The sequence below is a fragment of the Mustelus asterias genome, chromosome 2 (genome assembly GCF_964213995.1).
Source record: "Mustelus asterias chromosome 2, sMusAst1.hap1.1, whole genome shotgun sequence".
Lineage (NCBI taxonomy): Eukaryota > Metazoa > Chordata > Chondrichthyes > Carcharhiniformes > Triakidae > Mustelus > Mustelus asterias.
In genome coordinates, this window is record NC_135802.1 from 111,724,546 (window position 1) to 111,868,724 (window position 144,179).

General features: G+C 41.8%; 1 protein-coding gene across 6 annotated transcripts; it reads right to left on the reverse strand.

The window, feature by feature from the left end:
• Positions 1–24,470: 24,470 nt before the first annotated feature.
• tent4a (terminal nucleotidyltransferase 4A) lies at positions 24,471–118,765 on the reverse strand. 6 transcript variants are annotated; one of them, XM_078240314.1, is made up of 13 exons: positions 116,092–118,765; positions 76,869–76,992; positions 75,094–75,140; positions 71,698–71,818; positions 71,505–71,612; positions 58,227–58,355; positions 57,879–58,092; positions 54,509–54,635; positions 54,326–54,429; positions 33,290–33,468; positions 32,892–33,047; positions 30,469–30,534; positions 24,471–28,017 (listed from the first exon to the last, which is right to left on the reverse strand). In XM_078240314.1, exons 1-13 carry the CDS (start codon positions 116,787–116,789, stop codon positions 27,844–27,846), a joined length of 2,247 nt encoding a protein of 748 aa, XP_078096440.1. In that variant the 5' UTR covers positions 116,790–118,765; the 3' UTR covers positions 24,471–27,843. The 6 variants fall into 6 exon arrangements, with proteins under 6 accessions (XP_078096440.1, XP_078096430.1, XP_078096468.1 ...); XM_078240304.1 differs by having other exon boundaries at positions 30,367–30,534; XM_078240342.1 differs by lacking the exon at positions 116,092–118,765 and adding an exon at positions 108,203–108,274 and having other exon boundaries at positions 30,367–30,534.
• Positions 118,766–144,179: the final 25,414 nt, after the last annotated feature.

A 144,179-nucleotide genomic window follows, 5' to 3' on the forward strand; every position in this document is an offset into this window, starting at 1 on the left:
TAAAAATTGCTTCATATGAAACATATGAAGCTTCAATGTAACCTAATGGCCTCAACCAGGTGCAGCATCCGCATAACTACACTTGATCTTAGCCCCTGGACTTGAACACATAATCAAGGCTAACATTTCAATGCAGTTCTGAGTGAGTACTACCCTTCAGCTGCTATCCTTTTGATGAGAAATTGGGCCACATTTTGGTAAACAAAGTAACGGTGCACCTCATTATGAATGCACACGCAGCATTCATAGGGAGGAAGAGATAGCCTCTGCATTGTTGTCATAAATTGGACCAATTAGTGCCTTTCCACAGTTAGCTTGGCACAAATGGTATCTTGCACTTAAGTTTGAATTTCTCATGTTAACACAATGACAACAATGAACGACTAAATAGGCTTGTCACATTCCATGGTTTGTAAGGAACTTCACTTTTGCGTGCAGGACTGCTTCTTAAACAGTTCAAACAAGGAAATATAACATACAATTGAGCAACTGACAGAGCTCTTCCTATCCAGTAGATGCATCAGTAGCAAAGGCAATTCCAGAGCTGAAAGTGTCTTTTGGGGGATTAGGTTTAATCTACTGCTTGCAGTAATGCCCAACTGGATACGATGTGGAGATGCCGGCGTTGGACTGAGGTAAACACAGTAAGAAGTTTAACAACACCAGGTTAAAGTCCAACAGGTTTATTTGGTAGGCTTTTGCTACCAAATAAACCTGTTGGACTTTAACCTGGTGTTGTTAAACTTCTAACTGGATACCAGCAGTGCTTTGTTGTATAGAACATTTTACTGAATTATTCAATTGTAGGGGCCTATTTATCACATGGCACTTCTTTAGCCAACCTGGCCTTTAGTATCTAATCATGAGTCTCCTCTTTGTTCTCCACAGGAGAATGGGCTTGATGTGTTTATACAGGATGTCCACTGATGGGTGGTAACAGACTATTGTCTGTCCATTTGATTTCATTGCAATTTCAACTTTGCAGTTGTATTCACTGGGAAGAGCATCATATGTAGAATTGTGACAAACACAACCCCCATCTCCAACAGCCGAGTGTAGAATTCACTAACATCCGTCCCGCTAGGAATGCCATGTTCCACTTGAAGTGGGTGAGCAATACAGAAAATGACTACCACTGATAGATTTTATGTAGTTTTTAGAAATAACATTTATAATTTTACCAATTGAGGGTGAAATAGCTGTCTTCTGTTGAAATTTGATATCTTGAAGATCAGATTATGGTTTAATACCAGTGTGAATTTTAGAAACTATTTTGCACAATGATGGTCTTCGTCCACAATCATTACTATATATTGTATTATACTAGTCATACATCTCTGCCTAGCATTAACATGCAAGGGCAGAGATGTATGACTAAAACACACTTTATAAACTCTCAAAAAGTTCATTACTTCCTTCTAAATCTATTCAGCAAACATTTTGAATATCAATGGAATCCTATAAAATGCTTAAAAGCATTTCCCCATTGCCAATGTTAGACTAGCCAGTCTATAATTTTTTTATGCGTCTTTGTCTTGAATATGTAATTATATTAATTATCCTTCAGTACAGGATACAGAATATTGATTACAGTCTATGTATTGAGGACCCGCAACACTTCCACTACATCTGTCATAATAAAAGTGATTTTCACAAAAATGTTTGAAATTACATTATATAATTCTGAAAACACTGGTAACAATTCCAGAAAATTACATGTGATAACAGATTTTGACATGAATTGCAGAATCTCATTTCAAAAAGAAGGGTAAAAGATATGTAACAAAGATGGAATTTGACTTAATTACTGCAAATCAGTGGCTCTGGGCATAATTCTGGCAGCATGATCATAGCATTTCAGTGTTGGGAAAGATGGATTCTGGCTTATTCCAATCAACCAATAAATCCACAGATTGATTGGATTATACAAAGTTCAAAAGTAAGAGACAAGATTTGTGAATCCTCCTTAGCAGACATACAATATATCATGCAGAGTGGATATATACTTTACAAAATACTGAATACTAGTCCAGGATGTTGCCATAGCACCGCCCATCACCACTGACATTGTCATGCTGGAGATTGTTGATAGCTTCATCTACCTAGGCTCTACAATAAACAGAAATCTGTCACTTGATGCTGAAATCACAAAGGTTTCAGCTGTTATGTCCAAGCTGAGTAAGGGAATGAGGAATAACAGCAACCTGACTGAGAACACCAAAGCATGAGTCTACCAAGCTTGCATCCTGGACACACTACAGTGGTGAGACCAGTATATGCTAGGCAGGGCGAAAGACTTAACTGTTTCCACCTTTGCTGTCTCAGGTGTATCCTCGGTATCGCTTGATAGGTCAAGTCGCCAACATGCTAATTTCATCAGCATAGACCCAATTGCTCCGCCACATTCATCAATGGATGACGGCTGTAAACCTGGAGACTTTCTGTACAATGAACTGGACAGTGGCTCATGACCTCCTGGACACCCATACCACCACTACAAGGCCTCCAGCAAGCAAGCAATGGAGAAAGCGGCTATTAACACACAACCCAGGGATAGTGACTGGTGATTGTGACCTCTGGAAGCTGACTGTTTGGAAGACATTGGAAGAAGCAAACAGAAACAAAATCTCAAGTTCAAATACACAATTTAAAATTTTTAAATCAATGATTGCCTTCAAATTGCTCAAGAAAAACTGCACAGAGAAACAATTTGTACCAGTATCCTTTTTAATAGATTCCACTTTGAGGCTGTCACATTCGTCATTCAATTTACATTAGTTTGGCTCACAATGGTTTACTGAGATACATTACGCATTACTGCAGCTCCCTCCACTGGTACCGATATCAAACAGCGAACTAAGGATAGAATGTTCAGTAGTAAATGCACTCTCAAAAACCATCACTGGCATTCTTTACTTGTTATATGTTGTAGACATATAAGGGCTAATTCAAATAACACCAAAATTGGGTGCAGAAAGTACAATGTGCGATAATTAATGGGTTTCTGCAAATTGCAATGTAGGCAGAGAGAGACAATATCATGTTGCCTGCTTAGTTTCATGATCTTTGTATCCAGCCAATGCTGACCATGCTATTCATTAAGTGGATCAGCAAGGGGTCAATATCATGAGTGGTGAGCATCACTTAAAGGTCACATTCACTGCAAAAACTAGCTGCAGCTCCAAAGGTGATGGTGCATTATGACTGGAGCAACTGTGTGTTAGTATAGAAGTATGAATTCAAAAAATGATGAGAAGCAAAGCATTTTTAAAAAATAATTTAGTCAATGTAAGATTCCAATTTAGAGGATGGTGGAAAGAAATGTTATAAAAGCTTAGTTCAGGAAATACCTTGACCTTTGGCTGATTGGAAACTTGGATTAGCATTTTGATCTGCTCAACTCTATAATAAGACAATAGCAAAGATAAAGAATTATTTTATTTTATGTTAACTATGTTAGCTAAATAGTCTCCTGATTAATAAACAAAAATGTCATGTATGAGGAACATGTAAGTTTACAATACAGTACAACAATGAAATAATGGCAAACTAATCGGGTCAATAAAAAATAATAGTAAATTAATCAAGTTGGCTGAGATGAGGATTCAATTTATTCAAGGGTAAACTAATCAGTTACCCAAAATGACACAAGACTAGACTCAAAAAGGACATCAGAAGAAGAGTCTTGTCAACACACAATCACGAGGAGATAGACCATGATCAATAAGAACGCAGCAGAAACAAAAAAAAAAGCAGGAGACAGCATTCCACTCAACCTGAGAGTCTGGAGACAGTGTTCACAAGAATAGTTTGTGACTACTGCCTTACTCAGTAACATTCTGTTATACTATTTGTGTTTCTACTTAATAAACCTACTACAGTTAATATCAAACGTCTCGAACCCGGAATGATCAGTGACTAGTCAGAATTAAAGGTGCCAAAGACCTGAACTTACATAGCTGCTGGGAGAGTCATGGTAGAGGAAAATCAGGTCTGGAAAAGGGTGAGGGATGGCACAACATGGAAAAAACTGGGCTCCAAGGTTTTTGCATGCTGCACTGGAGGCCTTGATGGAGGAAGTGGAAAGGAGGAGTGATTTTCTGTATCCACAGGTGGTAGATGCACAGTCAAAAGGTAGTGGGAGCAGGTAGCTGTGGAGATCAATGTCAGGATTCAAGCCTCGAGGACCTAAATATACTGCCACAAGAAGTATAAAGAACAAGGCCAAGGGGTTCAGTAAACACATCTGCAAATTCCTAACATCAGCACTAAAAGTTTCAACAATGCTCAAATCACCAAACCCACATTACAATAATCCTGTTTAACATTGTAGTTATGGTCCTGAAAAGTGCAACTTTAAATGAAGCAATAAGCAAATCAGATTTGCCCATTACAAATCATCTGGAGTTAAGTTCTGTATAACCTTTCTCGTCAGAAAAAACATCAAATCCTGTAAGTTGAAATACTGTTCATTCCTAAACTATATTTGTAAATGGAATGACTTTGGAATAAATGGAATAAAAAATGAAAGAAATATGCTTATTTTTTCTTCTTATCTACTGTTCTCTAATTCCCTGACTCTCCATCTCTCCTCCTCCCATTCACCAACTCACCCACTCGCCGACCATCCCCCTCACTTCCCTTTCATTTGCTGTGTCCCTCTCCTGAACCTTCACTGTGAGCAAATGCTCACAAGAGAGGCAATGAGACGGAGGAAACAAATGAGGGAGCAAGAGAAACTGAGTGGGAGGGTCGGGGGGAAGCAGCAAGCAGGAAGGAGAAAAGCAGACAGCGGTGGTGAGTGGTCAGGTTAGGAATTGGTAAAGGTGGTGAGGGGGAGAATTGGGAGCCGGAAAGGCCACTTCAAAATGGCGGCAATTGGGTCACATGATGCTACTTTGGCCCGAGCATGAAACAATGCTAAAATGGACATCCCAGTGCTCAGTGTGTATATCAGCCCCATTATATCCATGATGTTAAAGTAGAAAGGCTTAAAACAGTACAACATAAAACAGGAACTTGCTGTACTCAGCTACCAACAATCTTTAACAGCCAGTCCTCACCGAACATTTATATCCTTCTCATCCTCACACCTTCAGCACTGCTGCAAGTCTCACACCCACATCTCACAAAAACAGAATCAGTGAGTGGGCAAAAAAATTGGCAGATGGAGTATAATGTGAGAAATTTTGAGGTTATCTAATTTGGTATGAAGAACAGAAAGGGAGAATATTATTTAAATGGCACTGTAAAATAAGGAACCGCAGAAGGCTGTTAGAGGGATTTGGGTGTCCTCATATGTATCACAAGGGGTCGTAACTGCCAAGCTCCACAGCTCTGAATTGGATGGGAGGTTCCCCAAATATGCACTGGGGAATCCCTTTTGGAACTTGACAAGCAATAATTTGCATGGTTATTGCCCAGAAGTGCAAACTTCTTCTGGGCAATTTGCCTGCACTGTGAACTAACTAAAAATGCAATTGAAATTCAAATTGCAAACTTCAGATGGTCTTAGCTGTGTTATACCAATAGTTAACAGTAAAAATTAGATCAACTAAAACCTCTTCTAATTTCTGATTAACTATTGTAAAGAGCCACCCCTCGCCACAGTACTCCCCCAACATTTCAACAAACTACCCCCCACACGGTATTTTCTACCCCAACTCCTCAATTCCCATGGGATTCCCCCCCACCTGCAATTGACAAGTCACCCTCCTCTTCCCTGCAGGCTTCTCTTTCACCTCCGGGCCCAATCGGATTCCTTGCACCCAAAGCAAGCCCCCATACCCAAAAGCCCAGGCCTTGATCCCCACCAACCCTGAGTTCTAACCTGAGCCCCACCCCTCTAGCCGACTGGACCCGCCATGCTGCTGGCGTGACCCAAACCCAGACCCAAACCAAACTCCCACCCAGCAGTTCTGACAACCCTTCAACACACCACCCCCTTTCCCCCGCCAACCTGAGATCCAACCAGCCTGCCCACCTCGCAGGTCCAACCCGCCCCCTAACCCAACACTTCATGACTCTACAAGACACCTCTTGACCCAACAGATCCTGTCCCCCATCAACTCACAACAAGGTCTGACTCACCCCCCACCTTAGGTCCAACCCCCACCCCCCCCCCCCCCCACCCATGTTTGATTCTTCACCCACCCCTCCCAGACCTAAAACTTCCCCATCTTCAAATCCTATCCATTTACCTTTGGTGCTTACCTTCGCCTGGTCTTTCAATTCCACTGGATCTTTAAGCTTATCTGCTTACGGCACCTAGTGTTGTAGAAAAAGTGGCATGTCCTCCTTCAATCTGAGTCTTCTGGACTGCTACACTGCTTGAATACCGAACCTGAGTCAGAAGCTCAGGTGAAACAGGCAGAGAAGAAATTTGAGGCAGGCAAGTGGGCATGGAGTGGCAATCCGGCTCTGATTGCCACTCCAAGAAGTTATGGCCCAAGACGTTAGCATGCAAATAATTATGAAGCCAAATGGAATTTTGGCCTTTATTACAATGCGGATGGACTATAAAGTAGAGAGACCTTGTTACATCTTTACAGGGCATTGCTGAAACCACAGCTAGAGTACTGCGAACAGTTTTGGTCTCTTTGCTTATTCGTGCATTAGAGGTAATTCAGAAAATGTTCACTAGATTGATCCTGCAATGGAGGGGTTGTCTTATGAGGAAAGGTCAAGCAGGCTGGGCCTATACTGACTGGACTTTAAAAGAATGAGAAGTGGTCTTATTGAAACATCTAAGATTCCGGGGGGGTTGATGCTGAGAGGAATTGAAGATCAATCTCCAGGCCACAGCTCCATGCAACCCTAGAAAAAAAAAATCACACGGACATTAAAAAAAAGATTGTTTCTTCGTCATTTTTTTTTAACATTTCCCTTCACCAGATATAAAAATATTGAAAATACATTTTTTTTAGCTGTTTTGCTGCCAGTTGGGTAATGAGTCTTTTTATTTTCCAATTGACATAGCAAGGCAGTGCATCACAAAGATGGATATGTTGGCGACTAATGGCTGGAGTGTGGGGGGGCAGGTCATGTGATGAAACCTCCATGAATATATTCAATCACAATTAACAACTCTAGTTTCCCACTGTGAGGGAATCTGGAAGTAGAGGACATAGTTTTAGAATAAAGGTTCTCCAATTTGAAATGGAAATGAGCAGATGTTTATTTTCTCACAGAGTTGTTAATGTTTGGAATTCTCTTCCTCAGAGACCAGTGGAGGCTGGGTCATTGAAAATATTCGAGGCTGCGTTAGACAGATTTTGGATCTCCAAGGAAGTCCAGGATTATGGGGTCGCAGGCAGGAAAGTGGATTTGAGGCCACAGTCTGATTAGCTGTGATCTTATTGAATGACATAGGAGACTCAATGGGCTGAATGGCCTCTTCCTGCTCCTATTTCTTATGTTCACAGCAGTGCCAGTTCAATTGTAACAGCCACATCACCCAAACAGAATGCATGACACTGACTGACACAGTTCCTTTTCTCTTGATGGACAATTGTTGAATACCCGGATACAACAGGGGCTAATTGGATATGAATAGATGTCACTGCATGTCCTAATCCTCATGGAGAAAGCAGCACTGGCCATTCTGTACCCAGCAGAGGGGATGAAACTATCAAGGATTTTTTGGTACCTTTCAGTCTAATTCTAATAAAAAAAGCCAATTCAAATTAAGTCCAATTGTGATCCCCACGAGGGACAAACAAGATCCAAGCTGATAAGGCAAGACATTGCATCCCATCTTGGGCTCAATCTAACACTTCATTTTAGCCAAAAGGCTGAGGTGGCTTTGAAAAATTGCATCAGGTAAAGCCTTGGTTTAACCTCATTGGCTACCCTGATCCTTTACTGTACCCTAGCACTGGAGGCAAACCAGGATCGCAAGCATCAGCACACCTCAAGTGCAACGGGCTAGTCTCATCCCCTGCCTGATCATGATTTGACCCCTGCCAGGTAAGTACATAATCCTTCTTCCAACTGCATAATTCCCTCTCATCACACACTTCCTTCTGACTAACTTAGGGGTTTAAAAAAAAAGGGCGGCATGGACAAGTTGGGTCAAAGGGCCTGTTCCCATACTGTAAACCTCTATGACTCTGACTTCTAAGCTTCAAATTGCATAAGCATGCACCTCTTACTTTCTGCCTGTCTCCATAGTACATCCTTACCCTTTTACCTTTCAGACCCCCAAGAGGTCCAAACTGACCACGTAGTGGTGGAACATCTTTGGGACTGGTGGCTTGCCTGCCACTTTTCCTGCTTGCTGCACCATTTTTTGTGAAAACCTAAATAAATGCAATTACAAGGATACAAAGTGAGAGTCGGCTAAAGTGGACTGGGGATATAGGTTAAATACATGATAGAAATGCAGTGGCAGACATTTAAGGAGATATTTCATAACTCTCAGCAAAGATTAAAGAAGAAAGATTCCACCAGAACAATGCACCATCCCTGCATCTAAGAAACTACTGAAGTTAAGGGCAGCATCAAATTGAAAGCTATGTTGTAAAATATTGCAAAGATTACTGATAGACCAGAGGTTTGGAAGATTTTCGGAAACTAGCAAAGGATGACTAAAAAATGGAGGGAGAAATTGGAATACAAGAGAAAACTCGCAAGAAATATAAAAATAGACAAGAAAAGTTTCTACAGGATATGTAAAAGGAAAATTGTTGCTTAAATGAGCAAAGGTGAGGCTGGGGAATTAATAGTGAGAAATTAGGAAATAGCAGAAGCTATTTAATCCAAGATGGCACCGGAGTATGGCAACTTCTGGCAAGCTGTGCCCAGCCTCTAATTCTGCCTTTTATTCTTGTTCTATGCTTTTAAAACTCTCTTCTAACTCTTTCAAACTCTGAACAATTCTTTAAATCAATCTCTTACACTACATTCTGCACCCTCTCTTTTCCTTCTCTATGTATGATATACTTTGTATAGCGCGCAAGAAACAATACTAATACATGTGATAATAATAAATCAAATCAAAGAAGCTCTGAATAAACATTTTGTGTCTGTCTTCATAGCGGAAGACGTGCCGAAATCTTGCTGCCGTTCACACCGGCAGGATCTTACGGTCCTGCCAACGGCACAACCCTGCCACAGGTTTCCCGGCAGCAAAGGGCACATTCAATGGGAAATCCCACTGACGATGGGCCATGAGATCCCATGAGCGCACACCACCTCCCACCACCACAAAATACACCATGGAGGGGGGGGAGAAAATGCTGCCCACAAAGAATATTCCACGAATAGTTGAAAATCAAGAGACAAAAGGAGGGAGGAACTTAAACCATCGCATCACTGGAGGTAAAGTACTAGGAAATCCAATGAGGCAAAAGGCTGACAAGTCCCCAGTACTTAAGTTTATTTATTAGTGTCACAAGTAGGCTTACATTGACACTGCAATGAAGCTACTGTGAAAATCCTCTAGTCACCACACTCCTTGCATTAAGTTGATCTTTCTCTACCCCCTAGCTATGACTGTAACACTACATTCTGCACTCTCTTGTTATCTTCTCTATGAATGGTACGTTTTGTCAGTATAGCACGGAAGAAACAATACTTTTCACTGTATGTTAATACATGTGACAATAATAAATCAAATCAAATCTGATGCCTGTTCGGGTACATCAAGGGAGAATTTAGCATGGCCAATGCACGTAATCAACATGTCTTTCGGACTGTGGGAGGAAACAGAAACAGACACAGGGAAAACGTGCAGACTCCACACAGACAGTGACCCAATCCGGGAGTTGAACCCAGGTCCCTGGCATTGATGGCTTGTATCCTAGGATCCCAAAAGAAGTGGCTATAGAGATAATGGGGGGAGGGGGGCAATTCTCCCAAAAGTGCTGAATTGGTGGGAAAACTGTTCTAGATAGAACATAGAACAGTACAGCACAGAACAGATACTTCGGCCCACGATGTTGTGCCGAGCTTTATCTGAAACCAAGATCAAGCTATCCCACTCCCTATCATCCTGGTGTGCTCCATGTGCCTATCCAATAACCGCTTAAATGTTCCTAAAGTGTCTGACTCCACTATCACTGCAGGCAGTCCATTCCACACCCCAACCACTCTCTGCGTAAAGAACCTACCTCTGATATCCTTCCTATATCTCCCACCATGAACCCTATAGTTACGCCCCCTTGTAATAGCTCCATCCACCCGAGGAAATAGTCTTTGAACGTTCACTCTATCTACCCCCTTCATCATTTTATAAACCTCTATTAAGTCTCCCCTCAACCTCCTCCGCTCCAGAGAGAACAGCCCTAGCTCCTTCAACCTTTCCTCATAAGACCTACCCTCCAAACCAGGCAGCATCCTGGTAAATCTCCTTTGCACTCTTTCCAGCGCTTCCACATCCTTCTTATAGTGAGGTGACCAGAACTGCACACAATATTCCAAATGTGGTCTCACCAAGGTCCTGTACAGTTGCAGCATAACTCCATGGCTCTTAAACTCCAACCCCCTGTTAATAAAAGCTAACACACTATAGGCCTTCTTCACAGCTCTTTCCACTTGAGTGGCAACCTTCAGAGATCTGTGGATATGGACCCCAAGATCTCTCTGTTCCTCCACAGTCTTCAGAACCCTACCTTTGATCCTGTAATCCACATTTAAATTGTGATCACGACGGTTTTCTCAGTTCAACTTCACACTCGAATCGCCCCACTCTGTGCAATGCAGAGGTCACAATTATGCACTCAAGTTGGAAGGGGTGGGATGGAGGAAGAATTCTTAGAATGCTGTCAGGATAGTTACCTTGAACAGTATGTTACAGAACCGACGAGGGAACGAGTTATCTTAGATCTGGTAATGTGTAACGAGGTAGGTAGAATTAAGGATGTTCTTGTGAAGGACCCTCTTGGGTCAAGTGATCACAATATGGTTGAATTTCTGATACAAATGGAAGAGGAGAAAGTAGGGTCCCATACCAGTGTCCTCTGTTTGAACAGAGGGAAGTACGATAGGATGAGGGCTGAATTGGCTAAGGTGGACTGGGAAAGCAGACTGGTAGGTAGGACAGCTGAGGAACAGTGGAGGATTTTTAAGGAGATCCTTTTCAGTACTCAGCAACAATATATTCCGGTGATGAATACCGGAAGGACTGTAAGAAAAGGGATAACCAGCCGTGGATAACGAAGGAAATTAAGGAGAGTATTAAATTAAAGACCGATGCGTACAGAGTGGCCAAAAATAGTGGGGAATCGGAAGATTGGGAAAACTTTAAGAAACAACAAAGAATGACTAAAAAAGCGATAAAGGAAAGATAGGTTATGAAGCTAGGCTAGCTCTAAATATAAAAAATGATAGTAAAAGCTTTTACAAATATATAAAAAGGAATAGAGTGGCAAGAGTGAATGTTGGACCTTTGAAGGACGAGAGGGCGGATTTAATAGTGGGAAATGAGGAAATGGCTGAAACTTTAAATAAGTTTTTTGTGTCGGTCTTCACGGTGGAAGACACAAATAGTTTACTGAATATTAACGATAGAGGGTTGGTAGGAGGAGAGGTACTCAATACAATTAATGTTACCAGGGAGGCAGTACTTGGTAGACTAACGGGACTGAAGGTGGACAAGTCCCCGGGCCCAGATGGAATGCATCCCAGGGTACTGAAAGAAATGTCAGAGGTAATAGCAGATGCGTTAGTGGTTATTTATCAAAATTTGTTGGATTCTGGGGTAGTGCCGGCGGATTGGAAAACGGCTAATGTTACACCGCTGTTTAAAAAAGGAAATAGACAAAAGGTGGGTAACTACAGGCCGGTTAGCTTAACATCTGTAGTTGGGAAAATGCTGGAATCCATCATTAAAGAAGAAATAGCAGGCCATCTGGATAAGAATGGTTCGATTAAGCAGACGCAGCATGGATTCATGAGGGGAAAGTCGTGCTTGACGAACTTGTTGGATTTTTATGAAGATGTGACTAGTGCGGTTGATGGAGGGAAACCGGTGGATGCAGTGTTTTTGGATTTCCAAAAGGCGTTTGATAAGGTGCCTCACAAAAGGTTGCTGAAGAAGATTGGGTCACACGGAGTTGGGGGTAGGGTGTTAGCGTGGATTGGGGATTGGCTATCCGACAGGAAGCAGAGAGTCGGAATAAATGGGTGCTTTTCTGGTTGGCAGATGGAAACTAGTGGCGTGCCGCAGGGATCGGTACTGGGGCCTCAACTATTTACCATTTATATCGACGATCTGGAGGAGGGGACTGAGTAGGGTAACAAAGTTTGCAGACGACACAAAGATAAGTGGAAAAGTGAATCGTGTGGAGGGCGTAGAAGGTCTGCAGAGAGATTTGGACAGGCTGAGTGAGTGGGCGAGGATCTGGCAGATGGAGTATAATGTTGACAAATGCGAGGTTATTCACTTTGGAGGAAATAATAGCAAATTGGATTATCTAAATGGAAAAAAATTACAACATGCTACTGTGCAAAGGGACCTGGGGGTCCTTGTACATGAGACGCGAAAACCCAGTCTGCAGGTGCAACAGGTGATCAAGAAGGCAAATGGGATGTTGGCCTATATCGCAAGGGGGATAGAATATAAAAGCAGAGATGTCTTGCTGCATCTGTACAGGGCATTGGTGAGGCCGCAGCTGGAATACTGTGTGCAGTATTGGTCCCCTTCTTTGCGGAAGGATATATTGGCCATGGAGGGAGTGCAGAGAAGGTTCACCAGGTTGATACCAGAGATGAGGGGTTTGGATTATGAGGAGAGACTGAGCAGATTGGGTTTGTACTCGTTGGAATTTAGAAGGCTGAGGGGGGATCTTATAGAGACCTATAAGATAATGAAGGGGCTGGATAGGGTAGAGGTGGAGAGATTCTTTCCACTTAGAAAGGAAGCTAGAACTAGAGGGCACAGCCTCAAAATAAAGGGGGGTCAGTTTAGGACAGAGTTGGGGAGGAACTTCTTCTCTCAGAGGGTGGTGAATCTCTGGAATTCTCTGCCCACTGAAGTGGTGGAGGCTACCTCGTTGAATATGTTTAAATCACGGATAGATGGATTCCTGATCGGTAAGGGAATTAGGGGTTATAGGGATCAGGCAGGTAAGTGGAACTGATCCACTTCAGATCAGCCATGATCTTATTGAATGGCGGGGCAGGCTCGAGGGGCTAGATGGCCTACTCCTGCTCCTATTTCTTATGTTCTTATGTGAATATCATTAAAAACGCAGGGGGGGACAGGGCCTATTAGCGCCAGAGTCTGACAGTTCTGGAACTTTGCACATGCGCAGTGGCCCCAATCTGTCAGTTTCCCTGTTTGCTGGCCAGCCCAGGACTGCCGCAGTGCTGCCCCTCCAGCTTCACCCCCCCCCCCCCCCCCCCCCCGCAAACAGCCCGATCGCGGCCCCCACAACAATTCCCAAACCAGCTCTGACCCCGCACCCAGCAGTGGCAATCCCCCCCCCCCCCCCCATGCTGATCCTCTCTCCCCAGGAGGCAGTCCCCCCGGCAGACCACTCCCCCCCCCAGCCCACCCTGATTGCTGGCCTCCCTCTAGCCCAGACCGATCCCCATGCAGAGTGACAGCACCCTTCCTGATTGCCCCTGGGCCCCGTCCACAATAGGCCCCGCCCCCTCGGCACTGCCCAATGCCTGATGGGCAGTGCCAAGGTGCCCCTGGGCATGAGTACTCTGCCCCTTGGGCAGTGCCAGGGGGCACAGGCTGGCAGCCAGGGTGCCCATGCCCATGGGCACTACCCCCCACCACCCGACCCCCTGGGCGACCCCAATTGCCTCCCTTCATTCCGACAGGGTCTCTCGCTAGTTCCCCAAACGTGGTGAGCTATTCTAAACCCCGCCGGAATGAAGTACTCCTGGCGGGATGGGAGATTCAATCGGGACCGGCAAGTTCCCGATAATGAATTGCTAAGCATATTTAAACCACATTTAAAAAAGATTCAAATCACTTACCTGTCTTCCTGTCGGTTTCCAACATGGTCTGGATTCTGACTGATCTCTGGCTCTGGGAGATGCACATGCGTCAATCCTGGAAAAAGGCCAACGACGCGAATCTCCCAGCCCAACTCGTCAGAAATGTTGCAGGTCACGATGGGAGAATTGCCCGCAACGTATACATTGGTAGTAATCTACTGAAATTCCCTAAATTCTGAAAAGGTTCTAGCAGTTTGGAAAACTGTAAATGTAACACTTCTGTTCAAGAAAGAAGGGAGACAGAAAGCAAGAGAGACAGGCCAGTAAATCTAATGTCATTCATTGGAAAGTGCGAGAATCCAGGTAATAGCAGGAGATTTTAAAAATTATAATACAATCAGGCAAAATCAACAAGGTTTGGTGAAAGGGAAATAGTGTTTGATAAATATTTAGAGATCTTTGAGGATATAACAAACAGGGTGGATAAAGGGAAACCAGTAGATGCAGTATATTTGGATTTCTAAAAGGCATCTGATAGAAAGTGCCACACAAGTGGTTACCACTCAATATAAGAATATATGCTATTGGGCTGGGGGGGTGGGGGAGTGGTGGTGGGTGATACATTAGCATGGATAAAGGACAGGCTAACTAAAGAGTGAGGATAAAAGGTAATTTTCACGTTGGCAAAATATAACTAGTGGAATGCCACAGGGATCAGTGCTGGTGCTTCAATTATTTATGATCGCTATCAATGACTTGGATGAAGGGGTCGACTATTGCAGCCAAATTTTCTGAATGATGCAAGATTAGATAGGAAAGCAAGTTGTGAGGAGGATACAGAGAGTCTGTAAAGGGATACAGATAGATTGAGTGTACAAAAATTTGGCAGATGGGCATATGTTGTGGGAAAATGTACGGTTGCCCACATTGGTAGGAAAAATTTAAAAAAGTATTGTTTAAATGGAGACTTCAGAATGCTGTGGTACAGAGAGGACTTGGCGGTTCTTGCATGTGAATCACAAAAAGTTAATTAGGAAGGCAATTATTGCAAGTCAGATGGTGAGCGATTTGGAGGTGAACTTCCAGGTGATTGCATTCCCATATGTCTGCAGATCTTGTATTTCTAGATCGTAGCGGTCATGGGTTTGGAAGGTGCTGACTGAGGAGCCTTGATGAGTTCCTGTAGTACATCATGTAGATGGTACACACTGCTGACACTGTTTGTTGGTCGTGGAGGGAGTGAATATTTTTGGATGGGGTTCCAATCAAGCAAGCTGCTTTGTCCTGGATGGCATCGAGCTTCTTGAGTATTGTTGGAGCTGTACTCATCCAGCAATTTCATGCTCCCCCTCCACCCGTCAGGAGGATGTGGTCAGTTGAGTTGGGAGGGGCAACTATGGTCTACCAAACACCTTCTTGAAGTCCATACAGACAAGTCCACTACCATCTTCAACTCTCCCCATCAACTCAGACATGCACAGTATGCCTTTATTTTAACAAATCTGTGCTGGGTGTAATTTATAAATTGATATATTTCCCATATGATAAAACCCACATGATAACATAAGAGGTTAGTGTGCAAAATCAAAGTGCATGGGATTGGGGTTAATATATTGGTATGGATTGAGAACAGACAGGAATAAATGCCATTTTTTTGAAGTGGCAGGCAGTGATCAGTAGAGTCCCACAGGGATCAGTGCTTGGGCTCCAGCTATTCACAATATATATCACGATTTGGATGAGGGAATTGAAAGTAACATTTGCAAGTTTGCTGATGACACAAAGTTTGGTGGGAACACAAGTGGTGAGGAGGATGTTAAGAGGTTTCAAGGTGATTTAGAAAAGTTGTGTGAGTGGGCAAATACATGGCAGATGCAGTATAGCGTGGATAAATATGAACTTATCCACTTTAGACATAGAAACAGATTGGCAGAGTATTATGTAAATGGTGAGATTGGGAAAAGTTGAAGTACAAAGGGACTTAAATATCCTAATATAGCAATCACAGAAAGCATGCAGGTACAGCAAGCAGTTAAGGCGGCAAATGGAATGTTGGCCTTCATTGCAAGAGAACTTGAGGACGGGAGTAAGGATGCCTTACTGCAGCTGTTCGTAGCTTTGGTGACACCACATCTAGAGTATAATGTGCTGTTTTGGTCTCCTTATCTAAGAAATAATATGAATGCCATACATAGTATGCGCATCTACAAGCTTCCTCTTGGTGGCACTACCCAGAAACAAGAGGTTAGCTTCCTGCTACACCATTTATCCCAAATCGTTCTATCTGGCTCCGGTTGCCAACATCAGTCCTGGAAGAGCTACAATTTTCTTTGAGTAGCAGGGCTACCAAAAGCATCATCTTAATTCACTGCCACAAAGTTCATACCCTCACCATCAATCCCAGCTCTGTATTCTGGTACTCTCAGATTTAACAATATTGTTTGAAGCTTTGATACTCTATTTAACTCTGTGCTGAGGGTCTGACCCACCCCAACTCTGTTCTAAAGACTGTCTGCTTGCACCTCAACTATCACCTGCTTCAGCCATCTGATGCTGGAACCTTAATCATGCCCGTTACCTCCAGATAATTTCAATCCTTCCCACTCTTGCTCATTCAAACAGTACCTACCAGTCCCACTGTCCCATCATCCCTTGCTGGATGGCTCCTGATCCACTTAACATATACAATTTAGAATGCTCATATTTGTTTTCAAATGCTTTCATCAGCTCATCTCACCCCAATGCTATAATTTTCTCCAATCCTAGTACACTCTCAGAGCCATATTAATCTCTTACCCTTACCTCCCTTATCTGCACATACTAGCAGTTGCTCTCGAATTCCCTCTGAAGCCTCTCTGCATTCCTCTCAAGATTCACATCTTCAAACAAACTTTTGGTCACCCTTCCCTCTAGCTCCTTCTTTAGCTTAATATGTAATTTTGCCTGACATTCTTAAAATTAAAAAAGTTCTAAATTACACAAGTATCAATACAAGTTTTCCTAATTTGAAGCATGGTGAACTTGGCTTTGCTTTTTTCTTCTTTACTCTCTTCATTTCCACTACTCTCAACAAAGGTGACTACTTGGTGTCACTTACACAACATTCAATAGATTGGCCAACATCTTTGAATGATTGCCTAGAATAAAAAGGGAAAGTCTTTAGTGAACACGCTTTGGAGGACGCCAAGTTATTTTACAAAACTGTGCTCCAATTTTGCCCTCTGGTAATGTTTTGTTTCAGTGGATGCTCTCCATAATTTTCTAACCATTAATTTTAAACAGATGAAATATCTGAGACTGTATTCCAAGCAGTGCATTGTATAATCCTGGCAGGCACAGCTCTATGCAAAAAACACAATTTTGTAACTTTATCCATGTGCTTCTTTGAATGGTCCCTCATTCACCTCTTGCACTTTCATATTTGTTGGAGGTCTCGTCAGTATGCATTCTCTTGTCACTTAGTTAATTCAGACTATGATTTGTTCTTTGAATAAGCTACCTTGCATATGCACCTCCAGCTGGTTGACAGTGGGCAGAGGGGACCTGCTGTCGATTATAGCAACTTCCTACCAAGGAACTAGCTTTTCTTCCAGTTGATGTACTGATTATATGGCCTTGTATCCTCCAATTGCTATCATGTCACGAAGTGTGCTTTTGACACTTAACTTTTCTACTATATTTGGCACACAATATGTCCTAAAGCTAAATGATGCATGGTCAATAGTTTTCACTTGCTTCCAACTGTTAACTCACAATGTTAAACTTCGAATTGAATTTAGCACTGACTACTCAGCTTTCCCGAGACAAGGTGTATACACCAGCTGATTCCTTGTTCTACATTGTGCTCCACAAAATGTGTCTTGAGCTGGTTCAGGTTCAAAGACCCTGCACATTTGTCCTGATAACTCATGGGATTTGTCCACAACCGCACTACACCCTCCCCCGCCCCACTACTACAACAACAGCTCGATTAGCACTTGTATTATTTCCAATCATGGAATATTCTGCATTAATTTTAAGTTTTCTTCCAAAATATTTATCCTACCACCCTTCATGTTCATCTTGCATCCTCAACATACGACGCACGTGAAAACCCTTGCTTTCTAGAAACTGTTTACCCTGTGCCAGACACAGGACTCTGCCCCAAACTTTGTTCAGTGACTTCAGTACTACACCATATTCTGTGAAATCAGAGCCACCACACCAATTCCAGTAATTTAATTTCATACAGCAGTTTTCCATATCACACTGCACTGCAAACATATACTAGCGGTTATTTGCTTAGTGTACTATCTTATTCTGAAATATTTGATTATGCCTATGTCCTGCTGTGATCACTATTTAGTTTAGGAAATTGCTCTTAAAATTTACTATGACCTCTACTAGGCAGCATGGTGGCAAAGTGGTTAGCACTGCTGCCTCACAGTGCCAGGGATCAGAGTTCAATTCCAGTCTCGGGTCACTACGCAAACTCCACCACAGGCATTCTCCCCGTGTCTGCGTGTGTTTTCCTCCCACAGTCCAAAGATGTGCGGGTTAGTTTGATTGGCCATGCAAATTGTCCCTGTGTCAGGGGGACTAGCAGGGTAAATGTGAGAGGTTACAGGGATAGGGCCTGAGTGGGATTGTTGTTGGTGCAGGCAGAAGGGTCAAATGGCCTGTTTCTGCACTATAGGGATTCTATGAAATCCTTTCGATGAAACTTCCCAACCCATTCATTCCCACTATTCATACACAGCTATTGACTCACTCATCATTTGACTGAGGCTCTTGATCCTTCAAATTACCATATTCTTTCATCTGGAACCACCTTTAGCAAATCAACAACCCAAGTAGTTAACTCAGTTTTGCTTTACACAGATGATGCCTGACCTGTTGAGTGTTTCCAGTATTTGTTTTTATTTCAGTAACAGCTTAAAAGTCCAAATGTCCACTCACTTTGTTATCTGCAAACAGCTACCACATTTTCCTACAAAAGTCACTAAACTTCAAAGCAATCCATAGAATGCAATGCATTGTAATATGATGCCTTTTTTCAAAATTCAGAAATGATCTGTGGCAGTTTCTACAATTAGAAATGGAAAAGTAAATTATGAATCTCTAGGTGAATAGTTCCAGTGTTGACAATTTTAGCAGTGAAGACGTCACTTTTGAGTGGTGTACATGTCCCCTAATTGCAACTACACAGTAGGACAAGAGTTATAAAAGAAATAATGGGAGCTTGTCAGAAAGGTACAATGAGGAGGATACCAATCTATGTATTGCAAAGGTAGCATAGATAAGAATTTCATAGAATATTTTCAGGATATTTTCTTAGAATAGAATGTTCTGGAGACAACCAGAGGGCAGGCTATACTAGACCTGGCATTGTGCAATGAGATAGAATTGATAGCCACAATGAAGGCACCCCGAGGTAGCAGCAACCATAATACGACTGAATTTTACATTGTTTGTGGAAGAGTGCATCTGAAACTAGCATTTTGAAACTTAAAGGGCAATTATGAAGGCATGAAAGTGGAGCTAGCTCAAGTAAACTGCAAAATGTGCTGAAGGGATAGATCAATAGAGGTTCAGTGGCAGACATTTAAAGGGATATTTCAGATTACAAATAATTGACACATTCCAATGAGAAAGAAAAATTCCAAGGGAAGGACCTTTCATCTATAGTTTACTAAAAAAAGTTATAGGAAATATTAAACTTAAAGAAAAAGCATATACTTGCACAAAGATGAGTAGCAAGTCAGAAGACCAGAAAGAATACAAAGATCAAAGAATGCCAAAGAGGTCTGATGAGGAGGGAAAAGGTACTAGAGAAAGCTAGTCAGTAATATAAAGACAATAGTCAGAGTTTCTATTGATATTTAAATAAGAAGGGTTAAACTGGATCTGAGGAATTGTTAATGGAAAGCAGGGCTACGGCAGGTGAATTAAACAGGTATTTTGCATTGGTTTTCACTGTAGGAGGACACAAGTAACATGCCAGAAATAGCTGTAAATCTGGAAATGGATTCAGGTAACTCAGGAATGACAATCATCAGAGAAGTGGTACTGAACAAATTGTTGGGTCTGTGGTCTGACAATCCCCAGGAACAGATGGACTTCACCCCAAAGTCTTAGAATAGCTCATGAGATAGTTGATGCATTGGTTTTAATTTTCCAAAATTCCCTTGATTGGGGAAGTTTCCATTATATTGGAAGATAGCAAATGTAACTCCTTTATTCAAAAAGGGAGGGAGGCAGAAATAAGTAACTACAAGTTACTTAACCTAACCTCTGTTACAGAAATCACTCAGAAAAATTCAAGGCAGAGTGTCAACATGGTTTTGTGAAAGGAAAATCATGTTTAACCAATTTATTGGAACAAAGAACAGTACTGCACAGGAACAGGCCCTCCAAATCTGTGCCCACACAGATGCCTCTCTAATCTAATATTTTCTTGCCTCTATGTGGTCCATATCCTTCTTTTCCCTGCCTATTCATGTATCTCTCCAGATGCCTCTCCAACATTGTTACAGAATCTGCTTTCACCATCTCCTCCGCAGTGCATTCCAGGCATTCACTACCCTGAGAGAAAAACTTGCCCCTTACATCTCTTTTAAACTTTCCCCCTCTCACTTTCAGCCTATGCCCCTGAGTAATTGACACTTCGAACCCGAGAAAAAGACACTGACTATCCACTCTATTTAAGCCCATCATAATCTTGTTAACTTCTATCAGGTTCCTCCTCATGCTCCGACGCTCCAATGAAAAGAATCCATGTTTGTTCAACCTATCTTCATAGTCCATATCCTCCAAACCAGGCAACATAAATCTCTTCTACACCCTCGCCAATGCATCAACATCCTTCCGGTAGTGTGGCGACCAGAATTGTACACAATACTCTAAATGCAGTCTAACCAAAGTCTTATACAGCTGCAACATGATTTTACAATTCCTTTACTCAACGCCCCAACTGATGAAGGCCAGCATTCCATACGCCTTCTTGACCACCTGAGTTGCCACATTCAGGGAACTGTGGACCTGCACGCCTAGATCCCTCTGTATACCAATGTTTCGAAGGGATCTACCATTTACTGTATCTTTCCTTCTGCAATAGACCTTCCAAATTGCATCACCTCACATTTGTCCAGGTTAAATTCCACCTGCCATCTTTCGTCCCAAGTCTCCAACCGATTTATATCCTGCTGTATCCCCTGACAATCCTCCTCACTACTGCTACTCCCCCAATTTTTGTATCATCTGCAAATTTACTAATTAGACCACCTACATTTTTCTCCAAATCATTTATAAAGATTACAAACAGAAACCCCAGCACTAATCCTTGTGAAACACCACTTGCCAGACCTCCAGTTAGAAAAGTACCCTTTCCATTGCTACTCTCTGCTTTCAATGCCCAAGTCAGCTTTGTATCCATTTTAACAGCTCACCTTGGATCCCACATGACTTCACCTTCTGTATCAGCCTGCCATGAGGAACCCTTTTGAAGACTTTACTAAAGTCCATGTATACAACATCCACTGCCCTGCCCAATTTTGTGTCACTTCCTCAAGAAGTTTGTGAGACACTACCTCCCTTTCACAAAACCGTGCTACCTATCGCTAATAAGTCTTTTCTCTTCCAGATGTGAGTACATCCTGTCCCTAAGAATTTTCTCCTGTAATTTCTCCACCACTAATGTAAGGCGCACAGGCCCGTAATTTGCTGAATTGTCTCTTCTGCTCCTCTTAAACAAAGGAACAATGTTAGCTACTCTCCAATCCTCTGGTACCTCACCTGTTGCTAAAGAGGATGCAAAGATTTTGGCTAAGGCCTCAGTAATATCTTCCCTTGACCCTCTCAGTATTCTGGGATAGAACCTATCTGGCCCTGGGGACTTGTCCACCTTAATGTTCTTTGAAGGAATCACATATGCTGTGGATAAAGCAAAACTAGTGGATGTGCTGTATTTGAATCTCTTGAAGGAGTTTGATAAGGTGCCACATCAAAAGTTATTGCAAAAAAAATAAACATTCATTCTGTAGGGGGCAACATATTAGCATGGATTGAAGATTGGCTAGCAAACAGAATACAAAGTTGGCATAAACAGGTATTTTTCTGGTTGGCAGGATGTGACGAGTGGTGTGCCACGGGGTCAGTGCTGGGGCCTCAACTTTTCATAAATTACTTGGATGCAGGGACTGAAGGTATGGTGTGGTTACTAAATTTGCTGATAACACAAAGATAGGTAGGAAAGTAAATTGTGAAGAGTAAGGTGGTTACAGAGGGTCATAGATAGGTTAAGCGGGTGGGCAAAAATCTGGCAAATGGAGTACAATGTGCACAAATGTGACATTGTCCCATTTTGACAGGAAGAATAAAAAAGCTCAACCTAAATGGTGAGAGATTGCAGAGTTCCAAGATACAGAGGGATCCAGATGTCCTGACGTATGAATCACAAAAGGCTAATATACAGTGATTAGGAAAGCCAGTAAAAATGTTATTTGTGAGGGGAATTGATGACAAAAGTAGAGAGGTAATGTTTCAATTGCACAGGGTATTAGTGATACCATACTGGTCTCCTTATTCATGGAAAGATGTAAACATGTTGGAAGCAGTTCGGAATAGATTTACTAGACTGATACCAGGAATGGGCAGGTTGTCTTATGAGGAAAGGTTGGCTGTATATCCACTAGAGTTTAGAAGAACAAGAGGCAACTTGATCAAAACCTTTAAGATCCTGAGGGGTATTGACGCAGAAAACTTGGAGCAGAATTTTCCTCTTGTTGGAGAATCTAGAACTAGTGGTCACGGTTTAGAAATATGGGGTTGCTCGTTTAAGACGGAAATGTACAGAATTATTTTCTTTCAGAGAGTTGGGAGTCTCAGAAACTCTCTTTTTCAGAAGGCAGTGGAAGCAGAATCTTTGAATACTTTTAAGGCAGAGCTTTATAGGTTCTTGATTAACAAGGGCATAGGCAGGAATGTTGGGTAGCGGTTACCATCAGGATCAACCATGATATTGTATGGCAGAGCAGGTTTGAGGGGCCAAGTGACCTACTCCTGCACCTTGTTTGTATGTTAAGTTCACTGCAACAGCAAGTCAACCAGAGAGAGAGAGAAATCTACCTGCATTTCTCCTGGGGAGAAACTTGCCCCAAGTAAGAAGTAGCCAAAACTGTATCAAGGCAAGTCACAGAGCAGTCCATATCAACTAGTAAGGTGAAATTTCTGAAATTTGGGGGATTCAATCCAGTCTAGCAGTTATTACGCTCCCATTCCAAAGAACTTAATAAAGTTTAAAGTGTATTAGTTCACAAGTAGGTTTACATTAACACTGCAATGAAGTTACTGTGAAAATTCCCTAGTCGCCACACTTTGGCACCTGTTCGGGTACACGGAGGGAGAATTTAGCATGGCCAAACTAACATTTCTTTCGGACTGTGGGAGGAAACTGGAGCACACAGAGGAAACCCATGCAGACATGGGGAGAATGTGCAGACTCTGTACAGACAGTGACTCAAGCTGGGAATCGAACCCGGGTCCCTGGCGCTGTGAGGAAGCAGTGACCATTGTACTACCGTGCTGCAATAGAAGATGGAAGGAGATGAAAATCTAGAAACCTATGAATCAGCAATAAATCTGGGATAACTTCACCATTTGCAAGTAGAGTGGGATTCCCACACAACCCACCACGTGTTCCACGGCAGCTTCCCGCCATTGGCCAGCGGCAGCATCTACTGGTCCCACCATTGTCAACAGGGCTTTCCACTGAATGCACCCGTCACCACCAGCAAACCTGCAGCGGGGATGTGCTTTTGGCGGGACTGAAGATCCGTTGGCGTGAATGGCCTGAAAGTTCTGGCCATAGTGTTTGTAGCTATGAATTTAAAATTAAAGCTAATGACCACGAAGGTTGAAGTTCACTCCATTCTCACCCCAGAATTCATAGGTCTTCTGTCAGGCAAGTTGTTGAACAAGAACAGTCAGTGTTATTGCAGGTATCAAAGCATGCATCATATTGGTCACTTGTATATCAACCTGGCCATGTTCGAGAAAGAAAGTGCAAAAATATGGAATCAGCCACCATTAAAATAGTATTGAATGTTATAAGCAGCTCAGGTGCTTAAAAGACAAAAAGGTGATCAAAAGCAAGCATCAATAGATAGGCATTTGAAAGTGGGGAGAGGGCAAAAATGTACAGAAATAACAAAATCTTAATAGTGGAGCAAAGAATAGATTCACAGCAGGCCAGAAAGGCAGAAATGCTGTGACCATTAAGGGCTACAAAAAGGAAGGTTGGATAAGAGATCATTGTAAATGAAGATATGGAATTTGAATCTGACATTTTGGCAACTGAGAGCAAATGGAGAACAGAGCAGTAAATGTTGTACTTATGGGGTAGGATGTAGCCGGAAAAATTTTGGACAATATGGAGTTCAGTAAGAAAGCATGAAAGACAATGAATGATAAAAAAAATGAATTTTTGTGTAGTTGCAGTTTTGTAGTCGTTCCGAGTAAGAAATACTTCGGAATAATGGTAAAAGCTCACATCTGTTGTACAAGGCACATTTACATATAATCAAATACAATTGTTTCAGTAAGTTTATTAAAAATAATCAAAGAATAGAAAACTATACATAAAAAATGTTGAATTTTTACTTGCCCCAGTAGAGTCCTAAACACGATTCTTTTTGTACGTATGAACGTACAACCCCACAGTGGTAGTCAGGCCAATTCATTGTTCACCATGACAGAACTTGAACATGATACAGATGGTTACCCAGCACCACAAAATACACAGCACTTTCAGATATTAATTGCATAAACCAAATTGCTACAAAGTAATGTGTTTCTGCCTTTGAAGCTTACATAGCTAGATGTTATGCATCAATAGAAAACCATTTCAGCATAAATTCACCTTTATCAATTAAGCTTTGGTTTGAGCTGTAGTGTTTGCTGGGATTGCCAGTATGACTTAACCTTGTACAGTAATTTCATAAAAATAATTCTTCCCCACTTTGTTTGCTATTGGTAGATTTTAATTACAAAAGCTTATCGCCGACATAAGTTTAGCCCTCACAGCTTAGCTCACCATAACCATTGTAGAAAAAAGCCTTAGATTTTATGAAGAAAAATATTAGTAAAACTTCTTAAAAGAAACAAAAAGTTTAAAAATAAAATCAAAACCTGCGACTTAGTGTTAAAATGCTTCTTTGAAATAGAAGATGCCGTGAACTCAGCAAAAGTAGTGTTGCCAAAGAGTACAAATTCGGCAATATTTAAAAGATTTTTCAACTGATGAGGATTGCAACTAGTCCATTTTTTAGCATTTTAAACCAATAATTAAAACAGTAATATGGTGAATATATTCTCCATTGATGATGTTGTAAAACTAAAAACTGCATGACACGCTTCTATGGATGCAACGAACGTTCAAGGCATTTGAGTGACAGCATTTATGGAAAAACAGTGCCCAAGGTGCTCCAGTTATAACAATGCAATGTTATGCTTTTGTGCAAGATGCTTCGCCCTAATTGTATGGCTGCCTTTATTTCAGGGTGGATATTTTTGCAAAGATCTATTCACCTCTGTTCAAATTAAGTCACATTTACATTGATAACCGGTATCTGAAGAGTAAGGATAGTAATCCACAATTCTGAAGGCAATTGGAAACCTTAGCTCCACAGGAACAGTTACATCCAAATGCTGATAACTCAATGATCTGCTTCAAAGAAATACATGGTTTCAAAGCAGCAGCAGGCCTAAGCGGCATTCAAATTGTAGGCGAGTTCCTTGGAGAAATTTATTTGACAATGTGTCGAATAAGATATATTTAAAGTAGACAACATAATACCCAAAAGGTTGCCCAAAATTCCTTTCTTGGACTGGAAATTTAAGCCATGCAACTTTTGCTGCAGCTTTACAGCAACTGTTATGCAGAGCCAAAATGAACAGAAATTTGTTATGCAGCTTTTAATGATTAAATAAATATTCCTTGGTGCAGCATTAGGTTTAGAATGCAAGCATGTGTATCAGCACTGAATTCATAACCCTTGGGTTTGTTGTTATGCTAATTAAGCTGGAGAGTTTAAAATCTACTTTAGAACGTTAGGATGTTTCCACTATATAATTTTCATGGGGGTATTTTGTTAATTTAAATGTTATATCTACAAGTCCCTACAAATTTGACCCTCATGCGCGATAATTTTACAGGTTCCCATTATTTTCATGAAATTACAGTATGTATAAAGACAAAGTGTGGACTTTACTGGAATGCTCTAGAATATAAAGCACACTAGCTAAACAAGTCGATAGCATGCAACAGAAAATCATAACAGTGAGCTCTCAATATTACATGTTGATAAAGTAGTAACATTTTACAGATGAAATATCCTTGTATACTGTTGCTGAAAAAAGTCAAAACTTGAGCATTTTCCAAGTGTTTTCCTACAAATTCCTGAATGTCATGGCAACATTATCTCAAAACAAAACCACCTCCACGAGTGGACATCATCCACTTTACTGTTTAGTTGGGTCAGCACTTCATGAGACATTGTCACGTTTAAATTTTAACCTAATTCAGGCAATACAGAAGGCATGACAAATCCCCTAGGACAACTGTGGTACATTCGTTAAAACATAGGGCTAGGCAGGCTGTAATTTTTCTCTCTTCCAAAAAGGTAACAAAAAACAGTGGTTGTCATGAAAAAATCTTGCATAGTCCAACTGTATGCATCAGTAATTTCCATTAAATGTCAGCAACAAAGATGATTTAAAATCTTTGTTGTCCATTGCAATACCGCATCAAAACACTTTCTACAAATGCATACAGCAGATGAAGTACTTTTTCTTTTTTGCTCCTAATAGAACATACGCATACTGGTATACAGATTCCTTAATAGAATCAACATAATTCCTTCCACCACATTCTGTTAGCTGGGAACATCATTCATAAATGCCATCTGGACCCCAACATTAACAGGTTACATTTTATGACTAGCATGAACTATCACACTGAACAAAGTTCTCCTAGTTCACACAAAATTTGTTTTGTTTGAGTATGCCTCAGTGTTGCAAGGCTTGCGTTTCTGGCTCTTATTCAAATCAGAAGTGAAAGATTCAAGGTGACTATAAACAGACCCTGAGAAAACGCAGCCCAAACACAAATAATGACTAAAGCAGAAGAAAAGATGGTTCCAGTTGCGCTAAATTCCCTTAAAACTTCTGGTTAGTACTGAGTATTATACAGTGAATCAAGGAGCCAGAACTACTCAACAAAATCCCTTTGGGTGTTAGCACACTCAGCTTAAATATCAAACCTGCCAAACTAAGAATCCTCTATAAACTTAGATAATGCAACCTGGGAAAGGATTTGTAAACTTCAAAATGTTTCCCTCCTCCACTTAAATATAACTTAAACATGTGATAATAACATCATATGAAAATTAAATAAAAACTTCTGAAAAACAGTTATTGCACAAATGATATAATATGTACAGAGTAAAAAGTTCTGATATATGTATGAAACAATGACTAAGAAGCGGCAAAAACAATTGCCATGAAAACGTCCATCTAGGTCAGCCACGAGAATGACCCTTGGATTGAAGTATTCCTAAATTTGCCTCTGCTTGTAAAGAATTGCAGAAAGTGCCCATCATCTGCAGAGTGTTGTGGTGAAAGCTCAAGCTCTTGCAGATTTATCATCAGAGCCGTTCCAGCAGTGACTTGAGAACTAAGGAAAGCAAAACCTCCATATCCAATAAGGCTTCACAAATACTTAGCACACGATGATATGTTCTGTAAGATGGAGTCCAACCATCATATCGGACACATGCAAGCAGCCAGTTGTAGATATTAACGAATACCCACTAACTGCAGTTAAATGCTGGTCTTTATTTCCAGTCTAATGTCAAGGTCATTCTGTTTTTATATGAAGACTGGAGATGATATCTAATGATTTCACACATCTTATCGACTTAAACTAACTGTTATTGGGTCCCGTGTCTGTTTTCTCCTTTTTGTGTTGCGAGTATATTGGTTATGCCCTCTGTGAATGACCTGCTGCTTCATGCCGCCCATTGAATTGTGGCTGGAGCCTTGATTATGGAGTCCCTTCACTGAATATTTTGGGCCACTGTGCTGCTGTTAAAGACAATTGTAAAAGACAAAACAAAATCAGTAAACAAGAACCCTTTGTCCAACATCCTACTTAAAACCAAGAAAACAAAGCTGAAACAATAGCACTCACATTTAATCAGAAGTTACATTGTAAAAACAGTCCTCAGGTTTGATCTATAGTCTGCACCAAAGAGGGTTGCTGCACCCTTAGCAATGGAAAGTTTTTATTTGTGGGTGGATAGGAGGGAGGTGGTGATAGGATTGCTGGAAAGGAGAGCGAGAAAATCAACCACTTTTCCACCCATTACCATTGTGCAACCCCTGCTAGAAAGTGCGGGAAGATGTTCATGAAGGACAGACTCTCTTAGCTGTGATGCTCAACCAGTTGCATACCTAGCCAGGGGGAATGAGCAATACCAAATGACTGATACTGGAGAATTGTTGTTTGTGTACCCAGAATGATTTGCATTAGTAAAAAGGTAGAGTAAATTCAATTTGGTTGTACTGTGGCTCCACATGCCATTGGTGAAATCCAGTTCTGTGCTCATTGAAAGAATTAGTACCTGTATGAGGATCACTGAAACATAACTTTGGATATCAAAAAGCTACTATAAATGCTTATAACCAAAAATAAGGTAGTATTCAAAACCTTAGGTAAGATATCCCCTCCACATGTCTCAAGTGATAGCCAGCAAATGGAAATGAATAAATCTAAATAAATTTCTCTCTGGTGTAATAGATAGTACACTAATCTGCTGAATGTGTGAATAGAAGCGAATGCTGCTACTGTGGTTGTTATATATGTGGATGTGGTTGTTATATATCAGAGTTGGAAAGAGCAAAAGAAAGATCATCCTTTCTAAAGGTAGAATTATTTACTTCAAGTGACGGTTAAAATGTTCTCAATACTGTTTCCATTATTGTAAGTCACCCCCTCAAAACAAATTTCAATCCTAAAGATGTACTGTTACATTTAACAAACTTGCTATAGGATATTTTGATGACTTTCCATAGCACTGTTTTTCTTTAAAGTTATTGCCTAATTGTGCACGAGTTTATAACATGATCGTGACATTAATTAATCCGAGGAAATATTTGAGTCTGATTCTATGCTCATTTGATGTCCAAACACATACGTACACTTTCCAGCAGGAGTCTGGCAATCAGGAATGGGAACCCTGGAAGATATCTTTCTCTTCTTTGCGTAAATGCACTGAACCCAATTTCAATGAATTGTCATGTCATCCAAAATTAAATAATGCAGACTAGGAATCAAATCTGAGCATTTGCGATATGTATATTTTTGGTAAATTGGTCTCAAGATTACACTGTGGGATAACAGCACACAAATATGTAGCATACATAACTAAAATTCCTCTTCCCTATTGCATAAAAGATATTAACACCAAATGAGAGAATTTCAAAAAAGTGCATTAAGAGTTTCTAACTAAAATCTGATACCTTAATTTTAGAGAAATGGTGTATATAATTGAGCAGCAAATGAAATAAGTCAGCTTTCGTCCTCTTAAAAGTCCAATCAGCGATTATGTCAGAATAATTCTACAGCATTTTAATGCTTGCAGGCCAAGGCTGTCCAAATTGTTGCCAGAATTGAATTTCACTCCAAGCCCTGGTGCTCCAGGTGGTTCATTCCTATTCCTTATTTAATATGCCTAGTTTGGATTTTCTGGTTGTTTTCCATGAAAAGCACTTCTTTTTTAAGCTATTGCCTAACTTGTGGGCAAATCCTAAATTCAATCACAAAATATGCTAGTTTTACCAATTTGGCGCAATGGGGATTAATAGACAAATGGACATAAATTTTATGCAGCTCAAGGCAGAATGGTGTGCACATATGCAGCCCACAAATATGATAAACTTGGACTTCCTGCCTCAGGAAAAACAAAGTGCTTTAGTGTTTTCTTTTTAAGTTTCCCTGCATTGTACATTATTCTCCAGTTTTAAAGGAAAAGAAGCCTGATCTTGAGTTTGTGTTGGATGCACATTAACATCCAGGGTTTTTTAGTACGGAGAGCTAGAGTTAAGCAGCTAATATTTACTCTGTGGAGAAAGCGTCAGGCCTTCATTCATTGCTTCTCAAATATATCAGCACATCTGAAACCTGTTTTGTAGCAAATACAAGTACTAACTATTGCCAAATGCTCTACGGCTCAGTGAAAGTCACCCATTAAGTTAGAAAGAAAAATATTCCCTGATTATGTTGCAAAACACTTGTGTCCCATGTTGAAATAATTCTGACTGTCACGATTTAGATTTAGAATATTTGAGAATCATGCATTCCAAAAGTTAAGTGCTCAGTTCAGCACTGGTACTGCAAAGCTGAATTTTTGTTTTTACTTCACTAGTTCCTACCTTGTGATGCATATATAGACTTGGCAGAAGGCTAGGGGATGCAGTTGGGGGAATAGGGTATACAGCAGTGACAGGATTCAGTGGTGCTCCTTTAATACAAACCTGCCTGGAAGGAAGTGCAGGGTGTGTGGAAACACCAATACTGGCTGGTGAGCCACCAATCCTAGCCTGTATTGGAAGGTAGCAAAATATACAAAATTAACAAAACTAACTATAACTAGCTTTTTAAGGATTAATCTTATACAAAGCAAAAAGTATAGAGAAGCTTTAGTTGCAAAGTATGTATGCACCAGCGTGTTCAAACTGTTTTACTGTCCTATACTTTTCAAAATCCTAGTTTTAAGTGAAGGGACAAAAAGAGTTAAATGTTAAATGAAGCATCATAAAAATTAATTGCTCGTCAGCTTCATTTTAAACAGTATATAAAAGCACATCAATTCTCCAAACACTTTAAAATCAAACAAGGGAACAGAACAGGTTCCATTACTCTCAAGTTAATCATGCATAGGATAAGTAAGTAGCAGCATCCAAGAAAGCAAAGACTGCAGCAGAAAAGAACAGATCAGAAGTTACTATTCAAGTAAAGACTTTAATTGGTAACAGTCACAGAATGTTGCAAAAATACATTGGAGGGAAGAAGTGGGAACAGGCAGCTAATTCTGAAAGCTCACTGCAGTTAAGCTTCTTAAAATTAATTTGAAAGAAGTTTTGATTAATAACAATTTAAAGTATGGAATTACACAATTAATAGACACTAACTTTGGACTACATTTTTCTACAACTATCGGAATGATGTCTCGATGAATAATAATTGTGACTTTTCAAAGAAAATTACATGACTGTGAAAGGAGTGGATTTGATGAGTCAAATGGTTTATTCCATTCATGCATTAGATACTTCATATAGCTCCACTTAGCTCCCCTGATGGGTCAGCAAATAAATGCCTTGGCCTTGCAATCACAAACAATGAAAGGCATGTTCAATCACTATTTTATGCTGAATTTACTGTTCTCAGGCAGAAATATGATTGAAGTGCTATAATTGGCCTCAGCATCCTTGGGTTTTGGGAGGAAGAGAGCCTTCCAACTTCAGATTGTCATCAATATGTTGACTCAAGTCCTTTAGGGAAGACAGCCTGCCACTCCTATTCCAGCTTGGCCTGCTTGAAAATCCAGTTCTACACCATGTGGTTGGCTCTCAATGCTGCCTTCCCAATTTTGCACACATTGCAAAAAAAATTAAAAATTGTTTATCATCATAAATGGCTTAGACATCAGATATTGAAATGAAGAATTAGTTGAGGTTTTACAAATTGGAATGAGGTTTTACAAATTGGAATAAGGTTTATCTGCAATCCCTAGCTAAGACATAGCATGAATGCAACCTGGTAGCTGCCACCTCATGAAATTTGTTTTAAACAGTTTTAAATTGCATCAATTTATATTAAACATTTTGAATGTAGCTCAAATGATCTCTTGGCTTATATATAAATTTATGATTAAAATTCCTGAAATCAATACTTGGTTTGCTGTAGACATGAAATGTCTAAAGCTAAAACAAATTCCACCAGATGAACCTTTGGATTACTGAGAATTCTGTAAGTTAGGAATGTCTTGTTCTCTTACACATTGCCACCTTATAGCACCCAGCAATATATAGTTTAGGTAGGGGTGGCCAATGAACATATTATGAATAGCATGAAGTTTAATTTTGATTTTACCGTAAATTTGTTCTACTCTTTTCTTGTCAACTGCCTAAAGCACAACTATTTCACTCCCTCCACTATTGGGTGAATCAATTCCTTCATTAGCTGCTGCTTCTCAGTTGCGTACCCCCAACAGTTAACGCTCATTACAGAGTGGTGTTCAACAAGGAGTAAGAAATGTCACTGATGGTGCACCAGACAGGAGTCTGGGAGGCTTGTCGAGAAGTGCATAAAGTGGAGCATCAGTGAAACACTGCTTCTTTATTATTATGGATATCAAGAGACCAAAATCTTTACAATGAAAAGACTGGATGCTTCCTTAGAGAACTGTTTCTATAGGTAGTTTTGTATGTTCGTAATGCATAATGGAGGTTTCAAACTCAGAACAGTACTTGATAGGATAACACTATACATTACAGAAATTTGAAGGTGTCAATTGGTCTGTTTTATTGAACTTTTGTGGAGAAAAAACAAGAGACCTTTTGTAGAATAAATAAATAGCAAAATGTATGAATGCAAGGTATGGCTATCAAGAGTCCCCCTTAGAATAGTGGAGAGAGGAATGGCCACATGAAATGGAGTGAAGTTGTGTAGGATGTGGCACACAACTGTTTTAAATTATGAAGCAGCCTAGAGTTGATGGATATGGATACTCACTTAAGTTTTGTTCTCCCAGAACCCAAGCTATAATGTACAAGGGATTGAAAACCTTTGTTTTATTTTGCTAGCTCATGCTCCAAAGATTGGCCACCCCTGGTTTAGATGGCTGCAAATTTGACAGCAAGACCTGCTTATTTTGAAAGGACAACAGCTTTCTCACCTGAGTATTTGAAGTCACTATCAATGCACTTATGTTTGTCTGTGGTTTCCCACTTGGGATGGGTAGTGTAGGTGCTAAAGTTGCCATCAAAGGAGCTAATGCTGGGATGCCAAAGTGGTGAAGGTTTGAAGTTGTGCATGGTGTAGAATCAGAATCCTGTCAAAAGCACCATTAAAAACACTTTCACAGTGCTATTGTAACCAATTATTTCAAAATATTAGTATTTTAATACAAATTTGTTCCAACATGATCAGATTTAAATCATGAATCAAAGATGAGCATTAAAGAACCATTATTCTAAGCAATTGATACATTGTGAATACTAAGCTGTATTTTAGCAGCAATATTGAGTACATTAATTGCAAACCCTATTAATATAGACGGAAGGTAGTACTTACTATATCACTTCCAGACAGTGATGAAGCTGATGAAGAGGAGGCAGAGGAGAGCTGCTGTAGGCTGGAGAGAGACATTGGCGATGCTTGGCTGTAGGGAGATTCTGAATCTCTATTTTGCTGCTGTTCTCTAATAATGTTACCAGTAGTTTGCTCCACTGATTCAATCTTAACACCATTATCTGAAAAAAATGGTTGACCATGTGGAAATGTATCCAAATAGCAACAATTTAAAAGAATGTTCACAGCAGATGTTTTTGTTTAAATCAAGTTTTTGTTGAAAGATGGATAATCATTCCAAACTATTGGGCCAGACCTTGTGGCAAAAAAGGAGACTCTTCACTGACCATGAGGAAATCTCACTGAGATTAAGCCATCTCTCTGGCAACATTTCACGTCCAACCCTGTGCAAACTGATTGCAGCACTCGAGGTGGTCACACGCTGGAATTCTACCTCGTCACCTGCCACAGAATCGGAGCGGGCAAAGGATAGACAATGGAAATGTCTGTTGACTTTGGGTGGAATTTTTCAGGTCAAGCGAGGTCGTAAAATCCCGCCCACAGTGTCCAAAGGCAGTGATATCATCAGGCTGGCTAAGCAGCCAATCACATTAAAATATTTTCAAATATACAAACATAAAACTAAAAGCACTGAAGTAAAACAAGTTTTTTTTTTACATACAGCAAATTAAAGACTGAAACATGTTCACGGGATTAAGATAGAAGCTAAAATATTCCCTTTATTTAAAAACCTTCATAATCTAATTAATCATTTAACAGAACTCCAGGATGTTTTTTAAAGGGCCATTTTCATTGCTCACCAAATTTTGGTAAGCTGTGGCAATCTGGGATAGGAAAGTTGAAAACAGTGCAGCCTGTGACACAACCAAGTGACAGAGCACTGCTTTGAGATTTATGCACTCGTGTGAATGGCCAACATCTTAAACTTGCATTCATTTTCAGAGGGCAACAACAGCGAATGCTGACATATTGTCATCAATAACACCCACCCAACAAAACTTGGCCTTCTCTGTCAGAAAGGGAGTGAAATCCCAATATAAACTTGATAGCTCTCAAAGTGATATATACAAGCAGCCCTCAGCTTTATAACATTTGGGTTACAATGAATGGCACTTAAACATTTAGAAATTGATACCATTTCGATTTTACAACGCCATGCCAGCAAATCGTTGGTCTTTACCAAATGTTATGTTCCACTATTCACAACCTCAGGAAGAGCAAGTTGCTTGTCGGATACAGTATAGAAGTGTCTTTGAAAGTAGGCATTATTATATCATGGGAAATATACTGTCAGGCAATTATACTGAAGCAAGATTACACAAACCTTTCACTATTCAGTGAAAATAAGGTTTTGTGCCTAGATTCAAGAACTTGCCCCCCAATTATAACATTGTTCCTATGTGAAGACTAGTTCCAATTTGTGACGTTTTGACTTACGTTACAGTTTCCAGGAACCAATTCTGTGGATTAAGTCTGAGGACTGCCTGCATGGTACAGTAGTGCCTTGCAATATCAGATTTATGCTAGAAGACAAAGTTAGCCAAGTGCAGTACCGCAAATTGATAAGAGCTTTGATCCTTCCATTGTGTAGGAACAAACTTTAATTAAACTACTAAGGAAAAAGGGAAAATACAAAGCTTTAAGGTTGAATTTCTTTAGTTTAACTCATAAGAGAAAGAAATTGTTTCTAGCAGGGTGTTAAAAGAGGAAGAATGTCTTCAGAAAATTCTCCCCTCTACCACCTATTATACTTTTAATTTTTTTGTTTTTTTTAAGGTAAAGAACATTTATTTACTTCAGGCTGGCATCCAATGTTATTATGTAGCTCAGCCAGCTGTAGAGATTTCTTTTTCATAAGTGAATGCTCTGGAAAGACTTAAGTAATTAAAGATTATGTAGGTTAGACAACTTTTTTAGCTTTTTCCTAAGGATGTTGGCAAAAACTGTGGCTAACTGACAGACACTTAAGAACATAAGAACATAAGAAATAGGAGCAGGAGTAGGCCATCTGGCCCTTCGAGCCTGCCCCGCCATTCAACAAGATCATGGCTGATCTGAAGCGAATCAGTTCCACTTACCCGCCTGCTCCCCATATCCCCTAATTCCCTTATCGATCAGAAAACTATCTACCCGTGATTTAAACATATTCAAAGAGGAAGCCTCCGCCACTTCAATGGGCAGAGAATTCCAGAGATTCACTACCCTCCGAGAGAAAAAGTTCCCCCTCAACTCTGTTCTGAACCGGCCCCCCTTATTTTGAGGCTGTGCCCTCTAGTTCTGGTTTCCCTTCTAAGTGGAAAGAATCTCTCCACCTCCACCCTATCCAGCCCCTTCATTATCTTATTTGTCTCTATAAGATCACCCCTCATCCTTCTAAACTCCAACGAGTACAGACCCAATCTGTTTAATCTCTCCTCATAAGCTACACCCCTCATCTCTGGTATCAACCTGGTGAACCTTCTCTGCACTCCCTCCAAGGCCAATATATCCTTTCGCAAATAAGGGGACCAAAACTGCACACAGTACTCCAGTTGCGGCCTCACCAGTGCCTTGTACAGTTGCAGCAAGACCTCCCTACTTTTATATTCTATCCCCCTCGCGATAAAGGCCAACATTCCATTAGTCTTCTTGATCACCTGCTGCACCTGCAGACTGAGTTTTTGCGATTCGTGCACAAGGACCCCCAGGTCCCTCTGCACAGTCGCACGATGTAATTTTTCTCCATTTAAATAATATTCCAATTTACTATTATTTCTTCCAAAGTGGATAACCTCACATTTGCTAACGTTATATTCCATCTGCCAGATCCTCCCCCACTCGCTCAGCCTATCCAAATCTCTCTGCAGACTTTCCGCGTCCTCCACGCAATTCGCTTTCCCACTCACCTTCGTGTCATCAGCAAACTTGAATACCCTAGATTCAGTCCCCTCCTCCAGATCATCTATGTAAATGATAAACAATTGAGGCCCCAGCACCGATCCCTGCGGCACACCACTGGTCACCAACTGCCAACCAGAAAAGCACCCATTTATCCCAACTCTCTGCTTCTTGTTAGCTAGCCAATCCCCAATCCATGCCAACACCTTACCCCTAACTCCGTGTACCCCAATCTTCTGCAGCAACCTTTTGTGAGGCACCTTATCGAACGCCTTCTGGAAATCTAAAAACACCACATCCACCGGTTCCCCTCTGTCAACCGCACTAGTGACATCTTCATAAAAGTCCAGTAGATTCGTCAAACACGACTTTCCCTTCATGAATCCATGCTGCGTCTGCTTGATCGAACCATTCTTATTCAGGTGCTCTGTTATTTCCTCTTTAATAATGGACTCTAGCATTCCCAACTACGGACGTTAAGCTAACCGGCCTGTAGTTACCCGCCTTTTGTCTACTTCCTTTTTTAAACAGCGGCGTAACTGTAGCTGTTTTCCAGTCAGCCGGCACTACCCCAGAGTCCAGCGAATTTTGATAAATTACTACTAACGCATCTGCTATTACCTCAGCCATTTCTTTCAGTACCCTGGGATGCATTCCATCCGGGCTCGGGGACTTGTCTACCTTCAGTCCTATTAGTCTACCAAGCACCACCTCCTTAGTAACAGTAATTGTATTAAGGACCTCCCCTCCCACCAACTCTCGATCTCTAATATTCAGCAAACTATTTGTGTCTTCCACCTTGAAGACCGACACAAAGAACTTATTTAAAGTCTCAGCCATTTCCTCGTTTTCCACTATTAAATCCCCCCTCTCATCTTCCAAGGGTCCAACATTCACTCTAGCCACTCTATTCCTTTGTAAAAACTTTTACTATCACTTGGTATGACAACAATGATATGGCATATTATCTAACAACAATGAGTATAAAAGTCTTGCTTTTCACTTCTTATAATCCAAACCATAATCATCTACAGATTAGGCTGACTGATAATTACCTGGGAGATATCATCTATGCTGCTCTACGACAGTGACATTCTTCCTTCCTCGATTACTGGCGCATAACATTATTTGCACATTACCGTTGTAACTGGAAACTCAGACTAGAAGCTGAAGCTTATGTCTCACCATTCAGTAGTGCAGCATCCTCGGCACTCAGCAGAGCCATGTCAACATTTTCACACAATACACTGTTTTATAATTAGGGCTGCTGATAGAAATAGCCATTCCGCTTGCCTCATTTTTCATTGTTTCAGAAGAAATACGTAGTGATATAAAATAAAATCTACCTTTGAGGTTAAAAATCCCATTAGACAGAAGATAATCTTTTGAAATTAGCAAAATATACCTAGTGTCATTCACAAGCATCTATCAGAAATTTAAATCTGATCTTATTAGTGATACCAGAATGGCCAAATGAGGAATGTAAGGAATGACTTGCGTACGATTTTTAAAAATGAGGATGCTTGTGTACATGACAGCCAATGCAATACATCTATTTGCAATTAGAGGATTCTTATCCTTCTGCCTGGTTACAGGTTACATGGTCCCATGCATTTGCAGTCCTCTTGCTTTGTATAGGATAGCAGAAACTTTAGAAGACTTTTTTTAGGAAGTTTTTTTTATTGGCAATAATTTCTACTGGTGGCATTGGCCAAGGCAGTTCATTTGACATGCTGGGGAAGAAAAACAGACACAAGTGTCTCCTCGTCTCCAGCTATTTAAATCAACTTCAGTGCTGGACAGATTTATAATAACCTACCTTTCACTAACTTCTCACCAAGTGGAAAAGAGTGGAAGAAAAACAAAGGAGCATAGGCACGCAAATACAACAACTGTATGGCAACAGAGTGGCAGCAAGAGATTGAACACACAAGAAAGACAAAGATAGTAAGCACAAGAGATTGAGGATGCACCCAGTACTAATTGTAAAAAGACAAGGCAAAGGCTGAGAAAGCAAGGAAACGTGAACCAGCACAACAAAGTCAAAAATAAGGAAAAAGACTCAGTCAAGTACCATCCTGACTTTATCTAACAATAGGGTTACTAAATGTCAAGTTTAAAGAACCAACGGAAACTAAAAATGCTGAAAAATCTCAGCAGGTCTAACAGCATCTGTAGAGAGAGAATAGAGCCACAGATGTTATCAGACTTGCTGAGCTTTTCCAGCATTTTCGGTTTTTGCTTCAGACTCCAGCATCTGCAATATTTTGCCTTTATTAAAGAACCAACAATTTGATTTCCCTGACCCCTACCTCCTGTCCAGAGACACAGAAGCTACATTTGAGGAGGATGAGGCCCCAGCTGCAAGATGATTGCCATTGTCAAAACTGTAAGTGGCAAGGCAGAGTTGAGAGTTTTGACAGATAGACTGATGGGGGCAGTGGACAGTTGTTGTGATTGGAAGCTCAGCTCTCTATCAAATAAGACACCCAGGCTGCAAATAGTTATTGGCCAGGAAGGGGATGGAATCAACGGCAAGGGTATGGAGTTAGTGGCAGTGGCCCAAGCCAATGGCTTTTGACCATTTTGATCGAGATAGAAAGAACAAAAGGGGAGGTCTGGAATACAAGTGAAGACTGTAGAGATTAAATAATGAAGAAGAGGGGGATAGCAAGGAGTGACGGCAATGGGACAATGAACAGGGGGATCTAGAGAAGGTTAAATGTGAACTGCAGAATCTGTACCAGCAGCTGCTGTCCGAATAAATGGGGTTATGATCTAAAATTGTTGAACTCAATTTGAAATTTGTAAATAGGAAATCCATTAATCTGCAAATCCCTGTCCCTTAAGGGACAGCATGTTGCAATGCTGTTACACTGGTTCCTGCATAGTAATGTTGTCAGCATGTCAATAGGTTCCCCACATCAGTTCAATAGTTAGTGAAGAGCAGTTCAAGGGTCAATCAATTAGTCAGGCAGAGGTGAAAAAGAAGACAGTTAGCTCCATACAGCTGAAGTGCTGTTAACTCTGAGGATCTGGGGCTAAGTGAAACCCTGGGAACCATTTAGTAGGGACTCAGAAGGCAGTGGATAGTCACTGGCTCCACGCTGCTGAGAGAGGGGACTAAGGCTCAAAGCAGTTCTGGGAAGGCCATGAGCAGCATTTGCTCATTGCAACAAGGTGGGAAATTGGACCTCGGAGAAACCCAGGAACAGTGTCCTACTCAGAGTAGCTAAAGAACTGGTATTGTGCCAGTGAGTGAAGACTCAAATCCCTAAAATGGCAAAGAGAGTTTTAAAGAGTGATCATCTCTTCTTCAGTCAGTTTAAAGTGGTACAGAGAATTCAAAGACAGGATTGTCAAAGGTGGAGATTAGTTTGAGTGAGATTGATTGATGAATGTCAGGGTGGATTCCTGAGAATTCAGAGGTCTCCGTCTTGGTTACAGCTGTCATTTATTCTGTACTTTGATGTGTCTGACTACTGTTTGTCTGTTACGCATATGTACCTAATGTTAATTCTGAATGTTGAAGTACAGGATTAGATAGTTAGTTAGCCAGAAAATCTACAATATATTTATATATATATTTTTAAGTTTGCATTTGTGTCTGTTCAAATTCCATGGAATCTTGTGGTTTTATTCCAAAAGCAAATGTCTTTAATCTCAACTTTTAACTATTTTAAACAAAACATTACTGGCTCTTAACTGGATCTCTTCCTCACCGCCATGTCTCAGGGTCCAGCCAAGGATAATAACAAGGAGCAGTGAGCAAATACAGATTGGGTGATCGTTCTGCTGAACAACTTCATTCAGGCTGCTAACATGACCTCCAGCTTCTAGTCACCTGTCATTTTAATTCTCTATCCTATTCCCAATTTTGTCTTTTAGTCCTCAACCTCCTGATTTGTTCTAATGAAGCTGAAATCAAGCTCGAGGAACAGCATCTCATCTTTCAACAGATTCGTAACAGCATTCGGACATTGTGCAGAATGTGCAGAATTTTTACGACCTCGCTTGGACGAGGCTCATAAAATCCCGCCCGAGGCCAACAGAGAATTCCGTTTTGCGAGTCTCGTCCCACCCTGGCAGTAAACTTCCACAGTAAGAGTTTTAACAACACCAGGTTAAAGTCCAACAGGTTAAAGTCAACCTGTTGGGCTTTAACCTGGCGTTCTTAAAACTCTTACTGTGTTTACCCCAGTCCAACACCGGCATCTCCACATCATAGTAAACTTCCAGCCAATGTGTTCAATAATTCCAGATCATAACCTCTTGCACCCATCTCCTCCAGATGGCAGCTATTAGTTATAATTCTGCTTTTCCCATTTATGCCTCCACTAGTCCTATATTTTTTCTTTACTTAGAACATAGAAGGCCCTTCGGTCCTCGATGTTGCGCTGGCCAGTGAAACCACTCTAAAGCCCATCTAACCTACACTATTCCAATATCATCCATATGTTTATCCAATGACCCTTTAAATGCCCTTAATGTTGGTGAGTCCACTACTGCTGCAGGCAGGGCATTCCACGCCCTTACTACTCTGAGTAAAGAATCTACCTCTGACATCTATCCTATATCTATTACCCCTCAATTTAAAGCTATGTCCCCTCGTGCTAGCTATCACCATCCGAGGAAAAAGGCTCTCACTATCCACCCTATCTAATCCTCTGATCATCTCGTATGCCTCCATTAAGTCACCTCTTAACCTTCTTCTCTCTAGCGAAAACAACCTCCAGTCCCTCAGCCTTTCCTTACAAGACCTTCCCACTACACCAGGCAACATCCTAGTAAATCTCCTCTGCATCCTTTCCAATGCTTCCACATCCTTCCTATAATGCGGCGACCAGAACTGTATGCAATACTCCAAGTGCGGCCACACCAGAGTTTTGTACAGCTGCAACATGACCTCCTGGCTCTGAAACTCAATCCCTCTACCAATAAAAGCTAACACTCCGTACACCTTCTTAACAACCCTATCAACCTGGGTGCCAACTTCCAGGGATCTATGCACATGGACACCCAGATCTCTCTGTTCACCCACACTACCAAGTATCTTACCATTAGCCCAGTACTCTGTAATCCTGTTACTCCTTCCAAAGTGAATCACCTCACACTTTTCCGCATTGAACTCCATTTGCCACCTCTCAGCCCAGCTCTGCAGCTTATCTATGTCCCTCTGTAACCTGCAACAACCTTCCGCACTGACCACAACTCCACCGACTTTAGTGTCATCCGCAAATTTACTAACCCATCCTTCTACACCCTCATCCAGGTCATTAATAAAAATGACAAACAGCAGTGGCCCCAAAACAGATCCTTGCGGTACACCACTAGTGACTGAACTCCAGGATGAACATTTCCCATCAACCACCACCCTCTGTTTTCTCACAGCTAGCCAATTCCTGATCCAAACCGCTAAATCACCCTCAATCCCATGCGTCCGTATCTTCTGCAATAGCTTACCGTGGGGAACCTTATCAAACGCTTTACTGAAATCCACATACACTACATCAAACTGCTTTACCCTCATCCACCTCTTTGGTCACCTTCTCAAAGAACTCAATAAGGTTTGTGAAGCACGACTTATCCAATTACTATCTGCTCTTGCCTTGCACAAATATACTCAGGGTCTTCATTTAATTTCTCCTGCCTTCCACGTTACCAGACAGCTGTTTCCGTTTCCCCACTCACCCTATCCCTACCTCTGTGCTGGTTTAAAACCTGGTACGTCACTAACCTTTCCCAGGTTAGACAAAAGATCAACAACCTGAAACATCAACCTTTTCTTTCTCCACACATGCTGTCTTGACTTGAGTATTACAGACATTTCCAGTTTATATTTCAAATGTGCACAATCTACAGCATTTTGCTTTCATATCCTCTTGTCTGAGAAGTAATTTCTGTTAGTTGTGAAGTCTATTTCCCTATCTGTTTCCCTTAACATTTTAAAAAATGTTGATCAAATTATCCCTTAACCTTCTAAATTCCAGTGACTATTACTGTAGTTTGTGCAACCTTGCCTCATAATTCAATCTTGGAGTCTAGGAATAATTCTGGCAAATCTATGCTGAACTTCCATCAAGGCCAATGTAGCATTAAGGTGTGGTGCCCAGAACATAGTACCCCAGGGTTTCTCTAACCAGGACTCTAATCATCTATAAATAAAGATCAGCACTCCATTAACCTTCTTGTTCATGACATTTTAACAATCTATGTGGCCTTTACTATTTCTAGATTTTTACCCTTTAGACAATACCCTGGTTCTATTTTTTTTTAAAAGGACCAAAGTGGACAACTTCATATTTGCCCAAATTGAAATCCAGAAGCCAATTTTCCCATTCACTTATTTTATGTATTTATAACTCTTTGCAATTTTATGGTTTTGTTGCTTACAATTTCATCTATCTTTGCATCATGGACAAACTCCCATTAATTCAAGTCATTAATAAACATCCTGCATACATGAGGTCCCAAACATTGATCTTAGTGGTACGTCACTGGTCACATCCTACCAAATGTATATGCCAACTACCCCTACTCTCTGCCATTCAAATTCCTAACCATGTCATATAATTCCATGAGGTTCAACTTTAGCTAACTGTCGCTTATGAGGGACTTTATCAAATGTCTTCTGATAGTCTATAAAAATAATATTCCTAGACATTCCCCCCTCTACTATTTTAGTCACCTGTGAGGTTGGTCTGGCATGACCTATCCTTCATAAGTCCATGCTGGCCGTCTCTGATCAGCTGAAAAATTTCAAGGTGTTCAGTCACTCTATCCTTAATTATACACTCTGGTAATTTCCCAACAACAGAAGTTAGGCTAGATCGGTTTAATTCCAAGGGTTTGCTCTCATAGTCAAGTGGCAAGTGTAATTTTCAAGTCTAAAGAATGGTTTCCAAACCCAGAGAAGTTTAGAAGATGGTGAATAAAGCATCTGCAATATTCTCAACAACTTCCTTTAAAACAATGGATTGAAACCATATAGTCTTGGGGATTGGTCAGTTTAGTCCCGTTATTTACTATAGTGTTCCAGCCATTAGTTTTGATGAATCCATGCTACTTAAGTCAAGATTCATTTACTTGGGATATCCCAGCATGCTAACTTCTTCCTCAATTGACGAAGTAATTACTCAACATGTCCAACATTTATTTTCATCAATACTATTACCATCATAAACTTACAAAATAATTCACAGTGTTCCTGACCAACTTATTTTTCCCAATGCAATTGCACAAAGATTGTCAATTTAATATCCCTTGCAAGTTTATTTCTCTCTCCCATTTGCCAGGACCTGCTAACTTTTTTGCATGCTTTTACTTTTATTGGATCTCGTACCCATTCAGTTGTCCATGGCTGTTTTCTATGGCAAGTACTGCTCTTGTCCCTTCGGGGAATCAACTAGGTCTGATATTGCATTGAATTCTTTTTGAGCAGCTCCCACTAATATACTGTTGTTTTACCGGTTACCAGACTTTTCCAGTTTATTATAGGCAGATTCTGTTTCACTGCTTTAAGTCGGTCATGCCCAAACCCTGTTTTAAAATTAATTTTACAAGATTTAGATGTTGCCAGGTGGCCAGCATTTATTGCCCATCTCTAACTGCCCTTGAGAAGGTGGTGGTGAGCTGCTTCATGCGTGATTGGAGCTGCACTTATTCAACCTAAGTGGACAGTATTCGATCAGACTCCTTACTTGTGCCTTATAGTTGGTAGTGAGGCTTTGGAAAGTCAGGAAGCGAGTTACTCACCACAGGATTCCGGGTCTCTGATCTATTCTTGTAGCCACAAAATTCATCTGGCTAGCTCAGTTCAATTTTTAGTCAATGGTAATTCCCAGGATATTGATAGAGGCGGATTCAGCAATGTGAATGCCACTGAATGTCAAAGGACAATGGTTAGGTCCCTTCTTGTTGGAGATGGTCATTGACTGGCACATGGATGGCGCAAATGTTAGTTCCGACTTATTAGCCCAAGTCTGGATATTGTCCAGCAGTAATACTCAAGACTTGTGCTCCTGAATTTTCTGCATCCCTAGATAAGCTGTTCCAGTACAGCTGCAACACTGACACCTACCTGACAATGTGGAAAATTTCCACTTCACAATGTGGAAAATTGCCCAGATATGTCCTGTTCATACAAATCCAAACTCAGCCAATGACCGCCCCATTAGTCTACTCTCAATCATCAGTAAAGTGTTGGAAGAGGTCATCAACAGGACTATCAAGTGAAACATGCTTAGCAATAACCTCACTGCTTAGTTTGGGTTTCGCCAAACTGCTTTTGGACATAGTCTGCTTCAGTGTCTGAGAAGTCGCAAATGGTGCAGAACATCCGCATTGAATATCCCACCCTTTAAACAAGATGGAAGGAAGGTCATTGATTAAGCAGCTGAAAAGTGTTTGGGCCTAGGACACCAACCTGAGCAACTCCTGCAGTGCTGTCCTGGGACTGAGATGATTGACCTCTCACTATCACATCCATCATTCTTTGTGAATAGTATGACTCCAATCATCAGAGGATTTCACCCGATTCCCAATGACTTCAGTTTTGCTTGGCCACCTTGATGCCACACCTAGTTGACTGCCCTTGACATCAAGACAAATTTGATCATCAACTCACCTCTGGAATTCAGCTCTTTTGTCCATGTTTGAACTAAGGCTGTAATGAGTGACGCTGGTGAAACCCAAACTAAGCAGTGAGGTTATTGCTAAGCATGTTTCACTTGATAGTCCTGTTGATGATCGCTTCCATCACTTTACTGATGTTTGAGAGTAGACTAATGGGGCGGTCATTGGCTGAGTTTGGATTTGTATGAACAGGACATACCTGGGCAATTTTCCACATTGTGATGTGGAAATTTTCCATATTGCCAGGTAGGTGTCAGTGTTGCAGCTGTACCGGAACAGCTTAGCTAGGGATGCAGAAAATTCAGGAGCACAAGTCTTGAGTATTACTGCTGGTATTTTGTCAGGGCTCATTGCCTTTGCAGTATCTAGTACCTTCAGCCATTTCTTGATATCATGTGGAGTGAATCAAATTGGCTGAAGACTGGCATCTGTGGTGTTGGGTATCTCCGGAGGAGCTGTTTCACATTTCTCGCTTTCAGTAATTATGTTCAACTCAATCATATTACAATCTCTGTTTGATCAATGTGTACACACCGTCAGATTGGTTACCAAATTTGGCTCATTACTAAAATCTAATATGTAGGGCATTTGGCCCAAATAAACAGACTTGGCCGAGCTGAAAAAGCAAACTGAATGAATTCAAATGCAAGTATTTCTGAGATATGGCTACAAAATTGTCAAGACAGGGAACTAAATATACTAGGCTTCATTGTCCACAGGAATGACAGGGAAAATGACAAAAGAGGAAGAGATTAAGGTTAGCTGTATTCTTTCCCATTTTCCAGGATCTGTGCTATTTTAATATGCTTTTTTCTTTGTTTTACGTTGTCTCTTACTCCCTTAGTCGTTCCCACTGAGCTGCCTTTTTACTTATTTAGCAGGCTTAGCCAGTTTACTGTCAACAGTCTCTGCCTCATCACATTGAAATAAGCTTCAATGAAATCTATAAATACTTGTCATTGCACTGTTTTCAATCTTACTCACGAAGATTAATACACTCCACCTATCCCCCCTCCACATTTTCCCTACTTTTCCTGCAGATCTTATAACCTGCAATATTTATCTCTCATTCTTGCAGCAATGTTTTAATAACATGTACCATGTCATATTCTGCAAACTGAATCTGCACTGGCAATTAATTCCATTTCTTCTTCCTAATGCATGCATTTTTATAAAGAACATTCACTTGGGCCAGACACCCTCACTTATCCTCATCCTCTAATGATTTGCCCACACCTTTCTCATTTTGATCCAGTGGTTGAATGACTTTCCATCTACTTGTTGAACCCGAGCACAGTTTCTGACTTCTACTCCTTCCCTTCATTTTTCCTTGGCGTTGTTCAACCCGGGCATTGAGTTGCATCATTACTTTGATCCACTTGTATTTCAGTCTTCTCGATATCAAGACTAAATTGCTTTAGTCTTTTTGATCGTTTTCTGCAGCTGTTAATGCCATTTTAGTGCTCTGGGTACATGGAGCCCCAGGTCTCTCTGGAGCTCGACGGATTCCAGTCTTTTTGATCGTTTTCTGCAGCTGTTAATGCCATTTTAGTGCTCTGGGTACATGGAGCCCCAGGTCTCTCTGGAGCTCGACTGATCAGGGCGGCACGGTAGCACAGTGGTTGGGCGGCACGGTAGCACAGTGGTTAGCACTGCTGCTTCACAGCTCCAGGGACCTGGGTTCGATTCCCGGCTCGGGTCACTGTCTGTGTGGAGTTTGCACATTCTCCTCGTGTCTGCGTGGATTTCCTCCGGGTGCTCCGGTTTCCTCCCACAGTCCAAAGATGTGCGGGTTAGGTTGATTGGCTATGCTAAAATTACCCTTAGTGTCCCGGGATGTGTAGGTTAGAGGGATTAGCGGGTAAATATGTAGGGATATGGGGGTAGGGCCTGGGTGGGATTGTGGTCGGTGCAGACTCGATGGGCCGAATGGCCTCTTTCTGTGCTGTAGGGTTTCTAAGTTTCTAAGTTTCTTGTTTTTAAGAAAATACTCTGTTCTATACTTTTTAGGTCCAAGGTGAGTGACCTCATATTTGTCTACATTTGCCACAGTTTTGTCCATTCCCTTCATTACTGTTTATAATTTTGCATTTCCATCTTCACCACTTATAATGGTCTCCACAAAATCGGTAATACGGCTCTCTATCCTATTATCTAAGTCAGTGATAAATATTTGAGGTCCCATTTTCACCTATAACTCACCGATTTCTTAACCAGGTCAATAATTTGCCTTTTCGGTGTTTGAGGTGAGTGGGAAGCGTTTGGAGACTTAACTGTTTAACTAAATGGTTGGTCATGGGAAAAGTACAAGAGTAATCCACAAAAAATTCTGAACCATCAGTATTTTACCATTAGAAGTTTAAATAGAACAGAGTACAGGGCTGTAGTACAAGGAGCAAGAACTACAGCTGGTGGAAATTTGCATGCCTTGTTTTTTTCTATCTATGCAGGTTGCAGCCACAGGATCAGCTGCAATAATTTGTTTTCTCCTACATTATCCTGGAATTCCCACCAAGAATCTATCATCGGCCCCGTCTCAGCACGATTATCCGAAAACACAATGTTAGGTTCCAAATGTACGCTGCTAACACCCAACTCTGCCTCACCACCATCATTTATCCTCTTCACTGAATGGATGAATAGAAATTTCTTCCAATTAAACACTGGGAAGGCCGAAACCATTATTCCCGATTTTTGCTAAACTACATCCTTCTCTTGAGCATGGCTAAGTGCAACCAGAATCCTATTTCACCCCAGGTGAAATCGAATGTCCTCTCTATCAGAAAGATTGCCTACTTCCACTTTCATACCACAACCTTCACTCTTGCTCAGTTGAACTCCTGCAGAGACCTTCAAATCTGTGTCTTTGCAATGTCTAGAACAACCATACCAATGGTCTCGCGGTCAGCCACCCTTCTTTCATCCTCTGGAGGCTCGAGATCATCCAAAACACTTCTGCCTATTTTCTAACTTGCACCAGGTCCTGTTCACTCGTCATTCCTATGCTAGCTGACCAACATAGAAATCATAGAAACCCTACAGTACAGAAAGAGGCCATTCGGCCCATTGAGTCTGCACCGACCACAATCCCACCCAGGCCCTATCCCCATATCCCTACATATTTTATCCACGAATCCCTCTAACCTACGCATCTCAGGACACTAAGGGGCAATTTTTTAGCATGGCCAATCAACCTAACCCGCACATCTTTGGACCGTGGGAGGAAACCGGAGCACCCGGAGGAAACCCACGCAGACACGAGGAGAATGTGCAAACTCCACACAGACAGTAACCCAAGCTGGGAATCAAACCCAGGTCCCTGGAGCTGTGAAGCAGCAGTGCTAACCACTGTGCTACCGTGCCGCCCCACTGACTCCAGGTTCAGTAATGCTTCAATTTGGAAATTGTCATCCCTTGTTTATAAATCCCTCCTTGGTCAAAACTCATTCTTGATTCAGTGACCACCATGGACCACCCATCGCTATCTGTAACTCCCTCCAGCCCGAGAACCAAGGCACAAATACTGAGCCATGTAATATCTTGCTTGTTAAAACCAGTCAACCTGAAAATTTCCTATTTACTCTTGCTCCTTTTGTGCATTGCCAATCCTCAAACCACGCTAATATATTGCTGTATTCCAAGGTCAAATTAGAAATCGCGATCTTGCTGGTGAGATATGCAATTTCTGGATTTCGTTGGATCTTGAGCTCCACCTGTGATCTTGCAGTGCGTGTATGGGCTCAATGCCCCGCCCATTAATTTCTCCAGTAATTTTTAAATAAAAATTTGCACTAATTTCTCTAAGTTCCTTATTCTCGCAAGATCCTTAACTGTCCATTATTTGAGATTTTTTTGTGTTTTCAACCGGGAGAACAGACACAAAGGGCGGAATTCTCCGGCCGCACTGGTCTAAAAGCTGGAAATTCCCACCCGATCGTCAATGGCGTTTCACATTCTCTGCAACCCGCCTGCTAGAATTCCAGTGGCGGGCAGGATAGGAGAATTCCGGCCGAAGTATTTATTTAATGCCTCTGCCACTTCCTTATTTCACCTGTTGTCTGCCTCTAATGAGGCGAAGTTTACTTGAACTCCTCTCTTCAGGTTTAGATACCTATAGAAATGTTTGCAATCTGCTTCCATTCCTCTTGTTGGTTTACTTTAGTTGTTTTTCTCTTAATTTCTTGCTCTTCTTTTGCCGAATACTAAAAATCCTCAATTCCCAAGCAGCACGATAAGTCTCTTTCTTTAATTCAATACAATATTTAACTCTCGTTAGCCACAGTTCAGCCACTCTTTCTTTGGGTTCTCTTTGCCTTAAATGGATGTATATTTATTGCAAGTGATGTATTCATTCTTTAAATGCTAGCTTTTGCTCATCTGCCTTCATATTCATTAATGTTGTCTCCAAATCTACCACAGTTAACTCACCTCTCATAGCTAGGTGGATTGGTTCGTTTAGACTTGAGACCCGATTTTAGAATTAAGTAAATCATTTTCAAATTCAAGAAAATTTGTATTGCATTGTAATCACATTTCTTGAGAGGCCCCTTAACTGAGTATTTATTTTTAAAACTATATTTTTTATTCCACTGTTAAAGTTACAAAGCCAAATCCATTCCTTGCTTGCTTCAAAAAAACAAATTCAAATTGAATCTAATTTGTGGTTCCCACAAGAGAGACAAACTAGATGCAAACTGACAAGATAAGGCTTTGCACCCAATCTTGGGCCTGATCTTAGCCAAAAGGCCAAGAAGCAATAGCACATTCTCATTGCACCATATTGGATCCAGGACAGCCTGTGAACTATTTAATGGCCCACTCCTTCAGCAACACACAATCTTCTAATCTGTTTATTCCTATGCCAATTGTTTAGTGGCTCAGCTAACAATCAAGATATAATTATCTTTAAGGTTCCATGTTTTAATTTGGACTCTATAACTCTTCAAAATCTCAAGACAATATTATTCCAAGTTCTACATATCATTGGTTCTGACCTGGACCACGACAACTGGATCCTCCCCCTCAAGATCTTCTTCAGCTACAGGATGTATTTAGCCCTCCCATCATGCAAGCAACACCACCTTCAGAACATCTGATCATAATTGAAGAGTTCAGCATCTATTCCCCTAACTATATTGATCCCCACCACTATCACATTCCTGTTCACTTGACAGCCTCATGTACCATGTTTCAATGGTCAGTTTGTCCACCCACTCTATAGTCCTTGTTTTGATCCACACAGGTAGCAAGTAACTCAACAATTAATCATAGTCATGTCACTACATCCTAAATCCCCATAACTGCCTAACTCAGTCACCCCTCCTAATTATAGAATCCCTACAATGCAGGAGGAGATCATTTGGCCCATCAGGTCTGCACTGAATCTCTGAAAGAGCATCTTACCCAGGCCCTATCCCTGTAAACTCACACATTTATCGTGGCTAATCCATCTAAACTACACATCTTTGGACTGTAGGAGGAAACTGGAACACCCAGGGGAAACCCACGCAGACACAGGGAGAACGTGCAAACTCCACACAATCATCCAAGGCCAGAAATGAACCCGAGTCCCCGGCGCTGTGAGGTAGCAGTGCTAACCAGTGTCACCCTCCAGACTGCAGTGCTCCTGTCCCTGAACATCAACCAACTCAAGATCCTCTAAACCTCTTCTCCTCCCTGGCGCCTCACCTAGTCTGCATCTCGGACTGCAGTCAAAATTGACCGAGTCAAAATTCCTCAAGCTCTAAATATCACAGATATGATCATCCAAGATTATAATGATCTCCATATAATGATAAACTCCAATATACTGCAGTATGGCACATCACCTGCCCATATTTATTTATTGGGTTTGTTAATTTGTTATATTAATGGAATAATTATTTTGTTTCTATGAATTAATTGGTTTATCTAGTTGAAGTTACTAATTGAGAAAAGGAATAGCATTTTACAGTTTTCTAACAGAGTCAGAAGAGGCACGCCAATCACTGGAGGCAAAAACCTTTAAAACACCTCCATCCCCTTTCACCAAATTCTCAATTTTAGCACTGTATGGAAAGTACATTTTCACAACTATTCTATGCTCCACACTGTCAAGTATTGTGCATCTTTGTCTCCTAATTCTTGTAACTGCCACAAGATTCCAAGGAAAAGGTTTAGGATTATATCTTTCAGCAATAAGACTATATTTTATGATACAAAGTTTGCTGGTTTTCAGTTCCTGTAATAACAGAAATTAAAAGCCAGCTACAAAAGGTGAATAATTCTTACAAAACTCAATAAGTTTAATGAATGAAGCTGTAGGTGTTTAATTTTTTTTTAAATCTGCATAGAACCATAGAACATTACAGCACAGAAACAGGCCTTTTGGCCCTTCTTGGCTGTGCCGAGCCATTTTTCTGCCTAGTCCCACTGACCTGCACCTGGGCCATATCCCTCCACACTCCTCTCATCCATGTACCTGTCCAAGTTTTTCTTAAATGTTAAAAGTGAGCCCGCATTCACCACCTCATCTGGCAGCTCATTCCACACTCCCACCACTCTCTGTGTGAAGAAGCCGCCCCCCAATATTCCCTTTAAACTTTTCCCCTTCACCCTTAACCCACGTCCACTAGTTTTTTTCTCCCCTAGCCTCAGTGGAAAATGCCTGCTTGCATTCACTCTATCTATACCCATCATAATTTTATACACCTCTATCAAATCTCCCCTCATTCTTCTACACTCCAGGGAATAAAGTCCTAACCTATTCAACCTTTCTCTGTAACTCAGTTTCTCAAGTCCCGGCAACATCCTTGTAAACCTTCTCTGCAATCTTTCAACCTTATTAATATCCTTCCTATAATTAGGTGACCAAAACTGCACACAATACTCTAAATTCGGCCTCACCAATGTCTTATACAACCTCACCATAACATTCCAACTCTTATACTCAATACTTTGACTTATGAAGGCCAAAGTACCAAAAGCACTCTTTACGACTCTATCTACCTGTGACGCCACTTTTAGGGAATTATGTATCTGTATTCCCAGATCCCTCTGTTCTACTGCACTCTTCAGTGTCCTACCATTTACCTTGTATGTTCTACCTTGGTTTGTCCTTCCAAAGTGCAATACCTCACACTTGTCTGCATTAAACTCCATCTACCATTTTTCAGCCCATTTTTCTAGCTGGTCCAAATCCCTCTGCAAGCTTTGAAAACCTTCCTCACTGTCCACTACACCTCCAATCTTTGTATCATCAGCAAATTTGCTGATCCAATTTACCACATTATCATCCAGATCATTGATATAGACGACAAACAACAATGGACCCAACACTGATCCCTGTGGCACACCACTAGTCACAGGCCTCCACTCAGAGAAGCAATCCTCCACTTCCACTCTCTGGCTTCTTCCATTGAGCCAATGTCTAATCCAATTTACTACCTCTCCATGTATACCTAGCGACTGAACCTTCCTAACTAACCTCCCATGCGGGGCCTTGTCAAAGGCCTTACTGAAGTCCATGTAGACAACATCCACTGCCTTCCCTTCATCCACTTTCCTGGTAACCTCCTCGAAAAACTCTAATAGATTGGTTAAACATGACCTACCACGCACAAAGCCATGTTGACTCTCCCTAATAAGTCCCTGTCTATCCAAATATTTGTCGATCCTATCTCTTAGTACTCTTTCCAATAATTTACCTACTACTGACGTCAAACTTACCGACCTATAATTTCCTGCATTACTTTTTGAGCCTTTTTTAAACAACGGAACAACATGAGCTATCCTCCAATCATCCGGCACCTCACCTGTGGATGCCGACATTTTAAATATATCTGCCAGGGTCCCTGCAATTTCAACACTAGTCTCCTTCAAGGTCCGAGGGAATACCCTGTTCGGTCTTGGGGACTTATCTACTCTGATTTGCCTCAAGACAGCAAGCACCTCCTCCTCTTTAATCTGTATAGGTTCCTTGACCTCCCTACTTGTTTGCCTTATTTCCATAGACTCCATGCCAGTTTCCTTAGTAAATACGGATGAAAAAAACCCATTTAATATCTCCCCCATTTCTTTTGGTTCCATACATAGCCGACCACTCTGATCTTCAAGAGGACCAATTTTATCCCTTACTATCCTTTTGCTCTTAATATACCTGCAGAAGCTCTTGGGATTATCCTTCACCTTGTCTGCCAAAGCAACCTCATGTCTTCTTTTAGCCCTCCTGATTTCTTTCTTAAGTAGTTTCTTGCACTTTTTATACTCCTTAAGCATCTTATTTGCTCCCTGTTGCCTGTACATGTCATACATCTCTCTCTTCTTCTTTATCAGAGTTCCAATATCCCTCGAGAACCAAGGTTCCTTATTCTTATTCACTTTACCTTTAATCCTGACAGGAACATACAAACTCTGCACTCTCAAAATTTCTCCTTTGAAGGCCTCCCACTTACCAATCACATCCTTGCCAGAGAACAGCCTGTCCCAATCCACGCATTTTAGATCTTTTCTCATTTCTTCAAATTTGGCCTTTTTCCAGTTTAGAACCTTAACCCGAGGACCAGATCTATCTTTATCCATGATCAAGTTGAAACTAATGGCGTTATGATCACTGGAACCAAAGTGTTCCCCTACACACTTCCGTCACTTGTCCTAACTCGTTTACTAATAGGAGATCTAATATTGCATCCTCTCTAGTTGGTACCTCTATATATTGATTTAGAAAATTTTCCTGAACACATTTTACAAACTCTAACCCGTCTAGACCTTTAACAGTATGGGAGTCCCAATCTATATGTGGAAAATTAAAATCCCCTACTATCACAACTTTATGTTTCCTGCAGTTGTCTGCTATCTCTCTGCAGATTTGCTCCTCAAATTCTCACTGACTATTGGGTGGTCTATAATACACCCCCATTAATGTGGTCATACCTTTCCTGTTTCTCAGCTCCATCCATATGGCCTCGGTAGACAAGCCCTCTAATCTGTCCTGCCTGAGCACTGCTGTAACATTTTCCCTGACTAGCAATGCCACCCCCCTACCCTTCATCCCTCTGCCTCTATCACGTCTGAAACATCAGAACCCTAGAACATTGAGCTGCCAGTCCTGCCCCTCCTGTAGCCAAGTTTCACTAATGGCTATAATGTCATAATTCCATGTGTCAATCCACGCCCTCAGCTCGTCTGCCTTCCCCACAATACTCCTGGCATTGAAATAGACACACCTCAGAAGATTATTACCACCACACACAACCCTTCTATTTGTGATTTTGCATGAACTATTAACATTTATTTTCACTGCCGCTCCACTATCTGCTCTGGCACTCTGGTTCCCATCCCCCTGCAAATCTAGTTTAAACCCTCCCCAATTAGTATCAGTATTAAATGATAAGCAATAACAAAATTATACCAGTATAGACAGACAGCCTAGTGTAGGCAAAGTTCATGTGAAATGAGAAGAAAGATGTGCTTTGCCAGTTATCCAGTCAGAGAAGTAATTTACACTTTGGTTTATTGAGATTTACTCACCACATTCAGGCGAGCCAAGGATTTTTCCTGCACCCCATTTCTTCCTGATCCACTCCCTGTAATCTATTACCTCTTGGGTCACTTTGATTATTCGTCCAAGAGTGCTGAAACAACATTAGTTACATTTAAATTATAGCCAATGAGAAATACTTCATTAGCCAATTGAATACTGAAATATCATACCTCTCAGAATCTCGGTTTGGATAAGATCTTGCCAGTGGTGACACAGCATGGCTAAGGACAATGTATGCATAGTCGAAGACTTGTTTGACTTGCATGGCTCCATATGAACTCCTCCCCACGTCATTTCCTATCAGGAGACAATATCATTCAAAACACTTTACTAACCCAATCATCGATAAATACAAAAATTTTGAACACAAAAACCTGTGACAGCATAAACAAGCACAAAATAACCTTTACAATTCTGAATGATGTTGATCATTTCTGGATCTGACATTCTTAAATTTTGCAAATATTGGCATTTGATCAACAAACTGAAATTTATTTTGTCAAATATAACAACAAATAAATTCATCAAATCACAACTGTATACTTCCTATGCATACAACAGTCAAAGGACTCAATTTCACTACAAATTATCCCAGACAGGGTGAAAGACAGCTAAAGCATATTCTAAAAATATTTACTGACAGAACCATCAGGAGGATTGAGTGATAATTGAACATTAAGAAAATTCCCATCAGTATTTCTAAAAACTGTAATTTAGTTATCTTTATCAAAAAGGGTATGATCTTTCTTGTAATCTGCATCAAGAGTCGTCCAGCAAGATCAACAAAATGTAACTGGATTTAAATTGGCGCAAGTCGCATCCATTTATTCAGATGTAAAACATATCAATTTTTGGGCATCATGTCCTGATTTATTTCTCAGGTGGGGTGAACAGAAAATTCCGGAATATTTATAGGAAGAGGCAATTCAGGGCATATGCATATTTTAACATTCCAATCTGAAACTGATCAAAAGCTGGGCAGATTGGGATGCTAAGATATGCAAATGACCTTATTCGTTCTTCTGAGCTACAGTGGCAAACTGTGGACCTTAAAAGGCAATACTGGAGACTGCCTAAGAAAATCTAAGTAAACTACTTTCAGGTTGACAGAGACGCAATCTCCATGGCCCTTCACTCAATGCTGGAACACCTAGATAACAAAGACACCTATGTCAGATTCCTATTTATTGGCTGCAGCTCAGCCTTCAATACCATTATTCCTACAAAACACATCTCCAAACTCTGTGGCCTATGGCTCGGCTCCTCCCTCTGTGACTGGATCCTAGGTTTCCTAACCCACAGACTGCAATCAGTAAGGATAGGCAGCAACACCTCCTCCGTGATCATCCTCAATACCGGTGCCCCACAAGGCCGTGTCCTCAGCCCCTTCCTATACTCCTTATACACCTATAACTGTGGCACCAAATTCCCCTCCAACTCGATTTTTAAGTTTGCTGGTGACACCACCATAGTAGGTTGGATCTCAAACAGTGAGACAGAGTACAGGAAAGAGGGAGAGAATCGAGTGAACTGATGCGACGACAATAATGTCTCCCTCAATGTCAACAAAACGAAGGAGATAGTCATTGACTTCAGGAAACGTGGAGGACATGCCCTTGTCTATATCAACGAGACGAAGTGGAAATGGTAGAGAGCTTCAGGTTTCTAGTGTCCAGATCACCAACCGCCTGTCCTGGTCCCAACATGCTGACACTATATTAAGAAAGCCCACCAACGCCTCTACTTTCTCAGCGGGCTAAGGAAATTTGGCATGTCTGCTACAACTCTCAGCAAATTTTACAGATGTACCATAGAAGGCATTCTTTCTGGTTGTATCATAGCTTGGTATGGCTCCTGCTCTGTCCTAAACTGCAAGAAACTACAAAGAGACATTCTCTCTTCCACCTTCTTCCATCGAGAAAAAGATACAAAAGTCTGAGGTCATGTACCAATTGACTCAAGAACAGCTTCTTCCCTGCTGCCATCAGACTTTTGAATAGACCTACCTTACATTAAGTTGATCTTTCTCTACACCCTAGCTATGACTGTAACACTACATGCTGCACTCTCGCGTTTCCTTCTCTATGAATGGTATGCTTTGTCTAGCACGCAAGAAACAATACTTTTCATTGTATGCTTATACATGTGACAATAATAAATCAAATCAAAAAGGGTTGTGAACAAAGCCCAGTCCATCACGCAAATCAGCCTCCCATCCATTGACTCTGTCAACACTTCCCATTGCCGTGGCAGCTAGCATAATCAAGAACCCCACACACCTCGGACATACTCTCTTCCACTTTCTTCAGTCAGTGAAAAGATACAAAAGTCTGAGGACACGTACCAACCAACTCAAGAACACAGCTTCTTTCCTGCTGCCATTAGACTTTTGAATGGACCTACCTCATGTTAAATTGATTTTTCTCAACACCCTAGCTATGACTGTAATGCTACGATCTGCACGCTCTCCTTTCCTTCTCTAAATATGGTATGCCTTGTATGGTGCGCAAGAAACAATACTTTTCACTGCATGCTAATACGTGATAATAATAAAATAAAATCAACAAAATGCATCAGATCAAGTAATAAATGCAGCTTTCTTGCTTCATGGTATTGAGGCCCAAGGACCAATTTTGAGCAATCAGGCTAATTTCCTTGGGAGAGGTTGCAGTAACATATGTAGTCACATATGTAGTTGAACATTAATCAATTTCTCTTGAGTATAGCAAATTGGAGTGCAGTTCCATACCATAATTGGTCAGAAAGAGGAAATGGACTAAAGGGAGACTTTGAATTAAGGCAAGATTTCTTGCAAATAAGATTAAACCCATATTATGTAATGGTGGATTACCTGCCATAGGCAGTCAATCTATCATTGCCCAGTAAAATAACAATTGTTATTAGATGAAAAATGCTTGGTCAAAAAAGGACATACATATGTGGCTGTTATTTAAGAACACTTGTACAATATAGATAACAACTTTTGCATAAAAGATTCAATGGTATTTTTCAGAAGGCATTTATCCTTTAATCACCATCACCAAAACCAATTTACTAATCCTTTATGGCTTGGCTGTGGGGATCTTGCGGTGCGCAATCGGCTATCACATTTATTCCAAAGCAACAAGTGACTATACTTTGAAAATAATTTATTGGTCTAGAGTGGGTTTAGGGTTTCCCAAGAATACAACAGATACTTTATTTTCTAGACCAAAATAAGGTTATTAGAATGATTCATTCTGAAGGGGGGAAAATACTGTAGAAACATCTTCTCCTTACAAATCAACATACCTACTCTCCCACTGAAAGCACCACCCTAGTTTTCTCTTGTTCGTAGATGTGATATGTTTTCTGATATGGTCAGGAAATTAGGTTGTTTTTAATTATTAAAAATGCATTGCAAGCAGCATAATAGTGCATAAACCAGCACTGATCCAATGTATATCCTTAGGTTAGGAAGTGCAGCAGGGAGAAGAAGAAACCAGAATATTGCAAGGTATACAAAAAATGTATTCCTTTTAAATCAGTTTGAAGAATTACCTGGAACCAGAGGATCTTCAATGCATAACATAGATGGTCTATATCCATTGGTCATGTTTTTCATGATTTCATCTTTGGCAACATATGCACCTCCACTTCTTATCCTGATACCAGTTTTCAAGTAATTAAAATGTCTCCCATATAGTTCAAAGAATTCTACCAGTAGAACTCCAAGATTTACACTAGACCTTCTAGGATCAATCCTCGGATGCAACTGCAATATTCAAAAGAATCAGGGTTTAATTTGAAGATATTAATCTTTACAAAATGTGGTTAACCAGTTTTCAAATGTTACTCATTATAGTTACAAGAAAAAAGGTTTAACAAACAACCTTATGTTGCTTTTACCTGTAGGAAACTAATAGCCATCAAAATGAGGCTGTAAGAACTAATTCCTCCAGTAAAGACTTCATTCAAATCCCTCTGAAGAAGAAATTGTTTTAAGACCAGTATTAAGTAAGGCAATACTGGATAACCCTGCGAAGAAAAAAAAATAGTTGCATTAATTCTCAACTTAAAAGGAGGAATAAATTTGAAACATTAAAGCAACTTAGATCAGAATATAAAATTGATTTATAGTTCACTGAAACTCTGCTCATATTACTGACATTTGACTTGCGGAGCAGAAAATTCAAGAACAGCATGAGCTCTCAGTACAGAATGTTTGTTACCCATGATGTTACCACCTTAAAATGGACAGTGTCCAACAAAATAATAGGGAAAGCATGTGAAGAGGCTGATGGGAATGGAGAAGTCAACAATACAGTGGAATTGCATTAATCACAACAGCCAACAGGTGCAAAATGCATCGATCATCAGAACAGAATATTTCAAAAACAAGTCTGTGTTTGATAGAAACATTTGTTTATTGCAAATACCCTCCATTTCCACCATTTCACGAAAGCACAAGAAAATGTTTGGCAGCCAGACAAAATCTATCATTAGCAAGCTTCTTTGCATGCTCACTAACATAGAAATCTGCTTCATTGTGCTCAGTGGAGCTGTTGATTTGAGAACTGTGCAGTAAAATAAAATATCTGGCTTTACCCAGTCAGAATTCAGCCCTGCTAGAGTACTGAAACACAAGTTACAAATATGACTGCAACTCTAGCAGACGATCCTGCCTTGTCCTTCTCAATTTTTCCATAGTTGAACTTGTTCTTCATTGGCTGTCCCTCAGGATCGAGGATGACTTGCTTCCACTCCGGGGGCGTGGGTTTTGCATTGGTTGAATAGTCCAATTATGAAGCCGCAGACAGGTTTGGTAGGTGGTGTTTGAGACATTCTGCATTCTGTGCTCTTTCCGCTGTTTACTCTTGACCTTGGCGGGCTCTGCCCAGTGACACTTGAGGTGAATGGCGCTTTCGTTGTTGCTTCTTCTCCACTGTGTGTTCAAAGGCAAACGATCCCCATGTGTCAATGGGGTTGTTGCATTTATTTAGGGAGGCTTTCAGAGTCTTTTTGTAACGTTTCCTCTGCCCTCCTAATGATCGTTTGCAGAGCTCGGAGTAGAGTACTTGTTTTGAGAGTCATGTCGGGCATGCAGACAATGTGGCCCGCCCATCGGAACTATTTGAGCGCGACTAGTGCCTCGATACTGGAGATATTGGCCTGGGAGAGGATGCGTCCATTGGCACATCTATCCTGTCAGTGGATTTGCAGGATTTTGCGGAGGCAATATTGGTGATACCTCTTCAGGGATTTATGTCCATGTTTCTCCTGCATACAGGAGGGCAGAGACCATTGCTGCTCCGTAGGCATGAGTTCAGTGCTGGATCTGAGGTCTCGGGGTTCGAAAACTCTGTTCGTCAGGCTTCTAAAGAATGCTCTGGCACACTGGGGTCGATGTTGGATTTCATCGTTGATGTCTGCTCGCACCAAGAGGAGGCTCCCGAAGTATAGGAAATGATCCACATTGTCCAAAAGCTCACCATGGATCTTGATGGTTGGGGTGGGGGAAGGAGGGGGCAGTTCTGTGTGGCAGAAGCAGCCTGGTAGAGAACCTTTTGTTTTCCAGTTGTTCAGTCAAAGGCCCATTCTCTCATATGCCTTGGTGAATGCATCAACAATGTTTGTAGCTCAGTCCGAGTGTGTGTACACACAGGCATCGTCGATGTACTGCAGCTCGATGACAGAAGTTGGAGTGGTCTTGGTTCTGGCCTGGAGGCATCAGAGGTTGAACAGTTCCCACCTGTCCAGTAGATTAGCTCCACTCCAGCAGGGGGCTTCATGATGATAGAGTTGAGTGTTGCTGCGAGGAAGATGGAGGAGAGCATTGGTGCGATGACATAGCCCTGTTTGATCCCAGTTTGCACATGTATTAGGTCTGTGGTCGTTTTGTTGGCGAGGATCAGGGCTTGTATGTCACTGTGCAGCAGGTGGAGAATGGTGACAATTTTCTCCGTACAGCCAAATTCGAGTAAGATGTTCCACAATCCCTCATGATTGACAGAGTCAAAGGCCTTTGCAAGATCGAGGAAAGCCATGTACAGAGATTGTTGATGCTGCTCCCTGTACTTTTCCTGGATTTGTAGCATGCTGAAGATCATGTCCATTGTGCCTTCTGATGGGCAGTAGCCACATTGAGACTCGGAGCAGCTCTTCAGCCACTGGGAGGAGGATATTCGTGATGACCTTTGCCGTGGCGGAGAGTCGGGAAATCCCTCTGTAATTTCTCCTGTCAGATCTATCTCCTTTCTTGAAGATGGTCACAATTAAGGCATCTCTGTGATTTCCTGGCATGCTCTCTTTCTTCCAGATGAAGCTGCAGACTCTAGCCAAGAGTGCCTCTCCACTGCATTTTGATACTTCAGCGTAGATTCCATTTGTACCAGAGGGTTTGTTTTTCAGTTGACGAATGGCTTATACGACCTTAAGGTGAGCTGGGGTTGTGCAGAGATGGTGGTTGGGGGATGGTCTCGAGGGCACTTGCAAAGGCTGCATCTTCGTTGAAAAGGTCCTGGTGAACTGATGCAGCAACAATAATCTCTCCCTCAATGTCAACAAAACGAAGGAGATTGTCATCGACTTCAGGAAGCATAAAGGAGAACATGCCCATCTACATCAATGGGGACAAAGTAGAAAGGGTCAAGAGCTTCAAGTTTTTAGGTGTCCAGATCACCAACAACCTGTCCTGGTCCCCCCATGCCAACACTAAAGTTAAGAAAGCCCTCCAGCGCCTCTACTTTCACAGAAGACGAAGGAAATTTGGCATGTCCGCTACGACTCTCACCAGCTTTTACAGATGCACCATAGAAAGCACTCTTCCTGGTTGTATCACAGCTTGGTATGGCTCCTGCTCTGCCCAAGACCACAAGGAACTACAAAAGGTCCTGAATGTAGCCCAATCCATCATGCAAACCAGCCTCCCATCCATTGACTCTGTCTACACTTCCTGCTGCCTCGGCAAAGCAGCCAGCATAATTAAGGACCCCACGCACCCCAGACATTTTCTCTTCCACCTTCTTCCATCAGGAAAAAGAAACAAAAGTCTGAGGTCACGTACCAACCAACTCAAGAACAGCTTCTCCCCTGCTGCTGTCAGACTTTTGAATGGACTTACCTTGCATTAAGTTGATCTTTCTCTGCACCCAAGCTATGACTGTAACACTACATTCTGCATTCTCTCGTTTCCTTCTCTATGAACAGTAATGTTTTGTCTGTATAGCGCGCAAGAAACAATACTTTTCACTGTATGTTAATACATGTGACAATAATGAATCAAATCAAATCAAAGCAAAAGGCCCTCAACAGGTATTGACTGCCTCTGTCTTTAATGAGCACCTCTCCGTTTTTGGCTCTCTGGGTGAATCCCTGCATACTCGGACCATAGTTGGTTTTAATTGCACTGAAGAAGTTGTACACATTGTGGTAGTTGGCGAGTTGCTGATTCTTCTACGCTTTTTCCACCCACCATCTATCTGTTCATTGAATCATAAAATCCCTACAGTACAGAAGGAGGCCATTTGACCCATCAAGTCTGTACCGACCACAATCCCACCCAGGCCCTGTTCCCGTAACCTTCATTTACCCTGCTAATCCCCCTGACATTAGGGTCAATTTAATTGCTAATGGCTAATCAACCGAACCGCACATCTTTGGACTGTGGGAGGAAACCCACGCAAACATGGGGAGAATGTGCAAACTCCACACAGACAGTGACCCGAGGCCAGAATTGAACCCAGGTCGCTGGTGCTGTGTGGCAGCACTGCTAACCACTGTGCCACAGTGCTGTCCTTCAGGTCATGGGTTCTTTGTTGCACCTTGGACTTTAGTTGCCTGTAGGCTTGTTTCCTCTCACTTGCGTTTTGGTCGAGCTGCCAGTTTAGGAGTGTCTTGCGTCTGCAGTCAAAGAGGTCCTGGATCTCCTGATTGTTCTTGTCGAACCAGTCTTGCTGGTTTCTGGTCGAGTGCCTCTTCGCAGGCACTGACTATGGTGGCTTTTAAGGCTGACCTGACGCTATGGGCATTCTGCAACTCTGGCCCGTTGGTCGTCGTCAGGTTAGCAATGAGGCACCAAATTAGTAGCTCTTTCTTCTCAGGGTCTGAGTCCAGCGACAGTGAATATCCTGCAGCAGAGTTTATTCTGCATCGGCTGGTTTGGGGCCAGGGTGCTGGAGATGGTAGAGCAGATTAATTGGTGGTTAGTCCAAAAGTCATTGGCTCCAGTCGTGGCACGGGTGATGTGGGCATATTTGCGGTTCCTTGCTCCGATGCTGATATAGTCTATTAGGTGCAAATGTTTGGAGCAGAATGTTGCCATGAGATCTTCTGCTTGTCCCTCTGGCAGAGCAGAGTGTTTGTTATGACCAGGTCATGTTCTAGATATTTTGTCAGGATGACTCCATTGGCGTTTGTTTTTCCCACACTTTCCCTGCCGAACACGCCTTTCCAAAGGTTTATGTCCCGACTCTAGCATTGAAGTTGCCAAGCAGAATCAGCTTGGCTCCCTTGGGATGCGAGACAGCGAGAGGCTGGAGTAGAATGCCTCTTTTGTCTTGTCCGTTGTGTCTAGGTTGGGATGTAGGCACTTAAGGCTGTTGTGCTGCTGCTTCTGGGACAGGTTGAGCCGTAGGGTCATGAGGCGTTCGCACACCCCATAGGGGGGTTAATTGAGACATCCAACCAATTTGTTTTTTTTAAACAGTGAAGCAAACCCTGTAGAGACGACGTTTTCCTTCTGGTTTGCCTTTCCAGAAGGTGCATCTGCCACCATGCTCTTTATCATACAGAATGAGGCCATTCGGCACATCGAGCCTGCACCAACAACAATTCTACCCTATTCCCATAACCCCACATATTTACCCTGTTATCTCCCCACAACTAGGGTCAATTTAGCATGGCCAATCAACCTAACCCGCACATCTTTGGAAAAGCTGGCCTTCTTCTGCCAGTCGTGTCTTGCTCAAGGCAATGATGTCAATGTTGTAGTGACAGAGTTCCCAGGCTATGATGGCAATGCAACATTCAGGTCTGTTGCTGTTGGGATTATCCATAAAGGTCCCTACTCCCCTCGTTCAAAAAGGGGAGTAGGGCCAACCCTGGTAATTATAGACCGGTGAGCCTTACTTCTGTTGTGGGCAAAGTTTTGGAAAGGATGATGAGAGATAGGATTTATAATCACCTGGAAAGGAATAATTTGATTAGGGATAGTCAGCACGGTTTTGTGAAGGGTAGGTCGTGCCTCACAAACCTTATTGAGTTCTTTGATAAGGTGACCAAAGAGGTGGATGAGGGTAAAGCGGTTGATGTGGTGTATATGGATTTCAACAAAGCGTTTGATAAGGTTCCCCATGGTAAGCTTTTGCAGAAAATACGGACACATGGGATTGAGGGTGATTTAGTGGTTTGGATCAGGAATTGGCTAGCTGTTAAGAAAACAGAGGGTGGTGGTTGATGGGAAATATTCATCCTGGAGTTCAGTTACTAGTGGTGTACCGCAAGGATCTGTTTTGGGGCCACTGCTGTTTGTCATTTTTATTAATGACCTGGATGAGGGCATAGAAGGATGGGTTAATAAATTTGCGGATGACACTAAAGTCGGTGGAGTTGTAGACAGTGCGGAGGGAAGTGGCATGTTACAGAGGGACGTAGATAAGCTGCAGAGCTGGGCTGAGAGGTGGCAAATGGAGTTTAATGTGGAAAAGTGCAAAGTGATTCACTTTGGAAGGAGTAACAGGAATACAGAGTACTGGGCTAATGGTAAGATACTTGGTAGTGTGGATGAACAGAGGGATCTGGGTGTCCATGTGCATAGATCCCTGAAAGTTGGCACCCAGGTTGATAGGGTTGTTAAGAAGGCATACGGTGTGTTAGCTTTTATTGGTAGAGGGATTGAGTTTCGGAGCCAGGAGGTCATGTTGCAACTGTACAAAACTCTCGTGCGGCCGCACTTGGAGTATTGCGTACAGTTCTGGTCGCTGCATTATAGGAAGGATATGGAAGTGTTGGAAAGGGTGCAGAGGAGATTTATCAGGATGTTGCCTGGTATGGTGGGAAAATCGTATGAGGAAAGGCTGAGGGGCTTGAGGTTGTTTTCGTTAGAGAGAAGGTTAAGAGGTGACTTAATAGAGGCATACAAGATGATCAGAGGATTAGATAGGGTGGATAGTGAGAGCCTTTTTCCTCGGATGGTGATGGCTAACACGAGGGGACATAGCTTTAAATTGAGGGGTGATAGATATAGGACAGATGTTAGAGGTAGGTTCTTTACTCAGAGAGTAGTAAGGGCGTGGAATGCCCTGCCTGCAGCAGTAGTGGACTCGTCAACATTAAGAGCATTCAAATGGTTATTGGATAAACATATGGATGATATTGGAATAGTGTAGGTTAGATGGGCTTTAGATTGGTTTCACTGGTCGGCGCAACATCGAGGGCCGAATGGCCTGTACTGCGCTGTAATGTTCTATGTTCTATGATGTTCCAGGTCCCGAAATTCATTTGGGTGGGTGGTGTGGAAGGTACCTGTGCATGGATTATTTTATGTGGGGTGGTTGTTGCACACCACCCACCATATTGTCCCAGCCAGGTAAGGATTTGGCTCAGTGGCAGAGAATCCAAGATGACTAGAGACCAGCCTTTGCTCATCACATAAGCTAGTACCAAGCTCAACTTCCCAAAAATCGTTTTTTGTCTATTTCACTGTATCAGTGCTGTCAAACTCCTTATTAGGCATCTTGGATGGGCTGCACTTTCTTCAAGTTAAACATGGAAAAGACTAAAGCCAACATCCTCAGCCTGTGCCACAAAATTCCATACCCTCACCACCAATTTCATCCTCCCCCAAGCCAATATCTCCAGTTGAACCGAATGATTTTCAGCCTTGGACTCCAAATTGACTTCTGATCTCTATCACAATAACCACATTCTTCCACCTCCATAACATCACCTGTCTAACACTATATGCTGAACACTTCAAACATAACTATGGTAACTTCCAGCCTCGACTATTCCAATAATATCCTAGTTGAAACCCCAACCTTTTTCATCCTCATTTTTATATCCCTCCATATAAGTATCTTTTTCAGCTGTACAATGTACTAAGAACTCTTCATTCCTCCAAATCTGGCCACTTGTGCATCTCTCATTTCCTTCATGTCACCGCTGAGTCTGTGCTTTCAGCCACCTGGGCCCGAGGCCTCCGAAATAGGGCGGCACGGTAGCACAGTGGTTAGCACTGCTGCTTCACAGCTCCAGGGTCCCAGGTTCGATTCCCGGCTCGGGTCACTGTCTGTGTGGAGTTTGCACATTCTCCTCGTGTCTGCGTGGGTTTCCTCCGGGTGCTCCGGTTTCCTCCCACAGTCCAAAGATGTGCGGGTTAGGTTGATTGGCCAGGTTAAAAATTGCCCCTGAGATGCGTAGGTTAGAGGGATTAGCGGGTAAAATATGTGGGGGTAGGGCCTGGGTGGGATTGTGGTCGGTGCAGACTCGATGGGCCGAATGGCCTCCTTCTGCACTGTAGGGATTCTATGATGATTCTATGATGAAATTGCTACTCTAAGCCTCTGACTATTTTTCTTTCCTCTTTACAGCATTCTTAAAACTCATTTCTTGACCAAGCTTTTCCTGGGTAAAATTCAAAATTTTCGTTAAATTCTTTAAGCTAGGCCAGTGCCCCAAACAAGATGCTTCCTTAGATCCCAGGAGGATATGGGAGGAAATTGCTGTTAACCCAGAAATATTTCAGAGCTATATTGAGGATGAATGAATGTGCGATGACTGGAGAGTGGCCAGTGCAGTATCCATTTTTAAAAAGGAGCCAAACCTAATCCAAACTATCTTAAAATCTCTGGTAGGAATTTTTTAAAAATAGAATTTTATACAAATTATAAAATTACCATGATCTAGATTATAAAATTAGTTTAAAAAATAGCGAACATGAAATAATAACCCAAGTTGAATATCCTTTGTCCATAAATCTGAAAACTGAACACATCCAAAAACTGCATTTTTTATGGAACCTCATCAACCTGGAGTGTGGAAAATCTAATTGCCTGTCTGCATTGTTTCGTTTGTGATTTTTGTGGCAAATATGTCAAAAAGAAACTTAGTACAGGTACCCTGTATTTATTGTTCAGTAATATATCTTACTTTCCTCGCCATTTTATTTACTTTAAACTGTCGTTAACCTCGGCTTAGGCTATTGCCATGCAAGTTTATATGCGGTATGCAAAAACCAAAATTATGTGGTTGGCACAGTGGTCAGCACTGCTGCCTCAGCACCAGGGACTGCCTCAGGTGACTGGCTGTGTGGAGTTTGCACATTCTCCCCATGTCTGCGTGAGTTTCCCCCGGGTGCTCCAGTTTCCTCCCACACTCCAAAGATGTGCGGGTTAGGTGGATTGGCCATGCTAAATTGTCCCTTGGTGTCAGAGGATTAGCAGGGTAAATATGTGGAGTTATCGGGATAGGGCCTGGGTGGGATTGTTGTTGGTACAGGCTTGATGGGCCGAATGGCCTCCTTCTGCACTGTAGCAATTCTAAATCTATCCACAATCAATCAGCCCAAGTATTTTGGATAAAAGGTACTTGACCTGTATTTGAACAATTTCAAAAAATTCTTTCAGACGTGGATATGCTTTACATCAACTTGAGGAAAGCCTTTGACAAGTTCCTACAAAAGGAGATTGCTAAAGATGATTAAGGGATATGAAATTAAAGAGTGGATTGCAAATAATTAAAAACTGGTTACATAAAAAGTAGAACCACTAATATTTAAGATGAGCTTTTCAGTGCAGCTTTATGTGGACCATAATACTCCACAGAGTTTAGTTCTATGGCTACTTCTGTTCACTGTGAGCATCAATGATTTGCGTAATAACCCTAGAAAAAGTGATGTCGTCATTTTTTTAAAAACAGAAAGCATAGATAATTTTAAAATATAAAGAAATATTGAAAAGATGGTGGAAAAGAGGCTAAAAATTAGCAGATTAATTCAAGGTAGACCACTGTAACAAGACATGTTTTAGCAGTAAAACTGTAAATATATTCTGAATAGAAACAGTGTTCCGGAATATTAAAGAAATTTGAGGAGAAAAGATTCACATGACAAAAAGCAGCACATCAAATAGATAGATGTTCAAGAAAGCTACTGAAATCCTAAATTTAACAATATGGAGAGTATAAAAATGAAGTAATAATGAACCTATATAAACTTTAATAAGGTTGGAGTTACAATATTTTACTGTACTGATTTCCACATTATAGAAAGGATACCGAGGCTTCAGAGAGAACCAATACAGATTCAGTCAGATGCTGCCTGTATGTATGAAAATACATAGACATGAAAAATGTAATTGTCTTACATTAGAACAATGCACTCAAAAGGGAGATCATGAAACTCACTTAAAATTATGGAAAATTAGGATAGAGTAAATAAAAACAAAGAAGTCAAGAACATCTGGAACATTTAGTGAACAGAACAACTCTGCTTTTGACAATTCGGTTACCAGCTGGTGATTCTTGGTCTTTCATTGAAGTCTGTGCAAAAAGGAAACAGCCAAACTGCAGTTTGCCAGTAAAATCAAAGCCTCAAAATAAAGGTCTTCCAGAAACTTAATACTAGGATTTGGCAGATTCAAGTGGAGAAAAGAATTGATGAAGTCACTCTTGGAATGCTAGATTTTCTTTACATAAAGAGCTTCTGCATACAAAAATCAAGTTAGATTTGCACCTGACCTGGATAGGATAAATATATATGGGAAGGGAAAGCCATACAATGGAATGATACAAAAGAATAATGCCTTCAAAGGGCACTACCCCAAGTAAACTGTCTTTAAATGAGATTTGTTAGCTCAAGAGAATGCTATGTGGAGAATAACAAATGCTTTCATGCACTCCAACACATGACCGTATTCTCAATTTTATACACATTGCCCAGTGGATTTAGAAACATAGAAACATAGAAAACTACAGCACAAAACAGGCCCTTCGACCCCACAAGTTGTGCCGAACATATCCCTACCTTTCAGGCCTACCTATAACCCATCCTATTAAGTCCCATGTACTCATCCAGGAGTCTCTTAAAAGACCCTATTGAGTTTCCCTCCACCACCACTGACGGCAGCCGATTCCACTCGCCCACCCCGTGTGAGAAAAACTTCCCCCTAACATCTCCCCTGTACCTATCCCCCAGCACCTTAAACCTGTGTCCTCTCGTAGCAGCCATTTCCACCCTGGGAAAAGGCCTCTGAGAGTCCACCCGATCTATGCCTCTCAACATCTTATATACCTCTATTAGGTCTCCTCTCATCCTACGTCTCTCCAAGCTCCCTCAGCCTATCCTCATAAGGCATGCTACTCAATCCAGGCAACATCCTTGTAAATCTCCTCTGCACCCTTTCAATCTTTTCCGCATCCTTCCTGTAATGAGGCGACCAGAACTGAGCACAGTACTCTAAGTGGGCTCTGACAAGGGTCTTATATAGCTGCATCATTATCCCTGGACTCCTAAACTCAATCATAAGAACATAAGAACATAAGTACATAAGAACATAAGAAATAGGAGCAGGAGTAGGCCATCCAGCCCCTCGAGCCTGCCCCGCCATTCAATAAGATCATGTCTGATCTGAAGTGGATCAGTTCCACTTACCCGCCTGATCCCCATAACCCCCAATTCCCTTACCGATCAGGAATCCATCTATCCGGTGATTTAAACATATTCAACGAGGTAGCCTCCACCACTTCAGTGGGCAGAGAATTCCAGAGATTCACCACCCTCTGAGAGAAGAAGTTCCTCCTCAACTCTGTCCTAAACTGACCCCCCTTTATTTTGAGGCTGTGCCCTCTAGTTCTAGTTTCCTTTCTAAGTGGAAAGAATCTATCCACCTCTACCCTATCCAGCCCCTTCATTATCTTATCGGTCTCTATAAGATCCCCCCTCAGCCTTCTAAATTCCAACGAGTACAAACCCAATCTGCTCAGTCTCTCCTCATAATCAACACCCCCTCATCTCTGGTATCAACCTGGTGAACCTTCTCTGCACTCCCTCCAAGGCCAATATATCCTTCCGCAAATAAGGGGACCAATGCTGCACACAGTATTCCAGCTGCGGCCTCACCAATGCCCTGTACAGATGCAGCAAGACATCTCTGCTTTTATATTCTATCCCCCTTGCGATATGGGCCAACATCCCATTTGCCTTCTTGATCACCTGTTGCACCTGCAGACTGGGTTTTTGCGTCTCATGCACAAGGACCCCCAGGTCCCTTTGCACAGTAGCATGTTGTAATTTTTTTCCATTTAGATAATAATCATATTTGCTATTATTTCCTCCAAAGTGAATAACCTCACATTTGTCAACGTTATACTCTATCTGCCAGATCCTCGCCCACTCACTCAGCCTGTCCAAATCTCTCTGCAGACCTTCGACGCCCTCCACACGATTCACTTTTCCACTTATCTTTGTGTCGTCTGCAAACTTTGTTACCCTACACTAAGTCCCCTCCTCCAGATCATCTATATAAATGGTAAATAGTTGAGGCCCCAGTACCAATCCCTACGGCCCCAGTACCGTACGCCTTCTTAACCACCTCCTCCACCTGCGGGGCCGATTTTAGAGTCCTATGGACCCGGACCCCAAGGTCCTTCTGATCCTCCACAGTACTAAGAGTCGTTCCCTTTATATTGTAGTCCTTCATCCCATTTGACCTGCCAAAATGGACCACTACGCATTTATCTGGGTTGAAGTCCATCTGCCACTTCTCCGCCCAGTCTTGCATCCTATCTATTTCCCTCTGTAACTTCTGACATCCCTCCAGACTATCCACAACCCCACCAACCTTCGTGTCGTCGGCAAACTTACCAACCCATCCCTCCACTTCCTCATCCAGGTCATTTATGAAAATGACAAATAGCAGAGGTCCCAGAACAGATCCCTGGGGCACACCACTGGTGACCGACCTCCATTTAGAAAAAGACCCATCTATACACACTCTCTGCCTCCTTTGGGCAAGCCAGTTCTGGATCCACAGGGCAGCAGCCCCTTGGATCCCATGCCCTCTCACTTTTTCGAGAAGCCTTGCATGGAGGACCTTATCGAACGCCTTGCTAAAATCCATATAAACCACATCTACCGCTTTCCCTTCGTCAATGTGTTTAGTCACATTTTCGAAGAACTCCACCAGGCTCATAAGGCACGATCTGCCTTTGACAAAGCCATGCTGAGTATTCTTGAGCATACTAAACCTCCCTAAATGCTCATAAATCTTGTCCCTCAGGATCTTCTCCATCAGCTTACCAACCACTGAGGTTAGACTCACCGGTCGGTAATTTCCTGGGCTATCCCTATTTCCCTTCTTGAAAATAGGAACCACATCCGCAATCCTCCGGCACCTCTCCAGTCTCCATCGACGACGCAAAGATCATCGCCAGAGGCTCTGCAATCTCTTCCCTCGTCTCCCACAGTAACCTGGGGTACATCCCATCCAGACCCGGCGACTTATCTATCTTGATGCCATTCAAAGATTCCAGCACAACCTCTTTGTTAAAGTCCACATACTCAATCTTTTCAGTCCACCGCAAGCCCACAGTACATCCACCCATGTCCTTCTCCTCTGTGAAAACCGAGGCAAAATACTCATTAAGCACCTCTGCCATTTTTACTGGTTCCATACTGATTTTCCCGCCTTCACCTTTTATAGGCCCTATTCCTTCACAGCTCATCCTTTTACTCTTCACATATTTATAGAACGCCTTAGGGTTTTCCTTAATTCTACTTGCCAAGGCCTTCTCGTGACCCCTTCTGGCTCTCCTAATTCCCTTCTTTAGTCCCTTCCTACAAGCCATATACTCATCTTTACTTTTATATTTTTCCAAATGTATTAAAATTTGAATTTATATAGAGGCAGGATGCCAAGAAGTTCATTGTATAAACACTAATGTTCATTAATTGAGGCAAAAAAAATTACATTATAAATAATGGACTCCATTTAACCAATTTAATTTCAAAGCATAATAGGCTAACATTTACAACATCACCTGCACTGGAACTAAAGCTCAGAAATAGAACACTATTAAACTCGCTTTATTCAATTAACGGCTTAATTTCTTATCAAATGCAAATTACCCAATGATACACTCACTCGTTATTCTTGTTACTTGTGTGTAAAATATAAGAGTCATATTTACCTTAACAAAGTCTTTGATAAATTGAGCTGCCTTCACACCAGTTTCTACATTAAAACTGATGTCTACTTTGACTTCCGTCTCCTGGTCAGTCAGCTTTATAATTGGTACCTACGAAGTGGAGAAATATTTGAATCGAGTATCATATTAAAGTAAATAGTTATAAAAAGATTAGACATTCTCCCAAGTAACCTACTGTAGCTTTGTCAAGTACTTTAATAGAATGTGGTTCAGCAATATTCCGTCTTCGTAGTGCTTGCTCTAATAGTTGTAAAGGTGGGTTCTTCCATTTCCCAAAAACTACCAAGTCTATATCACTGTAAGGTAAAAGACAGTAAGAAATAATTACCGCAATGCCAACAGGTTGCAGGTCAAGAAGTTATTTTTTGTTAAAACCAGTCAGCTATAAAACATAGGCTCAGAAATGGATAGTTATTTTCCTGATCAATATTGGCTAAAAATAACCTGGTTGCAGATGGTTCCCTAAATCTATTATGCAATGTTAAAACCATTGAACTTGAAAACTTTTGTGAACTAATTAGTTCTTGCCTTTTCTTCTGTTGCTCCTAAGATCAAATGGATCTTTTGCAGAATTAATGACAAAATGGGAACCAGAAAGTGGCAGTTTTAAATGATAACAAAGTAACAGCATAGGATTTCTTATTTGGAGCCAGATTCAAATTCAATGTTAGAACAACCTGAAGAGCAAAAGGACACATCTTATGAAAAACATCATGGAGGACTCCCGAGCCTTGCATACTGCAGTGTAACAAGCTGAGTTAACAGCAATGAGAACACTCAGTTCGGCATTCAACTTGCACCATCTGAACTGGCCAAGGACATATACATCATATGGCAAGAAATTAGAATGGCATTTTAATTGCATCAATTAAAAGTCCAATGAAGACTGGCCCTAGTTTCTTCTTTCACCAACTGGCTATCAGGAGTGATGGTCTTAACTTTGAATCAAATGGTTCCACCTGGCACTACACATTTTCAACATGGATGTTTTCCTTGAATCCAGCTCATCAGCGCTCTGAGTATGATGACAATTCTCCTGCTCAATTCGAAAAAGTGATTTGTAGGGAAAATCAAAAGACACATACAATTCTCCCTTATCCCTTAATTAATTCGACATTTGGCTGAAACATTAAACCGAAGCCCCAGCTGCCTGCTCAAGTGGATATAAAAGATCTTCATCCACTATTTCAGAGAGGAGGGGCATTTTCTTCAGTATCCTGGCCAACATTTATCCCTTAATCAACAAAACAAAATGCACATTATCTGGTCATTACATTGCTGTTTTGGGGAGTTTGCAGACAAGGCAAGGGCACACATAGAAAGATGGTGGCAGTATGATATCACAGTTATTACCAAAATATAGCTTAAAGAGGAACAGGATTTTCAGATGAGATAGACAGGGGAATAAAAAGGAGGGGGGGGGGGGTGGTGGAGAGAGGCAGGTGCTAGTTTTGGTTAGGAAAGCGATTACAACTGTCAGGAGGGATAATATTTTAGAAGGATCATCAACTGAGACCAAATTAATTGAACTTAGGAACCCAAAAAAACTATCTGCAGTGCATAATAGGGAGAAGAGAATTCCTAAGGTGCATTCAGGGGAACACTTTTGGCTAGTACGTAGCAAGTTCAACTGGAAAGGGCATGATTCTGGACGTAGTTTTAGGAAATGAAGCTCACCAGGTGGAAGGAATGACAGCAGAGGAACAATGCAGTAGTAATGATCATAATTCAACTGAATTATGGAAAGGACAAAGTTAAAGTTCCAAACTGGGGCAAGGCCAATTTCGCTAATTAAAGTTTAAAAACTTTAAAGCTTAGTGTCACAAGTACGCTAACATTAACACTTAAATGAAGTTATTGTAAAATCCCCTAGTCACCACACTCGTGTCTGTTTGGGGACACTGAGGGAAAATTTAGCATGGCCAATGCACCTAAATCAGCTTTCAGACTGTGGAAGAAAGCCAGAGCACCCAGAGGAAACCCACGCAGACACAAGAGTAAGAGGATAACTAAGGCAAGAGTAGACCCATAAAAGATCAAAAAGGGAATCTGTGGTGGAGGCACAGGATATGGTTCTTATTAATTGTTTTATTTATGTATTAATTTTATGATTCTAAGGTGCTAGGACCTCATTGCATCTTAATGGAAAGTCTACTCAGCCTAGAATTCACAAAAAAAAGAACTTACTAAGTGAATCATTTGTGGTAAATGAGTGCTACATTGTATTTTGCCATATAGAAGAAAATTAGTTTTTCTTCTATACTCTAAAATACAATCTAAAACTAAAATCATGTCTTCTTGTACATGTTAAGAGCGGTCAATATCATAGCCGGTCAACTTAAGGGTGTTGCCCAAGAGGCCTTGCACAACTGAATGGAGTTAGTCACAATTCAATTAAAATAGCTGCATTGTAACAATTAATTTTTGACACTGTCATTGCGGTGAGCAAACTCTACTTTCCAGCCTAAAGTTTAACTACTTCTGTGATTCAGCTCTCAATGCCTTTGCAACTAAGGGAGCAGATGCAATACTGACTGCCAGCCTATCATCAATATCCAAAGACTGCCTGGGCATAACTCCTCATTCATAAACTCAGACTGTAAACAGTAGAACTGAAACCTGATGTGCCTTTGGTTTTGCCATGCTAAGCAAAGAACTAATTAGGTTTTCAGATTAGTCCTACCCAAAAGTATTTCAAAGTTCTAATCAAAATAAGTTTGCGTATTTTACCAATACACAATTGTGTATTTTACCAATTGTGTATTTGTAAAATACACAAACACCTCATACAGCCTTTGAATTAAGTTATACAGATAGATAAACTAAGAAAACACAACCTGACCCACACTATTTGATCAGATGGATTGAATTTATCTTACATGAATATATATGTGTCCCTTATTAAGGAATTTATTCAAATTAAAAAGCACAAAGACAAAGAGAGAATTATACCAATTTGAAGTTAAGTAAGTCAAAAAGTGAATTGCCATAATTGCTTACAATTATTTTACACAACCTGTGAACAAGCATATAAAACTAGTTAATTTGTCAATTGTGTTTCAGTGGTCACACTGTCACTCAACTCAGAAGATTGTCAGTTCAAGTTTCACTCAAGAAATTGGAGCATATAATTTAGGCTAACACTTTGGCTGTAGTGCTACACTGTCCGAAGTCTGGTCTCTCATTTGAAATATAAAATTCAGGCCGCACCTGCCCTCTTGAGCAATGTGGACTTCCCAGGTGGTCTGACTAAACAATGCTATCTAGGCATTATTTCAGTGCTGTCTGTGTGGCATTGCTGTGGACAAATTGGATGCAATGTTTCTTCTACAGCAACAATGACTACACTTCAAAAGTAAAAGAATTGTCAGTTTCAAAGCACTGTGGAACATTTTGAGATTGTGAAAGTTGTGAAAGATGCAAGTTCTACTTTCTTCAGTGCTGATATTAAATTTACTTCTTCAAAACACAGCAAAAAATATGCTCTGAAATAAATTCTAACTGTAGTACAATTAACTTATTGGTATTTGTTTGAGATTAACAACAAGCTGATAGATAATTTTTTACTTACCTAGTTGGGAGGTACAGTCCTGTACTGAAACTCCCAAAAATTTGAACCTGTAGACAAAACATACAGGTATTATTCAGTGCAAAAGATCACATTTAATTATTTAGGCAATAAAACTGCAAATTTAAGTTTGTCACTTTGTTGTGCATCATTTTTGAATATGCAACACCTAATCATTTTGAATTCATAAACAGAAAAGATTCATTCTGTTCAGGAAAACTAAACACTAAGAGAATGTTATGGCTCGCAACAATATAAAGTGCATCCCTTCAACATTTTAATCCAATGTTATATTAACTAGAAACAAATGCATACTTTTAAGCTTTTTGGTGCACTATAGCTCATTGAATAAATGCATCTTTCAATGTGGCACAAAGTCTTGATCAATGTTATAATTAACCCATTTCAATAAGTTTTTTATTAGTCATAAGTAGGCTTACACTGTAATGAAGTTACTGTGAAAATCCCCGAGTCGCCACACTTCAGCGCCTGTTCGGATACACGGAGGGAGAATTTAACATAACCAATGCACCTAATCTGCATATCTTTGGAGTGTGGGAGGAAACCGGAGCACCCGGAGGAAACCCACGCAGACACAGGGAGAATGTGCAAACTCCACACAGACAGTGACCCAAGCTGGGAATCGAACACGAGCCCCTAATGCTGTGAGGTAGCAGTGCTAACCACTGTGCCACTCCATTTCACTGAAGACACCATCATTAAATTTAGTCGGCCTGGTCAAGAGAAGGGAAATTTTTATAAATGCAGACAGCTCTTCCTGACGCATGGTGATTTCATTTGAAGAAAGGTTTAGGTTTTATACCATCCAAAAGAACTTTAGCAAGCTACAAGCTGTTAGCATCCAGGGGTGCGCAATGAATATCTACCTTCAAAAAGGTGAAATAAACTGTTTAGTTTACCTGCATAGGAAGAACTGGCAATTGGGGCGGCATGGTGGCAAAGTGGTTAACATTGCTGCCTCACAGCACCAGTTCAATTCCAGCCTCAAGTGACTGTGTGGAGTTTGCATATTTGCCTCATGTCTGCATAGATTTCCTCCAGGTGCTGCAGTTTCCTCCCACACTCCAAAGGTGTGTGTGTGGGTTATGTTGATGAGGCAATTTAGCATGGCCATAGTGTCAGGGAGGATTAGCAGGGTTAATACATGAGGTTACAGGGATAGGATCTGGGTGGGATTGTTGTTGGTGCAGTCTTGATGGGCCGAATGGCCTCCTCTGTACTGTAGGGATTCTATGATTCAATTCCATCATTCTACGAAGACCGTAAAAATGCAGAAAATTTCACAAATCTAGGCTTGGATTTAGTAACCAAAATTTGAACTTTACTTTTGACATTTCTTGCTCATATTTTTAAAGAGAGAATTCCTGGAATTTTATCTGGCTGCCTCAAAACACATTTTCTTATGATGTTACAGTACTGGCAGATTCTCTGTTTTAAGGTTTAGAAAACTTTGCTATCAATGATCACAGAACAACATCCAGCACAGTTTCGCCATTTTATCATAAGTGTCATTCAGTGCTGCAAGACCATTTTATTTTTGCCAATGCAAAATATTTTGTATGTTTAAAAATACGTTCAAAAGCAAGCAGAAAATGCTTTGTAGATGAGAGTAACATCAAAAATCTAGCTTACTATTTGTTTTCTAAATAAATCCTTAGTTTTAAAGAATTTTACAAATTTAGGATTCTCCTGTCTGCAATAAGAATTGGGGGGAAAATAAATTCAAGAGAAAATTAGTTTCATATCGTAATACTCACATCAGCTGCTGGCCAAAGCTCTTTGATAACAGATTCTATTCGTTTCACTACTTCTTTTCGCATGGTTTCCTCTTCAGGACGCGGTGACACAAAATTGTAAAAGTCCATGATTTCTTCATGGAGGCTAATAAAGTGAAAGGAGAAATTTATATTAGAGCTGTGCAACCAGAGTGAAATGTCAATGTATTTATTTTCATGAGCCTCTCCTTCAATCTTTGAAAATAGTTTTTGATTACATATCAGCTTGTTCTACACATTTAAGTAATAATTTCAATATGATTCAGTCTATAAGGGATACGTATGTTTCATTTTAGCCAAAACCACATGTTCCAGAAACTTACAAGCCAAGCGAGAGGAAAACTATTTGTATATTTAAAATCATACATCTGCACATATTCCACACCTCAAACATATAATTCCAATGTAATGTTTGCCAAACTGTCAAATTGCTCATAATTTTTAAATTCGAGCTTTATTAGCTTTGCTCATGTTAATTTGCCACACTGATTTACACCCTGCTGATTAGTTATTTAGCATCTCCCCACTCCGTACTGCAGAGAAACTCATACCCTATTTATTGATGGGTTTTACAAACAAAGGTCACGATTCTCCCAAAAGTGCTGAATTGGTGGGAGAACTGTTCTAAATCCCGATTGTTCTGTCAGTTCAGTTTCTCACCTGAATCTCCACACTCTGTTCACTGAAGAGGTCCCAGTCGGAAATCTCATTAAAAACCCAGGGGACGGGGCCTATCTGCGCCGGAGTTTGGCAGTTCTGGAACTCTGCGCATGCACAGTGGTCCTGATCTGTCAGACTCCCCGTTTGCTGGCCTGCTCAATTCCCCCTATCCCAGACCGATCCTGTCTGAAGTGTGGCAGCGGGACCCCCCCACCGATCACCCCTAGGCCCCGCCCACAATAGGCCCCAGCTCCTTGGCACTGCCTGATGGGCAGTGCCAAGGTGTCCCCTGGACATGGGCATTGTGCCCCTTGGGCAGTGCCAGTGGACACAGGCTGGCACTGCCAGGGTGCCCATGCCCAGGGGGCACGACCCTCCCCACCGCCCAACCCCCTGGGGGGCCCAGATTGCGCCCCCCCTTCATTCCGGCGGGGTCTCACACAAGTTCCCCGAACGTGGGGAGCTAGTCTGAACCCCACCGGAATGAAGTACTCCTGGTGGGGTGGGAGATTCAATCGGGTCCTGAAAGGTCCTGATAATTAACTAATATACATATTTCAAATATATGCAAAAAACATTTAAATTACTTACCTGCCTTTGCGCCGGTTTCAGTGTGGCCTGACCAGCGACTGCTCGCTGGCTCTGGAAGATGTGCATGCGTTCCCGACGCATGCGCAAATCCCTGTTCAAGGCCGGAGATGCGCATCTCCCACCGCGACCTGACAGAAAAGTTGCGGGTCGCAATGGGATCGCGGCCAAAATGTGCAAGTATTATTTTTACTCTATTTTCCTTACCATATTCGCACAGCCTTCATAGCTTATACCATTTTACCTGCCCAGCTATGCCAAATAATACCCCAACTCTATTCTGCTTAGTGTCTTACTAATGCTTAGGAACCAGGAATACCTGCCTGCCGATTCTGATTTGCATCAATGTTTGTAGGCCTCCCCTTTGTGAGCAACCACCTAATTCACAGCACAAAGAGGTACCACACACCAAGGTTGCCCCTGTAGCTGCAGCATAGACTGCCACATTCAGGCCAAAGTTAATCACCTAGGTAAACAGATTGTGATTGGTGTTATTGCAGTGTAAAGGCTTTCATCGTTGTTACAATCTCAATAGACCAGTAACATTTAAGTAGACAAAATTCAAGTTATCTACTAAAAGGATAAAGTCACAAGACTCCACAGCTTGAAACAGAAGAATATTTATTATGAGTCAAGAAAACCTAACACTAAATGATATCTATTCAATACTGCAACATCCAGAATTAAGTTAAACAAATTGCAGTTGATTATGACCTATAAAACGCACATTAAATAGCCGATACAACTAAATAATTCTGACAAATTGGCTCTTCAGTCCATTCAGATTTTGGTGATCACACTCAATCATATAATCCTTCAAACTGTATCTTCGTCATGAGGAATATCAGCTTTGATCCTTCCAGGAGATAATCCAATTCCCAGTCAAAAGCAGCACACAACCAATCTGAGTTCCACAAGCTGGGTATGTACCACAAATGGCAGACGTCTGCAAAACCTCCTCAACTCTGGGTGTCATCGATCCAATGTTACCTTCCAGCAACAGAAACAGCAGCAGCATCTGGATCTGGACTTTGCCTTCCTGTTCTGCACCACTGAAATCATCAACCACTACTGCTCAGCTTGGACTGATCTTGTTCTCATACATCTTTCAACGAGAGTCAGTTCGTCAGCAGCTTTGATTTTTAAACCAGTATATTTTTGTTTCATTGAAAACTGGGACGGTCAGTTTCCTTTCACTGTTTACTAGATCTGTTTCCCTTTCTAATCCCTTTTCATTCAGGTTCTGTTTTCATTAGGGTCTGCCTCAAAAACTACAAATGGAAATTTAAAAACACAAATGATCTCACATTGTTAAAATGGTGAGTGCAGCGGGCTAGCAAATAATTATGAAGTCAGGCTAAACCCAATATCAGCTCGCAGAATCGTTATCAAGAAACCCTCAGGGTTGAGAGAGAAGTCTGATTCTGCTCCCGTTGCTGGTAGAACATCAAATATTGCAGCCTTTGTAGTAATGTTTACGTATAAAGTTTGTCATCCAGTCAAGTCGGAATTTGGTATAGTCATTCACTTTCCAGTCTATTCTCTCTCCCCACAGTCCCCTGCGAATATGTTAGTCCCCCTCAGTTGTCAGCACAACGCTTCCCCTTTTTACTTAATTCCACCATAACTCCATTGGAGTCAATGGACTGCATTCAGAAGTTGCAATAGTGCAGTTACTGCTTTCAGATTCCAATTCTGCTGCAGAACTCTTGAATTATTTCTCTGCCGCAATACAAAAGCTAACAAATCTCTTACTACTCTCAATTAGCTCCCCTCTTCCCAGTCTAACCTTGCTCTACATAAAACATACCTAAATGGTGAAGCTCAAAACTTTTTTTACCACAGCAAGTACCATGGAAATTGCTAGTGGTAGTATGTACTTCAATCACAAGATCCAAACCTTCAGGTATCAAGAGTTACGGGCTTTGAATGAATGCATTGTCAAAGCATACACTACTTGAAAAATCCTGCACAGTGATATTGCACTCCACTTGAATTACAGAGAGCATGAGTGAGCAGGTGCAAGTAAGTGAATTAGACACTTCCCAGACCTGGCACACTTCTCAAAATGTACTACTTACTATCGGTGTGTGGAGGTCAAATGGCTCAGGATATGTTTGCTGGAATGTTCAACGCATGCACCTTTTCCTTGAAAAATAGTAATAACTACTTGAGAATCAGGAGATTAAACTTCTTTAAAGAAAGTTTTACCAATGTTAAGGAATCTGAGAACCATCACAGTCCAGAGAACAACATGTTTTATTTTGCTGAGTGAAGACCTCAAAGTTCTTGCCCTCAAAAAGTCCTCAATATGAAAGAGGATCTCATGAGTTAGAAAATATTTTCTCTCCTATGATCACTACTATCAACACTTCGATTTAGATTCCAATGCTATTTCTATTGTGCAGTTTGAAAAGTCATCCCACACTCTGGAAATTCTTTCTTTTACATCGCGCAGTGGCAGGGAATCAAATACAGTCAGATTTTTGTTAACCCTCAGAGAAGTTTCTATGGATCCAAAAAGGCATCTGCACTTCTGAAGTTCTCTCCTTTTAACTGACCCACTTTTAAACATTGCAGCAATAACATTTGGTCTTTCCTGGAATATTCCAGGGTTGCATCTATCTGATTTACAGATTCTTCATTGATTATGTGCCTCTTCTCAGGCAACCAGTTTTGCAGACTAGATAAAAAACATGAAAGTTAAACTGCAGAGTAGAACATTACTGTGCTTACATCAAAGCAACTCTGCCTAGGGTATCCAGTTGAAATGTTGCAAGAAATTTTCCACCTAGTCAATATCTGCCTAGTTCCAAGTTACTGTTGGAACGGTTCCCAATGTGTCCAAGTGTTTTAACTCTTCAAGTGAGCAAAGATTTACATGTAGAAAAATCATGCTGTGCTGGAAGAAATGAGAACAGGCATACTGGAAAGAGCCTGTGAACTAAAACAAATGCCTCAGAATGGAACCAACTTACAACTGTAGGAGGTTAAGTCAATACCCATTGCCCAAGCTTGCAATCTAGTGTGATCAATTGGTTGAGCTGCTAAATAGTAAATGCCTGCAGAATTATATCCACGGTGATTTCTCAGCTGCAGGACTTGAGGCAAGGTTGTCCAACAAACAAAAGTTGAAAATTTGAAAATGAAATTAACTACATCTTTGAGCTAAGCTTTGTTGACATGGTACCCCTACAGTGCTTCCACAGTAACATTGTGCACTGAAAACCAGCAAAATGTTCTACATAAAACATATAAGTAGTAGCTTTATACAGATCCAACATATTCAAAGTGGAAAAAAAAAGAGGTTGTACTTCATAACATTTTACATGGAAACAAACATTAAGAACACCACCTCAATAGGAGTTTTGCTCAGTATCTTTGGCATTTAGACTTTGACAGAAAACGTCACAAAAAAATGAATTACAAAATTGAATTTCCCAACGTATATACTACACCTTTTTGGACAAAATTAAAGCTACTATCTTAGGCAACTACAGATTCATAACACCATTTGTACAGCACAGGTATAGACCCTTGTCAATTGGCTATCTTCAAAGTAACACACTGTAATGAACACCATTGACATACTTTTAAGTACATGACACAGAATATATCTACCTGGGAAATAAATGGGGCAGTGTTCTGCAGACTGCTACCCTGTTGAGATTAATGTCCAAAATTTAAAGCTTGCTTTGTAACATTGAACTGATTCTATACATACTATTTCTGCCCCTGGTGCATATCTTTTAGTTATCAATGTAGGGTGCAATATTATACACCTACGGAGTTTAATGCTTTGTTTCAGTTAGTTTCCAAGAAAATTACAGACAGTACTGGGAACTGTATTGGGCCACAGAAGATTATAACGATCCAGTGAAGCAAGTTTAGAGCAAGTGGACTACGGCAATTGGGTGTCTGGGAGCCCCTGGAGCTCCAAGGAATTTCAAGGCATCCACCAAATTTTTAGCTAGTCACTAAAATAATTCCACATCAACTTGATAATGATCTCTGGGATTATTACTGTCGTGACATGGTACCCAGAACCAATTACCTTCCTGTGGATAAACAGATGAATGACTTAAAGGATTAATACTCCTACACCCCCAGCCTAAATCAAGGATGGAGGTCGTCAGCAAATTTGTGTGCGTAAAGGGGCACTTGCTGTTTGGGTAGATGAAAGACATGGTGTTGTTGATCGGTTCAGTGACACCTTTGCCATTCAGCATTTGGTGACACTATGCCGGACTTCGAGAAGCAGTGATTCTCACTCGTGTAGCCAGCTTAATAAATAAAATTATCAATATTTGAATATGGCAGAGACAAAGAGAATTCTCAAGTATCTTTTACTGAGACATTTCCATTTAATACTGCACACTAGCTTAACACCAGTGAAATTATTTTTCGGTCAGCCCATGGTAGCAGGCTGCCCGACTTTAAATAGAATTGCTATCTATGCCAGGAGTATTGATTTTGTGGGAGCCACTTGACAGACATATGAGTGTGATCTGTTTAAATGTCTCACTGGAGATGCAGGAGACCTAAAAAGATGCTTTACCTGAAATAATGGCATCACATTTCTTGATATAATGAACATTCATCCCTGGTTAAATCAGCAACAGGTGAAAACATTAAACCATAATTTTCTTGACATTGAATACTGAGAAGATGAGCTTGATCGGATTGGTGTTTTAGCAAGTTTTCATACATTCTTCCCCCTCTTTCACAGGTGCGAGTGGGAAAAGAGGGGGTGCGAGCAGGGAGAGAGCGTGTAAGAATGGGGGAAGGGGGGAAAGGAGGCGCGCGAGGACGTGAGAGGGGGGAAGGCGCACAAGGACATGAGAGGGGAGGGGGGTAGGCGCACGAGAACATGCGAGGGGGGAAGCACGAGAACATGCGAGGGGGGAAGCACGAGAACATGCGAGGGGGGAAGCACGAGAACATGCGAGGGGGGAAGCACGAGAACATGCGAGGGGGGAAGCACGAGAACATGCGAGGGGGGAAGCACGAGAACATGCGAGGGGGGAAGCACGAGAACATGCGAGGGGGGAAGCACGAGAACATGCGAGGGGGGAAGCACGAGAACATGCGAGGGGGGAAGCACGAGAACATGCGAGGGGGGGGGGGGGGAGATATGAGAACAGCCTTTATGTTCAAATTTTTGTGAAATGAAGCAGGTTACCAATTCATATCAGGTGTTGGTTTACCAAGCATTTTTTTGGAATGTCTTTAGACAGATTGACGTGGTACAAATATACAAGAGACAAATATCCAAGAGGTTGATATTGTTCCTCTCCTGGTTATACTTTTGGACATGTGGGTCAAAGTGAGCCAATTCCCATAAAAATATACCCAGACAGTTTATGAAAACATCCAACACCAATGAACCCAAGGTCTATCTACAGCAGACCTAAATTCGTAACAGCTTGCGAGTGTACTTTTTTTGACTCTCTTGCTGTATCTTCATGTAGGCACATTTGCACTCACTTAGATAATGGCTGCTTGACAAGCATCACAAAAACAACAGGAAAAACATCAGAGCAACAAGGTGATCATTTCTGCCTGCTCTGCCACTTAAACAAGGCACTGCTCTTATCATATCAGTTCCCTAATTTGCAAGCAAATATTCATCTTTGTTTAAAAATAGTTAAATGTTGATTTGGTAGGCACAGTGGCTAGCACTGCTGCCTCACAGTGCCAAGGACACAGGTTCAATTTTGTCCTTGGATGACTGCGTGAAGTTTGCATGTTCTCCGTCTCTCCCTAGGTTTCCTCCCACAGACCAAAGATGTGTGGGTTAGGTCGATTGGCCATGCTGAACTGCCCCGGAGTGTCAAGGGGATTGAGCCTGGGTGGGACTGTTGTCGGTGCAGGGTCGATGGGCTGAATGGCCTCCTTCCGCACTGTAGGGATTTTATGGCCCTTCTTTCAACCATCAAATCATTGCTCTGGCCTAAAATCTTTGCATTTGATCTGTTAGTTAAGTGACATTGTCACAGACCTCACAACTACTGGAAAGAAAAGGTTAATTTACCCTGTCCAATCCCTTTATAATTAAAGCATCTCCAACAAATCATGCCAGATTTCAAAATTACAGAACTGTTACGACACAGGAGGAGGCCATTTATCCATTGTGTCTGCACCCTCTCGAAATAAGCATCATGACTTAGTGCCATTCGTTTGCCTTCTCTCCATACCCCTGCACATTGTATACATTGAAGTAATTATCAAATGCCCTCTTAAATGCCTTGATGGAACTTGCCTCCACCTGACTTCCAGGCTGGGAATTCCAGACCCAAACCACTCGCTGTGCGAAGACATATTTTTTCTCACATCACATTTGCTTATTTTGCAAATCATTTTAAATCTGTGCCTTCTCGTTCTTGTTCTTTCTATGAGCAGGAACAGTTTTCTCCTACTTACATTGCCCAGTCCCATCATGATTTTGGACATTGCTATCAAATCTCTTCTTAGACTTCTTCTCTCCAAGATGAACATTCTAACCTCTCCAATCTACACTTATAAAATGGAAGTTTTTCATCCCTGGAACCATTCTCGTAAACCTGTTCTGCACTCTCTCCAATGCATTCACATCCTTCCTATTGTGTAGTGTCCAGGACTACACACAATACTCCAGCTGAGGTCTAACTTGTGTAAGTTCAGCATAACCTCCTTGCTCATGTATTCTATGACCTAAACCCCAGAATACTATATGATTTATTAACTGCTCCCTTCATCTGTCCTGCCACCTTCAATGATTTATGCACATATAGACTCAGGTCCCTCTGTAGCTCCATCCCTTTAAGAATTTTACCCCTTATTTTATATTGTCTCATGTTCTTCCTACCAAAATGCATCATTAGTGCTTTAATAAAAACAGTCCTGATTTCTCATCTTTTTCTCCATAGTTGTATTGCCTCATACTTGACAGTATCCTAGCAAATCCCTGTTACTTTCCTGGTGTTGGGCTCAAATCCACATGGTATTGCAACTGTGATTAACATTGTTTTAATTCACCATTACATCTTCCTGCTTTTATTCCACAGCTCCTGCCTTAAAACATATTACACTTGTTTTTTAATCCAGGTGTTTTTAAAATCATGTGAATGGAACCCTCAAATCCCACTACTCTCATACTCTATCCCATTTCAAAAAAATGGGTACTTTGCTTTTCTTTTAAGACCACAATGCACCAACTCAAATATATTGCCTGTGAATTTCATCCGTCACTTTTTTAAGGACGATTAAACCAGCTTGTTAATATTCCCTCACAGCTTTCTTTGGTCCTCAAAATTATTTACCACACTCCACATTTCAGTATTTGCATCTGAAAATTTTAACACCACTCCCTCCAACTGTGAAAAATTACTATTAAAACAAAGTACTGCAGATGCTGGAAACTTGAAATAAGAACAAAAAGTGCTGCAAACACTCAGCAGCTCAGGCAGCATCAATGGAGAGAAGAGGAATTCATGCTTCAGGTTTGTGATTTTTCATTTCTATCTTCCTCCTGTTCTGATGGATGGGTTTTTAAGCCGGTAGAAGAGGGAAGGAGCAGGAATAACAAAAGGAAAGATCTATTATAGGGTGGAGGGCAGGAGAGATCAACTAACAAAAGATTTAACAACACAAAAGCCAAAGAGTGTGGTAAAGAAACAAAGGCCATGCTCTGATTTTATGAATGGCTATACAGCAGCCATATGAATGCAATATGAAGGAATAAAAAAAGCAAAAATAAAACAGCAAACAAGATGGAAGCAGAAGTTATCTAAGGTTGAGTATTTCCAGCATTTTTTGCTTTTATTATGGAAAATTATTGATGCACACTGCGAACAGAGCAGTCCAGCCCCTGGGATCACATAAATTACCTTTCAATTCTATTGTTTCCTCTCCTCTAAACAGTGTTAAGCCTTAATTTTCTACACTTCCCAAATTATGACATCTTGGTCTTTGACATGGTACAACACTGGAGGCCATTGGTGAAATGATCGGTTAACTAAATGTACAATTCATCCAACATATGACATCTTCTCAAACTCATTCGGTTTATTACACAGCAAACTTTCTTTCTGAACTTGTGTTGAATACTTCTCGACCTTGTTACAGATCAAAGGTAATCATCTCTGGATTGTGGGTTGAGCCACTCACCAATTGCCAAAGGGTCAGGTAGATTAGAGAATTAAACACGTGGCTCAAAGAGCGGTGCGAGAAGAATGCATTTTGATTCATGGGGCATCAGTACTCAGGAAAGAAAGAGCTATCCTGCTGAGATAGGCTCCACTTAAACTAAACTGGGACCAGTGTCCTGGTTAATCATATAATTGGGGTTTTAAACTAATGGTGACAGGTGGGGGATTGGAATAAAATGAGATCATATCAGATCAGCCATGGTCTCACTGGATGGCAGGAGACTTGATGGGCTGCATGGCCTACTTCTGCTCCTACATCTTATGGTCTTAAGATTTAGAAATCCAAAGAGAAAGAACAAGGTAACAAAATGTATAACAAGGTGGATAAATGCAAACAGAATGGCTCAGGAAGGGACAGAGTTTAGCATAAATTTTGCATCAGAACATGAGGGCGATGCAGGGAGCGGAAGTAAAAAAATTAAAAAGCTCTTCATCTGAATGTACAAACCATCTGTAAATAAACAGGTGAAATACTGGCACAAAGAGGTAAATAGTTTAAATTTAATTGCCTTTGCAGAGAAATGGTTGCAAGGTGATCATGGTTTGGAAATAAAAATTTCAGAGTACACAGTATTTCAAAAATCCAGACAGAATGGCAAAAAGGGACGGGACAGAGGGGCTGTCCTTATGGTAAAGGATAACATAGGCCATAGCAAGAAAGAATTTGATCTCAAAAGATTATGAATCAATATGTGTGGAAATTAGGAATAGCAAGAGTCAGATAAAACTGGTGGGAGTAGTTTATAAGCTCCCTAACAATAGTTATACCATTGGTCAGAGAATTTTAAAAAATTAGCAGAGCTTGCAACAGGGGAAATGCCATAATTGTGGTGTCTTTAGTCTCCATATAGATTGAGACAAATTGATAAGAGTAGTCCAGAAGATGAATTTGTGGAATGTTTTGTGTCAGTTTCCTGGAGCAATACATTGTGGAACAGATTAGAGTTAAAACTATTTTAGATCTAATATTGCATAATGAGGCAGAGTTAATTAGTAATGTGATAGAAGATCCAGGAAGAAATGTGATCATAATACTATTCCACATTAATTTTGCAAGTGGCATACTCCATTCACAAACAAGGATTGTAAACTTAAAGTCAATCACGTAAGTATGAGGGCAGAACTGGCTAAGGTTGTTTGGATCAATAAACTAAGGAAATGGCAGTAAATGTGGGAAACATTTAAAGAAAAAACTCAAAATGTTCAACAAAAATACGTTCCATTGAAAAATAAAATGTAGGAAGGAAGACCCACCTGTGGCACACAGTCATGAAGTTACGAATATTATTAGTTTAAAAGAGGCTTAAAATATTACAGAGTGGCAAGTCTGAGGTGGCAAAGGGCCACCAAAATTTGATTGAAAAGGATAAAAAATGCAAGAGTAAACAAGTCAGAAATATAAAAACTCTTACAATCTATATAAAAGGGAAGAAAATAACTAAGTAAATGTTGGTTCCTTAGAACCAGACGTAGGAGAAATAATGAGGAATTAGGAAATAACAAAAGGCACCAAATAAATATTTTGCCTTTACAATAGAAGATGCATGTTGCATACCAGAAATACCAGATAAGGTCGAGGCTAAAAAAGTGGGGAAAATTTAAATCCGCAGAGAAAAGGTATTGAAGAAACTTGAGACCAAAATCCAACAAATCCTTAGGACCTGATGTCCTATACCCTTCATTTGCATTATACCTCTCTTTTGATTTATTTCCCTATAGTTTGGCTTATGATAAATTCATTTACTTGGGAATATCTGTGACATGTGATTTCAACAATAATTTTAAGTATAACTTTAGATCTTTGTTAGAATACAGAAAGCAAGACTTTGCCCATTGATCAGTGCAATCTTTATTGTTTGCTGGTCATATCAATTATGTCAAAATAATGATTTTATCCAAATTTTTATATTTCAAGCTATTCCTATTTTTTACTAAAAAATCTCTTGACCAATTGATATCTTCTTTAATTTGGGATAGGAAAAAAACAATTCGTAAAATATTTTTGGAAAGACCGAAACTTCAAGGAGGTCTGGCTTGGCCAAATATTTTGCATTATTATTAGTCTGCCAATATCCATAAGCTTAACTATTAGGTTTGCCTATTTTTAGGCTGTGATAGTCCTGCTTGGACATTATGTCCACAATTACCGGCTTATATGAATCAATATACACAAAATACCTTTGTGCTGAATACTCTTAAAATATGGTCCCAATTCAGAAACCATTTTGGATTCATGTCTGCTCTTTCTCCATTCCTATCCATTCTAATCCATTTTCCACCTTCTCTAATTGATTCAGCCTTCCATCTTTGGTTTGATATTTTTAAAGACCTTTTCTCTGAGGGCACATTTGCTTCCTTTGATTATCTAGTAAGGGAGCACGGTGTTTTTTAATTTTATTTTGAAAAGGTACCTACAGGTTCACACTTTTGCCAGTAAACATTTTGCATCCTTTCTTTCTCTACCTTCTGACTGTCCTACTAATCTTTGTTTAGGTGTTCATCCTATGTTAAAGGGCTCGGTTTCACATATCTAAAGCAGCATTCAAAAGCTCTTTGGTCTGCTTTGGCCAACATTAAAAGCATCATAGAATCATAGAATTCTACAGTGCAGAAGGAGGCCATTTGGCCCATTGAGTCTGCACCGACCACAATCCCACCCAGGCCCTATCCCCATAACCCCATGCATTTATCCCCTGACACTAAGGGGCATGGGCAATCCACCTAATCCACACATCTTTGGATTGTGGGAGGAAACCAGAGCACCCAGAGGAAGCCCATGCGGACAGTGACCCAAGCAGGGATTCGAACCTGGCGCTGTGAGTCAGCTGTGCTAACCACTGTGTCACTGTGCCACCCCATTGGGAGCAGGACTTAAATACTGAACCTTCTGGCGGTCTATGGCAGTTGATTCTTTGTTGCTGTGTATTAGACAAGATCCGCTTCAATAATGTTTTTCATTGGCTCTGTATTTCTAGAGGTAGACTAGCTAGGATGTAATCTGCATTGGATTCTGCCAGTGCAAAATGTCATTTAGCTCCTGCAACACTGTTTCACGTGTTTTGGTCAAGTCCAAGGCTGGTTACTTTCTGTGATCTCAACATTTTCCTGCATGTGTGGGAAATCTGATATTAACCTTATTGTTGGTATTTTTGGCATAATCCTGGTGCCACAACCTTTGCCTCATTGCTTGCACATTGAATAAGAAAAATCAATTAGAAGTCTGCAGCTCCACCCTCCCACTTGCAAATAGTCAAAGAATGATTATGTTTCTTTAATTTGAAAAAAATATACCTTACATGGATTAATTAAAAATCTGATTGTCAACCCTTTATTCATTATTTTGATAACCTTTTTTCCCTCCACAAGTTGAATAATTCTGTCTATTCCGCTTTTATTCCCTTTTTTTTTCCCGTCAAGGAAAAGAGACAAAAGTCTGAGAACACAAACGAACCAACTCAAGAACAGCTTCTTCCCCACTGCCATCAGACTTTTCAATTGGCCTATCTTATATTAGGCGGATCTTTCTCTGCACCCTAGCCATGACTGTAATACTATATTCTGCACTCTCTCCTTTCCTTCTCCCCTATGTACTCTCTGAATGGTATATTTTGGCTGTATAGCACAATAAATACTTTTCACTGTATCCTAATACATGTGACAATAATAAATCAAGTCAAACACTCATTTGGCAGCAAAAATTCCCACCAACAGCAAAACAAAATGGCAGCCATTCGGTGCCATAGGCCCCAGAGGGCAGGATACCTTATATGGAGCGCTTCAGTGCTTATCTGACAGCAATAACATGGATGATGACCTGGTTGTACCAGTTTTCTTAAGTACTGTAGGGAGCAAAACCTTCGCCGCTTTAAGTTTGGTACAACTTGAAAAACTGGCTGAAAAGACGTACCAAGAATTAAGTGATGTATTAAAAGATCACTTTGCTCCTAAGCCACTGATGATTACAGAGTGTTTAGGATTTTATAAACGAGACCAACTCAAATGGGAGTCCATTGCTCAATTTGTAGCAAAACACTGGCAGAGCACTGCAAGTTTGGAAATGTATGCCAGGATGCCTTATGGGACTGGCTGGTTTGTGGCCTCAGGCATGAAGCCATCCAGTAGAAGTTATTGGTTAAAAATAATTTACAGTTTAAGTCCGCGTTGGAGATTGCAACTGCGATGGAGTTAGTGGCCAGAGAAGCAGTGCAGTTGGGTGTCAGCACCCAGGTGCACAAGTTGGCGGAAGCCCTGCTGAGTTTGGCGCTTCAAGTGGAATGCCACCAATGTAGCAGGACAAGACACAAGGAGTCAAACTGCTGGACATGAAAGGCCCAATGTCGCAAGTACAAATGAGTTGGTCACGTTACCTGGAATTACTGAGTGCAACTAAATCCAGATAGATGAAAGCAAAAGGTAGCTTTTAGAAGGGCAAAACAAAAGGTCCATGTTGCCAGCCATGGAGAAAGTCAGCTGGGTCTGCAGGAGAAACAGACAGTCCAGGCTGAACATTGTCGGTACAGGGTGAAGCCGATCATTTCTGGGTCCTCCTTAAACTGGAAGGGAAAACTGCGAAAATGGAAGTTGATATGGGGTGACGGTGCCCTTGATACCCAAAGCAGTATACAGGGAGAAGTTAAAAGCCCTGCCATTAAAGGCTGTCAAGATCACATTGCGAACATATACAGAGCAACTGGTGCCTCTCAAGAGTTATGTACTGGTGAAGGTATAGCTGACAGACCGCTGTGCAGAATTATTACTATGTGGTAAAAGGTGACTCTCCTGCGTTATTCGGGGCTCCTGGTTCCAGAAGTTGAAACTGAACTGGGACGTGGTTGATTGGCTGTGGACTCAAACATGAGGGAACAAGACATTCTAGAAAAACTTAAAGGTGTCTTTCAAGGAACCCTTGGAGAGATGAAGGGTGTTAAGGTTAATTATGGCTGAAGCTGGATGCTTGCCAAAGACGTTTAAAGGCACATCCTGTACCATACACCATGAGGCTTAAGGTGGAGGCTGAATAGGATCTGGGCACTTTGGAACCAGTGGCCACCAGTGAATGGGCCACCTTAATTATTCCAGTTTTAAAATCAAACAGATTGGTGAGAATTTGTGGGTATTTTAAAGTGCCAGTAAACCCAGCTCTGTGTGCGGACCAATACCCGTTTTCTCTCATCAGAGGACCTTTTCAGTGGCCTGGTAGGGAGAGTGAAATTCTCCAAAATGGACCTACCGCAGCCCTTGCTGCAGATGGGGGTCGTGAACGATTCACAGCCACCGCTAACAATAATCGTACACACAAGCCTGTTCCGCTTTTGGCATTATGTCAGCTCCGGCCCTTTGCCAGAGTGCCATGGACCAACTCTTGAGTGGGTTTTTTTGGTCACAGGTTCGACAGAGGAGAAGCATTTAAAGAATGTGGAAGACACCTTAAAGAGGTTGCAGGAGCAAGGCCTAGAAGTCAAGAGAGAGAAATGAGTGTTCTTTCAGGACTCAACTGAGTACCTGTGCCATGTAATTGACAGTGATGGGTTACAGACGGCATCTAAGAAGGAGGAGGCCATCATGAAGACTCCAAGACCAGAAAATGTGCCTCAATGGAGGTCATTTTTAGGACTTATTCATTGCTACAGCAAGATCATTCCGGATCTGACAACTAGTGTTGAAACCAGTGCATCAGATGCTGTGAAAAAGGCAAAAGAATGGTAAAACAGGCTTACAAGAGATTGGAAGTGCTAGTTTACTTTACTTCAACCCTTGTTGTAATTCAGGTCAGAAACTCAGTGTTTTATGAAGACCGTCTGGATCATAAGTTTTGCAATTTGAATTTGGCTAGGTTAAGCATGAGATGTTTGATTCAACTGATCCACCAGGGAGCTTTTATGAAACACAGTTTATTTAAGAATACAGTTAACATGTATAGAAAGAAAATTGGCAATAACTTTTACCAATTACAAACAAGAAAAAAAAACAGCCATGACATTGTATAAACTTAACATCTGAGTACCATTCCAAACCAATCCCATAAACCAAACCCTTGCCAGAGGTTTAGCATAGAAAATACAAATACTCGTGCGATACTAGAATTTAGTCCTTTGGTTGGTGCTGCAGTTCTCTTGGTGTACACACAGACAAACTTGATGTCAGAACAGTTTTCCAAAACACCCGGGTTTGGGGAGGAGCGAGCCGCACAGAGCGAGAGCGAGAGGCGCGCACACACGCACAGAGGGGCACACACGCACAGAGAGGCACACACGCACAGAGAGGCACACACGCACAGAGGGGCACACACGCACAGAGGGGCACACACGCACAGAGGGGCACACACGCACAGAGGGGCACACACGCACAGAGGGACACACAGACACAGCGCGCGCGAGAGCAAGAGACACACACACAGAGACAGAGCGCCGCCAGAGTGTGCGAAACGGAGACGGAGACTGAAATGAATCCTTGGATTCTTCTGGGGAGGAACGACTTGACTTTGACTTGTCAATCAATCTTCCCCCTCACAATGCAGGGTCATAAAAAGAAACCCAGAAATTACCTGAGGCCCAGAGTAAAAGTAAACAAAACCCCATTGAAACAGCAATAAAAGAACAGTAGTTAGCACTGCTGCCTCACAGCACCAGGGGCCCGGGTTCACCTGGCTTGGGTGACTATCTGTGTGGAGCTTGCACATTCTCCCCGTGTCTGCGTGTGTTTCCTCTGGGTGCCCCGGTTTCCTCCCACAGTCCAAAGATGTGCGGCTTAGGTGGATTGGCTATGCTAAATTGCCCCTTAGCATCAGGGGGTCTAGCTAAGGTAAATGCATGAGGTTATGGGGATAGGCCTGGGTGGATTGTGGTTAGTGCAGACTCAATTGGCCGAATGGCCTCCTTCTGCACTGTAGATTCTATGACTTGCAGCAAACAGCTCGGCAACAATAAAAAAAGCCCAAAGCTGCTTAACTGCAATGAACATAATTTTTGAAAAATACATTTCTTAAAAGGTACATTCGCATTCCACCACTGCTGTTTGCAAAACCCCATTGAAGCAGCAATAAAAGAACAGTAGTTAGTACTGCTGCCTCACAGCACCAGGGGCCCGGGTTCACCTGGCTTGGCTGACTGTGTGGAGTTTGCACATTCTCCCCTGTCTGCGTGGGTTTCCCTATGGGGTTCAGGTTGTCCTGTTCCATACTATGCCAAACGGGGAGGAAAGGTCCATCGCATTCGCTTAAAGATCATGAGGAAAGACTGAGGAAAAGTATGCTCAGGTGGAAAAAGGCAGCTTAGGCATTGTCTTTGGTGTCATCTTCTTTGGCATCAAGAAGTTTTATCACTTCCTATATGGCAGACTATAGGCCTTCGACATCCATCTTAGGACCGTACATGAGAATACCGTCCATCGTAGCAGCTCAGTTAAAGGTGGCCGTTGGTGCTGTCAGTCTACTCGTATGAAATCCACTACCGCCAGTCAGAGAAACATGGCAGAGTGGATGTTCTTTCAAGGCTGCTTTTGCTTGGGAATAAAGATGCTCCCAGCTGGAATCTGAAGATAATGTACTTAACAAGAAAATAAAGTTCTGGCAACCACTAACCAGGTGCAGAACACTGCTTGGAATGACCTGATAAGGCAGGTAGTAGAGCTAGCCCTGAGAGGGGAGTATTAGGAACTACCCGGAGTTTTAGCCGTATATGTCCCTTAGATGGGAGCTGTCCATGTTGGATGGATGTTTAGTATGGGATATGAGAGTTGTCATTCCCCCATCATTAAGAGGAAAGGTGCTGAAACAGGTGGACCAAGGGCATCCAAGGTGGTGCGAATGAAAGAAATAGCAAGAAGCTATTTTTGGTGGCTGAATGTTGGCACACAAATTGAAGAAAAGGCAGGATCATTCTGCACCTTCGTACAGAAGGCGCCGCACTTGTCACTTTATCATCCGTGGGAAGGGCCCCCAATTACAGTGGCAGCGAATTCATATTGACTTTGCTGGCCCAGTAGAAGGGCAAATGCTCTTGGTGATAACGGGTGCCCAGTCCAAGTGGCTGGAGCTCATGGCTATGGAGTCCATAATCGGTGGAGTCAACAGTAGACAAACTCGAAATATTTGCCCGGTTAAGTAGTCAGTGACAATGGACCCCAATTTGCTGAGACTTTGCTGAGTACATGGGGCACCACAGAACCAGATGTGAGGTCAGCAGCATTTCACTCGGTGACAAATGGTCTGGTTACATTTTTTGAGGCTTTGAAAGTCTCTGAAATTGTCGCAAGTGCAGGGGTTGCTAGGGCAGCGGATAAATAAATTTAGGTATGTACTGCACACGACAATCCAGTGCTTGCTGGCTTTGTTGATGTTCAACTGGAAATTGTGAATCATTTTTGACCTGCTGTGGCCAAAGAAGACCCAAGAGGTGGTTGAATGGAACCAAGAGGGACAAATGGCTCAAGGAGCAGGGAATGCGAAGTTGAGGACTTTTCAGATAGGGGAGTTAGTTCTGGCCAAACTTCTGGGAAGAAGTGGAGACTGGCTACCATTGTTACACAAATGGGACTCTTGTCCTACACATTACAGACCATGAGATGAGCTGTTTGGAGGAGACATGCTGGCCGACCAGTTGGTCACAGCACCGCAGAGATAGGAAGCCCCACAAACGACAGAACCGTCCACGATGACTCCATTGGTCCTGCCCGAGCCCAGAATTTCTGAAACAGAGTCAATCACCCCAAAGAGAGGAAGCAGTCTGTCAGAGAGGGTCCCCCAGGCTGAGCAACAGGATCTTCCAGAATCTCTGGAGACTAGTCAGGAAAAGGTTCCTGAAACAAAGAAACTGCCAATATGAAACCGCCATTCCCTTGAAAGACTCATTTTGTCCATGTGAATTGTCTGAATAGACTTTACATTGGGGACTGTGCTAGTTTGCAATGCTCTGTATATATGTTTCTCCATTGTATGTATATGAAGTTTTGGAATAAGGGGGGGTATAATATATGTATATATTTATGTTGGGGTTTGGGGTGGGTATTGCCCTTTAAGAGTGTGGGTCAAGTGATCCCCGGGGGAATAGCTCCTCCAAGTGTGGGACTCGGTTGTGCAGTTTTAGATCTGACTGTGTAACAGTGCTCACCTACAATAATGAGCACCCAATGTTCAAATTACCAAACCTGCCTCGTGGTTCTATAGGCAGCGCAAGTCGATAGGTGCATACATTAATACCCAGAAGCTCTGATCTTACAACCCTTTTATTTTTTCTCTTCCATCTTTTAGTGCATAAAAGGATTGTCTTTCAATGCCTGTGATTGACTGCACTTGTTTTGACATTTGGGGGTCAGAAGGAAATTTGCATTTTGCCACACACCCCTCCTCCACACTTACCTCAGGTTTCATGCTGAGCAATAGGAATCATGAAACTCACTTACATCACAACAGCATGGAACAGGTTCAAAGGGACCAGTTGAACTCTGACATTCTATTTTTGTATGCTATGTTTTAAATTCTTTATCCAAAGCGTTCTGAACTTTACAATGATATATCTCTATTCTATAACATTGAAAGCTTTTTTTATTTTAAATCCTGCTTTTTAGCTAAAGCATGTGGCAATTTCTTTTTCTAGCCCACCCCAGCTAGCTGCCTTTGTCATTCCAAACATTTGCCATATTGCTACATGGTGCACTTATTCTGGTAATAATATTTACATGTTATTTTAAAGGTTAGTTTTCTTTACAACTCTCTACATCTCTTGCTTTAATACCATCTGCAAACTTATCAAATTCTGTCTCCCAGCTCTTCATATATAAGTGCACGGAAATTCCTAGACTCCAAAGAATTCCTTCTCTGCATCCCAAATTGCACATTTTGTAATCAAACTATGTACTATATAGAATATTATATTGTAATGTAATCTGCTGGATGGATAAATAGATTTATGAAAAGAACATATTGTGCTAAACAAAGCACAAAGTCTGCAGTAGTTACTAAGTTGCATTTATTTGTGAAGGCCACAAGCCACTTCATGGAGACACAGAGTCTATGGAGCTCTCAGAGACAATGGTAAGATAAGCCCCAGATTGAAACCAGAAAGGGCATATGACACAGCTCTTGGTGTACAATATACTGGATTTGAACTAACAAAGACTGCCATAGGGAAAGCATGGGCAACAGCCTTACACATGTAACCCCCACCCTCCTCACCCTCCCACCAACTCTCCAAGACGTCTTTCACCAAAGCTGTGCCCTATTTGCATTTTGAAAACCCACCAAAAAATCTTTTGCTGCAAACCAGGAGTTCTTAAAGAAGGATTCTAACTCAACACCACAGTCTTCAAAAGAAATGAAAATCATCCAGCCATGACTGCAGAGCGACTGCTTCAGTGAGAATCCAAAGTTCCCTGTTAGAAAGTAACTTTTTAATCATGAACAAGTATCCGGACAATCCATGAATAATGTTTCTGATTTTCACTTTGTTTTAAAAAAAACTTGGCCAATTTTCAGCATCTGACAGACTATAAAGTTTTATTTCTTTTGATGCATGCCTGGGGAAGTTGTGTGCGTTATTGTTGTATTAATGGAAGTGTACATTTTAAATATTTTTTGCTTATAATTTCTGTATCTGATAAGTGGGGTTTAGCAATAAAACTCACTCATTAAATAAAGGAATCTGGTTGGTTTAATTCTTACACTGAGCTATACACAGTGAAGTACATATTGAATTGACAATATCATGTCTTTTTTAAAAATTTAAACAACCCAAGAGTGGGATAAAGAGAGGAGCTAGCTCACCCCTCTTAACTGGGTCATAACAAATATGCACCATGTATTCCATTAAAATATATTACCTGTTGATCAATGAGTGACAAATCTGAGATTGTAGAAAGAATGTGGAGAAATATTTATATATCACTCAACAGGTTTAAAACTCAAGCATTTGCTTCTACCAAAATTTAACTAGGGTATGACTGGTGCTCTTGAAATTTATAGACAGATAGCAAACTGATCAGGATTATTATAAACTTGATTGACACTCATAAGATACCAGTTGGCCAAATGCTGGACAGAAGGCATGGGGTTATAAAAATCAATAGATAAGATTTATAAATAAATACCAAGCCACTGAAAGGAAGTTGCAGTACTTAATATAATTTTACAAATTACATCTAATTTTATTAGAAAATACTCCATATATTGGTGTTGCACACCATTCAGATAATTATCAACCCAGAGTAAAAATAGACAATAGAGCCTGCCCTAAGTTCTCTCAACTCTCTAGCATGGAAAGGTGCTAATCCTCAAGGCACTTGCAACTATATTTCAACAATCAGTTTACAATACAATCAAGGATCAAGAGCATATCAAAAACATGCAATACAGAAAATCTCAATTCATGAATTAAAACGTGTGCTCCATTGCAAGTAACTGAGCTCCCTAGCTTTCACTAAAGTTAATCCAATGAGTAGTTAAAAACAAATCGGTTCAATCCCTAGTCCAAGGCAATTTAGGGGATTGCAGTAACAGCAGCAAGACAGGCATTAAAAATATTTTTGATGTAGAAAACATTTCTGGATGGGTTGCTATTCTCCATTATTATAGGAATGTCATTTGTGACCTCAGGATGCCTCAAGTCACTTTAGCCAACATAAAGTACTTTCTGAAGTGTAATCATGGTTGTAACATAGTGGCAGCCAGTCTACACACAAGGTTCCACAGTGATGAGATAATGACCAGACTATCTGCTTCTGTGTTGAATATGCATAATTATTGATCAGGATATTGGTGATAACTCCTTTGCTATTCTTTGAAAAAGTGTCATGGGATGTTTCAAGTGAAAATGGGGCCTCAGTTAGTTGTCTCATCCAGAAGACGGCACTTCAGAGTGCACCACTCCTCAGTATTGCACTGGAGTATCAGTCTGCACCATCTTTTGTGCCCAAGACACTGTACACACAACCTTCTGAAACGATTAAATTTAGTGAATGAAGTAGAAGTCAGTTACTTGCAATGCAGAACATATTTAGTATTACATACAACAGTAATGTAATGTACTGGTTTTAAAGTTCACCTAGTTTAAACAACACTTTTAGTCCCTATCCAGAAGTGTAAAATTCCTCAAATCACTTTCTGCCACCTGTTTCGGTACCGCAATTAATATAGTCTTTAATATTGAAAACATCCTAAATGCTACAATGAAAACACTTCCAAGTACCAACACTATTTTAAATTAATTCATGCGATGACTGGCTAGTTCAGCATTTTTTGCCCATTTCTGATTACCCTTCAGAAGGTGGTGACGATCTGCCTTCTTGAACCGCTCCAATCCACATGGTGTAGGTACACCCACAGTGCCGTTAGGGAGGATGTTGACCCAACAACAGTGAAGGAACAGTGATATATGTCCAGTCAGGATGGCGAGTGCCTTGGAGGGGAACTTCCACATGGTGTTCCCATATGTCTGATGTGCTTGTCCTTCTAGATGGTAGTGGTCTTGGATTTCGAAGGTGTTGTCCAAGGAGGCTTGGTGAATTCATGCAGTGCATCTTGTAGATGCTACATGCTGCTGCCACTGTGCTATGCTTGTGAGAGTGGACGTTTGTGGTTGGGGTGCCAATCAAGCAGGCTGCTTTGTCCTGGATTGTGTTAGGCTTCTTGAGTATTGCTGGAGCTGCACTCATCCAGGCAGTGCACAGAGTGTACTATCACACTCCTAACTTGGGCCTTGTAGATGGAGAACAGTTTTACGGAGTTTAGAGCCTCTGACCGGTAGCCATAGTATTTAAATGTGGCTAGCTCAGTTCAGTTTCTGGTAAGTCGTAACCTCCAGGGATGTTACAGTGGGAGATTCAGCAATGGTAATGCCACTAAATTTCACAGGGCAATGGTTAGATTCCTACTGGTTGAAGACGACCATTGCCTCAATGTGGCATAAACATTACTTGCCACTTGTCATCCTAAGCCTGTACATTGTCCATGCCTTGCTACATTTGGACATGGACTGATTCAATATCGGAGGAGTTGTGAATAGTGAACATAAAATCAACAAACTTCCCCACTCGAGAGCTTATGATGGAGGGAAGGTCACTGACGAAATAGCTGAAGATGGTTGGGCTAAGGACACTATCCTGAGGAACTCTTGAAATGATGTTCTAGAACAGGAGATGATTGACCTAAACAACCATAATCCTCTTCCTTTGTGCTAGGTATGACTCCAACCAGCAGACAGCTCCCCCCCCCCCCACCCCACCCCCCCCCCACCCCACCCCCCCCCCCCCCCGCCCCACCCCACCCCCCCCCCGCCCCACCCCACCCCACCCCACCACCCCCCCCCCCCCCGCCCCACCCCACCCCCCCCCCCCCCCCCGCCCCACCCCACCACCCCCCCCCCCCCCCGCCCCACCCCACCCCACCACCCCCCCCCCCCCGCCCCTGATTCCAATGGAGTCCAGTTTTGCTAAGCCTTGATGCCATACTCGGTCAAACGATGCCTTGATGTCAAGAGCAGTGATTCTCACTTCACCTCTGGAGTTCAGCTCTTTTGTCCAAGGCTATAATGAGGTCAGGAACTGATGGGCTGTAGCAGAAAACAAACTAAGCCTCAGTGAACCAGTTATTTCTAGCACTTGATAGCACTATTGATTACCTCTTCCATACCGTACCAATGATCTAGGGAAGACAGATAATTGGCTGGGTTGGATTTGTCCTATTGTTTGCATACAGGACAAACCTCCACACTGCTGGGTAGATGCAAGTTTTGTAGCAGTACTGGAACAGCTTGGCTTGGGGTACAAGTTGTTCTGGGGCACAAATCTTCAATACTATTCCTGGAATTTTGTTAGGGCCAACAGACTTTGCAGTATCCAGTGCCTTCAGTCATTTCTTGATATCACATGGGAGTGAATCGAATTGGCTGAAGGCCAGCATCTATGATTCTGCAGACAGAAGAGGCAGAGATGGAGCATCCACTTGGTATTTCTGGCTGAAGATTGCTGCAAATGCCAAGTGGATGCTCCATCTCTGCCTCTTCTGTCTGCAGAATCATAGATGCTGGCCTTCAGCCAATTCGATTCACTCCCATGTGAATGTGGTCCCATTGTCTTTTGCACTATTGTACTGGTCTCACCCATAATTGAAGATGGGGATATTTGTGAAGCCTTCTCCTCCAGTCAGTTGTTTAAATGTTGACCATTATTCATGACTGGATGTGGCAAAAGTGCAGACTTAGGTCACTTAGCTCCATCACTTACACCTTTGTTGGTTAGCATACAGGTACTCCTGTGTTGTAGCTTCACTAGGTTGATGCCTCATTTTTAAGTATGTCTGCTGCTGCTCCTGTCATACTCCCTTGCATTCTTCATACTCCCCTGTATTCTTCATTAAACCAAGGTTGATCCCTTAGCTTGTGAGTAATGGTAGAGCGAGGGATATGCCAGGCCATGAGATTACAGATAGTGATCGAGTACAATTCTGCTACGTGGCCCACAGTGCTTGGATGCCTAGTCTTGAGTTGCTAGATCTGTTCAAAATCTACCCCCCCATGTAGCACAGTGGTGGTGTCTCACAATACGATGGAGGGTACCTTCAACGTAAAGATGGAACTTTGTCTCCTCAAGGGCTATGTGGTGGTCACTCATACTGATGATGTCATGGACAAATGCAACTGCAGCAAGGAGATTGGTGAGAAGGTCAAGTATGTTTTCCCCTCCTGTTAATTCCCTCACCACCTGCCACAGATCCAACTTGCAGTTATGTCCTTTAGGACATGGCCAGCTTGGTCTGCAATGGTACAACCAAGTCAATCTCAGTGATGGACAATGCACTGTATTCTGCACCATTGCCACCCTAGTGCTTCTTCCAAGTGGTGTTAAACATGGCAGTGTGCTAATTCATCAGTTGAGGGGGGTGTGGGGGTAAACGTGGTTATCAGCAGGAAGTTTCCTTGCCCATGCTTGACCTGATGGGGTCCAGAGTCAATGTTGGAGATGTTCAGGGCACTCCCTCCTGACAGTATACCATTGTGCCACTACCTCTTCTGGGTCAGTCCTACAGATGGGACAGGACATAACCAGGGATAGTGACGGTGGCATCTGGGGCATTATCTGTAATGTATGATTGTGTCAAACTGCTGCTCGACTAGACTGTGAAACAGTTCTTCCAATTTTGACACAAGCTCCCCTGATGTTATTGAGGACTTTGCAGGATCACTTGCATTCCTTTTAGCTGGGCACTTGAGGACATTTAAGAGCTGGACGTCAGACTTTGCCCCTAAGAATGATATGGAGTTTTATGACAAACGGCAATGGTTTCATAATCATCATGAGGCTCCCAATTCAAGATTTTTTTTTAAAACTGAACTCAAATTTCACCATCTGCTGTGGTGGGATTTCAATCAAGGTCCATGGAGTATTACACTGGATCTCTGGATTATTAGTCCAGTAACAATATCACTGTGCCACTGCCTTTCCTGGAAAGCCTTGTCAAACTTCCCACTCGCTTTGGGAAGAAAACAAGCACAGCTTTTCTTAGTTGTATGGAGATGGGAATGTTGGTCATTGACCCAGTGCCAAGTGAAAACTAAAACTACCAGGAAAACAAGGTAGTGTCTGGCTTGGTCTTGAAGCCCACTGTGGTAGAACTGATTGCCAATTCACTGTCAAGACTTGCATCTGAATAGCAGCTGGTTGGGAAAATAATAGAGGGAAACAAAATCATCTCTTCATGAAGCAAGGTCACAAGCGGGGAGATGTGGTGCAGCTGGAGGGGAGAACCAAATTCTTAAAAGTAGTTTTGGATATTAATCCAAAATTCAGACAAATATAAACCCTCCATTTGTATTAGTATTCCAAGAAAATTACTCCTACATTAGACATATGTTAAAGTGAGTTTCCGGGGTTAAAAAATATTAATTTAACCCAGTGATAAGCCAACACCTATGAAATGGAGAATCACTGGTGAAACTGTGTGCAATATCAAATTGGAATTGAGCCTGTACCCGCAAACACACGAGTAGCACATTCACACACAAACATGCAAGTAATAAACCAACAAAACTCTATTTATATCTAATTCACCCAAGACAGAATCACTAAGAAAAAACAGCCAGAATCACATCTCAGATGTACTTAATTTTGTCGCTATTGAATTTATGATGACCCACTACAATACACTAGGCATGGGACTCAAGTGCATGATGCAATGGAGCTCCAGTTTTTGGATCAAAATGCCAGTGCTGACATGAAATTCGTGACCGGGAACAACATTGGAGTTGTGATTTTGGTACACGACTATTCTATATCATCATAATCACAATAAACATTTTCAGACACACCAAGTATTTGAATACCAATCCCAACAAAGTCATTTCCACAATCTGGCTGAAAACACAGGCTCTAAATCCTGAAACAAACTAGCAAATTTGCAATCTTAGTATATAACAAGTCTGAAGATTTGCTGAAGCAGAATACTTAAAGGTTATTTAATTTCTACTACAGAGGATTACAGTGAAAACTGTGCATTTGCATGGTATGTGGAGTATGTGGTACGTTGACAGGGGAAGCAATCTGGTTACTTGTGTAAACTTCTTACGAATTTTAATTCGTGTTAAAAATAAATTGCTTAAATACAAACGCAAAGAGGCAGTTGAAAAAGGGAAAGCATTGTTGGTAAAATGTAATAAATATGACTCACATTTGAGATATCAATGTGATCTAAACATTTAAATTGTAGTCAATTCAGCTGAGGGCGACATCATTAAAACTACTTTCCTGATAAATATAACCAATTAATTTGAATATTTGTATGAAAACTGAATGAAAAGACGTTATTGCATAACTCAAGATTTGTGACCCGAGAGACAATGATTTCCCCCAATACAGCAGGCCAGCCAGAAAACACAGTTAACTTCTTTTATTGTAGGCCTGAACTGAGCACACAATAAAAGCACAGAATAAGAACTAATATAAACAAAGAATACGTTCTGATTTCTCCATCACAATCAATTGCAACACCATTCCAAAAGCACAATCCAGTAATTTTCCAGACTCGAATAGCTTATGTTCAACATCTTGAAGCATTTTCACTAGTTTTGCATAATCTGCAACCTGTGTCTTGCAAAAATCAGTCTATTCTACTGGTGAAGTCAGCTACCTTCACTTGGTGAGAAAGATCATATTTGTTAAATGATATGTGAAATAATTATGTAGCATTACATGCAATGGTAATGTAGTCTACTAGAATGAATTTAAAGATCAACTATTTTAAATAAAGCTTAAAGTTTCTATCCAAAGTATAAAATTCCTCCATACAGGATCCCCCAAATCAATTTCTGTCACCTGTTTCTGCACTACAACAATATATAGAAAACATCTCAAATTCTACAATGTAAACACTTCAAATACCAACGCATTGCAATGGAAAGCATTGCTACAATTTCCACTAGGTTTGGGAGGAAAACAAACACAGTTTTTCTTGGTTGTATGGCAATGTTCAAGAAACAGATTACTTTTCCTCAAAAGTGACTGAGTGAACAAATTTTACGGGGGTCGGTGGGGGAAAGAGAGGAAGGCAAAGCAAGTAAAATAAAGGGGAAAATATTCCAAATTATAGGTAATTGCCCAATGACCAATTAGAGATTATGCTCTCGGGATGAGCGGGAAGTAAAGAATAAAATCACCACCAGATAGACTAAGATGTTATACTTGGCAGTAAGATGGTGAAAAAGACCTTGCATTAAATTACATTCCATAGCACTTCACACGCACAGTGGCAGTTGTTCAACAAAGCTGCACAAAACACAATGAAATCAATGATCGGTTAAACTACTGTTCTGGGACTGGGGGAAAGAATGTTGGGCTTGACATTTGGAAAATACCCAATCAATTTCAAAGAATATCATAGAATTTAATATTTACTTGTTCATGCAGATGATTTGAACTTATCAGATAACATTGCCTCAATAGTGTCTTCAAATTTCAACATTGTGCAAGTGCTCAAACCTTGAAATAACTTTCTGACCCAGTGGCGAATGCTATCTACTGATCCAAGCCAAACAAAAACTTGTGCCATTATCCTGCAACCATCTCAATAATCCAATGGGGTTCTGCAATACTTCAGGACATTATTGGTTCATCTGATTGTAGACAAGTTGAGACTGGGATTTTTTTTTCATTCACTTCCACGTAATTAATTGTGTCCCAACAGCCACAGGAAGCTGATTAGTGGTCTATGCCATGCAACTGCAGAAGAACCATTTCATATATTTGAGTTCCAAGACCATTCCTAACATTTCTAGGTTTAGATAGAAAGCATACATCACTATAGGAATACCACGCACAGCTCAGTCTTTTTTAGCAGTGTGATCAGCATGACTTTGCATGGATTCAAACAGCCAGTTAATCAAGAATAAAAGTATTAGATTTTAATATAAAAGTCATGTACCTTCAGTATCAGAACCTATACAGCTCGAACTGTTAGCAATGAAAAGAGAGTTACAGCTGCAAGAACCAGCTAAGTGTGAATTACCAATTCACTCATTACCATATTTTAAAAACTTACAGAATCTGTAGCATGTTTGGAAGGAACAGGTAAACTTGCAGCTACGGTTCTCAAAGTTCTCCACAAGTTTTCCTCATCTACAGCTGGGTTTGTTATACACTAATCAATCAATGGATGCAATTCGGCAAAAATTCCATTATCATTGTACCGTGTCATTACAAGGATGATAGAGGGTGAACTAAATGGACCATGGGCATTTTTGTCCAGCACTTTCTCTGATTTGCAACATATTAAAAAAAAACATTCAAATATGTTAATGGACCAATGTTTTCAAAAACAAACAAGCAATTTGTCAACTACTGATGCTAAGAACACCAAATTTATAGCACATAGAGGTAAACACTTCAGAGTAGAAAAAATATTTTGACAACCCATAGCAAGACCACGAGAGGCTGAAATTAGTCTCGGGTTCACAAGCATGTTCAATAAACATTTACCACTAGATCAGAAAACAGAAATAGAATGACAAGCAGATATATTTTGTTTTTCTGGAGTTTCTTGGATTGATTAAAAAAAATTTGCCCAAAATATCTGATCAGCATTAAAGCCAGTGCTCAATTCTGATCAGACAGAAAGCTACCCATCCACTGAAAAAGCTCTGATTTCTGATCCACAATATAGAAGAATTCCCTCAGCACAGGAAATTTGGCAGAGACCAGCAGAGAGAATTGGTACAGAACCCATATCCCCTTTATACAGCACTAGCTGCCGTAAGGTAGTAGGTTTAAGTTCCAATGTGAATGCTATAGAAGTGGCAGATTGGCAGGTGGGCTGGTGTGGCAATGGGTACTAGAGTTGGGCCATGATAGGATGCCACGCTGGGGGCTAGTCAGATGGTAGGGTCAAGCCAAGTCAGGGTAGGGAGTCAGTTGTATAATTACTCAGGAATTTGACTAGGATTTTGCTGTCTAACATTTCCTAGGTAACTATTGAGGCAAGTAAGTCAGAACCGTCTGAAGTCTCTGACTGCAGGTCAGAATTGGAGACTTTCTTGGAGGGGAATTGCCCACTTAAGTTCAAATTTCCTGGGCAACTCCCACAGAGTCAGTGCATCAAGAATTCCACATGGTTCTGACACTGGCATCTTGGGTAGGTACACCCAGTGTCCCAACAATCAGAAGATCTGGGCCATTTTTTAATTTCATCATTTAGAGGTCAGCCATCAGTCATTTGCACCTCAAGGGTCAGAAAATTGTGGACTTGAGCACTTAATCAGGCTCACACTTCAGTACAGGGAAAGGTATTGGAGACACCATCTTTTTGATGAGATGTTAAACTGATGCCCCATTTACCTCAGCAATTGGACATAAAAGATCTATGTTGATGAAGAGTGGAAGTAGCTTTCTCAGGTATGCTGACCAACATCACAAACAAATTATCTGGTCATTATCTCATTGCTATCCACTAAGTGCCTGTCACATTTCCTATATTGAAACTGTGACTACACTTCATTACCTGTAAATTGCAATAGGTCACCCAAGGTCACTAAAGGCACACTATAAATGTAAATACTTCATTAGGGAATGTATTATTTATGCTAGTGCACCCCATAACGAAATCAAAATCTAATCTTTAAAAAACTAAAGGGTTAAAAAAAGCACACTTTCCAAATGAATAAAAAAATTACAATACTGGCTGCTAATAGTTGAACCACAATAAACCCATCATATATAAAAGACTTAATTAGCACTACCATCTTGCTAAATAGAATTGATAGAGTAGTTTAAAACTGGCCATCCACAAAGTGCTATGAGCCAATCAGCAGCAGTAGAACCATATTCAATCACAATCTCTATATATATCTCATGGCCCAACATATCCCACATTCCACAGAACCTTGGTTCAATAAGCAATGCAGGACATGCCAGGAGCAGCACCAAGCAGACCCAAAGGTTTAGATGCAAGTGGGCGAAGCTGCATAAGTAGCCATGCTAAACAGCAGAAGCAATATCGCAACCAGCTAATCAAAGCTCTGCAGTCCTGCTACATCCAGTCATGAATGGTGGTGGAGGACTGAACAACGAACTGGAGATGGTGAATAATTAACTAACTGGATGAAGAAGCTGCACAAACATCAACATTCTCAGCGATGGCAGAGCCCAGTATGTTAACAGAAAACACAAGGCTGCAACCATCTTCAACCAGAAGCGTCAAATAGATGATCCATCTTGGCCACCTCCTGAGGATCCCAGCTACACATAGGTCAGTCATCAGCCAACTCAGCTCACTCCATGCGATATCAAGATATAGCTGAAGGCACTGAATCCATACAACATAGGCTATGGGCCGTGGCAACATTCCAGCTCTAGTACCAAGGACTCGTCCACAACTAGCCTTGCCCCTAGTCAAGGTGTTTCAGTACTACTACTACCACCATATTGGCATCTACCCGACAATGTGGGAAATTGCCTAGATATGTCCTGAACACTGCATAAGAGAAAACTAATCCATCCAATTATCACTCCATCAGTCGACTCTCAATCTTTAGCAAAGTGATTATGGTGTCATCAACAATGCAATCAAATAGCGCATACTAACCAATAACTAGCTCACTGGTGCTCAGTTGGGATTCCTTGAGAGCCTCTCAACTCCAGACATCACAGCCTCGTCCAAACATGATTAAAAGAACTCATGAGGCGAGCTAAGAATGACATCATGGAAACATTTGACCAAGTGTGGGCCGAGTAACGTCAATAGGAATCATGGTAAACTCTCTACTGGTTGGAGTCATACCTAGCAAGGAAGAAAAATTGTTATGGAAGAAGACTAATCACCTCTGAATCCAGGACATTGCTGCAGTGGTTCCTCAGGGTCTTATCTGGTTCATCAATGATCTTCCCTCCAATACAAGGACAGAAGTAGGGAAGTTTGTTGATGACTGAACAGTGTTCAGTATCATTCACAACTCCTCAGATACTGAAGCAGTTTGTCCAGGTCTTGCTGCATGCAGGCACAATGTCTGGGCCTAAGTGGCAAGTAACATTTGTATCATGCAAATGCCAGGCAATGACTATCTCCCCTTGACGTTCAATAGAATTACTATCGGCGAGTCTCCCATTATCAACATCCTGGGAGTTACCACTGACCCGAAAGTTAACTGGACCATTCATATAAATATTTTGGCTTCACAAGCAAGTCAGAGCTTGAGAATTCTGTAGTGAGTAACTCATGCCCTTACTTCCCAAATCCATCCAAAACATGCAAGTCAGTAGCATGATGGAATACTCCCTATTTGTATGGATAAGTGCAGCGCTCAAGTCCATCCAGCCATCCGCCATCTTAAAACATTCACACTCTTGAACACCACCACACAATGGCAGCACTGTGTACTAGCTACAAGATGCACTGCAGCAACTTACCAAGGCTCATTTGACAGCACCTTCCAAACATACATCCACTATCACCTAGAACAGTGGTTGGCAACGTGCAACGGTTCTGCATGAAGCCCAAGAGATATTTTGTTGACTGTTGTCCACAGAGTTGCCACATTCCACTGGTTCCCAGCTGCATACCTTTTCTCTTACCAGTGTAACTGAAGTGATACGCACGTAAAGCAAGGGCACACAAAGCGAGGTGCGTGCTGATTCCACACAACATTGACTGTGAAAGTTGTGCGATCCCTCTGCATCCAAGTGTAAATATTTCCTTTGTTTCTACCATTTGAAGCTGATGACAGTTCTATCTATTTATATGAACGATTAAGCATTTTATTTTATTTGTCACATGTATTAGTATACAGTGAAAAGTATTGTTTCTTGTGCACTATACAGACAATGCATACCATTCATAGAATAGAATTGGAAGGAGGAAAGGAGAGAGTGCAGAATGTAGTGTTACAGTCATAGATAGGGCATAGAGAAAAGTCAACTTAATAAGGTCCATTCAAAAATCTGACAGCAGCAGGGAAGAAGCTGCTCTAGAGTCAGTTGGTACGTGTCCTTAGACTTTTGTATTTTTTTTCTGATGGAAGGTGGTGAAAGAGTATGTTCGAGGTGCGTAGGGCCCTTGACTATGCTGGCTGCTCTTCTGAGGCAGCAGGAAGTGTAGTCAGAATCAATGGATGGGAGGTTGGTTTGCGTAATGGACTGGGCTTCATTCATGACACTTTGTAGTTTTTGTGGTCTTAGGCAAAGCAGAAGCCATACCAAGCTGTGATACAACCAGAAAGAATGCTTTCTATGGTGCATCTGTAAAAGTTGGAGAGAGTCGTAGCTGACATGCCAAATTTCCCTAGTCTTCTGAGAAAGTAGAGGCGTTGGTGGGCTTTCTTAACTATACTGCCGACATGGAGGGACCAGGACAGGTTGTTGGTCAACTGGACACCCAGAAAGCTGAAGCTCTCCACTTTGTCCCCATTTTCTATAACTTACAAAGTATTTGGCGCACATTAAATGTTTTCAATTTTATTCAAAGGGTTACAGTTAGTGAACATGCTCAATTTAGGAACAGAAGACCATTCAGCCCTTGGAGCTTGCTCCATCATTTAATACAATCATGGCGGATTGGACACTTCAATGCCTTTACACCCACTATTCCCATAACCCTATACATTATTAATCAAAATCTCTGCTTGAAACATACAAAATGACCGAATTTCTACAGCCCTTGGGGATAAAGAATTCCAAAGACACTCAACCCCGTGTGAAGAAATTTTTTCTCATCTCGGTCCTCTTCCCCCTTTTTTGAAATGGTCGCTCTAGTTCGAGACTCCCCAACAAGAGAAACATCTTGCCTGCATTTATCCTGTCTATTTCTTCAAGTATTTTGTAGGTTTCAATAAGGTCACCTCATTCTTCAAAACTTTAGAAAATACAGATCCAGTTTGCCAATCTCTCTTCTTGTACCCACAGAACAAATCTGATGAACCTTTGTGGCATTCCCTCAATGGCAATATCATCTTTTTGAGGCAAGGGAACCAAATCTGCACACTGTACTCCAGGTGCAGTCTAACCAAGCTCCTATACAATTGAAGCAAAACCTCACTACTCCTGTACTAAGATCCTCTCGCGAAAAAGACTAACATTCCATTAGCCTTTCTAATAACTTGCTGCATCTGCATGCTAGCCTTCAGTGACTTGAAGTACAAGGACACCCAGGTCCCTTTATACATCTACACTTCCTACTTCTTCTAATCAGTTAGGAAATAATCTTCACATCTGTTCCTTCTACCAACATGGATTACCTCACGTTTTTCCACATTATATTCCATCTGCCATGTTCCTGCTCTTCTTCCCCACTCACTAAGTCTATCCAAATCCTCCAGTAGCCGCTTTACAGCTTCCTCACAACACATTACCGTCTAGCTTTGTACCACCCACATCCAAATAATGGATATATATCATGAACAGCTGGAGCCCCAAGTACTGATCCTTGCTATCTCTAGCTACAGCTTGTTTTCTGCCCGTTAGCCAATCCTCAATCCATGACATGCATGTTGCAGCCTATTCCACGTGCTTTTATTTTGTTAATCAAGGTCCTGTGGGGGACTTTATCAAAAGCCTTCTGAAAATCCAAAAGCACTATGCCCATTGACTCTGTCAATTTTGTTAGTGAAATCTTCAAAAAACTCCAAGGTTTGTCAAACATGATTTCCCATTTGTAAACTGATAGTGACTATGCCCAATCAGATCATGAATGTCCAACTGTATATTTATCAGATCCTTCAGAATAGATTTCCAACTACTGATGTATGGCTAACAGATCTGCAGTTCCCTGTTTTCTCTCTCCCTCCCTTCTTAAATAGTGGGGTGACATTTACTACCTTCCAATCTTCAGGAACCATTCCAGAATCTATAGGATTTTGGAAGATGATAAATGCATCCATGATCTCTATAGCAACCACTTTCAACACTCTGGGATATATAATACCAGGTCTCGGAGACTTCTCCAACGCAACCTTATTACTTCCACTAATTTCCTTCAACTTGGCATTCTCCCTAGTCTCTTGGATCGCTACATCTGGAAGATTTCCTGTATCTTCCTCAGTGAAAATAGACACAAAGTAATCATTTAGTTTTTTTTTAACCATTTCTCTATTCCCCATTATGAATTCTCTTGACTCTTGTCTGTAAGACATGTTAGCCAAACACTTCCTTTTTACATACCTATAAAAGCTTCTACAGTGCATTTTTATATTTTTTACTAGACTGCATTCATATTCTGTTCTCCCTTTTATCAGTTTCTTGGCCTTCCTTTGCTGTATTCTAAAAACCTAATCCTCAGATTTACCACTATTTCTTGCAACTTGATAAGTCTTTTATTTTAATCTTAGTAATACAATCGTTAACTTCCTTGACTGGCTTTTTTGGGTTTTTGCACCCTTGTATTGGTGGTGACTGCTATGTAATAGTTCTTTGAAAACTATCCATTGCCTATGCACATACCTTTTAATGCATTTTCCCAATCCACCTCAGCCAGTTTGTCCTTGATGCCTTCAGAATGTCCTTTATTCCACTTTAACACCTTGGCTTCAGACTGAACTTCCTCACTTTCAAACATAATGTTATACGATATCATATTGTGGTCACTCATCCCTAAAGGTTCTTTTAGAACTAGATTACTAATTGGTCCTTTTCATTACATTAGATCTAGCAATAGCCTGTCTTCTAGTTGCCTCAACATACTGTTTTAGAAATCCATCCCTAATACACTCCAGAAACTCACCATCTTCAGCATCATGCTCACTTGGTTTATCCAGTCTATGGGCAAACTGAAACCACCCATGATCACAGTATTGCCCATGTTACATGCTTCTCTCATCTCCTGACTAATACTATGCCCCACTACTACTATTTGCTGGTCTATAAATAACTCCAATGACTACTGCCTTTTTCTGTTTCTTAGCTCCAACCAAACAGATTCAACACATTGTTCTTCCAATCAGAGATCCTCGCTTTATACTGCACTGATCCCATCCCTTATTTTCAGCATAAGTCCACCTCCTTTCTTTCCTTGTCTGTCTTTCACGGACGTTGAACATTCAGTTCCAAGTCTTGGTCACCATTCAGTCATGTTTCTGTAATAGCAATCATACCCATTCACCTCTATTTACGCCTTTAGATCATCAACCTGGTTAAGAATGCTGCATGCATTCAGGAAGAACATAAGAACTAGGAGCAGCAGTAGGCCATTTGGCTCCTTGAGCCTGCTCCGCCATTCAATAAGATCATAGCTGATCTTTTTGTGGACTCAGCTCCACTTACCCACCCACTCACCATAACCCTTAATTCCTTTACTGTTCAAAAATCTATTAGAGCGCCCTTAACTTTGCCTATTGACTCTATTCTGCATTTGACATGTGCTTGATGCTTTGCTTCTCCTGCTTTCTAGTCCCAATTCTTTTTACCAACATTATGTCCTTCCAATTTGGGCCACCTTTCAGGTTCCCATCCCCCTAACAAGCTTGTTTAAACCCACCTCAACAGCACTGGAAAATCTCCATGAGAGTATATCAGTGCCAGTCCTGTTAAGATGTAACCTGTCCATCTTGTACAGGTCCCATCTGCCCCAGAAATCTAATATCCTCCCTCCTGCATCATTTCAATCTTGCACCCACTGAGATGATAGAGGGCCACTCACGTGGCCCACTCACTAGCCTAGGTTGCCCATCACTGACCAAGAAGGATAAGGGAAGCTGGCACTTGCAAGTTTTCCTCCAAGCCACATACCATACTGATGGAACTAGAATTCTGTTCCTTCACCGTTATTGTATCACCATCTACTAGCACTGACAGCATATCAATTGAACATGGACCACAGCAGTTCAAGGCAGCAGCTCACCACCATCTGCTGAAAAGCAATTCGGGCAATAAATGCTGGCTTTGCCAGGGATGCTCACATTCCAAGAACAAATAAAAATTTATGGATTTTGAAGATTAACACTGATCCCTTGCAAGAAAGTGGTGGCTACATGGAACCACTACCCTTTGTTTGAGAATTCAACCAATTCTCCACCCAACGTACGATCCAGCATCCAATTTTATAGAACTGTGTTATATAGTAACCTGGTCAAAAATCAAAATTTCCAGCGAGTAATCTAGTGACCTTCGGTAGGAATTAAACAAATTTCACAAGGCATGACCTTAACCAAAAGCTAGGTTGCGTGTTCTTAACTTGGGCATTGATTCACATCTCACTCACTTGTCCACTTAGAATTATTTAGTGCTCTAAAAGTATTTTTTTATATATTCAGTCTATAATAGTTTCTAGATATGGGCCCTAAAAGTAATTTTTCATATATTCAATCATTCTATAATACTTTCCAGATACAAGATGCTATATGGAGGTTCCATTGTGCAAAAAGCTCAAAACCACTAAATCCAAAAGATTTGGAGAACTAAGGAGGAATCTGATTACTGTACTATACAGGAGAATCAAACTTCTAGTATTTTGAGAATGCAATAAAATGCAAACAATAAGATACATCTGTACAGTAAAGCTTTCTTCTTAATTACATAATAAAGCTCCAATGATCTGAAACTGAAAAAAATAAAGAACAATTCACAATTTGGCAATTTCGCTGCTTGGATGGCAGAACAGAACACTAACGGCTTATGTCCAAACAGCGCAAGGCTGAAGAAACATGTATTAAAACAGGAATTATTTTAAAACTGATACATGGAATTTAATAAGCTTGGAGTTATTTCTCATAACCAAAAAATCTAGGTGAAATACCAAGAGCCTTATTTCAGGTTATCAACAAATCTGGATGGGAAAAATTTGGAGACTTCAGAAAATCCGGGGGGGGGGGGGTGGTGGTGGTGGTGAGAGAGAGAGAGAGAGAGAAATAGTGGCAATGGTCAAATTTCTTAAAGCAACCAGATTGCTCTTTTGGCAAGATGAAACCTATCAACTGCCTCCAAGCACCATAACCATAGTCTTTCCAAGGACCTCAAAAGAAGGCACTTCAGACCAGCCACCAAACCATGATAGCCTGCTTATATGGGTCGCTCTTCCTTGAAATTTTTGTGGAATCAGCAATAAAAGCCAGCAACAAATCAAATCCTAGCACGTTCTGGGATCATACTGAGATACTTCACTACAAAATGCTGAATTTTCTAGTCAGCCTCACCATTAACATGTGCAGCAACAATGTCAAAGGCTTCTCACTAATCATAGAATCTCAGTCAGTCTATCCAGTCTGCACAGTCCCTCCAAAAGAGCACCCTGCCCTAGTCCAATCCCCTGCCCTAACCCTGCTCATTGATCATGGGTAATCCACCTAATCTGCACATCTTGAACACTACAGGAAACTATCATGGCTAAACCACCCAACCTGCACATCTTTGGACTGTGGGAGGAAACCAGAGCACCAGGAGGAAACTCACACAGGCACAGGGGGAGCAGGCAAACTCCACAGTCACCCAAGCCTAGAATCAAACCCGGTCCCTGGCGCTGTGAGGCAGCAATGCGAATTACTGTACCCACCCCAATGGGGAATTGCTCATCTAAGACTAAGTAAAATGTGGGGTTACTTGATTGTCTTTGGGAATTTTGTCCCTAACCCCCAGTATTTTTCCTGTAATATGATCTAAAATAAAGCTATGTGAATACATATACAAATTTCACTTCCAATATATTCATTCTGCAGTGCAAGTTGTTCATTTTGCTCTAATACAAAAAAAACTCAGATTAGGTAATGCAGTGGTTATTCCGGGGGATTTATTTTTAAAAGATAGATTTATAAGAATTTATAATTGTTGTGTTTGAGTTTACTGGCAATGCAAAGATGCCTTATTGTTTTTAACTGAGCATGAACCAGCACACATCAACTGCTTTTAAAAATAATGCAAGTTTATTAAACACCGCATTTAACTATTCATTTCAACTTACATGTGCATTATATTGATTGATATGCCAAAAATCAGAAAATTTTCATAGGATTTTTGACCCGAAGGACAACTTTCAAATAGTTTTAAGTTACACTAGTTAATTAAAATCTCTCTATAAAAAGTTACCCCCGAAAATACATAATTTATTAGAAATTGCTTAATTGAGGCCTGCAATATATTCGAATGGTCGGGTGACATCTAGTCTGGCCGTATTCTACTTTCCCCTGCTTTAGCAGTTTGCTTCGGGATGGCAGCCAGGCATTGAAGGACCAGTAATCTCCACTCGAGGCATCTTTTAAAAAGGTTACACATTTAAAGTACTATATAACCAACGCCCTCGTGTTTCTTTGGAACTAATTGCAACACTTTCGATTCTGAAATATGACAAAGGCAGCGAGAACCACGCCCTAAAGAAAACTGTCTTAAATTTCAGACTCCCGAGTTAGGACATGATTAAAATAAATTCTCATCACCTCCTATGCCAATTTTCTAGAGCACAAATGAGTTTAGAAACGATTTCCAGGGAACCCCCAGCAGGGTAATCAACATAAATCATATAATTTGTCTCAAAAACGCTTTAACTTTTACAGTAAAATTAAACGTTGATTTTTTTAAAAATGAGGCACTAATGTACGCTTTTGATTAGCAGCACGAAACAAGTATGAATTATGTATATTCTCAATTCGCTTGAGAAAATTCCAGTCCACGTTTATCACAAGGTTATCTAAATGTGCGCCGACCAATAACTGGAAAATACAACTGCAATTGCTGGCTATGCTTCATTCACACGATTTCATCACGACCCTTGCCCTCCAACCACATTTAACGCCATATTTTGCTTTAAACATCCAACACGGCGGCTTCCTTCCCTTCCTCCACGATGGGCGTGTAGGAGGAAACATTTACTGAAGTAATAACTCGGCCAGCTATAAAAATATTTAAACACGAAGGTTTCAGACTGGATGCAAGATGAGCATATTTTTCGGTTTTATATTAAAATACTGAAAAAAATGTTCCGACTAGTCTTCCCTAGTTATGTAGTAGTGCGAAACTCATTGTTTTTAATTCCCTTGAACAAGTGAGAATTAATTTAGTCATTTACATCTAGTGTCTTCTTAGCTGGTTTAACCCATGTGCTTCTACATTGTGGACACTAACTCATCATTTATTATGTACGTTTCATTCCTTTTTTCTAATCCTTGCTATCTTAAAATTTTAAAGGTTTCTGAGTAATCATGCCTCAAAAAGACAGACATACACGACGTGTTTCATATTTAAAAATCACATTAGACCAACTATAACACCCCTCCCCCTGCTCATTACTCAGGATGCATCTGAATGATTGATATCCAGAGAAGCCTGGGATTTGTACACAAGACACATCGCGGTCTATAACATCTTTGCACCATCGTTCTTACCCAATCACCCCCATGTTGTACTTCATGGTTTTCCAGGGGGTCCCACTGTTGTAGTTTCCATTACTGGAGCTCAGCATGTAATTTATGCCATAAGTGCTCGCCTTGTTCTCTCTCTTCCTCCTCCCTCCCATCATCAGGCTCTTCAAACTGTTATTGTGATAATTGTTATTCTTAACGAAGTTGCTCCCATTCCCACCACCGTTCATCTCGGTGAAATTATGATTGAAATATGGGCCTGCGCCGGCTTTAGTCCTTCCCGAAGAGGAGAAAGAGGAGGAAGAGCAGCACGAAGACGATGAAGAGCTGCCGGTGCCAGATTCGGGGGAAGGGGACGAGGATGAAGATGACGAGGCTGAAGATGATTTTTGCAGTCCCCTACGAACATCCCCGCTCCCCGAGGCCGAGCCGGGCCCCATGCCGGGGCCGGCGGCCGAAGGGCCCATCCTGTGTCCGGCTCCGGCCCCCGAGGCCGGGCTGCTGCTGCTGCTGCTGGGGGGGGCGGCGGGGCCGGCGTTGCTGGTGAGGTTGAGGTTGCTGCTGTTGCTCGGCTTGTTGTCCAGAGCTGGCGAGTTCAGATGAAGCAGATGATGGTGACTCGAATTGCTTCGGATTCCTTGAGAAGTTTCCCAGATCTGCATCCACAAGGCATTGGCGGGTCCCTTCTGTTCCGGCTGAATCCAAGCCACCCTCGGATCCATTAAATGAAGATCGCTCTCTCTCTCTCTCCACACACTCAAAGCGAGGAAATCTCTTCAAACAGCACTTACAATTCACCTGGCTTGGGCTGTTATAGATAAAGCGGATTTTTTTTCTTACTTGACTTGCTTTTTCTTTGAACTACTTTTTTTAAATTAATAAACTAAAAGCCAAGACCGGTTTCTGTACAAAAAAAAACTGACGCTAGACTTTAACAATATGGCGCCTCCCCTGATCCCCGACCTCCCACTGCGCATGCGCACGGATTTTTAAATCCTTAGCCTGTCTTCTGCCCCCTCCGGCCGCGAGCCGCCGATAACCTTGCTGCGCGTGCGCGCTCCTCCCGCCGACCAGCCGCTCGGAGCAGGAGTTGGGCATGCGTGATTGCTCAGCCGTGGCTGAAAAGAAGAGTCTGAAATGAGAAGTGTCAATGTACTTTGGTCTACCTCTGGAAGCTGCAGCACAGCATTGATTTTGTGGAAACAACGCATGATTTTTGCAACAGCATGTTCTGAAATAAATGCCAGTTCCCAGTATTTAAAAAGATTTGCAATATTGTATCTTTTAGACATATGAAGCATTTCACCCACCTTGATGACATTCTGTAGATTGCTTGGAGAACTACAATGGGAAAAATAAACTTTTCCCCCCACTGCAGTTTCCAAAATAGCGCCATGTTTTTTAGGTTATTTATTTACTGTAATTGCATTTCGTAACACAGTTTGAACTTTTACCGAAAGTGGAGTCTTGACAGTGTCCACGGTAGAAATTGCTGCCAAACTGAGAAATTTAACGTTTGAAAGTTAGAAATCTGGAAATCATTCTTATGTTGCAGATCGTGACCATTGCAACAGCAGGAATTCTGTCCCTACACCTCCCTGTCTCTCTACTTCATTTACCTATTTTAAGACACTCCTTAAAACACGCCTCTTTGAGCAAACCTTTGTGATTTGGTGTCATACTTTGTTTTTTAATGTTCTTGCGAACTGCCTTGGGAGGTTTCATTATGTTCGGTGTGCGATTATAAATGTGTTATTGAGGGGTTCCACCTCTTTTCAGATGTTGGGTGACATGTCATCGCAGTTTTGATTTTATTTCAATATCTTTTTGCCTTTTTTTAAATGAATCTGAAATCGAACGTTTTTTTGTGCAGTGGACATTACAAGTGATTCAGAAATAGTTATATCAAAGAAACTATGGAGGAAATTCTGGGATTTAGAGCAATAAAGGGTATAAATTCCACCCCCCAAAAAAAACATATCTGGGAGATTTTTCTCATTTAACTTTTATGATTGATTGAATCAATATAGTATAAAGTACAAGGAAGTGTTAAAGTGACTCGTGGCAGTCCAGAACATTTTTGATTCTTCTCTCATTGGATACGATTATAATTAGATCAAAATTTAAAAAAGGAACAAGAGTGGGCCATTTGGCCCCTTGGGCCTACTAAGCCATTTAATAAGATTATGGCTGATCTGAAAGTAATCTCAAAATTGTAACCCACCTCCACCCGATAACTTTATCCCCTTGCTTACCAAGAATCTATCTAGATCTGTCTTAAGCATATTCAAAAACTCTGTTTCCATTGTTTTTTCAGTATGAGAGTACCAAAGACTCATGACCCTCTGGGAGAAATAATTTTGTGTTATCTCCATTTTAAATGGGCAGCCCCTTATTTTCAAACAGTGACCTTGAGTTCTAGATTCTCCCACAAGCCAAAACACCCTCTCCACATTCCCAACACAAACAGAAAATGCTGGAAAATCTCAGCAGATCTGACAGCATCTGTGGAGAGAAAATAGAGCTAATGTTTCGAGTCTGAATGACCCCTCTCCCTCAGGATCTTATAGGTGTCAATCAAACCGCCTCTTTTTCTTCTAAACTCCAGCAGATACAAGTCTAGCCTGAATCTAGAGAATGTTTGGAATGGGGCAGCGCTCCGAAAGCTTATGGTATTTGCTACCAAATAAACCTGTTGGACTTTAACCTGGTGTTGTGAGATTTCTTACTGTGGAAAATTAAAACCAATGCATCAATTATCTTACGAGCCACTTATTTTAAGACCCTGGGATGAAGTCCATCAGGGCCTAGCATTTACCAGCCAGCAGTTCCAATAGTTTACTCTGCAACACTTTTCCTGAGTTACTCCTTCCCTTCCATTTCCTGATTTATAGCTGCTTCTGGAATGTTACTTACATCCTCAATGCAAAATATCTTCCATAAATAGTTCTCCAGACTCAATTTCTGTAGGACCAACACTCACTTTGTTAACTCGTTTCTTTTTAAAATATTTATAAAACTATTACTATCTTTTTATATTCCTAGGTAGTTTTCCCTCATACTCAAACTTTTTCCTCCTTAATCTTTTATTCATTCTTTGCTGTTCTTTATATTCTGTCTAATCTTTTTGCCTTGTATTGTTGCAAAATTTCTGCCCTTTCTTTAAGTTCGATACTATCTTTAACCTTTCTTGTTAACCACGGATGGTGTGTCCATTCTTTGGACTTTTCCTTACTCATTGGAATGTGTCTATTCTATGTATTCTGAAATATCCCTTTAAATCTTTCCCACTACATCTGTATTGACCTATCCCTTAACCACGGGTTTCCAAACTATTCCAGTCATGGAATCATTTTTCCCAAGAGAACTGAAGGAACTCCTCAGAAATATTCTTGTTGAAATGAAGAATTCAACCACAAAAACATGATTGTTTTAAGTTTATTTATTAGTGTCACTAGTAAGCTTACATTACCACTGCAATGAAGTTACTGTGTATATCCCGTTTTTGCACAATAGATATAAAGACATAAATTATAGAAGACTTTTCAATTTCTTATGTATATGTTTATTATAATTAATATCTTCTCTTCTTAAGATTTGTCATTTTTAATGAGAGGAGAGAAGATGGAAAGCTGGATTCTCATATCGGACATACTCACTTCCCTCTCTCTCCCTCTTTTAGAGCAAAACAAATAAACTAACGCAAATAAACTCAGGGACAAAGTAAAAGGGGCAGCTCCCCAAAAGGAGGGGGAACAGCCCGAACAAAATCAAAGTACAAAGGAAACTTAAAACATTAAATCATAATGTGATTATCGGGGTCTATAATGCACCCCTGCCCCTGTGGTGCCCAACGGGCGCAGAAGGCGTCGACTGCGCCCGTGGACACCACATGTTCCCTCTCTAGGGACACCTGGCCGTGAACATAGCCGCGGTAGAGGGGCAGACAGTCAGGATGGACGACCCCATGGACCTGTTAATGGCGCGTCTCGCCAGGCCCTGAGCAGGTTCACGAGGAGGTCGCCATCCCGACCCGCCCCTCTCCGCACAGGTGTCCGTAGATCAGGAGCATGGGACTGAAGTGCAAACGAAACATCAATAAAAGGTTTTTCAGAAAAACAAAAAGGGGGCAACCTAAGACACAAAACATAGACATGGTCCACGGACTCCACAAGGCCACAGAAGGGGCAAGCTTGGGAGTCCGTGAGCCTATACAACTTAGGGTTGTGTGGAACTGCTGCATGCAACACCCTCCACCTCAGGTCCCCAAGATAACTGGGGGAGATCCCTCCGTAGAGAGACCTCCACTGGGGAACTCCATCGCCGGGCGGCAACAAGGCCCGCCAAGATGTACCCGGGCGACAGGCGAGGATGCGGTAGTGGAAGGTGTGCAGCTGCAGTCCATACAGGAAACGCCTCCGCGTGATGGAAAAAGGCCTCTCTCTCATGCACTCACTTCCCTCTCTCTCTCACGCACTCACTTCCCTCTCTCTCACGCACTCACTTCCCTCTCTCTCTCTCACGCACTCACTTCCCCCTCTCTCTCTTTCACGCACTCACTTCCCTCTCTCACGCACTCACTTCCCTCTCTCTCTCATGCACTCACTTCCCTCTCTCTCATGCACTCACTCCCCTCTCTCTCTCTCACGCACTCACTTCCCTCTCTCATGCACTCACTTCCCGCTCTCTCTCTCGCACTCATTTCCCTCTCACGCACTCACTTTCCTCTTTCTCGCACGTACTCACTTCCCTCTCACTCTCACGCACTCACTTCCCTCTCTCTCTCACGTACTCACTTCCCTCTCTCACACACTCACTTCTCGTTCTCTCTCACGCACTCACTTCTTTCTCTTTCTCACGCACTCGCTTCTCTTTCACACACAGGGAAGGTGATGGTCTAGTGGTAGTAGCGCTCGACTATTAATTCAGAAACTCAGCTGATGTTCTGGGGACCCAGGTTCCCAGGAATTTGAACTCAACAAAAAAAATCTGGAATTAAGGATCTCCTTGTGACCATAAAACCATTGTCAATTGTCAGAAAAACCCATCTGATCCACTAATGTCCTTTAGCAAAGGAAATCTGTCGTCCTTACCTGGTCTGGCCAACATGTCACTCCAGAGCCACAGCAATGTGGTTGACTCTCAACTGCCCTTGGGCAAGTAGGGATGGGAAATAAATGCTGCCCAGTCAGTGATTCCCACGAATGAATTAAAAAACTCACCTCCCTCACACACACTCACCTCTCCAAGGCCCACTCCATCTGGCTCTGAGGCCCACTTTCCCCATCACTCCACTGTCTGCTCTTGGCCTGATGTGGAATTTTGAGTTTTGTACCATTTCAATCTCATGCAATCAGTGGCTGGCTTCTGACTAATGCTCTGACTGGACAAGCAGATCCATAGCATTTTTCAATTTTACATTTGAGCCTAGCCCGCTGCAGAACCCAGTAAGCCAGTTCGGGAAGCTCTGTCTTAACCTAATTCACCAATTCACTTCAGTCAATTTTGCTTTCATGCCCCTAAAATTGCCCTTATTTAAGTTTAAAAACATAGCCTCGGACCCACTCCTCTCTCACTCAAACTGGACGTAAAATTCAATCATATCATGGTCGTTGCTACCTATAGGCATCTTCACTGTAAGATTATTAGTTAATCCCATCTTGTTGCACAATACCAGATCTAGTATTACCTGCTCTATGGTTGGCTCCAGAAAATGCTGTTCTAAGAAACTAACCCAGAAACATTGTGAACTCCTCATATAGACTGTCTTTGCTCATCTAACTTTTCCAGTCTATATGTAGGCTAAAAATTCTGATAATTTTCACCACGCCCTTTCAACAAACCCCCATTATTTCTTCCTTTATGTTCCACCCTATCATGTGGTTACTGTTAGAGGAGGACTTGTACATGACTCCTTGCCGTTACCATTTCTCATCTCTACCCAAACCATTTCCACATCCTGGTTTTCTGAAGTTAGGTCATCCCTCTCTGTTGTTCTAATACCATCATCAACTAACACAGCCACCTCTATGCCTTTTCCTCAATTCCTATCCTTGCAAACGGTCCTGTACCCTTTAATATTCCAATTCTCTTCCGGCATCTAGTGGTACACTAAGGCAGAATTTCGTCCATTTCCATAGCTAGTAATTCCCAGAACAGGTCACTAGTCTGTTGCCAGGGGCTTATAGCTTGAGCAGCACATTAAGCGTGACTGACCAGGAGTCTCTCCCATTCTTACTGCCAGCTATTAGCATTTTGGAAGGACTTGTGGGTTGACACACTCAATCTGTTTAATTGCGGTATGAGCACACCTTCCTTTGCCATCAAGTCCTAGGGTGGGATTCAAACTCGGAGCTTCTGGCTCAGAGGTAGGGCTGCTACCTCTGTGCCACAAGACCTCCTCTGCCTTGTAATATGAAGGTACCAATCCATATCAAACTGCAGTCATGTGTCTGTTTGGATATCAAATCGTACTTACTTGTTTCTGTGTGCCCTCTCAGCTTATCTGTTTTGTTTCAAATGCTTTGTGCATTCAGATACAGAGGCTTCAATTTTATCCTTTTATTCTTTTTATAACCTCTAATCTCATCTGTTGATTTACTGTTAGATTTATAATCTCTATCCCTTCTTGTCACAGTCTGTTTTTCATTTCTTGCAATAATAATTTTCTCAAATTCTTTGATTTACCACATATTCCTAAATTTGATCCCTTGCACTACTTGGTTTAAAACCCTCTCTACTTCCCTAGTTAGATTTTCTCATGAACTTTCCAAGATTGGCTTTTTTCATTGGCCATTGAATTTTGTGAGATTCGGAAAATAGTGTCCCTTCTTTACAAAAAACAGAAAATGCTGGATGACTTCAGAGCTGATGAAGGGTCATCCAGACTTGAAATATTAGCTCTATTTTCTCTCCACAGATGCTGTCAGACCTGCTGAGATTTTGCAGCATTTTCTGTTTTTGTTTCAGATTCCAGCATCCACAGTAATTTGCTTTTGTCCTTTCTTTATTCCTGTTTAGAACCAAAGAATCCCTACAGTGCAGAAAGAGGTCATTCAGCCCATCAAGTCTACATTGACATTCTGAAATAGTATCCCACCCTCCACCATATTCTCTTAACTCCATGCATTTATCATGGCTAATTCACTTAACCTACACATTTTATGACACGGAGGAACAATTTAACATGGCCAATCCTGTACATTTTTGGGCTATGGGAAGCACTTGGAGGAAACTCACTCAAATATAGGAGAATGTGTAAGCTCCACACAGTAACAGTTTTAACAATGCCAGGTTAAAGTCCAACAGGTTTATTTGGTAGCAAATACCATTAGCTTTCGGAGCGCTGCTCCTTCGTCAGATGGAGTGGAAATCTGCTCTCAAATAGGGCACAGAGATACAAAATCAAGTTACAGTAAGTTACTAAGTTACTGTAACTTGATTTTGTGTCTCTGTGCCCTGTTTGAGAGCAGATTTCCACTCCATCTGACGAAGGAGCAGCGCTCCGAAAGCTAATGGTATTTGCTACCAAATAAACCTGTTGGACTTTAACCTGGTGTTGTTAAAACTGTTACTGTGTTTACCCCAGTCCAACGCTGGCATCTCCACATCATAAACTCCACACAGACATCCAAGGCTGGAATCGAACCAGTCCCTGGTGCTGTGAGGCAGCAGTGCTAATCACTGTACCACCATGCCTCTCACTCTTCATATTTATTGCTTGATGCACTGAGCCCATTGTCCATTGATTTTCTATTAAAAGTGTAGGTTATTTTACTTTTTAACATTTCCTCAGTGTTCTTTCTGCTCTCACAATGTTGCCACAAAATGTACCTGCCTTTTTGCTATTTAACCTAACAGTCTTGTTACTGTTCCCACCAGCATTGCAACTACTTAACCAGGCATTTTCCTTGTCACTAACATCTGCCTTGAAACAAAATCTTTCGGGGTTAGGATTAGAATTGAATCGAAAGTAAATGATGCCATATTCATAACTTTACACTTGGACTGAGCTCATGTGAAAGCTTCTGGAACTGTCTTTTATGTGTTTTAAATGGACAGTGATGAACTATTTAATAGCTGCCAAGGAATCAGGTGACTTTTGCTTATTCAATACAGACTAATAAGCTTGTGGAAAGTTCAGAATTGAATAACCATGGGTGGGGCCTCACTTTGGAATGAAAATGCATGAACAAAATTATCTGTGGAATTCACGCCTGCCTTTGTTCAAAGCTTACTCAAAACACAGGGTCAAAGGACTCTTAGATTCTCTACCTCCAGGTGCAGTTCAACAAAAGAAGGCTGATGAGACCAGTTATCCACTTTTTAAATGTGAAAGATCACCATCTATATCCTATTCTGTATCAATGGCCTTTTAACTTTAAGCCATTCTAGATGGACAATAGTTGTTGACCATGTGGCCAAAACTGGCTTCTGATTATGAGATTCTTTATTATCCCAAGACCCAGAACAGAGATGGCAGACTTAGGAACGCAGTAAGAAGTCTAACAACACCAGGTTAAAGTCCAACAGGTTTATTTGGTAGCAAATGCCACTAGCTTTCGGAGCGCTGCTCCTTCGTCAGGTAAGTGGGAATTCTGTTCACAAACAGGGCATATAAAGACACAAACTCAATTTACAAAATAATGGTTGGACTTAGGGAGAACATTGACAAGAACAACAGCTGTAGGGAAAGGTTGTATCATCTTTGCCTTTTAAGAACCATCAGTCAGTCTGCAAACCAGTCAAAGTATTAACCTGCTCCAGTTTCAAAGTTTACCTTAGTGCCGACCTGTTAGATATTTGACCATACGAAACCTGGTAACTTGCTGTGAATTCTTTATAAAACTCTCACTTCATCAAATCCATTCAAGAAGCGACAGGGCCTCCCACGCGGGAGACCAGAAGCTGTAAATAAGAGACACTGAATTAACTATAACCTGTAAAAGTGCACTACCTTCATCTGTATCGTGTGTGAGTGTGTGTGTGTGTGCGTGTGTGAGATGTTGCTTTAATTTGGGTTAAGTATGTGACAATAAATAACCTTCTTTATTTTAAAACTTAGGAAAGCTTGCTGCTGAATAATTTAATCGTAGTACAGACTCCAAGGGTAAGAAAAGGTGCAACTCTTTCCATACAAAGCATACTGATTATGATCAGAGTAGGTGCATTCTGTCCATGGCAATGGGTTGGAGTTTACTTCAGGGGCTAGTGTTGGACTGAAGACTATCATTTCACCTTAGGGCTTATGATTGGGCTGAGGGCTTTGTTTGGGCTGGAGGTCAGTGTTGACCTAAGCTTCAGCTGACTATCATACTTCCCTTCTAGGTCCTCATGCTAGTTGATATTTCTGATACAGTTCCCTTGCAAATCTGCCATCAGCCCCTTAGAAAAATGCCCTGGCTCCTCTGCTCTTGCAAACTTATGCCCCATGTTTTCAACTCCTAAGTTCTTCAACATGCTGTCACCTTCCAAATCCATTGACAACTCTGAAACAACTCCATGTTTGAACCTCTTTGTCAGGTTTCCACCCCAACCACAGCACTGACATGGTCCTTATCAAAATCACAAATGATATTCTATGTAATTGTGATTCACTTTCCTTCTCATTCCTCTTGATCTGCCTGCCTTTGACACTTATCAATTATACCATCCCCTTCTGTTATCCAACTGAATGGGACTGCTCTCACCTGGTTCCATTCTTATGTAATCACAACAGAGAATCACTTGCACTGACTTTTCTTCCCACACCAACAATGCTACCTCTGGAATTTGCAAGAATGTATCATTGGCTCCTTCCTGTTCTTCATCTACATGCTGCCACTCAGCATCATGTTAAACACATATGCTGAACACACATTATTCTACCTAACCATCAACTCACCTGACATCGTGGTATCTGATTTCTCACATTGATTGTCTAATATCCAGTACTGGATGAGCACAATTTCTTCCAATTAAAAATTGGGAAAACCAATGCCATTGACTTCACACAAAAGTATTCCCATAACTTCCACATGCTATCTGATTCTGATCTGAGCTTCTCACACCATTTTCTCCCCACCCTTGATGCTATCCAGGACAAAGCAGCCCATTTGATTGGCACCTCACTCATCACCTCCAATATCCACTCCCTGCACCACCGACGCACAGTGGCAGCAGTGTGGAACATCTATAAGATGCACTACAGCAACTTACCAAGATTCTTTCGACAGCACCTTCCAACCTCATGACCTCTACCACCTAGAAGGGCAAGGGCAGCAGATGCATGGGAAAACCAGGACTTGCAAGTTCTCTTCCAAGCCACACACCATCCTGACTTGGAACTATATCACCATTCCTTCACTGTCACTCGGTCAAAATCCTGGAACTCCCTTCCAAACAGCACTGTGGGTGTACCTACGTGTACCATGGATTGCAGCCGTTTAGGAGGTGGCTTGCTCACTACCACCTTTGCAAGGGCAAGTAAGGTTGGCCACTAAAAGTGCGAGCTGAGCCAGTGATGCCCACGTCACATGAAAGAATTTTAAAAAACACTCAAGTGTACCTACCTCCACCTCTGCAATGTTGCCAGTCTCCACCCCTGCCATCTACTGCTGAAAACTTGAATCCATATTTTGTTAATTCCCAACTCAAGTATTTCAATGCTCTCCTGGCCAGCTGCTGGAATTCCATCTCTAAACCTCCTTGACTCTCTACATCTCTATCTTCTTTCAAATGCTATTTAAAATTTCTTTTTTGATCAAGTTTCTAACATTTCCTTCTATGGCTTAAAGTAAAATTTTGTTTGATAACACCTTAAAACATTTTACTGCATTGAATCTGCTACAAATCTTGCTGTAAGGCTGATGGTTACTATCGGTTAAAACTAGGCCTCAGCTTAAAGTTCGGATTAAGATTGATATTGCGCCAAGGACCTGGGTTCAATTCCAGCCACAAAAATATGCAGGTTAGATGGATTGGCCATGGTAAATTGTTCCTTAGTGTTCCAAGATGTGTAGGTTATGTGGATTAGCCATGGTAAATGCACGGTGTTATGCAGATAGGGTAGAGGGGAGGGCCTGGGTGGAATGCTATTTCGGAGAGTCAGTGCAGATTTGATAGGCTGAATGGTCTCTTTCTGCACTGTAGAGATTCTACGGTTCTATATTAACGTAGAGTTAGATTTGGGTCATGGTAAACTTATTGAAGGAGATTTTCGAAAAACTTGTCCTCCAAAGGTAGTAATCTCAGGATTGCTGCCTGTGCCATGGGAGGGTGAGGGCAGGAATGGAGTGAGGTGGAAGATGAATGTGTGGCTGAGGGACTGGTGCAGGGGGCAGGGATTCAGGTTCCTGGACCATTGGGACCTCTTTAGGGGCAGGTGTGACCTGTACACAAAAAATGGGTGGAACTTGAATCCCAGGGGGACCAATATCTTGGCAGGAAGGTTGTCTAAGGCGACTGGGGAGAGTTTAAACTAGATAGGTTGGGGGGAGGGGATCGAGACGAGGTGACTGGGAGCGAGGAAGTTAGCTCGCAAACAGAGAAGGGTTATAGATGGTGCAAGAGGGAGGATGGACGGGGGATAGAGAAGGGGAGAGCTCAGACCAAAGGATTGAGATGTGTTTACTTTAATGCCAGGAGTATAGTGAATAAAGGGGATGAGCTCAGAGCGTGGATCGATGCCTGGAAGTGTGATGTGGTGGCCATTATGGAGACTTGGATGTCTCAGGGACAGGACTGGATACTACAGTGCCGGGATTCAGATGTTTCAGGAAGGACAGGGAGGGAGGCAAGAGAGGGGGTGGAGTGGCACTGCTGATCAGGAATAGTGTCACAGCTGTAAAGAAGGTGTATGCTGTGGAGGGATTGTCTACAGAGTCTCTGTGGGTGGAAGTTCGGAGTGGGAAGGGGTCGATCACTTTGCTGGGAGTTTTCTATCGGCCGCCCAATAGTGACAGGGAGGTGGAGGAGCAGATAGGGAAACAGATCCTGGAGAGTTGCAATAATAGCAGAGTTGTTGTGATGGGAGACTTTAATTTCCCAAACATAGATTGGAATATCCCTAGGGTAAGGGGATTGGATGGGGAGGAGTTCGTTAGGTGTGTTCAGGAGGGTTTCCTGACACAGCATGTGGACAAGCCTACAAGAGGAGAGGCTGCACTTGATCTGATACTGACCAATGAGCCTGGACAGGTGTCAGATCTCTCAGTGGGAGAGCATCTTGGGGATAGCGATCAGAACAGGTGTCAGATCTCTCAGTGGGAGAGCATCTTGGGGATAGCGATCATAACTCTATCTCCTTTATGCTTGCATTGGAAAAAGAGAGGATCAGGCAAGCTAGGAAAGCGTTTATATGGAGTAAGGGGAAATATGAAGACATAAGGCAGCAAATTAGAGGAGTAAATTGGAAGGAGGTATTCTCGGGGAAATGTACTGAAGAGAGGTGGCAGTTTTTCAAGGAATGTCTGTCTAGGGTTCTACAGGACAATGTTCCGAGCAGACAGGGAGGAGTTGGTATGTTAAAGGAACCGTGGTGCACGAAAGCTGTGCGGGACCTAGTCGAGAAGAAAAGGAAAGCGTACAAAAGGTTCAGAGAGCTTGGCGAAGATAGGGATCTAGATGAGTATACGGCTTGTAGGAAGGGACTAAAGAAGGAAATTAGGAGAGCCAGAAGGGGTCACGAGAAGGCCTTGGCAAGTAGAATTAAGGAAAACCCTAAGGCGTTCTATAAATATGTGAAGAGTAAAAGGATGAGACGTGAAGGAATAGGGCCTATAAAAGGTGAAGGCGGGAAAATCAGTACGGAACCAGTAGAAATGGCAGAGGTGCTTAATGAGTATTTTGCCTCGGTTTTCACAGAGGAGAAGGACATGGGTGGATGTACTGTGGGCTTGCAGTGGACTGAAAAGATTGAGTATGTGGACTTTAACAAAGAGGTTGTGCTGGAATCTTTGAATGGCATCAAGATAGACAAGTCGCCGGGTCTGGATGGGATGTACCCCAGGTTACTGTGGGCGACGAGGGAAGAGATTGCAGAGCCTCTGGCGATGATCTTTGCGTCGTCGATGGAGACGAGAGAGGTGCCGGAGGATTGGAGGATTGCGGATGTGGTTCCTATTTTCAAGAAGGTGAATAGGGATAGCCCAGGAAATTACCGACCGGTGAGTCTAACCTCAGTGGTTGGTAAGCTGATGGTGAAGATCCTGAGGGACAAGATTTATGAGCATTTAGAGAGGTTTAGTATGCTCAAGAATACTCAGCATGGCTTTGTCAAAGGCAGATCGTGCCTTACGAGCCTGGTGGAGTTCTTCGAAAATGTGACTAAACACATTGACGAAGGGAAAGCGGTAGATGTGGTTTATATGGATTTTAGCAACGTGTTCGATAAGGTCCCCCATGCAAGGCTTCTCGAAAAAGTGAGAGGGCATGGGATCCAAGGGGCTGCTGCCCTGTGGATCCAGAACTGGCTTGGACTTGCAGAATTTCACTAGCTGTTCTGTCTGGAGACAATACACATCTCTTTAACCTGTGTTGAATGCTCCCTCCACCCACATTGTCTGTACATTTAAGACCTGGCTGGCTGTAGAGATTTGCATTCTAATCAGTATTCTGTAATTTGATTTCTGTGTCTGTGCCCTGTTTGAGAACAGATATCCACTCCATCTGACGAAGGAGCTGTGCTCCGAAAGCTTATGGTATTTGCTACCAAATAAACCTGTTGGACTTTAACCTGGTGTTGTGAGACTTCTTACTGTGCTTGCCCAAAGGAGGCAGAGAGTGTGTATAGATGGGTCTTTATCTAAATGGAGGTCGGTCACCAGTGGTGTGCCCCAAGGATCTGTTCTGGGACCCTTGCTGTTTGTCATTTTCATAAATGACCTGGATGAGGAAGTGGAGGGATGGGTTGGTAAGTTTGCCGACGACACCAAGGTTGGTGGGGTTGTGGATAGTCTGGAGGGATGCCAGAAGTTACCGAGGGACATAGATAGGATGCAAGACTGGGCGGAGAAGTGGCAGATGGACTTCAACCCAGATAAATGCATAGTGGTCCATTTTGGCAGGTCAAATGTGATGAAGGAGTACAATATAAAGGGAAAGACTCTTAGTACTGTGGAGGATCAGAAGGACCTTGGGGTCCAGGTCCATAGGACTCTAAAATTGGCCCCGCAGGTGGAGGAGGTGGTTAAGAAGGCGTACGGTGTGCTGGCCTTTATCAATCGAGGGATTGAGTTTAGGAGTCCGGGGATAATGATGCAGCTATATAAGACCCTCGTCAGACCCCACTTGGAGTACTGTGCTCAGTTCTGGTCGCCACATTACAGGAACGATGTGGAAAAGCTTGAAAGGGTGCAGAGGCGATTTACAAGGATGTTGCCTGGATTGAGTGGCATGCCTTATGAGGATAGGCTGAGGGAGCACGGTCTTTTCTCCTTGGAGAGACGTAGGATGAGAGGAGATCTAATAGAAGTATATAAGATGTTGAGAGGCATAGATCGGGTGGACTCTCAGAGGCTTTTTCCCAGGGTGGAAATGGCTGCTACGAGAGGACACAGGTTTAAGGTGCTGGGGGGTAGGTACAGGGGAAATGTTAGGGGGAAGTTTTTCACACAGAGGGTGGTGAGCAAGTGGAATTGGCTGCCGTCAGTGGTGGTGGAGGCAAACTCAATAGGGTCTTTTAAGAGACTCCTGGATGAGTACATGGGACTTAATAGGATGGAGGGTTATAGGTAGGCCTAAAAGGTAGGGATATGTTTGGCAGAACTTGTGGGGCCGAAGGGCCTGTTTTGTGCTGTAGTTTTCTATGTTTCTATGAATTTGCTGGAGTGAGCAGAAATCAATTATAGGGTGCAATATGTTTCCTAAAATTAGTTTTGATGTGACTTTACTGGCCCCATTGTTGCCCATAATCCCAATTATTACTAATGCTTCCACTGCCCCTTAAGTGATGTGGTGAGTATGAACAAACGCCATTTAATAATGGATTGAATGTAATCAGCAAAACACATTGAGATTCTTATGGTTAACAACATCTACAGCAGCACACATTTCCCAACAAATGGCTATTATGGCAAAGTCCTTGAAGCATGCCGTTTATGATTGTTCTAAGAACTTGTTATTTCTTGAAAACTGCACAATGTGGCGTTAAAGTCTTTTAAACAATGCAACATCTGTCAAAGGCATTGTTCATTTGGAGTCAACAGAAGAGATCCTTGTATTCAAACCTGCAGCTGTTTGACAGCACATGGAGCTGGACAAGGACTTAAGTGTGCGACTGGTGGTACTTAGTGGGTGATAGTCCTCCAAGAGCTGGAGATAGACAATAGCAATGCAAGTATTTACCCATCCATAGCATGGAAACTTTAATAAGAGACCCCCAGGAATTTTTGCTGAGACCAGAGATTGAGCAGCAGTGGATGTGATGCTAACAATCCTGTGAGGAGCTGCAGCCAGAAAGCAACAACACCAGTAAGAGGGTAACAAGCAAAGACTGGGGTTGGTGGCAGACATCTAAATGCAACAGAAGCACTATTAATTGTGATAATCAGTACCCACTGATGGTGGTTTCCATGCATAAAGTATCATTAGACTTAGTTTATGGGATTGGAATTTGGAAAGGAAGTTCAAACCTTTTCCTCAGTCTTGACCATCTGCATTCTCCAGAAAGTTTTCTCTCTCTTATTCCGGGAGCGAGACTCAATTTTAGAAGGGAATAAATAGTAGATCATGGTTTCTTTCCTTATGAGAGTTGAGGAAAGTTTTGATTTTTAGTACTTTATTTGATGCATTTTCTAACATTTGAAATCAATTTTTAATACATATAAATACTTGATGAAGTATGAACTGCTTCACAATGCATCTGGTACATAGGAAGATGGTTGTGGTTGTGGAGGGTCAGTCATCTCAGCTCCAGGACATCTTTGCAGGAGTCCCTCAGGGTAGTGTCCTAGGCCCAACCATCTTCAGCTGCTTCATCAATGACCTTCACTCCGTCATAAGGTCAGAAGTGGGGATGTTCGCCGATGATTGAACAATGTTCAGCACCATTCGCGACTCCTCAGATACTGAAGCAGTCCATGTTCAAATGCAAAAAGATCTGGACAATATCCAGACTTGGGCTGACAAGTGGCAAGTAACATTTGCGCCACACAAATGCGAGACACTCTAATCACCACCCCTTGACATTCAATGGAATCACTGAATCCCCCACTGTCAACATCCTTGGGGTTACCATTGATCAAAAAATCAACTGGACTCACCACATAAACACAGTGGTTACAAGAGCAGGTCAGAGGCTAGGAATGCTGCGACGAGTAACTCACCTCTTGACTCCCCAAAGCCTACACACCATCTACAAGGCACAAGTCAGGAGTGTGATGGAATACTCCCCACTGGCCTGGATGGGTGCAGCTTCAACAACACCCAAGAAGCTTGACACCATCCAGGACAAAGCAGCCCGCTTGATTGGCACCACGTCTACAAACATTCAATCCCTCCACCACCGACACTCAGTAGCAGCAGTGTATACTACCTATAAGGTGCACTGCAGCAATTCACCAAAGATCCTTAAACAGCACCTTCCAAACCCACGACCACTTCCATCTAGAAGGACAAGGACAGCAGTTACATGGGAACACCACAGCCTGCAAGTTCCTCTCCAAGCCACTCACCATCCTGACTTGGAAATATATCGTCATTCCTTCACAGTCGCTGGGTCAAAATCCTGGAATTCCTTCCCTAATGGCATTGTGGGTCAACCCACAGAACATGGACTGCAGTGATTCAAGAAGGCAGCTCACCACCACCTTCTCAAGGGCAACTAGGGATGGGCAATAAATGCTGGCCAGCCAGTGACGCCCATGTCCCACGAATGAATTAAAAAAAAAATAGCATACAATAAAACATAAAAAATCTGCCCCCCTAATATCCCAATGCTTATCCTGTGATTTGCTGAAACAGACAAATCTTTAAGGCATACCAATTCACCAGTCCATAGTAAGTACACTAAACCTCAACCAATTCCCAGAAGTCAGCCAAGAATCAACAGGCAGCGTGACATGCAAGGCTGATGGTTACTATCGGTTAAAACTAGGCTTCAGCTTAAGGTTAGGATTAAGATTGATATTGCGCCAGGGACCCGGGTTCAATTCCAGCCACAGACTAAAAACGCGCAGGTTAAGTGGATTGGCCATGGTAAATTGTCCCTTTGTGTTCCAAGATGTGTAGGTTAGGTGGACTAGCCATGGTAAATGCTTGGGGTTATGGGAATAGCATAGAGGTGAGGGCCTGGGTGGGTTGCTATTTCAGAGAGTCGGTGAAGACTTGATGGGCTGAATGGTCTCTTTCTGCACTATAGAGATTGTATGGTTCTATATTAACGTAGAGTTATATTTGAGTTATGGTAAACTTGTTGAATCACTGCCTGATCTTCTGTAGCAATAGCTTCTCTTTCCCCTGTCACCTCAGAGGTCCAGTCAATGATTCATCTTGATACCCACCTTAACGACATGCACCTCACTGGGGCCATCATGCAAAACAAGGGCCAGTACCCTGAACAATCCCATTAATATCTGGCCTAGATTGTCTCATTCTACTCTCTTCTGTCACCAATTGAACACTGGCAAGACAAAAAGCTGTCATTCACAGCCTCTGCCACAAACTCCATGCCCTAGCTACCAACCCCCACCCCCCTCTCTATCACTATCTCAGAGTGAACAAATCTATGTGCAATGTCAGTATCCTGTTCAACTCAAAACTGAGTTTCTAACCTAATACCATTTCCATTATAAGGGCAGGCTATTTAATTTCCTGAACCACAGTCCAGCTCTGTCCCTATCTCAGTCTGTTTGCTGCTGGAATCCATGTTTATGCTTTGTCACTCAATTACTCCAATGTTCTTTTGATCATCCTTGATTCCAGCTTCCATAAATTTCAAATGTTTGTCCTTCTGCCTTTGGTGACAGATAAAAGGTTAAAAAAAATCGTATGGAAAAACACAACTTTAATTTCAAATCCAAGCACAATTTATCGTTGGACTCAGACTGAACTGTTTAACTGGGATTTAAATTCAAGTTTGCATTTTTAAAAATAATCTGAGTTTTCCTGCAGGAGCATTCAGCTATGCTTTAACAGATGCATTAAGTACATCAAATCTCAATGCCCAATTAACAAAAATAAACTTCAGCAACAGAGTAGAAGCCAAACTCCCAAGGCCGCTGAGACTGGGAAGGCCAGTATGGTGGAAGTTGTTGGACATGTTTGAAGATGGAAGTGGATGAGTTTATTTCTAAAATTTGTGGAAGTTTTATTTTTAAAAAAATGTTTTATATATGCTTATTTATTGATCATGTTATTTCAAGTGTATTGCCCCATCTCCAGACTCCCATTCCTCTCCATAGTCCTGGAATGTGCCTCCTAAATCCATGTCCATATTCCCTGGAACTTCCATGTTTGAATCTCCTGCCGTAGTAAGGAAACAACTCTTAGCAAAGTCACAAATGACATTATATGTGACTGAGACAAGGATAAACTATCCCCTCCCCACCCATCTTTCTTGCCCTGTCTTCAAACTTCAATGTGGTTGATCACACTGTCATTGACCAATGTTTTAGTGTCACAAGTAGGTGTACATTAACACTGCAATGAAGTCACTGTGAAAATCCCCTAGTCGCCACACTCTGGTGCTGTTTGGGTACACTGAGGGAGAATTTAGCATGGCCAATACACCTAACCAGCATGTCTTTTGGACTCTGGGAGGAAACCGGAGCACTGGGAGGAAATCCATGCAGACACGGGGAGAAAGTGCAGGCTCCAGACAGACAGCGACCCAAGCTGGGAATCAAACCCGGGTCCCTGGCACTGTGGGGCAGCACTGCTAACCACTGTACGACCATGTAGCTCAGTTGATAACACTATTGTCTTTGAGTCAGAAGGATATAGGTACAATTCCCATTGCACAGCTCAAAAATTTAGGCTGACACTCCAGCTGAGTACTGAGGCAACATTTTACTTTTGGAAATGTGGGCCAGAATTGTCCATTCTGGAGTCTAAATTTAATACTGGGGTGGAAATGAGAATGATTTCCACGGAGCGGGGGGAGGGGGGAGGCGGGGGGGGGGGGGGGGGGGGAGTGTTCAGGATACAAAGAACAAAGAAAAGTACAACACAGGAACAGGTCCTTCAGCCCTCCAATCCTGTGCTGATCATGATGCCCTAACTAAGCAAAAAAAAACTTCTGCCCTTCCTTGATCTGTATCCTTCCTCCCTATTCATGTACCCATCCAGATGTCTCTTAAATGTTGCTAAGGTGCCTGCTTCCACCACCTCCTCTGGCAGCACGTTCCAGGCACCCATCACTCTCTGCATGAAAAACTTCCCCCGCCCATCTCCCTTAAACTTTCCCCCTCTCATCTTGAACCTGTGCCCCCTTGACACTTACACCCCAGGAAAAAGCCTCTGACTATCCACCCTGTCTATGCCTCTCATAATTTTGTAGACCTCTGTCAGGTCTCCCCTCAGCCTCCATCTTTCCAGTGAAATCAATCCTAGTTTATTCAACCTCTCCTCATAGCCAACACCCCTTGAGACCAACCAACATCCTGGTGAACCTTCTTTGCATTCTCTCCAAAGCTTCCACATCCTTCTGGTAATGTGGTGACCAAAACTGCACGCAATACTCCAAATATGGCTTAACTGAGTTTGATATAGCTGCAACGTGATTTCCCAACTCTTGTATTCAATGCCCTGGCTGATGAAGGCAAACATGCCATATGCCTTCTTAATCACCTTGGCCACCTGTGTTGACACTTTTAGGAAACTGTGGACCTGCACGCCCAGATCCCTCTGTATGTTCATGTTCCCAAAGGTTCTGCCATTTACAGTATAATTCACACCTAAACTTGATCCTCCAAAATGCATCACCTCGCATTTGTCCGGATTAAGCTCGATCTGCCATTTCTGTGCTCAAGTCTCCAATCTATCTATATCCTGCTGTATCCTCTGACAGTCCCCATCACTATCAGTAACTCCACCAATCTTCGTGTCATTCACAAACTTATTAATCAGACCACCCACATTTTCCTCCAGATCATTTATATATATTACAGACAACAGAGGTCCCAGCATCGATCCCTGTGGAACTCCACTAGCTACAGATCTCCATTCTGAGGAACACCCTTCCACCGCTACTCTCTGTCTTCAATAACCAAGCCAGTTCTGTATTCATATAGTCAGCCCAATCCGAATCCCATGTGATTTTAGTTTTTGTACCAGTCTGCCATGTGGGACCTTGTCAAACACCTTACTAAAACCCATATAAACCACATCCACAGCCCTTCCCTCATCAATTATCTTGGTCATCTCTTCAAAAAACTCAATCAAGTTGGTGAGACATGACCTGTACAAAACCATGATGCCTGTCACTAACTAGTCCATTTTCCTCTAAAAGCTTCCCACCACTAATGTCAGGCTCACAGGCCTATAATTTCCTGGATTATCCCTGCTTCCTTTCTTAAACAAGGGAACAACATTGGCTGTTCTCAGTTCTCTGGAACCTCAGCTGTGGTCAAAGGTATCTGTTAAGGCCCCAGCTATTTCTACCTTTGCCTCCTGCAGTAACTTAGGATAGATCCCATCCGGACTGGGCACTTGTCTACCTTAATGCAATTTAGGATACTCAACACTTCCTCCTTCGATATATTGACATTCTATAGAGCGTTCACACACACCTATCCCTGACTTCAGCATCCATCATGTCCTTCTCTTTGGTGAATACTGATACAAAGTACTCATTAAGGATTTCACCCACTTCCTATGGCTCCACGTGTAACTTCCCTCCATTGTCCTTGAATAGGCCTACTCTTTCTCTTGCTACCCTCTTGCTCCTAATATGTGCATAAAAGCCTTGGGATTCTCCTTGACTGTGTTTGCTAAAGACATTTCATGGCCCCTTTCTATGTCCTCCTAATTCTATGTTTAAGTTCCTTCCTACTTTCACTGGACTCCTAAAGGGTTTCATCAGTTTTTAGATGCCTAGACCTATCATATGCTTCCTTTTGACTAAACTTACTATTTCCCTTGTCATCCATGGTTCCCAAATCCTGCCATTTCTATTCTTCATTTTTGCGGGGACATGCCTGTCCTGCACTTCAATCAACTGGCCTTCAAAAGCCTCCCACATGCCAGACATGGATTTGCCCTCAAATAGCTGCTCCCAATCCACATTCCCCAGTTCCTGTCTAATTTGGATGTAATTGGCCCAATTAAGCACCCTCACCTGAGAGCCACTCATGTCCTTATCCATGACTACCCGGAATCGTATAGAATTATGGTCGCTAAGCCCAAAATGCTCCCCCACTGAAACATCGATCACCTGGCCTGGCTCATTCCCCAATACCAAGTCGAGTATGGGGCCGCCTCCCTGGTCGCATTGTCAACATACTGTATCAAAAAGCCCTCCTGGCTGCATCTAACCAATTGCTACCCATCGGAGCCCCTGTCTGTACAGGGATTCCTAGTCCATCACAACTACCCTGCTTTTTCAGAATTGGACAACACAACTGCTCCTCTGTCTCCTGTGGACTGTTGGGAGGTCTATAATACACTCCCAACATTGTGATTTCACCCTTTTTATTCCTGAGCTCCACCCATAATGCCTCACTACAAGATCCCTCCAATGTCTCCTTCCTCAGCACAGCTGTGATGTGCTCCCTAATCAGCAATGCAACTCCCCCACCTTGTTTCCCCTTCTGTCTCGTCTAAAACAACGATATCCCGGAATGTTAAGCTGCCAGTCCTGTCCCTCCTTTAACCACGTCTCTGTAATTACAATAACATCATAATTCCATTCAGTAATCCAGGCTCTCAGTTCATCTGTCTTGATGTGGAGATGCCGGCATTGGACTGGGGTGGGCACAGTAAGAAGCCTCACAACAACAGGTTAAAATCCAACAGGTTTATTTGGTATCACGAGCTTTCGGAGCTTTGCTCCTTCATCATGTGAATGGAGAGTTGGGTTCACAAACGGCATATATAGACAAAGACTCAATTGCAAGATAATGGTTGGAATGTGAGTCTTTAAAGACTCACATTCCAACCATTATCCTGTTCCCAGAGAGGACAATGCAACCGCAACTCGCTGTTAATCCTGGAAGAAGTCAACCTTGCCAGGTGACGTCATTTAACTGCAGTCATAAATATAAACATTCTAATTTCTTGCTGGAGAGGAACTTAATTCCAGCAAGGTGGCCTTTTAATGAGCATGCATCAAATGCCAATATATACAAAAGGGCTTCCTGAAATTGTTTAAAAACAAAATACTGTGGATGCTGGAAATCTGAAATAAAAACAGAAAATGCTGGATAAACTTAGCACTCAGACGAAGGAGCAGCGCTCCGAAAGCTAATGGCATTTGCTACCAAATAAACCTTTTGGACTCTAACCTGGTGTTGTTAAAACTCTTACTGTGTTTACCCCAGTCCAACGCCGGCATCTCCACATCATATCTCATAGAAGACAGAGGGTGGTGGTGGATGGAAAATTTTCAGACTGGAGACCAGTTACCAGCGGTGTACCACAGGGATCAGTGTTGGGTCCTCTGCTATTTGTGATTTTTATCAATGACTTGGAGGAGGGGGCTGAAGGGTGGGTCAGTAAATTTACTGATGACACCAAGATTGGTGGAGTAGTGGATGAGGTGGGGGGCTGTTGTAGGCTGCAAAGAGACATTGATAGGATGCAGAGCTGGGCCGAAAAATGGCAGATGGAGTTTAAACCTGATAAGTGCGAGGTTATTCATTTTGGTAGGACAAATTTGAATGCGGATTCCAGGGTCAACGGAGGAACAGAGAGATCTTGGGGTTCATATCCACAGATCTCTGAAGGTTGCCACTCAAGTGGATAGAGCCGTGAAGAAGGCCTATAGTGCGTTAGCGTTTATTAACAGGGGGTTGGAGTTTAAGAGCCGTGGGGTTATGCTGCAACTGTACAGGACCTTGGTGAGACCACATTTGGCATATTGTGTGCAGTTCTGGTCACCTCTCTATAAGAAGGATGTGGAAGCATTGGAAAGAGTGCAAAGGAGATTTACCAGGATGCTGCCTGGTTTGGAGGGTAGGTCTTATGAGTAAAGGTTGAGGGAGCTGGTGATTTTCTCTTTAGAGCGGAGGAGGATGAGAGGCAACTTATTGGAGGTTTATAAGATGATGAGGGGGATAGATAGAGTGGACGTTCAGAGACTATTTCCTCAGGTGGATGTAGCTATTACTAGGGGGCATAACTATAAGGTTCATGGTGGGAGATACAGGAAGGATATCCGAGGAAGGTTCTTTACTCAGAGAGTGGATATAAGTTCCTCTCCAGCAAGAAATTAGAATGTTTATATATTGGGGTGTGGAATAGACTCCCTGCTGTGATAGTGGAGTCGGACACTTTAGGAACTTTCAAGCGGTTATTGGATAGGCACATGGAGCACACCAGAATGATAGGGAGTGGGATAGCTTGATCTTGGTTTCGGACAAAGCTCGGCACAACATCGAGGGCCCAAGGGCCTGTACTGTGCTGTACTGTTCTATGTATGTTCTAAGTAATACTCCTCACTTACCTGGATGGATGCAGCTCCAACAACATTCCGATGAGACAGGGAGGCATCGGTAGGTTACGGGAAAAAAAAAGGAAAAAAAAATGTGGTTAAGAAGGCGTATGGTGTGCTGGCCTTCATCAATCGAGGGACTGAGTTTAGGAGTCGGGAGATAATGATGCAGCTTTATAAGACCCTCGTCAGACCCCACTTGGAGTACTGTGCTCAGTTCTGGTCGCCTCATTACATATATATTGAAAGGGTGCAGAGAAGATTTACAAGGATGTTGCCGGGATTGGTTGGCATGCCTTATGAGGATAGGCTGAGGGAGCTCGGTCTTTTCTCCTTGGAGAGACGTAGGATGAGAGGTGACCTGATAGAGGTGTACAAGATGTTGAGAGGTATAGATCGGGTGGATTCTCGGAGGCTTTTTCCCAGGGCTGAAATGGCTGCTATGAGAGGACACAGGTTTAAGGTGCTGGGGAGTAGGTACAGAGGAGATGTCAGGGGTAAGTTTTTCACTCAGAGGGTGGTGGGTCAGTGGAATCGGCTGCCGTCAGTGGTGGTGGAGATAAACGCGATAGGGTCTTTTAAGAGACTTCTGGATGAGTACATGGGACTGAATAGGATTGAGGGTTATAGGTAAGCCTATATATAAGCCAAGGTAGGTAGGGACATGACCGGCGCAACTTGTGGGCCGAAGGGCCTGTTTGTGCTGTATTTTTTCTATGTTCTATGTTCTAAGAAGCTTGACACCATCCAGGACAAAGCAGCCCACTTGATTGGCACCACATCCACAAACATCCACTCCCTCCACCACTGACGCTTTGTAGCAGCAGTATGTATTATTGTTATACAGCTTTAATTCCAAGCATTTCAGTTTAATGAGACAAACAAGAACAGTAATACAATTATTTCTTTATTTAACACTTCTAGAACCAACTCAAACGTCAACAGTTGAAACTCAGTAACTCTTTACTGAACATCAACTTTCAATTGAACTTTAACTCTTAAACTGCATATTAACTTTAACAGAACATCAACTTTAACTAAACATCAACTTTAACTATTTAACTGAAATAGATACTCCCGAGTTTAGGAAAACCTTGGCAAAGAAATATCCTCAATGTAGAATCTATCTTCTCCTTCTTTGAAGCATCCTTCAGGGTACAATTCTTCTTGCGATGGTTGGTCTCTTTGAGTTATCACTGGCAAACAAAGGCTCACATGTCTCTTTATCCACAATTTTCCACTCGCTTCCGGAAGATTCTCTGTCACACAGCCAATGAAATGATCAGAAACCCCAATTGCATTGTTCGTTTAGGCCAATCAAATGTAGGCAGAAGGTGGCATTGGTCACCTCAGGCTTCATCACACCTAGGACCCTTGCGTGCATATTGTTTACATTCCAATACCCAGATAAGAAACATTAACTTCAAAGGTCTGTACAGAACTCCTCTCTACCAAGGACAAGCTGTTAAAATCTGACAACTTCTGTCCTGTGACAAATTCCAAGCCACTGGCCAGCTTAGTGAAAAAATCTTTAAAGCCACTACTGCCACTATTGTTGTTAAATTATTGTTGCAGCCGTTCTTTCTCCGTCCACACTATCCACAAGATGCACTGCAGCAATTCACCAGAGATCCTCAGACAAAACCTTCCAAATGCACGACTACTTCCATCTCGAAGGACAAGGGTAGCAGATACATGGGAACATCACCATCTGCAAGTTGCCCTCCAAGCCATTTACCATCCTGACTTGGAAATATATCGCCGTTCCTTCACAGTCGCTGGGTCAAAATCCTGGAATTCCCTCCCTAATGGCATTGTGGGTCAGCCCACAGCACATGGACTACAGCGATTCAAGAAGGCAGCTCACCAGCACTTTCTCAAGGGCAACTAGGGATGGGCAATAAATACTGGCCATCCAATGACGTCCATGTCCCACGAATGAATTAAAAAAAAATCTCATTGCATTACTTTGAAGAAAAGCAGGAAGTTATTCCTGGTGTGCTGGCCAACATATATTCCCCAATTAACTTCACAAGAACAGACTATCTGGTCATTATGTCATACCAGTTTATGGGAGCTTGTTGAGTTCAAATTAGCTTTGGTGCATCCGACAATGCAGCAGTGAATATACCGTGTGTGTCTATTAGAGTGTGAATTCTCAGAGACCTGGGCTGGAATTATACTGCTCCATCTGCCACAGGAATCGGAGCAGGTGAGGGATGGAACATGGGAACGTCCGTTGGGAGAGATTTTACGGTTTCAGGATGAGTGAGGCCGTAAAATCCCACTGAAACTCATCTTACCAGAGCGAATTAGATCATTCAATCTCTTCCTATACAGTACCAGTTTCTGCACACCACTTGTGGAGATGCTATGGTTTTTCTAAAATGGCACCGAGAACCCAGATTCAGAGGTCCCACCTCTATTTCTGATGAGCACAGCTCCAACAACATTCAAGAACTTGACACCATTCAGGACAAAGCAGCATGCTTGCTTGGCACTCTGTCCACATTCAGTCCCTCCACAACTGACGCGCTGTGTATTATCTACATGATACACTGCAAGAATTCACCAAGGCTGTTTAAACACGGGGCGGCATGGTAGCACAGTGGGGCGGCACGGTAGCACAGTAGTTAGCACTGCTGCTTCACAGCTCCAGGGACCTGGGTTCGATTCCCGGCTCAGGTCACTGTCTGTGTGGAGTTTGCACATTCTCCTCGTGTCTGCGTGGGTTTTCTCCGGGTGCTCCGGTTTCCTCCCACAGTCCAAAGATGTGCGGGTTAGGTTGATTGGCCATGATAAAATTGCCCCTTAGTTTCCTGAGATGTGTAGGTTAGAGGGATTAGTGGATAAAATATGTAGGGATATGGGGGTAGGGCCTGGGTGGGATTGTGGTCGGTGCAGACTCGATGGGCCGAATGGCCTCTTTCTGCACTGTAGGATTCTATGGTTCTATGAGCACTTTCCAAAACCACAAATATGATCATCTGGAAGGACAAGGGAAACAGACACATAGGAACACCACTACATGGAAGTTCCCCTCTAAGCCACTCACCATCGTGAATTGGAAATATATCACTGTTCCTTCCCTGTAGCTGGGTCAAAATCCTGGAACTCCCTCCCTAACAGCACTGTTGATGTACTGACACCATCTGGGTTGCAGCGGTTCAAGAAGGCAGCTGACCACCAATGTCTCAGGAGCAATTAGCCATGGGCAATAAATGCTAGCCCCTTCACCGAAGCCCAGTTCCCTTGAATGAAAGAAAGGTCTCTGACCCTTTTTCTCAATGATAAAACATTCTGATGCGAGGGAATGGATGCAATAAAAGCCAACCCATTTCTGTCCTGACAGTTCCACATCATCCACTAGCACATGTCAAGTACCTTACTGACATTACTGAAATAAGTTGGTGGACATGAGATGTTATTGTTGCTCTCTGAACAGTAATTACTCCCAGAATAATAAGTTGTTACTTATGGGGAGACGATAGCCTAGTGATATTATTGCTATTAATCCAGAAACTCAACTAACGTTCTGAGGACCCGACTTTGAATCCTGCCAAGGCAGATGGTGAAATTTGAATTCAATAATAAAAAAAATCTTGAATTAAGAATCTACCGATGACCATGAAACCATTGTCAATTGTCGGAAAAGCCCATTTGGTTCACTAATGTCCTTTAGGGAAGGAAATCTGCAGTCCTTACCTGGTCTGGCCTACAAGTCACTCCAGAGTCACAGCAATATGGTTCACTCTTAACTGCTCTTGGGCAACTAGGGATGGGCAATAAACGCTGGCCACCCATGTCCCATGAGTGAATAAAAAAAACAAAGAAATTGAAAATTGACAGGTGTTTTAAAGTTGGTAGCTACCTTGTTCCCCAGTGGCTAGACCCAACAGAATAGCAAAGTGCTACTCCAATATTCCTTGCCCCTGTTGGGCAGATTTCCAGGGAGTGTTGTGAATAGTGCAAGCTCCTGTCCCTTTATGTTAATGACACTGCCCATGGGGTTTGGGCAAGGCCAATTCAATACCAAATTGACAGATAGATGTCTCGGTAGATGTCCTGGTCCACCACATTCTGCTTTCAGAAAGAAAACTTGAAAATGTTTTAGCCCATATTTTTTTCTCCTCAGTTAACAAAAATCACAATTTTTGAACTCCATGTTTTCAATTGCATATTCGCATGATTTTGTTGGCAGGTTGTTAATTGCAAGAAAAACAGTATTTCACTATTTACTTTGTTAAAATTAATTTTGCCCTGCACATCAGTTTGATCCGTAACAGAACGCTTACTGTTCAACCATCATTGGTAAATGGGAACATGAGTTGGAGAAGAAACAGAGTGGAAAAAAGAAAGCAAGCAGAATAATTCTAATAAGTCATCATCACAAGTTGAGTCAATCAAGCTGAAGGGTGGTGACTACCTGCCAACTTGTCTGGAACAATACTTAAGAAATGAGACCATGCCTTCAGGAATTTATTCAAATGAAGTCAGAGTGAATGCATAATTTGATATGCATGTCCATCTGGCAGAACCTTTG

Bases quoted from the DNA above. Each gene is read 5' to 3' on its own strand.
- tent4a (XM_078240304.1), bottom strand. From the start codon at position 116,789: ATGGATCCGAGGGTGGCTTGGATTCAGCCGGAACAGAAGGGACCCGCC. The intron at 54,430-54,508 runs GTATGATATTTC...ATGTTGTTTCAG, and splicing joins CCAAACCGAGATTCTGAGAG to CACTCTTGGACGAATAATCA. The intron at 33,048-33,289 runs GTAAGTACTACC...TGCTTTTGACAG, and splicing joins CACTGTCTGGAAGTGATATA to GATTCTGATTCTACACCATG.